This window comes from Eumetopias jubatus, unplaced genomic scaffold (genome assembly GCF_037043125.1).
Source record: "Eumetopias jubatus isolate StellerSeaLion01/CBP00866 unplaced genomic scaffold, mEumJub1_p1.0 scaffold_7, whole genome shotgun sequence".
NCBI lineage: Eukaryota > Metazoa > Chordata > Mammalia > Carnivora > Otariidae > Eumetopias > Eumetopias jubatus.
The window spans coordinates 97206870-97351048 of record NW_028274813.1 but is presented as its reverse complement, the minus strand read 5'-3'; the positions used below and the strand labels follow the sequence as shown (position 1 = coordinate 97351048).

Below are 144179 nucleotides of genomic sequence, written 5' to 3'. Positions count from 1 at the left end.
TTTTCCCAACGCCTCTTGAATAAGAGCTTCTCTGGACACAGATGGATACTTATTAAAAATCTCTACAAATTCTCATGACTGAGTATGCTCTCATTTATTCAATTAATAGTTATAGGAAGGCTGTATATTCTAGGCATGTTCTGGGTGCCAAAATAAGACAGAGTCATGTCCTCAAGGAGCTTGCGATTTAATCCAGGAGAGAGATATGTGGACAAGTAATTGCAGTGCCATGTGATGAGTGCCCTGATAGCTGTATATATGGGGGAAGAGCAGGTGAAGGAGGAGAAAGGTCAAGGAAGGTGTTCGTAGAGGGGGCCATGTTGAATGAGGAGGAGTTTGTGACTAGATACTTGGGGAAAAAAACACCCAAGCAGTGGCAGTAGCAGGTGCAAAGACCCAGGAGAATGAAACAGTCTAGTGCCTTCTTAGGGGACAAATGGATAGAAAAGTTCAACGGGGTTGAAGGAGGAAGGCAGTCAGACGGTGAAAATATTTGAATGTATTGCTGAAGAGCTTGGGTTTTATTTGTAAGTTATGGGGAGATTGAGGAATTCCTGACACCTTGAAGCAATGAAGATTTGTCTCAGGCCAGGTCAGGGCTCTGCCCCCTCCCATTCTTTCTTTTTAGGACCCCCTTCTCCTCAGGTGCCAAGGGCTGAGTTAATCACACTTCTGGTTCATGACACTCTTGCTGTTGACATGGGTCTGTGCACAGCCCCTGTTTATTTCATTATATTTTATTTTTATTTTATTTCATTTTCCCCCTTCAACCATGATTCCCACACACCCGTTCCTTCCTCCCCACAGATGACAATCCGCTCTGATGGATTTGGCAGATGTCCTCAGATATTTATGCATGCTTATAACTTACGCTGTGCTCCTTTGTAGGTGTATGTGTTAATTCACACAAAGGGTGTTGTGATGTAACTTTTTCTCATTCAACACTGTGTTTTATGTTCCATCTCGTGGTTCTATGTATATTTAATTTATAGCTTCTTACTCCTGTATAATATCCCATAGAATCTATTCACATTTTCTGATCCTTTCCCCTAAAGTTGAACAATTCGTGGTTCACTGCTCTTTTGAAAAGACAATGCCCCAATAAACATCCTTGAATATATCCCCTTACGGATCTGGGTAGGATTTTCTTTAGGATATGTAATCAAGACTGGAGTTATGAATATGAGCTTTATAAATCCTTGGTTTACCAATTACTGGCAGATTGCTCTCCAGAACAGCTATATAGTTTACACTCCCACTCATAATACATGAAAATACATGTCCCTTCATCCTCACCAAATATGGTATTTTCTGACTTTTCAAACTTATGTATATCATATGGCATCTCATTTTAATATCTATTTCTCTGCTAATGTGGTTCAGTGATTTGATAACTTCAGATTTCTCTTTATGTGAATTTTTCATTTATATTCTTTATTTTTCTGCCGGGTTTTCTTTCTTTTTCTTATTTGTTTGTAGGTATTCCTTGTGTATTAAGATATAAATCCCTTGGCTTGTTTAATCATTGCAAACATCTTTTCCCAGGGTGTCACTTGTTAATTTTATCCATAGTATTCTTCATTGAACAGAAATACTCAATTTTGATAAAGTCAAAACCATAAAGTTTTTTTTTTCTTACCTTATGACATATACCTTTTAGATCTTGTTTAAGAAATTCACTCCAACCCCCAAGTAGGCAAAGATACTCTTTTACATTTTCTTCTTTTGGCTGTATAATTTTAATCTTTTATATTTAGGACTTGTTGATCGGAAATTCACTTTTGTGTATGGTGTAAGGGAGGGATCTACATTTGTTTTTCTCCAAATATCAAGAAAGTTACCCCAACTCTATCTACTAAAGAATCCGTTTCTTCCCACTGACATGAGATGTCACCTTTTTCATTTATCAAGTACCCATATGTCAGTGAGTGTATTTTGGAGGACTCTATTTTGTTTCATTGTTCTCTTTGCCTATTTCTACACCATTACCACAGTGCTTTAGGATAGCTCTTATTTCTAACAGGGTAAATGCCTTGCATTTATGAATTAATTTGGGGAGCGCTGTTATTTTAAAACAAGTAAGTCATTTCATCCATTAACATAAAAAATCTCTACATTTATTCAGATTCTTTTTAATACCCTTTTAAGGGTATAAAGCTTTAGATTTTTCTCCATAGAAGTCTTATGCATGCTTTATTATTTCATTCTTAGACTTTATATAGTTGTTGTTGTTAGTGTGAGTTGTGTCATTTGCAAATTATATTTTCTCTGTAATTGTTAGTGTAATGAAAGTGCCAGCTCTCTTGTTCTGACAGGTTGTTGATTCTGAAGATTTTCCATGTAGGTAATCATATTGTAGCAAATAATTATACAAGAAAGTCTCTTCCCTTTCAATACTTTTACTTCTACTTTCTTTTTCTTTGTTATTCCACTGGCCACAACTTCCAATATTATACTGCACAATAGTGGTGATAACTATTTTCTTGCCTTGTTTTTTAATCTCACAATGGCTGCATTTAAAGTTTCTCTTGTAAGTATGGTGTTTGCTGTAGGTGGCAATGCAGAGCCTTAACACATTTCAGAAGTTCCCTTCTGTTCTTAGTTATCTGAGAGTTTGTATTTTGATATTACAAATAGTTGTTGAATTGTTTCAAATTCTTTTTAGGCTTCTATGAGATAGCTGTATAATTTTTTCCTTTTTAGTTCATCAATATGGTGATTTGTATGACAGATTTTCTGTTATAAAACCATTCTCCATTCCTAGGATAAATCTTATTTTATTATATTATTTTTAAAAAACACTGCTAGGTTTAGTTAGCTATTTTTTTTTAGGATTCTATATCTATTTTCACAACGAAATGGGTATAATTTTCTTCTATTACTATATTTTGTATTGTAATCCAGGTTATACTGACTTCATAAAGTAAATTGAGTAACTTTCTCACTTTTTCTACTTTCTGTAACAGCTTGCATATGGTAGGAATCATATATTTCTAAAAATCTGGGAGAATTTACTTGTATAATTGTCTGGGGTTGGAGGATTTTTATTCTTTTTATGCAAAGGTGAATTCTTTCATTATTTTTCTGATTTGAGTAGTGGTTTTAGTCTAGTCACATTTTAGATTTCATCTTGCATCAATTTTGGCATTTGTATACTTTTATAGACATTTATTCATTTTGCCTAGGTTTTCAAATACATTGGTATGTGTGTATATGCGTGTATGTAATTTTAAATTTCTAATTTCTTTCTGCATTTTGCTTATTTGTAATTTCTCTCTCTCATTTTTTTTCTTCTTTATCATTCTTGCCTGAAGCTTGTCTATTTTATTGATCTTAAAAAAATTCAAGTCTTGTGTTAGCTAAATTTCTCTATTTTGGAGGGTTGCTATTGTTCAGTATTTTATTGATTTCTCATGTTTATGACTTCCTTCCTTCATATTTCTTTGGGCTTTCTCAGTTGTTCATTTCCAACTTGCTGAGGTAAGCACTTAACTCATTAGTTTTAAGTCTTTCTTGTTTTCTGATAGATATAAGCTTATTAAATCTATACATTTCTTTCTAAGTAGTTATTTTAACTGGTATATTTTTAAAACCATTTAATTTTAAGGGTTTTTTTTGTTTCAAGTTTTTATTTAAATTCCAGTTAGTCAACATATAGTGTAATATTAGTTTCAGAGGTACAATTTAGTGATTCATCACTTACATATAACACCCAGTGCTCATCACAAGTGCCCTTCTCAATACCCATCACTCATTTAGCCCTCCAGCAACCACCTCCCCTCCAGCAACCCTCAGTTTGTTCTCTATTCTTAAGAGTCTATTTTATGGTTTGCCCCCCTCTCTCTTTTATTAAGTTTCCTTTTTTTAAGTTTATTTATTTAAGTAATGTCTATGTAGACCCACTGTGGGCCTCAAACTCATGACCCTAAGATCAAGAGTCACACACTCTTCTGACTGAGCCAGCCAGGCACCCCTAAGTTTCCTTTTTAAATAAAGGATTTGGTACATCTTTTCGTTTTCAGACATGTACATTTAAAAAATTTTTTTCTTATTACTGATTTCTTTCTATACTGACTTTTTTTGCATAGAGTCAGGTAATACTGTTTATTTAATTCTTTAGAATTTCTTGTGGCTTCCTCTGTGTCCTATTACATTGTTATTGGTATATATATGTTTCATATGGATTTGAAAAAGAAGTAGTATATTCTCTTTTAAAGATCACAGGTACATGATAGATAGGTAGATAGACTCAAGTTCTTAGTTTTATTATTTAAATCTTCTTTACATTTGATTTTTTAAAAATCTGAACAAAAGTTCGCCATATGGACTTAAAATCTCTTAATCCAGAATTGTCAGTAAAGGAAGATTGGGCATGAGTTGAGTGATGGGGGAGAGAATTGTTTTCCTTCTGTATCCAATATGACTATATTGTGCTGATAACTTATTCTTATAGAGACATGTATTTTATTTACAGTTGTGAGACAAGTAGAAGCAGAGAATGAAGGAGGAAAATGCTTGAGGTTTGGCTGAATGCCTCCTCCCAGTGGAAGGAAAATTAAAGAAAATTTGTCCAGTTTAGGCCCAGTGGATGGCCTATAACCCAGAGAAAGGTAATGTGTATATGTACATGTAAGTGGGAGTATGTGTGCGTGCGTGTGTGTGTGTGTGTGTGTGTACATGCACGCATACAGTTCATAAATTGCCACACTTGGGCACCAAACTGCTTTGCTTTGGGACATCTTGGATGGTGGAAAAACACAAAGAAGAGAGAAGACTTTACTATCACCTCCAAACTGCTGCTTCCTGAACAAAACAAGAAAGCTCTCTACTGTGGTTGGCAAGAATAAGTAATTTTATTGGAATCACTTTTTTTATAGTTTTTGATTTGTGTGAGTAAATCTCAAATTTACCAGAAATGTAGATGGGGATTCCACATTAATGGAGTCATTGGGCCTGAGACTAATACTTTTTAATGCATGTGAACTCCCCTGGGGCCCTTAGAAATATTTTGGGAAGTGGACTTTTTTAAAAAGACTGGATAATCAAGCAGGAAAAGGACTCAGGGCCATTGTAGTTTGGTCATTTAAATGTTAAAATTACTTAATTTGTATTTACAAATAGTGACATCCTGGTTTTTAGATGTGTGTGTATCTCTGTGTGTGTATTACCATATCACAAGTATCTAGAAAAAAAATATGTGGCATATATATAATTTTTTTTCCTCACAGGTAGTATATAGCTTGGTTAACCTGCTTCATCCATTCAACAATATGCCATTGATATAGTATAGTAATTAAAAATATTACTAGTAATCTGCAGTCAGAAAGAATTAATCCATTTGAAAATTCTAGGTATTCACCCACTACTAGCTTGTCTGATCAGGCTCAATTTACTTAGCAGGGAAGTATCCAAAACATTTAAGTATGCAAATGTGTAAAGCCAAATGAGACATCATTTAATTCCTTTATTGTCTTATAGTGAAAGAGAGCAAATGAGCAAGTTGATGGCTTTATGCCAATTATTTTTACTACGATTTCTTAAGGTATAGCTGAAGGCAAGCCCTCCAATTCTAGCATGAACACGCAGCAGCAATCACATGAATATTTTAGGGGCCATAAGATTCTTTTCATGGCTTATGGTTAGAAATAAAAAATTTAAGTTGCAACTGCTTTGGAAAATACGTCATAAACGACTGGGACTAAATGTAAGTGTGTGTGTGTGTGTGTGTGTGTGTGTGTGTGTGTGTGGCCTCCACCCCAAACGTGCTTCTAAAAAACTCAAGTCCTAGGTGTTCAAGGCCAACGCAACGCTCTTTCCTCCTATCTTTCTAGATTAGCCTTTTACCACTCACCCCACTTAATTCAGCTCCACACCTCCTTCCAGTTGCACAAACTTACTTGAACAGGACACACATTTTCACGTCAAGGAATATGGCCCAAAGACTATCTTCAGATCCCGAGGCCAGCACATAAGCAGTATAATGGCGGCGACCCTGAGAACCTCAGCCAGGCAGAGACCGACCAGCTGAGCTAGAGAGAGCCACGGGCTACCAAGGGTTAGGTCATGACCTCCAGCATGAAAGCTATATTTCCTCCACTCCTTTCCACCAGACTGCACGCACGCTAAACTTCACCTAGTCCTCTTGCAGACTGGGTCTATTGGTTAGAATGGTGACTGCAGCAAGGACCCCATGGAAACCTCTCTTTTCAGCAAACTACAAAGTCCTGTCCCAATGACAGCTTGTCCGGAACATCCATTTGCTCACATCGAGAGGGAGACTTTATTATTAATCTGGAAGAGAGCTAACCAATCAGAGTAGTTAGCCTATTGTTTAAGGATGGTTTTCCCCATCTAGGAAAAAAAAAAGTACAGTGTTTCTGTGTTTAAAGCACATCAAGAATTAATGGAACTCATTCTCTTTCTCTTACCCAAGGCATATCACTGCTTAAAATCACAAAGCGCTGACCCAGCCTGTGGCTCCAGAACCCTGGGCCTCAGCGCAGCATTTTAAAGACTCATCCTCATAATAAATTACTATTTTAGTTACAGTCCTGGTAACATATGGTGAATGGAAAACACTTTCTGTAGATTAAGCAACATAGTTCCCATTAATGGTTTTCTAAACTTGAGACCGTAAAGAGATTTTAACTCACTGTTCATTTGGTGCAGTTTCTGCTGAATTATTTAAAACACCTCCTTACTGCTTTAACTATGCATTTGCATTAGAGAGTACAATGCCCATTAAGATTCCTGCATTGCCTCAAACACTCTAAAAATAAATACAAGCTAAATCCCAACCACAAATACATTTTTCTCTTTGCACTCTGACCTTGTTGTCCTAAGCTTAGGCAAAATACAGAAACGATACACGCAACTTTGCAGAAACAGATAAGCCAGAAGGTTAGGAAATGACAAAGGTAAGAAAAAATTGAAGTCTGAAGGGTGGCTTTTGGGAAGTACTGGAGACACACGGAGTCTTCCACCACATCTAGGTGGAAAACTCAGCATTTACAGCTGACTAGTACGAGTTCTACCGTCTCCAGAATTACATAACATAAAATAGAAACACAAGTTCTTAACTTACATAAAATCAGAGGTTAAAGATGTTGTCTCAGTTGGCTGCTTTGAATTGTATCTACTGTGATAAACAATCAAAAGTGAAAATCAAATACAATCCATAACTTTGGCTATGTTTCATTTGCCTGTTTTATTTTTGCAAAGCTCAGTGTTTCTCTTGCTCTCAACAACCTCCCCTGAACCGTGTCTCACCCTTTCTTCGAAGATTCGCTATTGACTTTAAGCCCGTATCAGATAACGTTCTCACGGTAGACCGAAGTGGTCTATTTCTCATACCACTTCTCGGACTGCTCCGGGCCACGTCTACCTGGGTTTTCTGGGGCTTGCTGCCTCTGCCCCTTCCTCTCCATTCTGAACACTCTCCTTAAGGAAGCGCTTCCATCAAGGAGTTCCTAACTAATCCCTCTGACTCCAGTATTCTGATCACTCTATATCCTTGCACACGTCCGCTTTCCCAAAGTAGCGTGCAAACATGATTTTGAGTTACTTTTGGATTGTCACACATTTTCACTTGGGCACATCCTGGCTGACTAGCACAGGGTCTTCTTCCCGGTCCATGTTCCTGTAGGACCGCGGGAGGGTTCGAGTTTCCATTTGACCCAGAGTGCCATCTACTGGTATAAATGTTGCAATACTATCAACATGCTTACATTCTGCCCCGTGAATATATTCCGTGCGTGTGACACACACCAGTTCTCACAGTTTGATTAAAGAATAAGGAATGTGCTACCTCAAAGCAGTACTTTGTAACATCTATGTTTTCAAAGAAGAAATGGCAATGAAACAAGAAAAGATCCGCGTTTGGATCCTCCAAATAATAAAACCCTCATCTCCAAAAGATGAGTGTGAATTCTAGACTGTGTCCTCTGGCTGTTTTGTAAACTTTGCTTTTTGTTTATTGAAGAAAAATCACATATGAAATGATAAGCTGCAACAATATAGAGTACAATGTCAGAATCCATTAAGGCCTATGGAGATGGCACTGTTTTAGGAGGAAGACTAGTTTTTGTTTTTGTTTTATTCCAAGAACTCAGCCCTTCCATATGGTGAGCCACCCCTGGAGGACTGAGCACACCTCTGAGTCCTAAACCTCTGAGTTAGCATGGTCTCTTGGCACAAAGTAGAGGGACTGTAGGGAAAAAAAAGCAATATTAAAAATATTTAGCCCCTTGGGGCATCTGGGTGGCTCAGTCCCTGGGTGTCTGACCTCGGCTTAGGTCATGATCCCAGGGTCCTGGAATCGAGCCCCACCTGCATCAGGCTCCCTGCTCGGCAGGAGGCCTGCTTCTCCCTCTCCCACTCCCCCAGCTTGTGTTCCCTCTCTCACTGTGTCTTTCTCTGTCAAAGAAATAGATAAAATCTTTAAAAAAAAAATATTTAGCCCCTGTCTATCAGGCTAACATTTTTTCCTGTTAAATAATTTCTCAAACCCTTTAATAACCCCATCTTTCTACTTCCTCTAAATTCCATCACACTGTGGGTAAATTTAAATTGCACAGAAGTGGGTCTGTAAGTTAACAGAAAACTTTTCTTTCCTTGCCCAGAGGCTAATCTAGATAGCACGGGATCATTAGTGACCAAACAGACGCCCCCATCTATAACCCAGAGACAGCTCTCAGCCATACAGAGAATATTTCATTTCCTACGTAGAGGTGAACTCAGAACTTGTCACTGATTTTTGCACCCTCTTAATCTTCCTGTTTATTCTGTGCTTCATTAAAGTCAGTCTCCACAGGGCAGACTGTCATCTGAGCTCGGCCTGTCCTGCTGTCTGCTCTCTCCAGAGAGCATCCTTCATCCTGATAAATGGGCTGTGAGCTGAGCACGTGACTGAGCTCCTTCAGGTAAATAGATTAGAGAGAGCTGCTCCTTCCACACTGGCTCAACAGAATTTGATAAGCAGGGCCATTGACGTGAGCATCATGGTGGAGACAATGTTTTCTGAAAGATGGGGTTTCAGATTTACTGTTGTAAAATGAGATAGCAAAGATTTTTTTTCATTGTGTAATACCATACCTTTAAGGCTGCATTAGCTAGTGTCATTCGTCTGCCAAGTGTCTCCCTCAGGATTTAGCATCAATTATAGGACGTCTTCTGTGTGCCAGCCTCTCTGCTGGGCATTAGAGACCTAGAGATACACACAGGGAGGGAAAGTAGTGGCGGTGGTGGGCGCTGGAGTGAAGCTCCCTGGGAAACCATAAAGCATGCCGCCATGACGTGGCCAGCCCGTGTGCTCAGATTAGTGGGTGCCTGTTTGCTGGACTCACAGGCCATGCTGTGCCAGAGCAATTGTTATATCTCGATGAAAAAGCAATGCTGGGGCCTGAGACTGGTCTCTAGGCAACTCTGTTCCTCCCCTGACTCATGCTGACAGATAAAGCAACAAGTTACACCTGCCTGGAGGGGCCACAACTGTCCTTCCTACCTGACAAACCAGACACAGACCGGACTGTGGAGAAGGCCAGTCTCATATTTCAGGCAGGGGGTGTCGAGTCATCTTGAGTTCCTAAGCTGAGGACATTTGAGTTCAGATGGCCACCAGCTGAGCACCACAGTCACTCCCCAATACTTGGATGCTGGAACCATGTAAAAGACACCCCACATATTGTGGCAAGGGTAAAGGGATGGACAGCCCCAAAAGAAGGTGGAAACTTCCATCCTGGATGATCGGGGCAAGATCTATGTGGAAAGTGTTACAGGGAAGCTCACTCCCTCTTAGCTGAGAAGGGGGATGAAGTCAAGGAGGACTCCCACCCACCTCACACCCCAGTTTTCCCAAGGTCTGGGTAGCAGAAATTGAAGATCCTCCTCAACAATGACTGCAACTTCTGCCTGGGAGACAGAATATCAGCACGAAGACTGGACGGCCAGGCAGATGGTGTCCTGTTCTGCCAGGGGCCGCTCCTGGCTCCCGTCTTGCCTCTAATTTACTCAGTGATAAAACCAGCAATGAAGAGCTCCACGGGCAAGACGTCAAGGGCAAGGGCCGAAACATGCATGGGCTGCTGACCCATGCAAAGCCATCTTCCTCCAAGCTTGGTTCAACTAACTACTCTTCCTGTCAGCCCTCCAAGTTCTCGCTGGACCACGCCCGTCTATCTCTGAGCTCCTCTTGTGATTTACAATTTAACATTTTATTATATTCAGTCTCGTAATGTAATTACTCTTCGTATGTTGTGTGACCACAACAAGATCACATTTGTGTCTTCTTTGAAATGAGAGACACACAGTATCACACAGGCAGCAGGTGGCTCATACTTAATCTAAACTGGGAATCTGAAAAGAAGAGCTTGTAGAAAACTTCCTCTAACAGACTAGGAAACAGATCTGGAGAATTGCTGCTTTATTTACTCCACAAGCGTCTCATGAAACTTTCGAGTCACCATGCTGGGCCCGGTGGAGGAGACAGAGAAGGGCTCAGTTCTCACGCACCTGCCAGTGACGCGTGAGAAAGAGGATGTGTGGCCTAATTAGCACAAGTGGAATCCATTAAGAAGGCAAAATGAGCCTGAGGGATCTCACGGGAGGGAGGTAATGGGTCAGCTGAGGAACTGAAGGCTGGTTTGGGGAGTCACTGGACCCTGAACCTGATGAAGGATTCGCTGTGTGGGAATGGGGAAGAGTATACAAGTGGCGATGTATTTTGGCCTTTACCAAACTTCACATCCAGCTCAAAAACAGCCTGCAGGAGTCAGCTGAGAACACTGTCATGGTGGCTACCATCCATGCTGAGCCCCCTGAGGGTTTGCTGAAGGGAACAATTTCATCCACCAGAATGGGAACGCCTCTTGATGTGACTGTCTCAGCTCCTGGCTCATGAAGAGGGTTGTCTCTTTCCTCTCCTTTCTCAGTTTCACTTCCCCCTCCCCACCCCTAAGTGCAGGGAAATTTGCAGTACCCCTTAACCTTTGGCAGTTGGCAGGGGCTCTGACCTTGTCTTGTCCCAGCCCCAGCACAATAGACCAAGGCACTCCTGTGGGCCCAGCTCCCCACTGCCCCCACGTGCTGCACATTGAGCACCCTGCCTTAGGCCTGGCCCTGGTTATCACAGGGTTCAAAAGGTTTCCCTGGAGACACAACAGAGGGCTGCCCACTTCTCTTTCTGCCTCCGGGCTTGGCATTTTCCACGGAGGGAAGCCAGGCTATTTCTGGGAAAAGCTGCAGGTGGCTAAGCAAACTCAGACCACATAGGCAAGAATCTTCTGAGTCCTCTCTGCCAGTCAGCCCCTGCCCAGCCCCCTCATTCTTCCTTCAGATGGCTCTTGGGTGAAAGCCACATCAAGAGGAATTCTGAAAGTGGCATCTGGATGAAAAAGGAGCTTCTTGGACACTCCAGCAGCTGGTGAGGGCCTCATGCCTTCTGATTCCTTAGACTTCTGTCTGACGGCACCAGGGGTAGGTATGTGAGAACAACTTCCAAGTCAGGGTTTCCCAGAGTGTTCTCTCTTGGCCCTCAGGCTTCTCTCTTAGGCGTGGCGAGTTCTAATTCACTATTGCTTTAGAATTGTAATATCCTTTTCACTTCTTATTTAAGTTCCTGTATCCCAAAATTTAGTGCAATAAACATTTATATGCAGCAAAATATATGGTCCAGTTCTAACCCTTTGGTAGATGTGCGATTCCATATTGTTTAATGTCACCCTGTTTGAGGTAGGGCGGCAAATCAGGGCTGTGCCCAATTTACTTTCTCCTACCTTCCAACTCCTCCTCCCTCTTGTCAAGGGCCCATGGTTGGGGCCTTGGCCTCAGCCGCCCATCCATCAGGCCAGCATTAACAGGGCTGATGCGGCCAGGCTGAGCTCACACAGCTGCCCCAGGACTTCCAAGTACTTTAAAACACACCTTGCTTAGGACTTTTTGAGGATTTGGACTGAGTGTAGAGGCTAGAGGGGTGACCTCAGTGCCAGAATAGGTCCCAGAGGCCTGGTATTGGGGAATATATACCACAACCTCTAGACCCCTGTTCTGATGATGGGACAGCCCAGAGCTCTGAGAACCAGTAGTCCCATGACAACCCAGCACTGGCCAGTCTGAGGTGGCAGGGAGGTCATTGGAACGTGGTTCCACAGAATCCTTCTCTACTTCTACTTTCAAGACCCCGTTAGGGGTTGTGAAATGTCTTAGATAAGCTCACAGTTAAGATTCAGGAGATAATCACTGGCAAAAATGACACAAAATGCACAGACAATAAGTACTTCATATTTATTTCCTCAAAAGAGGTTTAACACCAGTAAAAAATTGAAAATAGACACAAAATAGTTTTAATTTTGAAAATTGTCCAATGCAAGCATTTGAATGTGTGAGAAAGCATATTCTCCATCTACTAAGCAAATGCTTTAGAATCTGAGAACCAAGGCTGATTGTCAGGAAGCTTTCTCCAGATTTAAGCCTTGGCTCCCTCTAGTGTCTCTGACTCCACCTTTGTTTCAGCCTTAAAATGTCTGGGACCTACCATCTCTATTAAATGAGGATTCAAAGCCCAGTTCAACTAGTTCTCTTCCTTCTACCCTCCAGGGTAACTGTTGATCACATACTTCTCCCTCTATGAGCTCTGTTATCTTCTGTTGCTTACAACTGACATTTTATTATATTCAGTTTATAAGATAATTGTTTCATATGTACTGTTTTCCCTGCCCCCATCACAATTCTTTTTTTAAATTTATTTTTTAAAGATTTCTGTATAAAGATTCCTGTATAGTTAACATTGTATTAGTTTCAGGTATAAAATTAGTTTCAGGTGCCAAGATAAGTGTACCTTCACCTCTTTCATCCATCCCCCCACCCACATCCCTTCTGGCAACCAGCAGTTCTCTGTAATTAAGAGTTTATTTTTTTTTCTCTTTTTCTCTTTGTTTGTTTGCTCTGTTTCTTCAATTCCACATATGAGTGAAATCATCTGGTGTTTGTCCTTCTCTGCTGGTTTATTTCACTTAGAATTAGACCCTCTAGATCCACCCATGCTGTTGCAAATATAGTTGTGTCTTTGAAATGGGAAATCTATATGGGGCGCCTGGGTGGCTCAGTCGGTTAAGCGGCTGCCTTCGGCTCAGGTCATGATCCCAGGGTCCTGGGATCGAGCTCCGCATTGGGCTCCCTGCTCAGCCGGGAGCCTGCTTCTCCCTCTTCCTCTGCCTCTCCCCCTGCTTGTGAACTCTCTCTCTCTTTCTCTGTCAAATAAATAAATAAAATCTTAAAAAAAAAAAAAGAAAATGGGAAACCTATAACATCAGGCACACAATAGGTGCCTAATACTTTAAATTGGGGAATCAGCATATTAGATTCCGTAGCAAAGCTAATATAGTTTCCCCCCTTTCGAAAAATGGGAAAGAGATCCAGAGAATACCTGCATTATTCATTCCACAATTGTCTACAGAAACTTTTAAGTCCCCGTGCTGGGCGCTGTGGAGGACTCAGAGGTGCTGACCAGATGGGCCCATCTCTCATGCACCTGTCAGTGAGGCGTGAAAAACGACCTGTGCTCCCAACACCAAAAGTGGAAACCATAAAGAAGGTAAAGGTAAGTCTGAGGGATCTCAGGTGAGGGAGGTAGTGTGTGAGCTGGGGGATTCAGGATGGTTTTATGGAGAAGGTAGCACTTGAACCCAATCTTCAAGGATTTGAATAGATGAAATGTATAGTGTTGTGAAAGCACATTTGGGGAAGGAAGCTTGAAGAAGAACATCAGAAGCTGAGTGGATTCCTTAGGTTCCTCTGACAGCAGGCCTTGAATGCCAGCCGGGAAGCTTGCCCTCTAATGGGTAAGCAGGAAGCCCTACTGAAGGAAGAACTTAGAAAAATGTCTAACTTCTTGAACATGTATTGAACTCCTTTTTAAAAAGTGAATTCTCCATCCTTGAAGGTGTTGAAGTACACAATGTGCTTTTATCTAGCCATCTACTTATGATTTCTGAGTAAATTTGTGCAGAGGACTCATGCATGGACTGGATAATTGCTAAGGTCACTTTGAATTGAGATTACCCACCTGGGATTTTTGAACCAGAAACTGGCCCTATGTTCTAGAAGACAAGCCTGTATTTCTTTTTATGCTTAGTAAGTGCTCAATTAATGCTTCCTCAACCAACAAATGACATGAACATACTTGTGCTTTAGGAAGAGGAACTTGGCGGCAAGTTTTAAACAAGAGTGGCAAGGGAGAGACTGCACACAGGGAGACTGGCTAGAACACCATTATCATTTTCAAGGCCTACACCAGGTTAGTGGAAATGGGAATGGAAAGTAGATTGACAATGTGGATGTTGAATCAAGATCACTATTTTGTTGTAATTTATTTGTGACCCTCCTCGATAGATTGAAAATCCTGTGAAAGCAAGAAGCGTACCTTATTTGGCCTTATATCCCCACTGCTTAACAATGACTAGCATATGTAAGTGCTCAGCTTGTTTTAAATGCATTTGTGCAGTAAATGTTGACCAGCTTTATGAGTAGATAGTTGTGATGGTATTACTTGAGGGGTACTGGATATCTCAGCTGCTGGACAAGGGGCAGCCGGAGTCTCTGAACCCAGGACTTGGGTGGTCCTTGTCCTGGGGCAGAGGGAACTCAGGAGATAGCAGCTGCTTCTACTTCCTCACTATGCAGTCCCTGTAACTCATGTGGGCAGGCCCACATCATCACAACCTCATCATGTTTGCATCATTTCCACCCTTCTGCCCTTGTCTCCCCTCTCTTGTTTTACTTCTCATCAGGATTTGACACAGCTCCCCAGTTCATTCTTGGAATATTCCCTTCACTTCCAAGACTTGAATTTCTTCCTATCTTGCTGATGGCTCAGTTTATTCTAGTCATTCTGGCTCAACCTCCTCCTCCCAATTTTTAAGTCAATGATTCTCAGCCTTAGCCGCACATTAGAATCACGGGAAGCTTTTTAAAATCTCTTGATACTCAAGTTGCACCCCATACCAATTAAATTAGAATCTTTGAGGGGTGGGTCCAGGTTCAATATTTATTTAAAGCTCTCTTAATGATTCCAGTGGTGTTGTAAACCACTGTTCCAAGTATTAGTGTTCCACGGAGCTTAGTCTTAAATCTCTTCCCGTCTTTGGTTATACCCCTCGGCCGATGGGTTTCAAGAGCACCCTTATTATGTTGACCTATACTTCTAGCCCCAACTTCTCCTCTGAACTATAAACTCACATATATAACTGCCTATTCGAGATCTCCACTAGGGTACAGACATCTCAAATTTAACAGGTGCAAATGGAAATCTTGACTTTTGTCCTCACTTCCCAATCTATTCCTCCCCAGTCTCCTCCATCTCAGTTGAGAGTATCCTGTCCAGTTGTCCTGGCAAAGACAACTTGGCAGCCATCTTTAGCTCCTTTCTTTCTTTTCTTTTTTTTTTTTTTTAAAGATTTTATTTATCTATTTGAGAGAGAGAATGAGATAGAGAGAGAGCACGAGAGGGAAGAGGGTCAGAGGGAGAAGCAGACTCCCTGCTGAGCAGGGAGCCCAACGTGGGACTCGATCCCGGGACTCCAGGATCATGACCTGAGCCGAAGGCAGTCGCTTAACCAACTGAGCCACCCAGGCGCCCCTCCTTTCTTTCTGCCACTCCCCACATCTAATCCACAACCGAATCCAGCTAGTTTTAGTTCTAGAATACATTCTTGACCCAACCACTTCCCACTTCCCGCCACCTTTCTTAACCATTGCCTGCTCTACTGCTATGGCTTCCCAGCCGTTCCTGATTTCACACTTGCTTCCTTACAGGCTTCTCCTCACACAGCTCTTGGAGGGATCTCTAAAATGCCTAAAAAATATGTTACTAAATGCTGATTAAAAACCTATTTCCCTGTTATAATACTTATATTTTAATAACATGTTAGAAACAAAGAATTTGATTTCCCTAGTGTTAAAATTTGGGTTCTCTGGGAAGGAAACTCAGAGATGGAGATTAGCATGCAGAGTATGCTTTAGAAAGTAGGTACCCTTGGGATCAACATTTTGGGAAGGGAAGGAGGCAGAACTGAGCAGCCAGAAAAGCTGAGCTCAGTGCAGTCTCAATGAAGGCCTCAGCTCACCCTTTGGGGAGCTCTTCAGAGGAGCTGAAATGGCCCTTTACAGTCAACCCCCCTTGCAGTGAGGAGGCTAGGCTTTCATATTCTCACATCAACCAGACAGTGGATGCAAGCTGATCCTGGGTGGAGAGGGTGCTCTGGAGCCAAGGGCAATTTCTGGACCAGCCTGACCACTGAGTGCTGCCCACTGACAGGACTACCTGAAGACAGGTCTGGGCAACACCATACAGAATCCATTACACCTAGTGCTTTCATGTTGATATCACTTTTTGGTTGCTATTATTCTTAGTATCTATTGAAAGACAGCTGGATAAATTATGTACTGAGAGTCTCTACTGAATTGGCTTTACTACTGAGAAGTCTTTTCTTGTTAATGCAGTACTTCTGAAATACTTTAACTTTTCTGTTCCTAACATATGTTATAATCATATGTAGATAAGATTGTTGTTTGTCGATGTCATTCTTATTTAACATTTTGTGAAGCATTCACAGGATGCACCAGGGTCCCGGGATTATTTCTTAGCCATCTGCAGTGTCCAGTCTGGCTGATTAGAAAGGTAAAATTCCACTCTCATTAATCCTGCATACTCCACTGAATCCAAGTCCCAGGAGTTTTCCTTAAAATAAATAAACAAACAAGCAAACAAAATAAATCCCTCAGCCTGGATGATGTCAAAGGAACTAATTATTCAGGCTTCTCATTACAGTTTTGTCTATGTAAGGACTATGGATTGGGGTCCTGAGTAAGCATAATTGAGAATTAATGTGTTCTGTGCCTCAGAGGTGGGAAATAAAACTGAAATGGCCCACATGAGGGAAAAAAAAAGATTTTTATTGTGTAAGTGAGACAATAAGATCCGTGATTGTAGGCTTTATTGCTCAGGCCTAGCCAGCAGATACAAACAAAAGAATCCTCTTTCTATGGTGGTCTTCACGCTGGCAAGATTAGTCTCTGAAATAGGACTAAATTACACCTTATCTTATTCATCTCTCTGCAAAAAACATGGACATGAAAGAGCAAGGAAGTTATGCTTAGTATATTCTGCATAGGTCTGAGCAAACATTAAGCAAATAATAGATTCTTATCAGAACTGATGTACTTGTCTGGAGCTCCGACATTGTGGTTGGGACTCAGAGTTGGTGCCAATTGGTAAGGCCTTAGGCTCCTCTCCCTCTCCCTGCACTACTTCCAGCACCTGTGGATGATGAGGAACGTTTACTGCTTCCTTGCAGCTCCAGTTTATTGCTGAGGAGGCTATGTTCAATGTTTCATTTGGATGGCAATATGGTCCAATGGCTTGGCATGTAACTCTCAAATCCTGGCTTCATCATTTAAGTTTTTTTTTTTTATCTTAGGCATCCCAAATTATCTCCTCTGGTCCTTAGGTTCTTCCTCTCTAAATTAACAAGGACCATAGTTCCTACTCCTAGAGTTGTTAAAATCATCACATTAGATAATACATGTGAAGTGTTGATGGTGCATAGTAAAAAAATAATCAACATTAGGTGTTATTATTTGCTAGGAATAAGTTCATAGGTATAAGATGAGGTTAAGAATTACTTGGACATTTCTGGAACAAAGAGAGTGACAGCTAGCCCTGGTTGAGCTGAGAAGTCTCTGAATATGTACAATTAAGTAAATAGCAATAAAGAAGAATGGTTTCCATACAGAGTTGAAACCAATGAGATAGATTCCCTCTTTAAAGTTTGATGTCCCTGGGAGCTGTATTAGACAACTTAGCATGGCAAAGGTAATAAATGTTAAGGTAGGAGTGGCTGTTGCTGTCAATGGAAGTCTAGGAATTGCTATTTCTGTCAATCACAGAAGACACACATCAGTCAAGAAATTGGACTTCCCTACACCAAAAAACCTTCCCTGGCTGAGCAGAACAAGATGTGGACTCACCAAACTCAACAACCTGCTTTTCTCACAAGAAAGTATTAATTATGTAAGTAATAATTCCCTTATTTGTCAAAAAACTCAACAGAATTTCAAATTTTGATCTGGAAGCCAGCTTAGTGAGGTTCTGCTCCACTGAGGTATTAATAATTGGTCAGAAGGAATGTGTCTCTGGACTGCTTCTAGCATTCCTCTTCCATATTTTAGATATTTAATTTGGAAATCTTAAACTTCTATGTTAGAATGCCTATTGATTTTTTTTTTATGTACTAGAGAGGAGTTTCTTATATACCATATTGCTTTTTCTAGTTGACTATGCTCCATATTTATTCAACAAATATATATTGAATGCTCACTATGAACCAGCTATATAGTAGGTGGATATTCTGAGTGAAGGTAAAAGGAGGATGATTTAAAAAAAAAAAAGTTAATAGGCAAATGTCTTTAAAATCTATCAAATATGTGTATTTTTTTCTACTTTGCATTCATGAGTCCAAATGATCTCAACTCTGTTTCCTTAGTGTTGGGAACACATCTCTATGGTGTTTGGTAAAATTTCCACTACCTCTGACACGGTATCGTACATCCCCTTGACACATTTGTCAATTGATGCTAGAAGATTTTTATAGTCAGTAGTGGAGATAATGACTCCCAAGGGCAATGTGATTACCATGACGTAGTTTCTCTTATTTGAAGAAAGTTAGTAACAGATATAAACTCAGTCTGAATAAATGATACAATTCATGGATATTTTTTCCAGCCGTCAAGCTTTAACAAATTTTGAGGAGTTAAACATTATTTCTCATTCATCTACACATTTTTAAAAAGATGTATAAAATAAACAAAATTGACCATCTTAACCATTTTTAAGTGTCCAGTTCAGTGGCATTAACTATATTCACATTGTTATGTAGCCATCACTACCATCTACCTTCAGAACTCTTTTCATCTTGCAGAACTGAAAGTCTGTGCCTGTTAGACAACAGCTCCCCACTCCTCCCATCTCCCCTCTCCCCAGCCCCTGGCAACCACCATTCTACCTTGTCTTTATGATTTTGGTTACTCTAGGTGCCTTATATAAGTGGAATCATATGGTATTTGTCCTTTTGTGACTGGCTTATTTCACTTAGCATAATGTCTTAAAGGTTCATCCATGTTGTGACATTTGTCAGTTTCATTCCTTTTTTTTTTATAAGACTCAATAATATCCATTGTGTGTATATGCTATATTTTGTTTATCCATTCATTCATCAATGGACACTTCTACTTTTTGGTTATTGTGACTAATGCTGCTATGAACTTGGGTGTACAGATATCTCTTGAAGACCTTGCTTTTAATTATTTTGGGTACATACTTAGAAGGGGATTGTGGGGTCATATGATAATTCTATTTTTAATTTTTAAGAAAGCACCAAACTCTTTCACAGTGGCTGTACCATCTCACCTTACCATCAAGAGTGCACAAAGTTCTGATTTCTATATATTTTTGCCAACACTTGTTTTCTGGCTTGGATTTTTTTTTTTTTAAATAGAGTGATCATAATGAGTGTGAGGTGACATTGTGGTTTTGATTTGCATTTGTCCTTTGCACAGAACATTTTTATTTTGATGCAGTCTAGTTTGTCTTTTTTTCTTTTGTAGCCTGGGCTTTTGGTGTCCTTTCCAAGAAGTCATTGTCATGTCCCAGTGTCTTGAAACTTTTTCCCTCCTATGTTTTCTTCTAAGAGTTTTATAGTTTTAGCTCTTAGATTTAGGTCTTTGTTTCATCTTGGATTAATTTTTGTATATGGTATATATGATTTGAAGTAAGGATATAACTTCAATCTTTGACATGTAGCAGCTGTACTTAAAGTTCCAGAAATATTTCTGGTGTTTGTGAACCACTGTGTTATGCCAGTGATATCCAGCTAATTCACCCCTTCTCTAAATATCAGGTCATCCATTTGTGGCAAAAAAAAATTAAAAGGGCAAGCACAGAGACAAATACTTGTACAAAATTTACATACACTAATAAGATTATGCTTACTATTTGGGGTAATTTAAAATGTGAAATGACTGCTACCCACAATGATTATATTTTCCTATTTTTTCTTCTTTCACATCTATTGTTCCAGATACCCCAACCCCTTCCCCAAATCAAGCCTAGAAATAAGCATTTAAAAAGTGCTTCTGAGGGACGCCTGGGTGGTTCAGTGGGTTAAGTGTCTGCCTTCGGCTCAGGTCATGGGTCCTGGGATCAAGTCCCGTGTTGGGCTCCCTGCTCAGCAGGGAGTATGCTCCTCCCTCTCCCTCTGTCTTCTGCTCCCCCTGCTCATGCTCTCTCTCCCTGGCAAGTAAATAAATAAAATCTTTAAAAAAAATAAAAAGTGGTTCTTAGTTTCATAGCTGCATCTCTGGAACAAAAATTAAGCCTCCTATTGGGAGACAGATCTGTAACCTAGGTCCCACAGTATGCCCACAAATGAAGTTTCTTTAAAGATAAGCTCACAATCCAAAATTATAAATATTCAAGGAAATACTCATCAAGTATAAGTGGTGGCAGAAAAATCTAATCTAGTATACTTTATATAATAAAATTATCAAATACAATACATTTTGTTTAAACTCATGATTTTAATTCCATCTTTTGTTTCTTAATTAAATTTTTTATTGTTATGTTAATCACCATATATTAACATAGTTTGTTTTGGTGTACTGTTCCATGATTCGAATGACATATCAGATAAAGGGCTAGTATCCAAAATCTATAAAGAACTTATCAAACCCATCTTTTGTTTTTTTAATAAGAAAAATAAGATAAAGTGTTTTTGATTTTAACACCATATGTTTTGAATCGGTGTACCCAAGGTTAATTAAACTAGAAAGTTTTCTGTTTAGGTTACAGGCCCACCCACACCGACTTCCACAAAACAATGAAGTAAGAATATTATTAGAAATATTGTGATGAAACTAACTGATTAATGAGGAAAAAACACTTTTTCTCTGAATGTAGAAATTAACTGATAATATTTAAATTTCCATTCAGTATGAAAATTTACAAACAAGGGAATAAAACATCTACAGCACAGAGCCCAACAAGGGGCTCCATCCAGGACCCCAAGATCATGACCCGAGCTGAAGTCAGACGTTTAGCCAACTGAGCCACCCAGGCGCCCCAGGGAAGAAAATTTTTTAAATGGTATAGGGAAAGAGGGGCGCCTTCGTGGCTCAGTGGGTTAAGCGTCTGCCTTCAGCTCAGGTCATGATCTCAGGGTTCTGGAATCAAGCCTCATGTCAGGCTCAGGGCTTCTCTCTCTCCCTCTACCCCTCCCCCTCTTCATGCTCTCTCTTGCTCTCGTTCTCGCTCTCAAATAAATGAATAATCTTTTTAAAAATGGCATAAGGAAAGAAAAAGATGTTTATGAACATAGAAAACTCAAGAAGATGTACAGATAAGTGATTAAAATTTAAAATGGAATTCAGCAAGACTAGTGGATATAAAGTCAATATACAGAAATAATTTTCATTTCTATATAGCAGCAATAAACAGAAAATTGTGAAAAAGACACAGTGTTGGACATCTATTTGCCTCTCCAGATTCACTCTTCACCTTTCTCTACACTGGCAGTACCTTGGGATACTGACCTGCTGTAACAGGCTCCCTTATTCTCCCGTTTCTCATTAGGTTCAGTAAGTGGTAGCACCAGCAGGGGATCCAAGGGAGGAGGAAAAGATGATGGGATTATATTACCTCATCTCTCTCCCTGTGGGGTTGTTCTTGGTTGGCTATATCCCTCTATCAAAGGTCACAGCTCCCATAGAGGGCTCTCTCCACATAGCTATTTCTGTCTTTGCGTTCTAGAAAATTGCCTTCTTCCCATCCCTTTAAGTTTAGGAGTAGTAATGGTTCTCTAACCTTACGGTCCCCTAGGTACTGGATAATCCCTGGTAGTTTGCTTAAACCCTGCCTACGTCTTTGTAAATGACCTAATATGAGGGTGTGTTTCCTACTTGGACCTTCAAGATATAGATATTATTTATGACAGCAACAAAGAATTTAACTGGAAATAAATGAAAGGAGGCACAAGATATTTATAGACAAAAATTTAAAGCTTAATTCAAGGACATTTTAGAAAAGCTATTGAGATGTACCATGTACATGCAGACATTGTTTTTTCTCCAAATTGATCCATAGATTTGATGAAATGCCAATCAAATTCCCAATACTTTTTTCTCATGGGATTTGGCAACAGTGATCTAAATTTATATAGAAGAATAGAGGGCAAAGAGTAGCCAAGAAAAATCTGAAGAACAATAAATCAGGTAAAGCCTTGCTCTAGCAGGTAGTGAGTATTACTATAAACATGTAATAATTAAAACTGAAATTGGTACATTACAGATCAATAGGGAAAGATAATGGTACTGGGACAACGATTATTCGTATGGGCAAAAGGATAATAAAATTATACACCTATCTCACATTATACAGAATAGATAAATCCCAGGTGAATTATAGTTGGATCACGAAAAGCTTTATGATCTCACATTTCTAAAAGAGTATTTAAATAAGGCCCAAAACCCCCACATTAGACGTAAAGGAAATATTTGATGAATTTGACTACATTGGATTTTAAAATTCCATGCATTAAAAGTCATTTTAGAGAAAGTAAACATATAAGCCATAGCTTGGAGAAGACAAAGTAGGTGTACATGTAATAGCATGTGGTGATCTCACAAACATGTGGATTGAAAAGCAATTTAGGAAGTATGGTTGAGTCTTACTAAATATGCAAAATATCACATTTTTAGAGATATTAAGAGTATAAAGACAAGCATGGGAATGAGAAATGCTATTAAATATAGAATAGTGTTATCTCAAGAGGGAGAAATGAGACCAGAATATGTACAGTGTGCACAAAAATAGCTTCCGCAGTTTTTCTTAGATCAGTTTTCTTATGGAAACATGGGTGTTCATATTATTCTCTATACCTTTATATTCGAGATAGTACCAATGCAAGTGGACAGGACACAAAAGTAGAAACTAGACATCAGAAATCAAAGTCCAATAACCCAAAATTGTGGGATTTAATTTTTAAAATCTAAGCTAGATATAAATGGCTATATTTAAGGAAAAAATAGGAAAATATCAGCATTGTTGAAATGAATAGGCATTTTTAAAAGAAGATAATGTAAAATACTTCCTTATTAACTGGAAATCAAAACAGATTTTTTTTTGGATAGAAAATTAACCAAGATGTTCTTCTACTAATAATTCAATGTTGACCCAAAATGAGGCAATGTAGCAGGAAAACAAAAGTAAGAAAAACATAATGGAATTAGATGAAGTAGGTGTGGGCAAAACTAGAGTCCCTGGTCACAAATGCCCTTGAGCACTTCAGAAATGGGTAAAGAATTTCACAAAACCACTCTCGATCATTTTATAAAATTCTAGTAGAGTGCCTTGCTGAGGTTCTGAATATAGAAAAAAGTCAGCACAATGACTATGTTTTAAATGGAAAAGAATGGTTTTGGTATTATAATACATCTATCAGGTCAAAATCCTTGCCCAGAAAGCTATTGAAACTTTTGTGAAAGCATTACTTTGCAAATCATAAAAAATAATGTTGGACTTCAATTCAACATGAGTTGGTGAAGATTAAAATCTGTCGGTTGAATCTAATTTTCTTCTGTGATGGGTCTGTTAAAGGGCAGCGACAGTGTAATTAATTGCTCGAGGCTCAGAAACCCAATTAATCTCTAAGTTGACTTTTATTTCATAGAATGTTAGTACTTCAGAGGCCTCAAGGATTATCTAGTCCACCCTCTTCATTTTATAGAGGAAGAAACAGATATCAGGGAGGTCGAATAACTTGTTCAAGGTCAAAGATTCTGTCTTTGCCAGTGCATCTTGTAAATAGGTTCAGAATTGCATCCTTTAAGCTTTTATGGGCTTCTTTGCATTGGATCGTGAAATATTATTTGAACACAGGTTTTTTTTATTTCATAAAATACCTGGGAACTCATCTCATGAATGTCTCCTTGCAAAGGTTTCTAAGCCTCAAAGTTTTTAAAATTTGGAGCTTGTTCCATAATGATTATGCAGCCAAGGGGGAGTGGGGAGGGCAGTGTCCTAGTCTGCACACTCAACAGGGCCACTCTGGAAACAAAGGAGCAGCCTTGTGTGGACTTGTGGAAAAACTAGGAGTCCCAGTTTGGCAGGTTAGGAGTGACCCGGAATGCTGGTGGTACCATGCAGGCTATATCATCTCTTAGGAATCAATGTGCCTGGTTCCAAGATGTAAGTAGAAAAAGTCGGCACGTAGAGTCTTTTTAGAGAAGATGTCAGCAGCAGACGTCAGTGATAACAAAGGTGACACGTGAGAAGATCAGAGTCCACGAGACAGCCGCTGTAACTGTGGGAAGCAGAGTGGCCCTCCACGTGTCAATGCAGCAGTCATGGGGGTGCTCTGCTCCCTCTCTCTTTCAGGGAAGCTGCTTCAAGGAAAGCAATGGTGCGAGAACCTCCAGTAGCTGCACATTGGGGTCTGCGGCCCTCTTTGTGCAGAGGCCATACTCCGCCAGAGCTGCTCCAAGCCAATGCCTGAACATGACCAGGGGATTAGAGCCAGGACTTTTGGGCCCCACATGGGACATCTCTAATGGGAAGGCTTTGCTGGAGACTCCCCACTGGCCTGGCAGAGACTTCCTCAGTTGTGCTGCAGTTTGGGGCTCTTCCTCTTTTCCTCTCTCACTTTAAAGGTGTCAGACCAGTGTCAGTTCCAAAGGCTCTCCATGCCTCCCTCTACTTCTCCCTCCCCCTTTCTCCTTTAGAGATCTTTCCCCAAATAAACCTGTTGACCGGCCGGTTTGGTCTTGGCATCTGTGTCACACAAGACCCTAGCTGATGTAGAGTATAGCAATCGCCCTGCTTGACGTCTGGGAGGGATTAAAAAATGACTTGAGAAAAAAATTCGTCTCCTGCTTTGCTGAGGGGTGGTTTAATAGCAATGGTTTCTGTTTGGTTGTGATCATTACTACAATTTCTTCACTGTGCTCCTTTATGATGGCACGCCTTAGGCTATATGTACTGTAGGGAAATTTACTTCCGGGGGGGAAAATCCAGGTTTCATAGACTCTAAAATATACTTTTTTTAAATTTTATTTTAGTCTTTCTGAGTTTGGGATGGGTCTTAAAATAGATAATGTGCCACAGTTAAATTGAAGGGTTTTTTTTTTCCCCCTTTACTGATGAATGAAATACTTGGGCATCCTACCACTGATGGTGTGATAGATTCAATAAGAAACATTAGCTCAATTCAGGCCATCAGATACTATAGATCCTAAAGGTCTAAGGGGCTAGATTAGCTTTTGTGGGTTATTATTTGGCTATTTCTTAGATACATCTACTAGGAAAGGAAAGAAAATTCTAAGGAACAGAATTATGTGATGGAGAGGTACACTGTAGATAACTATTGTTATGGGTAAATCACTACAGAAATAACTAGAGATCCAAAGAGGGATAAAAAAATGTCAGGGGAGGGGCGCCTGGGTGGCTCAGTTGCTTAAACATCCAACTCTTGATTTTGGCTCAGGTCATGAGATCAAGCCCAAAGTTGGGCTGCCGCTCAGTGGGGAGTCTGCTTCTCTCCCTCTGCCCAGCCCCCTGCTTGCACACACACACTCTCTCAAAATGAATAAATAAATCTTAAAAAAAAAAAGTCAGAGGACACAAGAATATATGCTCTTGTCACTTCTGGCTCTATTTACTATTTTACTCTTCCCCTTCCTTCGTTTCGTTTTTCTTTCTTTCTTTCTTTCTTTCTTTCTTTCTTTCTTTCTTTCTTTCTTTTCTTTCTTTCCTTTCTTTCTTTTCTTTCTTTCTTTCTTTCTTTCTTTCTTTCTTTCTTTCTTTCTTTTCTTTCTTTCTTTTCTTTCTTTTCTTTCTTTCTTTCTTTCTTTCTTTCTTTCTTTCTCTTTCTTTCTTTCTTTCTTTCTTTCTTTCTTTCTTTCTTTCGTTCTTTCTTTCTTTCTTTCGTTCTTTCTTTCGTTCTTTCTTTCGTTCTTTCTTTCTTTCTTTTTCTTTCTTTCGTTCTTCCGGCTACTTTTACAACTGATGTTCCCTTACAGGAAACATTACAGGCCAGAGCTGACTTGTGGTTATTCTGTCATTCTCCCAGTAGTGTCTTGTATAATGAGACCTATGTGTTCGACACTCAATGTGTTGAACCCCGCATTGTCACATGGTCAGAGATCCCAAGTGAAGGACCAAGCAAATTCAATAAGCTTACCAACAGTCTCCAGGGAGAGAGGTTAGATGTAAGGATCTGTAGTCTGGGTTCCCCATAAATGTATCCGCTTACCTAAAACTGGATTCTCTGGCACTGACTGCCTCCAAAGTTAGGATTGAAACCTTTGTTTCCTTTCTCTCTCCATGTAGACTTTATGCTTGGATCAGTTTCCCCTAACATTCCCCATATTTCCCAAATTCCCCATATTTCCAAAATCCTAGGAAAGAATAAATGGGGATCACTTTGATATACTACACCATAATTATTGGAAGGATGGGTATAGTTTATGGAAAATACTTCAAACATCTTAGATTCAGTGATTATTTGGAAAAAAAAAGATTTTTGTATGGAATGATGCCCTAGACATTGTGGAAAATATTCCATAAAATGAGAAATTTGCTGTAATTCAGAAGTTAGAAGCATCTCCCTAAGATTGGGAAAGAGAGGCAATGTGATTAATTCAGTAGTTTTTAAATTTTTTGACCTTGACCCATAGTAAGAAACACATTTTCATCATGATTCAATAATTTCTTCTCCCCTTCCTTCCTTCCTTGCTTCCTTGCTTCCTTCCTTGCTTCCTTCCTTCCATTTTTCTATCTTTCTTATCTTATTTGTGATCCACAATTTGAAAAATACTGGACTTTATGAAAGACCATGAGCTGGGGAGGCAGACTTGATACGAAATTCTGTCCCACGACTGACCCCTTCCATGAATTTGGCAAGTTGCTTCTTTTGAATCTTGTTTTCTTCATACGTAAAATGAACTGGTTTGTCCTGATGATTATATTATATATGAAGTTACTGGCATATGGTAGATGCTAAATAGATACAAGGCAGCAGGAAAATGCTTTCTAAATGGTTTGCACTGTATTTCCTTTCTACCCTTTGTCATCTGTCATGTCAAGGTAAGGTTGTTACAAGATTTCTGGACCATTCTTGTCTGTTAGCTCTATTAGTTAATTGATAAAGCCTCTCTTTCTGTCTCTCTCCCCCCACCTTCCTCTTCTCCCTTATTCCCTGTCTTCCTCTTCCTACGGCCCCATAATTCCTCTCTGTTTTCTGGCAATGGACCAAACAGGGCTGGGTCTTAAGACAATCTAAATAGCCTTGCACCAATACGCTTTGCCTTGCTTCAAGTGTTCACAGCCAGCTCGGGTTCTCTGCTCTCCCTGCTAAAGTAACTGTCGTCTTCATCTGCCATTCCTCCTGAAGTTTATTGTGTGCCTCTTTGTCTCCAGGATCTAGAGTGGGTGCTCAGGTTCCGAGTGCCTAGTCATTCTCCTTTCCTACCAGCTTGCTCAGGCTCTCTGCAAATCACCACTTCTGGGGCTGCTCCTCTAGCCCTCCAGACATACACACATTTCTCTAGGTACATAGCTGATTTGTTATTATTTATTTAATCATTTCCTTATCATTGCATATTTGCATTGCTCCCCCACCTTTTTTTTTTTGCTAAATTGGAAAATTCCACAATGAATAAAATAATGCATTTTGTGGTTTACAATTTTTGGTTTAATTAATTTTCCATTAGAAAAAAATGACACAAATATACCAAATTTGGTCAAATTAGGTAGTTTTTCCAAAGTTAAGAAGTGAAAAAAAAACCTTTCTAAATGTAGTTTACATATATATACTTATGTATTAATACGCACATACATATTTTCTAAAATCAGTAAGAGCTTTATAATTCAGAAAGAGACTCCTCTGTTCTTTACAATGAATTGAACGTGGTCATCTTTGCTTCACCACTAACCAAATTACAGTCTCTCTGCACCAAATGACAAACCCCTAAGCAATTATTACTTGCTGTTGCATATCCTGTTTATATATACATGATATGTATGTGCCAACCCCCTGTTTTAATACTAATTTGTATCACTTCTCATTCAGTTCTGTTCCTGTACCTGTTGTGTCTGAATTGTTTTTCTCCTATGCTTAGAATGTGACAAAATGCACAAGAATGGGCGATTGAGACAATTATCTAGATGAAGGTTATAATTTTTTTCAAATACACAGTATTTTATTTCATTTTTTTAAGTAATCACTCTGCTGAATATGGGGCTCAAACTCAGGACCCCGAGATCAGGAGTCACAGGCCTTACCAACTGAGTCAGCCAGGTGCCCCTGAACTACATGGTATTTTAAATAAAAGTGGCTTTTAAAAAAATTACCCAGATAAAATTTTATTCATATCCACAATGAATAAGCATTCCTTCTGTGAGGTGTTCCCCAGCCTTGGAAATGCATGTATAACATGTCTATAGTTACTTTCGAATTCACCAAGTCAGCAATTTCCTATTTCCAATGGAATTGGTGAGGATGCAAGAGCAAGGATGAAAAGTGAGAGAGCAGGGAAGGAAGGGACCCACTGATCTAGGTTTAAATGGGGTGACAAAAAAGGCATTTAACCGTGTCCTTTTCCTCCCCCACAAACAATTATTTAGCTCTGGATCCCATCATCACCTAGTCAATGTGATTCCCAGATTATGGTGGCTACAATATCCAGAAACAGATTTTACTGTCTTAATGAAACAATCAGACTCAACATATGGAAACTGGCTTATTCTGAATCAACCCGAAATAGTCACTTCCTAACTGCATATCACAGAGAGACAAAGTAAGAAAGGAAGTTATATACAATGAAACCATTAAATGCAGATTTGCCACAAGGCAAGATGGTAACGCTTGAACATTATGAAGTGCGAAAACTGCACAAACACATTATATTTTAAACACTTCATCTATTTAACAAACTATGTACACTCTTCAACTAAATAAGATGAATTGAGATTCAAGAGGCAGCACCGTACTGGCAAATCTCATCCTAAAGGCATCCATTAATATAAATCAACAGTAGCAATTTGGTTTGATCATTTATTTGCAAGAATCATTATGGTTTATTAGCATAATTATTCCCTGTGGGATTTCATGTCAAGGAAATGAAAAATGGCATTATCAATATTTAAAAGATAAGTGTGTAATGTTCAGAGTACTTAAACAGTCATCTGCAGGTGGTGTCCAGCTGCAGCAAATTAGATTAGATTTGGGCATTTTTCTGAATGAAAGAAAAATTGCTTTGTTTTAATTGCTTTGTTTTATAAAGCAATACAATTTTGTAAATAATTTCTCCTGTACAGTTTGAACTTATAGTGTATACCTTTTAACATGCCTTCTTTCAGATCAGGAACTATGTTATGTTCAATCCTGTTATAACTATTAGGAAATATTAATCATATAACCCATCATTTATTATTAGGAAAAGCTCTTTCCCTTCCATACACTAGACCTTAGTCTAGACCTGTGGGTGAAAAGCTATATTCCAAGGGGAAATAATGCTGGGAGGGCATAAATCCTTCCTCAACAATAAAATAGCATTTATGATAATAATTTATCAGGAAAAATAATCTTTAAATATAATGATTTTTTAAGCCATACAATGGAATATTTAGTGATAAAAATAAATGAGCTATCAAAATATATAAAGTATACAAAAATACATGAAGGAATCTTAAATGCTTAGATTAAGGGAAAGAAGTCAGTCTGAAAAGGCTACATACTGTGTGATTTCAACTGTATGACATTCTGGAAAAGAAAAAAAGAGCTGTAGAGACAGTGAAAAGATTAGTGGTTTCCAGGGCCTTGGGAGGAGGGAGGGAGGGATAAATAGGTGGACCACGGGGGAGTTTTTGAGCAATGTAAATATTCTGTATGAAACTGTAATGGTGAATACATGACATTGTGCATTTGTCAAAACCCATAGACCTGTACAAATAGAGGGAACCTGAATGTCAACTATGGACTTCAGTTAATGTATCAATATTGGTTCATCAGTTGTAACAAATGTACTGCACTTCTGTATGATGTTAACGATAGAGACTGCCTGAGTGTGCAGTGGGGAGAGGACATATTGCAACTCTCTGTAGTCTATCAACTTTTCTGTAAATCTAAAACTGTTCTAAAAAGCAAAGTATTAATTGAAAAAACAGTCTAATTTTTCAGGTAAAACCAGCTAATTGTTGCAATTTATTAAATTTGTCTTTAATTTAGATGAACATTCGGGCCAAAAATCTTTCTCTCTGACTAAATTACATAAATTATTGTAGAATCTTTCTACAATACCCATGTGTGGACTGGAAATAAGAAGTTATAACTAAAATTCCCCTTAGAACCAATAGTCCTCAGAGAAGCAAAAATAATGAAAAGCGCACATTTGTTAAAATACTTTCCAATGCCACATGACATTTTGCTATTAGGAATTAGCAAATTCTACTCTGATAAATCTGTTATACCCTGAACTTGTCCTCATCTACCCTCACACTCTGGGAAGCCTAACCTTTTGGGGAAGTGGTTATATCTAGAAATGTGCAGCAGGCTGTCTGCTTTCTTCCTTCCAGGTCAATTCACACAGAACACCAAGAGGAAAAACTTGTGTCTTCTGTACCTCGGACAATATTGCCAACCAGTAGAGCAGGAGAGATAATATTGATATGCAGCCATGTGATCAATAACCCAAGGACAGTGAGAGGAGAAAAAGGTTTGCAGTTCCCAGAAGTTCTTTCAAGGCTCAAGTGAACCTTTTTACTTGAGTTTCGTATTCTTTTCCTCACCATCTCCGTCTTTACCACATACATATCTTTCTTAAACTCCTCACCAGAATTTCCTTCAACATGAATGTCGTAACAAAACAAAACAAAACAAAAACCCCACAAACAAAAAACTACAAAAAAACCCCATGAATCTTGCATATTTTAGTTTGTTTGTGTATGGCCCTACCTTTCATCACTGTTTTCTTCATCAGCACACAGTGTTCTTACTATAATGCCATACTTTAAGGTAGGGGATCCCTTTGCCAGGGCAACAGGGAGTGCAGTGTGAATACTCTTAGACCAAGAACTTGGATTCTTCCAGTTCGAATCCTGTTGGTTTTTCAGCATCCCCACCCCCACCTCTTGTGATTAAAAGCCTGCCAACCATTCCACAAAATTCTTCTTTTCTCTCTCATCTCATAACTTTTGGTCACCTATATGGTTTCACCTTAGTTTATTTCTGCTGACTAAATGCAAAGCTTTTCCCTCCTCTGACACACTAGATTCCCCATCTGAATTATCCTTTTGAAAATTCTAACACTCAAAATATACTGCATTCTAAAAATATTGTCCACCCTTCAATGTATATTTATTAACCTATATGTTCAGGGCTCTGTGCTAGCCACATTGAGGTAAATTTAGACAATTAGTAATGCACTTAAACTATTGCTTACGTATGTTTGGTGTTCTGAAATATTAATTGTATGTTTTAAGAAGCAAATGGGATTCATTGATTTATTTAGCTGCCTAACTAAACAGATAATCTGTGTATTGATGAATGAAATACTTTGTGTGTTGGTTAATGAAGTAGTCTTTAACTTACAAATATTTCCTTGCAAAAACTAACATACTGGTGTGATTTAGAAGTCCATTGCATATGAGAGAGTTTATATTTAGTTTTACCACGTAACTAAACATTTAATGATCAGCTTTGTACCCTGATAATGTTTTTAAGACATTTATATTTATTGATCTGTAAGCAGTTCACATAAATAATGTTAACCTGAATCTGTCTATGCAACCAAAAAATCATTTGTTTGCTAAGCAGTCCATTGGATTGTGTTAGATAAGGGAAATGAAGAAATCATAATGTATCTACCCTTTAGTGGAGTCTTTTTGGAGAATTCTCCCAGTAAAATCTTACAGAAAGGTATGGAAATATTGGTAGCATATTAGTAAACTTGATGCATTGGGAACTAGTTGATCATACTCAAAGTTTGCTGATCTAGTTTCACTCAGAAAGCTGCTTCAGTGGTGTATGTCAGGTTTTGTGTTCTTGCAGCCTTGTCTACATTTTTATCCTTGAAGTATTTGAAAATACAGAAGCCACGATTATCCAATGTGTAAAAGACATGACTCTGGGAGTTATTACACATGTTACATGGGTATTTTGGAAATCAAAACTAAGAATTAAAAGTTGTGATAAGACTCTGAGAGCACAGGGATTATGGAAAGGGAACTGGCTAGAAGCTTCTAGAAATTAAAGAAGAGAGAGAGGAAAATGTGAGAAAGGAAATCAGAGGTTTTCTACTCTACCTTCTAATCTATAAAATCAAATACTGATTTAAAAAGGCAATTAATGCTACAAAAAGCTTTGGTTTTTTTTTTAAAGATTTTATTTATTTATTTGATAAAGAGAGCGAGCACAAGCAGGGGGAGGGGCAGAGGGAGACTCATACTCCCTGCTGAGCAAGAAGCCCAATTTGGGGCTCAATCCTAGGACCCTGGGATCATGACCTGAGCCGAAGGCAGCCTCTTAAACCAACTGAGCCACCCAGGTGCTCCTGTTATTCTTAATCATTTTCACCCATGAGATTAAACAGAGATGGTGGTTTGTTAGGAATTGTACTTGGCTAATAATAATAGAAACCTGAGTAAAGAAGAGGACACAGAGGTTTAGGTAAATTAGGAACTTATTCTTCTTTCATACAGCGTGAGGTCAGGGGTTATGCAGTCCAGGGCTGGGGTGGTAGCTCTGTAGTCATGAAAAACTGAGGTTCCTTCTATTTTTCTTCCATCCAGAACATGCATTGAGAAAACTCCATACCATTTTCCATAGTGGCTGCACCAATTGCATTCCCACCAACAGTCCACCAACAAGTTTCCTTTTTCTCCACATCCTCACCAACACTTGTTATTTCTTGTGGTTTTTTTTAATGTTAGCTATTCTGACAGGTGTAAAGTGATATCTCATTGTGGTTTTGATTTGCATTTCCCTGATGATTAGTGATGAAACAAAACAAATGAACAAAGAAAAAAAAAACCCAAACACCAGACTCTTAAATACACAGAACAAACTAGTGGTTGCCAGAAGGGAGGTGGGTGGGGCATGGGTGAACTAGATAAAGGGGGGAGTACACTTATCTTGATGAGCACTGAGAAATGTATGGAATTGTTGAGTCACTATATTCTAAACCTGAAACTAATATAACACTGCATGCTAATTATACTTTAAAAAGATGGAGATTATCAGATCAAATAAGAAAACAATACCCAACTATATGCTATCTATAGGAAAGCCATTTTAAATGTAAAGATGCAGATAATTTAAATAGAAAGATAATTAGATAGAGAAGTAAAAGCATAGAGAAATATATGCCATGTAAACATTAGTTAAGAGAAAGCTGGGGTGGTTACATTGATATCAAATAGACTTCAGAACTAAGAATAGTACCAGGGAAAAAGAGGCGGTGTTTCAAATGTTAATGTCAAAACGTTATCAGGACATAATAATCCTACAGGTGTATATACCTAACAGTAGTACTTTAAAAGATGCAGCAAAAAAAGAACTGAAAAGAAATAAGCAAATCCACAATGATGCTTGATGACCTCAACACTTTTCTCAGTATTGACAAAGCAAATAGAAGTACTTTAAGGACATGGAATACCTGAATAGCACTCTCTCTCATTCTTTTTTTTTTTAAATATTTTATTTATTTATTTGACAGAGAGAGAGAACACAAGTAGGGGGGGCAGCAGAGGGAGAGAGAGAAGCAGGCTCCCCTCTGAGCAAGGCGCCCGAAGTGGGACTTGATCCCAGGACCCCAGAACGATGACCTGAGCCAAAGGCAGACGCTTAACTGATGGAGCCACCCAGGCACCCACCTGAATAGCATTCTCAAACAATTTGACCTTAGTGATCTTTAGAGGATACCTCACCCAAAGTACCTGAATACATATTCTTTTCAAGGACATGTGAAACATTTACCAAGACAGACCATATTCTGCAGATTAAAACAAACCTCTACAACTTAAAAGATTTGAAGTCATACAGAGTATGTTTTTTGACCAAAATGGAATTAACTAGAAATCAGTAACAAAAGACACCTGGAAATGTGAAATAGTTGGAAAATTAACAAATGCTTCTAAATAATTCATGGGTCAAAGAACAAGTCTTTGATATTTTGAATTGAATGAATGAGAAAGGACAATATATTAAAATCTGTGGGAGGCAGCTAAAGCAGGGCTTAGAGGGAAATTTATATTAAACATTTATATTTGAAAAGAAGAATTGTCTTAAATGAAGATTTAAGCTTCCACATTATGAAACTATAAAGAGAAGAGCAAATTAAACCCAAAGCAAACAGGGAAGAAAATAATGATGGTAAGAGCAGCAAACAGTGGAATTGGAAACAAAAAAATATATATAGAAAAAAACTAATAAAACCAAAAGTTTGCTCTTTGAAAATATAAGTAAATTTGATAAAACTCTAAATGATGAAAAACAATACTTCTTCAAAGAGACTTCTGGGTAGAGCTTTTTCCTATGTGCATAACAGTAATATAATTTCAATCATTTGTTCATTTAACAAATATTTATCACTTATGATATACTAGGCACTAATCAGTGTTCAAACCAAAACAAAAATTCCTGCTAACAGCTCAACTAGCAAAATTTCAATTAGAGGCTACTTTATAAGAAGCTATACATAAATCATGTTTTTTGTAGAGTTCTTGTCAAAATTGCTAGCCAAATGGGAGTAAATGCTTTCAAAATGTTTTGCACTGTATCCATATGATCAATTTGACTTTTGTGGTAACTGGATTTATATGATCTCCCAGGACAGAAACCTTGACAATTACCATGGCCCCCAACACACACACACACACACACACACACACACACACACACACACATTCTCTTCTAATGTAGAAAACAATTTGATTCTAAGGTGAAGTCCACAAACCCAATAGGATTATCTATTTACTGCTAATTTCCTTGCATTTCAGTTTGGGAAGTTTCTCTTGACATAGCTTCAAGCTCACTGATTCTCTCCACAGTGTTGTCCAGTCTCCTATAAGCCGGCAAGGGCATTCTTCATTTGTTACAGTATTTCTTAGTTTTAGAATTTCCTTTGGATTCTTTCAGTTTCCATTTCCCTGCATACATTATCCATCCGTGTCCCCATTTTCCATCAGATCCTTTAGCATATTAAGTATAGTTATTTTATATTACTGTTTAATAATCCTCCAATCTGTGTCATAGCTCAGTCTAGATCTAATGCTTTACTTCGCCTTTCAGACTGAGTTTTTTTCTTGCCTTTAGCCTTGCTGTTTTTTGTTGAAAACTGGCTGCGGTATCTTGGGTGGCAGGGCTTGAGGTAAATAGTGCTTTAATGTGAGGGGTTTTATTCTGCAACTAGGAGTTGGGTTGTGTTTAATATTTGCTGTAGCTGTTCATTCTAGAAGCTTTAAATTCCTCTAGTGTTTGTGTTTTTGCCTCCTGTTGTCTTTGGATTTCCCCAAGCATTCCTTGTTAGTGTGTGTCTGCAGGGCTTGCAGCTGTCCTCCACTGTTACTATACGGAAGCACTGTTGGTGCAGTGGGAAAGTGGGGGAAGAAAAGTATTCTACCTCTGTTAGTGTCCTTGGGCTGTGACCTTCACAAGTGTTTCTTCGCTCCCTCCTCTCTACTTAGGAGAGACAGGAAGGCTGGAGGAGGCTGTGGTCAGAGAACTGTCCTTGCCCTGGATGGGATATAGTTTTGCTGAAGTCTTTTCTTCTGGAAAGTAGGCCTTTATTAAGGAGAAGGCTCTGGATATATTTGACAATAATTATTAATCTTATCCCCTTACTAGAGCCACAAGAGATCTTTCTTGGTTTTTCATGGTGAGAACTTGCTGGAGTTCCTGGAAACAAAACCCACGGAAGTGTTGGAGCCCCCCACGACTGCAGCCCCCAGTAGCTTCACTCACACTAGCCTCACTCAATCTCCAGGAGTTCATCAAATTTACCATTCAAGTATTCCTCCTTTCTGGCTTCAGAGGCTTCTGCTCTAGGTTAGTAGGTCCCAGATGTGACTCCCTGGATTCACTTCTCCAGATTTCGGGGTTGTGGTATGTCCTGTGACTTCAGTTCAACAATGACTCCAAGAAAAATCAGTAGTTTTTAGTTTGTTCAGCTTCTTCTGGTAGTGAGGATGGAAGTGATAACTTCAAGCTTTTACATTTTAGAGCTAAAACTGGAAGTCCTCTTGGTTATTAATCTTTAAGCAGACATATTGCTGCATATGGACTTCAAATTAGGTAACACGAACTAAGTCAAGTTGTCACACTTTTTTTTTTTTTAAGATTTTATTTATTTATTTCACAGAGAGACAGCGAGAGAGGGAACACAAGCAGGGGGAGTGGGAAAGGGAGAAGCAGGCTTCCTCCCGAGCACGGAGCCCGATGCGGGGCTCCATCCCAGGACCCTGAGATCATGACCCGAGCCGAAGGCAGTTGCTTAACCAGCTGAGCCACCCAGGCGCCCCTGTCACACTATCTTTAATTTTGTTGTTTTTAAAGGATTTCTCTGTCATCTCTAAAATCAACGTATTTGACTAATTTCTCTGACCCATTCCTATTCTTAAATACTCCCATTTAAAATGGACTTTAGCATCTACCTGCCAATAAAATAAACCTGATCACATCCTGCCACCATCTGTCTGCCCTCTCATTGGTACCTGGACCATGTATTCCACAGCAGAAGATCCGGTGACCCATACATTTTATTACCAGAGTTTACCAACAGCATCTGTTAGGGGTTGAGGTGAAGGCGGCTGCAAGCACCCACTACCCAAAAAGCCTCCCAGTTACCCAGTTAGGGGGACGATGACCGTGCCTCCTACAGCTAAACATGAAACCAGTCTGGAACTCATGCAAAACCAGCATTGAGGGCACAGGATGTTCTGTGAGTGGAAAGTGACTTTGGCCCCATGTACTAGACAGGAATTTGTGTATTTTTTTTAAGATTTTATTTATTTATTTGACAGAGAGACAGTGAGAGAGGGAACACAAGCAGGAGGAGTGGGAGAGGGAGAAGCAGGCCTCCCGCTGAGCAGGGAGCCCGATGCGGGGCTCGATTCCGAGACCCTGCGATCGTGACCCGAGCCAAGGCCGACCCTCAACGACTGAGCCACCCAGGCGCCCCAGGAGTTTGCGTATTTCTGTGTAAACCGTTTCCGCAGACCTTCCCTTGACTCCCAACCCCACCCAAATCACAGAATTCAGCAGCTTGTGGGAAATCGCGAGCGCCCTAAAGGACTGCAAAGACCTCGCGCCAGGATACGGGATCTGAACGTCCCGTCTAATCTCTTAGATCCGGAGAAGCCACCTCCCTGCCAGCCTCCCAAGAAGCTCAGTGCCGATTGGCTCTTGCTGCGCCCAATGAGATGCGCCGGCGGCCCTTGAACCCGCTAGGGCAGCGGCAGTTGCCAGGAAACCGCGTAAACATCGGAGCTCTCAGCCCGCCACTGGTTTTGCAGCGGGAGGTGGTGGCCGCTGGATCCCGAGAGGGGGATTTTCCTCTGCCAAGATGGTGAGTCCGTCGGCGGTCTCCAAACTACTTGTTTATCTATTGATTTAATTGTAGTTTGGAGCCACCCTGCATCAAAAAAAAAAAAAAAAGGATTTGGAGTGCCTAATCTGAGAATTAAGTGGGAGACTCGTTCAATTTGCTTTCAGAGACCTCATGTGCTGTTGTTGAAGCAACGCTCACGGTGGCTTCCAGCCGTTTTCAAATTCTCCCCAGACTCTATTAGTTCTGCCTGGCGAAAATTTTGTTTGCCATATTTCTGGAAATTTGGGAAAAGATTAAGAACGTTGAAAAAATAAATGGGCAAAAGAGTCCAGGAGAGAGCAAATGAATTAAGTAGCAGCGGATTGACCTATTAAATCTGTATTAGGAAAACCTGACCAGCTTTTTTCAGAATGGCACTTTCTGGCCTAGGGGTAAGCGAGGCGCAGGGGTTGGGGGGAGGGAATGAGGAGAGGAGGAATTACCTGTGTTGTGGTTAAGAGCTAGGTCTTTGGAGCTCGTCTGCCGGTCTTTGAATCCTAGTACTGCTATTTATTTAAGCCAAGGAACCTTGGATAAAGTTGCTTTTACTTTTCATGTCTCATCTATAAGATGGGGAATAATAAAAGTAATTTATTGATATACTAATATATTTATCTACCGTGTGTACTTTTTTTTTATTATGTTACAGTTCTCTGAATTTAGGAAGGAAGCCAAAAGCCCTTTGTTTATTACTGTTACCTATTTTTGTACCTGGGGCTTGCAGCGGTATACTTTTAAAAATTAAATTTTGGAATACCAAAGTATGCGTACTTTTTTTTTTCTCTCATTATAGGCTTCTAAAAGGCGAACTTTGAGCTTCAGTGAAAGGCATCAGAAACGAGTTGATATAAATTACTGCAAACAACTGCATGTCCAATCAATAAGAAAGATACAAAATCAAATCAGGGATCAAATGGTGCAGAATGAAAATAATGACCTCGTGGAGCGCAAGAGATTCCTCAGATTATTACAGAATGAACAATTTGAGTTGGATATGGAAGAGGCCATTCAAAAGGTACATTTTACTATTCATTCTGACATTTTTTTCTTCATTTTCTCGTTGGAAATGAGATCCAGCTGCTGATACTGGAATTGAGTAGATAGATAATAACATCAGGTAAAGGATGTCTCATCATAAGTCAGCCCAGTGTAGTGGTAAAGAGGTGGGTTTTTGGCGTTAGACTGTATGAATTTAAATCCTAGTACCGCTGTATGTAAGCAAGCTCTGGAACCCTGGGTAAGTTGATTTTACTTTTCTGCCTCATCTATAAAATGGCAATTATTAATAGTACCCACTTTGTAGGAGTTTTAATAATTAATGAGTTAGTACATGCAAAGCACTTAATAGTGCCTGTAACAGAGTAAGACTCAGGGTTTTGTTTTGTTTTCATAAATATGAAATCCGTAATTACTGACTTCCACAGTTTTATTCATGTCAGTGAAATTAGGTTGCTTTCCATAAAATTCAAAAGACAAAAATTTAAGTGTACCTTTTTTGAATTTACTGAGATTAAACATGTATGTTATTCAGTGGTAGAAAATGAACATGTATTATTAGGTATGAATATACTCATAGTTTTGATTTTGAAATGCTGCCTTGAAGAATTCAGGTACAGTATGTATATATTCCTAAAATATGGTGATAATTTTTCTGTGGAAACTTCTAAATATTTTAAAGGTTGAGGGTAGTAAAAAGGGGAAACCAATAAGAAATGAGTTCTCATAAATGTGAAAAGGGTTTTCTGATATTTCAAAATTATTTGAGTTCCTGCTGTATGTTCATCATTTTGTAGGATATTGTGAGGAATGGCAAAAGCAACTTTTAAAAGTGGTGTCCATCCCTCTGAGTTCTAAATTCATAAGGCTTAGACATGATTTTTCAACTCTGAGCAATAAGATCATAGGGATTAGATTTTTTTTCCCATTCTTTTTATTCTTATTTTTTCTTTAATTTTAAAGAAAATCCCAGATATCATGGCACCTATTTTCTGTATACTTCAGTATGTATCTTACAAAATGTAGACATTTTCTTACATAGTAGTAGAATAATGCCAGTGTCTCAACTAATAGATTTAACAGTAAATTCTAGGCATTATTTAATGCCATTCCATAATCAAGTTTTCGTGATTGTGTCAAAATCTGCTTTTACAGTTGGTTTGTTTTAATCAAGATCCAAATATAAGGTTCATACAATATATTTGGTTGTCATGTCTGTTCGGTACCTCTTAATCTAAAAAGTCCCTCCCTCCTTCATCCTTTTTTTTTTTTTTTTTCTTCTTAAGAGTGGGAGAAAGAGGCTGGAGGGAGGGGCAGAAGGAGAAGGTGAGAGAGAATCTTAAGCAGGCTCATGCCTAATATGGAGCTGATGTGGGGCTCAATCTCACAACCCTGAGATCATGACCCAAGCCAAAATCAAGAGTCAGATAGATGCTTAACCAATTGAGCCACCCAGGTGCCCCCACATCCTTTATTTTTTTAACTTCATGTTTTTAACTTGTCAAATTAGGCCAGTTTTATAGGATATCCTGTATCTGAATTTACCTGTTTGCTTGTTTCCCTAATTTTTATATTTCCTCAAAATGTAAGTTAATCCTAAAGGCATGATTAGATTTAGGTACAGTGTTTTGGCAATCACTCCATAGGTAATGCTATCCTTGATATTGTACCACATCTGCAGGCACATGATGTCTGCTTGGTCCACTTGTAGTGATGCTAGTGTTGATAAACATGTACATTCTGGTACCTCTGGTGAGGCATTCTGGTTCCTCTGTTGTAAAATTCCGAATCAGCCTTTCATCTGTGGTTTTGCTAATGAATCTTTCCTTTTGTTAGGGGTTGCAAGACACTGATTTTCTAATTTTGTTATTCCTTTCACATTTAATTAGCTGAAATTCCTTTGTAAAGAACTTTCCTCCATCAACTAGGGTTATTTGGTACCCTGAAATATAGTTATTACTGGAAAGGGAGATATATACTTAATTTTCAGAGTTGGTGCCCTGGTCACTTCCACTGGTGCCTGTCAATGTTGTTTTTTAAACTTTTCTTTAGTTTTTGACTTTTTCCTTTTTAAAAAAATCTTTATGGACTCATGGGTCTTTAATACTTGAATTAATTGCATTTATTATCCTTTTTGAGGCTCAAGTTGCCCCATCTTTGGCCAATGGATGCCTTTATTGGTTCTGTGTCCTTCTGACAAGATTCCCTTAATCTGTGATAGCTTCCTTGCTTTCTGTCAGAACAAAATGTTCCCGGCTAGTGATGGTTAATTTTGTGTGTTGACTTTGACTGGGCCATGGGGTGCCCAGATAGTTTGTCAGACATTATCCTGGGTGTTTTGGGATGAGGTTAACATTTAAATTGGCACACTGAGTAAAGCAGATTGTCCTCTCTAATGCGGGTGATGAAGGCCTGAATAGTACAAAATGGCTGAATGAAAGGAAACTGCTCCTTCCTGACTGCCTTCTAATTTGGGACATCAGCTTTGTTCCTGCCTTCACATCTGAACTGAAATATCGGCTTGTTTTGAGTCTCAAGCCTGTCAGCTTTCGGACAGGAACTCTACACCATTGGTTCTCTTGTTTCTCAGGCCTTTGTGCTTAGACTGGAACTAAGCCGCTGGCTCTCCTGGGCCTCTGGCTTTCTGACTCACCCTTCAGATCTTGGGAATCACTTGAGCTGATTCATTATCCTATTTATTCTTTTTCTCTGGCTAATGCAAGGCTCATCTTGTAAATTTCTTGCTTCACACCTGGAGTCAGCCATCATACCAAAGAGCTCTATTATCGTCTAGTGGGAATAATATTTAGAGACAATTTCTGAGATAAATTTAGATTTATAATTAAGTTGCAAAAAATAGTATAGAGAATTCCTGTATACCCTTCACCTGATTTCCCCTTATGTTAACATCTTACATAATCATAGAACAATTATCAAAATGAAGAAATTTGCCGTGGTACAATATGTTAACTATAGGATTTATTCAGATCTCATCAGTTTTTTCCATTAACATCTGTTTTCTGTTCCAAGAATACAAGCTACCTTTAGTTGTCATGTCTCCATAGTCTCCTTCAGTCTGTAAGTTTTTCACTTTTTCCTGTCTTTCATGACCTTGACAATTTTAATACTAGTTTTCTGTTGCTGTGTAACAAATTACCACAAATCTAGTGGCTAAAAACATCCATTTATTACCTCACAGTTTCTGTAGGTCAGAAATCTAGACATGGTATGTAGCTGGATTGACTGCTTGATCTCACAAGGCCGAAATCCAGGTGTTGTCTAGAATGCATTCTCATCTGAATCTTGGGGTCCTCTACTAAGCTTATTTAAGTTGGCAGAATTCATGTTCTCATAGTTGTAAAACTGAGGCCCATATCTCTCAGAGATTGCTGATGTTCCTTGCCACATGATCCTCTCCACAACATGGCAGTCTGCTTCTGGTTTTCTGGTTTTCTTCTTGGTGTTGATTTCTAGTTTATACCATTGTGGTTGGAAAAGGTGCTTGATACGATATCAATCTTGATTTTATTGAGACTTTTTTGTGGGCTAACATGTGTTCTGTCCTGGAAAATGTTCCATGTGTACTTGAGAAGAATGTGTATTCTGCTGCTTTTGGATGAAATGTTCTGTATATATCTCTTAGGTCCACCTGGTCTAAGGTGTTGTTTAAGACTGATGTTTCCTTCTTGATTTTCTTATTTCTGTCAGATGTTGTAAGTAGGGTGTTAAAGTCCCCTACCGTTATTGTATTGCTGTCAATCCTCCCCTTTCAGTGTGTTTATATTTGCTTTATATATTTTGGTGCTCCTCTTATTGGGTACATATATATTTATAAACTTTATATCTTCTTGTTTGATTGACTCCTTAATCATTATGTAATGCCCTTCTTTGTCTTTTATTACCGTCTTTGTTTTAAAGCTTTCTGTGTTTGATAAGGGTATAGCTACACCAGTTTTCTTTTCCATGGATATCGTTTCTCTTGTGGTTTGTTGTCTTTCTTTAGTGTTGTGTTTAGATTCCTTTCTCATTTTCTTTATTTACTGTAAGTTTTTGCTTTGTGGTTACCATGAGGTAATATATATATAACATATATAACATGCTATGTATAGAACAGTCTATTTTAGGTTGATACCAAATTAACTTGAACTCATTCCAGAACTCTACATTTTTACCACCCCCCCACATTTTATGTTTTTGATGTCACATTTTACCTCTTATTTTATATATCCTTTAATTAATTATTGTAGTTCCAGTTTATTTTACTATTTTTGTCTTTTCATACTAGCTTTATAGGTTGATTTATCCACTACCTTCACTACATAATTTACCTTTTCCAAAGAGATTTTTACTTTCATATGTTTTCTTGTTGTTAATTAGAGCCATTTCTTTTCGGATTAAAAGGTCCCTTTAACATTTCTTGAAAAAACAGTTTAGTGGTGATGAACTCCTTTAGCTTTTGCTTTTCTGAAAAACTCTTTCCTTCAATTCTGAGTGTTAACTTAGGTAGAGTATTCTTGGTTGGAAGTTCTTTCCTTTCAGTACTTTATATATGTCATGTTACTCCCTTCTGGCCTGCACAGTTTTTGCTGCAAAATCTGCTGATAGCCCTGTGGGGGTTTTTTTTTTTTTTTTTTTGGTATGTAACAAATTGCTTGTATTGCTTTTAAGATTTTCTCTTTAACTTTTGACATTTCAATTATAATGTGTCTTGGTGTGGATCTCTTTGGGTTCATTTTATTTGGAACTCTGGGCTTTTTGGACCTGGATGTCTGTTTCCTTTCCCAGGTTAGGTAAGTTTTCAGCCATTATTTCTTCAAATAAGTTTTCTGCCCCTTTCCTTTCTCATCTCCTTTGGGAACCCTATAATGCAAATACTATTTCACTTGATGATGTCCCATAGGTCTCTTAATTTATCTTCATTTTTTTAGAATTCCTTTTTCTTTTTGCTGCTCTGTCTGGGTGAGTTCCAGGGCTTTGTTTTCTAGCTCTCTAAATCCATCCTTCTGTTTTATCCAGTCTGCTGTAGAATCCCCCAGTGTATTTTTCAGTTCAGTTATTATATTCTTCGGCTCTGGTTTCTGTTTTGTACTTTCTTATATTTTATATTTCTTTGTTAAAGTTCTCACTGTGTTCATTCTTCTCCTGAGTTCAGTGAGCATCTTTATGCCTATTTGAATTCTTTATCCAGTAGATTACTTATCTCTGTATCAAGGTATTTTTCTGATGTTCTGTCTTATTCTCTCATTTGGAACATATTTCTGTTTCCTCATATTGTTTGGCTGTGTTTGTTTCCCTTTGTTAGGCAAAACAGCTACTTCTTCCAGTCTTGAAGAAGTGGCCTTGTGTAGGTGATGAAACTTCTCATTCACCATTGATTAGTTCTTGGTTGTCTCTTGAACCTTTGTGATTGTCTAAACAGCCTGATTTATTCTTGATCTGTCTCTGTTGTTGAGGGTGTGCCAAGACCTGTCAATCTTCCAAGGGGAGGAATCTTATTCAGTACCTAATTTCAGGCTGAATGGAAGCCAGACCCTCAGGCAGCAGCTTTTATTATATGCAAATATATACAGTCCTGTGGGGCCACAATTGTAAACCCTGCTGGCCTCCAGATCTAGAGATGGAGGTGTTCTCTTGGCAACAGTTGGAAAACTCAGGACCCCAGATGAGTATATAAGCTCCTTTCTGGGAGGTCTTGTTGAACTGCAATGAGGCCAAGGGGATGCATAAGGATAGTGCCTCCCTACTTATGATCCCTGGAGGAGTGCCTTTGTAGCTTTTGCTTGTGTGGGAAACCTGAAGCCTGTTTCTTAGGCTAGAGCTCCAGGTGAAGTAGGCCTTTTTCACAGGAAGACTGGGTGTGTCTTTCATTGTCTGGGTAGTGCCCTGAGGGTGTTGGCCTGCCAAGAACTGTCTTTCTGATTGTTACGGTCCCTTGGAGCTCAGGAACTCCAGCCCCCTTGGCCACCAGGGCCAGGTGAACAAGGGGCATCCCCGGTGTACTTTGCACGCGCCTGCTCCGAAAGCTGCACTCACTGGCTTCAGCAAGGCAGCGGGAAGATGCCTGGACTGCATGTGTCCGAGGCTTTGGTGGTCCTGTTGGAAAGTGCCCTGTCTCTGTGCTTATACTGGCCCCAGGTTGGTGGCAGGAGAATGCCACGACTGCTCCTACATGTCAGCCCCAGCCAGGGAGTGGGGGGATTGCTCTGACTGCCCCCACTGTCCAGCCTTGGGACAGTGCTGAGACCATTTGCCCTCACCAGCCTCAGTGTGCCCTCCTATTCTAGTAGGATAGGTAGAGAGCACACAGAAGGAGTCTGCCTTTCCTCTGTCCTTGGTAGAGCACCAACTGTCCCTTGCTTCTTCAGCAGATTCCCCCAGACCAGCAAATGAATTTCCTTCACATAAACACCAGGTGCTTTTCAAATTGGTGCTTTTGTGCTTGATCCTGGGATGAGTGAGACTGCAAGTGAGTCTTTAAAAGGAGAATCTCAGTTTCCTATAGTACTTTGGGTTCTTTGGATGTCAGCCCTCTTTGTTTTCTAAGCCAGACATTTTTTTGGTGTAGCTCTGAGGTGTTGGGGTGCCTAATGTGGGGCAGCAACTCCTCTCTCCTCTAGCAGAAGTGCTAGACTGGTGAGATCCCTCTCTGTTGTATTTCCCTGCTTATTGGGGGTGGGTTTTTGTTTTTTTTTTTTGCCAAGACTGTGTCTCTTGTCTCTCTACCCCTCTCCATGTGGTCCTTTTATCCTTTGTTGTAAAGAAGCAGTTCATTTAGTTTTCAGATGCTTTTCAGAAGGAAATTGTTAGAAGATGCAGGAGAGACCTAAAGTGTCCCCCAAAGTGAGAAGGCACTTTGAGACTGGAAAATGAAGTAGGCCGCTCCATCCAGTTTACATAGTTTCATTTGAGGTAACTTACTGAAGGGGGATTTGGGTGGAAGACTATCCACAGCAACTACATAGTTACTCTCTGCCAAATCCAGACCTTAGTCCACAAATTTTATAGAGCAAAGGACATACAGAAGGGCACTGTAAGATCAAAGAGTTCACACACACCTCAAAGGGCTTGTATTCATCTAACTGACAGCTAACTTTTAATTAGATCTTGCGGCCCCACCTGTGCATCAGAAAAGGAAAGACTATGTTATCTCTAACAGATTCTTGGGAGGCCAAAACAAGCCTCTCCCCATCTCGGCCTTTGTGGGTATTTCTAAGGTATGTATATTCATTTCCAAGGGGCCAGAACACCAAGAGAGGTCATTGAGCAACCAACAAGATGGAGGGCCAAAGATGGAGTCAGTATTGTTAGCATTCCTAAAGAAATGATCCATAGGTAGCTGTAGATTTTGTGTGTCCATGAGAGGAGATGAATTCAGGATCTTCCTATGCTGCCATCTTGGACCCCCTGATTTTAATAAAGTTAATTTGACATAGTCTGTATTCTCTTATTCCCCCCACATCTAGTTGATTTCTTTCCATTTTTTTTTTTGGTTGAAATAATTACAAATTCTTGGGAAATTGCAAAAATAGTATGGAGAGGTCCTGTGCCCTTCTGCAGAAAATTCCCCCAGTGGTTACATCTTGCATAACTGTACTATGATATCAAACCCTAGAAAATGACATTTGTACAATATGCGTTTATACCTCTGTCATTTTAGCACATGTGTAGATTTGTGCGACAGCCACCTCATTCAAGATACAGAACTATTCCATCACCACCAAGACCTCATTCATGCTACCCCACCGTAGTCATATACTTATTTCAGCCACCACTATGCCTGATTTGTTCTCCATCTCTATAATTTTGTTCTTTCCAGAATGTTATATAAATGTAATCGTGTGTGATTCCATACATATGTGGAATTAATATGTCTGTGACCTTTAGAGCAGGTTTTTTCCACTCAGCATGATTTGGAGAGTCATCCAAGTTGCTGGATTTAATCAATAGTTAATTGTTTTTTATTATTGAGTAGTAGTGCATGGTATGAATGTACTTGTTGATTTCTTTTTATTTTTTTATTTTTATTTTTTATTTTTTTAAAGATTTTATTTATTTGACAGAGAGAGACACAGTGAGAGCAGGAACACAAGCAGGGGGAGTGGGAGAGGGAGAAGCAGGCTTCCCGCTGAGCAGGGAGCCCGATGCGGGGCTCGATCCCAGGACCCTGGGATCATGACCTGAGCCGAAGGCAGATGCTTAACGACTGAGCCACCCAGGTGCCCATGTTGATTTCTTTTTAAATTTGCATATTATAAAATTATTAATTCTCTTTGGTCTATATTTCTATGGATTTTGACAAATGCATAGATTTCAGTTTCCACCATCACAGTGTCATTCAAACAATTCTATCACCTCAAAAGTCCCCTCATGCTGCCCCTTTGTAGTCAATCACTCACCCTTCTCCCCAGTCCCTGGAAACCATTGATTTCTTTTTTGTCCCAAGAGGTTCACCTTTTCCATAGTGTCATATAATTGGAATTATGCAGTATGTCACCTTTCGGTTCTGCCTTCTTTCACTTAGCAAACCAAATATAAGATTCCATGTTGTTGCAGGAATTATTGTCTTATTCTAGTATATGGATGCACCACAGTTGTTTATCCATCTTCATGTTGAAAAAAGAATTTGTTTCCAGTTTATGGCAACTGTGTCTGAAACTGCTATAAGCATTTTATTACAAACTTTTATATGAACATAAATTTTCATTTCCCTTGGGTAGATATCTGGGTTTAGTAGGATGGTTGGGTCATGTGGTAGGTGTTTGCTTCATTTGATAAGAAACTGTTAAACCATTTTGCAAAGTTGCTGCATTATTTTGCATTTCCTCAAGTAATGTATGAGAATTCCAGTTGCTTTGTGTCATCACTAGTACTTGCAGTTGCTTTTTGTTAATTGAAAGTATTATGTAGGGGCGCCTGGGTGGCTCAGTTGTTAAGCGTCTGCCTTCCGCTCAGGTCATGATCCCAGGACCCTGGGATCGAGCCCTGCATCAGGCTCCCTGCTCCGTGGGAAGCCTGCTTCTCCCTCCCCCACCCCCCCTGCTTGTGTTCCCTCTCTCGCTGTGTCTCTCTCTGTCCAACAAATAAATAAAATCTTTAAAAAAAAAAGAAATTATTTAGATAATTATGGATTCATCTGCAATTGTAAGAAATAATACAGAGAGACCTAATATACCCTTGCCTAATTTTTCCTAATGGTACATCTTGTAAAACTGTAGTATAATATCGGAAGCAAGATATTAGCAATGATACAATCCACCCATCTTGTTCAGGTTTCCCTTGTACTTGTGCTCATTTGTGTGTGTTGCATGCATGTGTGTGTGTGTCTGTGTGTGTTTAGTTTTGTACAGTTTATCACATGAGGTTTGTATATCCAACACCACAGTCAAGATCCAGGGTAGTTCCTTGACCACAAGGATCCCTCATTTTCGTCCTTTCATAAACATCACCATCTCTTTCTTGGATACACCTACCTCATCCCAGACTCTGGCAACCACTGATATGTTCTCCATTTCTATAATTTCGTCATTTCAAGAATGTTGTCTATACAACTCAACAATAAAAGGCAAAAAATTCTTTAATGGGTAAATGACTTCAATAGCCATTTCTCCAAAGAAGACATACAAATGAGCAATAAGCACAAAAAAATATGCTCAACATCATTAGTCATTAGGGAGATACAAATCAAAATCACAATTAGGTACCCCTTCAGAACCATGAAGATTGCTATATTTTTTTTAAAAAGGACATTAAGTGTTGACAAAGAAGTAGAGAACCTGGAAGCCTTGTACATTGCTGGTGGAAATGGAAAATGCTGTGGTGGCCTTGGAAAACCATTGGGCAGTTCCTCAAAAAGTTAAATGTAATTGTTATATTACCCAGCAGTTCTCCTAAACATATACCCAAGACAACTGAAAACACGTTCACACAAGAACTTGTACATGAATATTCAAAACAACGTTATTCATGATAGCCAGAAGTTGGTTGAACACAACGCAAGTGCCCATCAGCTGATGCCTGGATAGACAAAATGTGTTCTGTCTATACAGTGAATATCATACAGTCATAAAAGGGAATGAATTGCTGCTACGTGCTGCAACATGGATGAACCTTGAAAACATTACACTAAATGAAAGAAGCCAAACACAAAAAGGCTACATATTGTATGGTTTCATTTAAATGAATTATCTAGAGTAGCCAATCCATAGAGATAGCAAGTTAGTGGTTGCCAGAGGCTGGGAGGTAAGTGGAATGGTGAGTGACTGCTAACAGGTTTGGAGTTTTTCTGGGGAGTGATGAAACCATGTGTAATGTTAAAAACTTACACACAAAAACCTGCACATGGACGTTTATAGCAGCTTTATTCATAATTGCCAAAACTTGTAAGCTACTAAGATGTCTTTCAGCAGATGAATGGATCAGTAATCTAGACTATAGAATATTCTGTGCTAAAAGAAACGAACTATCAAGCAATGAAAAGACATGGAGAAACCTTAACTGTGTATTACTAAGTGAAGCCAACCTGAAAAGGCTTCAGACTGCATGATTCCAACTATATACCATCCTGGAAAAGGCAAAACTTTAGAGATCATAAGATCAGAGGTTGTCAGGGATTTGGGGGAGGGAAGGATGAATAGGCAGAGCACAGAGGATTTTTAGGGCAGTAAAACTACTCTGTATGAAGACTCTAATGGTGGATACATGTTATACGTTTCTCATACCCATAGACTATCCATCACCAAGGTAACCCCAATGTAAACTATGTACTTTGGGTGATTGTATCAATGTAGGTTAGTTGATTGTAACAAATGTACCACTTAGTGGGGGATATTGATAGTGAGGTGGGGCAGTGCACATGTGTGGGCAGCGGGTATATGGGAACTCTGTTAATTATGCTCAGTTTTGCTATGAACCCAAAACTGCTCCAAAATATAGTCTGTTCAAAAAAAGTCCTGAAACTAGATAGTAATGATTGTTGCACAACACTGTGAATATACTAAAAAACCACTGAGTTGTGAACTGTGAAAGGTGAATTTATGCTATGTGAATTAAAGCTTAATTTTAAAGAACATGTTCCAAGAACATTATATAAATGGGATCGAACAGTCTGTAACCTTTTGGGATTGTGTTGTTTCACTCAGCTTAATTCCTAGGAATTCATCCAGGTTATTGCTAAGTGTCAGTACTTCATTCCGTTGTGTTGCTGAGTAGTAATCCATGGTATGGAGGTACCACAGTTTATCTGCCTATTCACCTGTTGAAGTATGTCTTTTTATTTCCATTGTTGGCTGTTTTGAATAAATCTGTAAACATTTGGGTATAGGTTTTTAAATAAACAAGGTTTCATTTCTCTGGGCTAAATGCAGAAGAGTGCAGTTATCGAGTCCTATGGTAATTGCATGTTACCTTTAGAGGGAGTGGGGGAGGGAGAAGCAGGCTTGCCGCTGAGTAGGGAGCCCGATGTGGGGCTCCATCCCAGGACCCCGAGACCATGACCCAAGCTGAAGGCAGACGCTTAACCATCTGAGCCACCCAGGCACCCCTGCATGTTTGTTACCTTTGTAACAAACTACCGAACTGTTTTCCAGAGTGGCACTACCATTTTACATTCCCACCCAGCTATATGTGAGAAATGCAGTTTCTCACCAACATTTGCTTTGCCACTATTTTTTATTTAAGCCATTCTAATAGGTCTGTAGTGATCTATCATTTTAATTTGTATTTCCTGATGGCTAGTGATGTTGAACATCTTCTCATTTGCTTATTCTTTCTAAATAGAGAATTTAGGTAAGCCTCTAGATCTTTCTACCATTTTATAGGAGATAGAAAAGAGAAACAAGTTGAATGGTATCCTGGGGAAACAGTCAAGTTCAGAATGTTTTGGGACATTGTATAGTCCACATATACTAATTTCTACAACAAGTCAATGGTTTGAGGAAAGAAGTGTGTATATGGGATGACTGTTATGGAATGAAAGAGACATAAGAGAAATAATAGCTAGATGCAACATGTGGAACTTGTTTGAGTTTTGATTTGAAAAAGCAAACAAAAGTATCTTTGAGACAATTGGGAAAACCTGAAAATGGACAAGGTATTAGACCATACTAAGGAATTGCTGTTATTTAGACACGGTAATGGCATGGTTGTTACATAAGACAAAATTCTTTTCAGGTAGAGATCAATACTGAATTATTTATATGGTAATGACGTATCTAGGATATGTTTTAAAATAGTCGAGCAAAAAAGAACAAAGAAAAAATGAAATTGGAGTGGAAGAGTAGAGAAAGATTGGAAAAGTATGATAGCTACTGAAAGTGAATGATGGATAGCTGAGGGTGTATTTTAATATTCTTCTTACTACTGATGATGTTTGAAATTTTCCGGGATAAAATGTTTGGAAAAGTACTTATTGAAGTAGTATTTTGTATTTTAAAATAAAACACAAATGTTTGTTGCTCTGAAGCTTTGATGAAAAATATCTGATTGTGAAGGACAAATAACTGAAGTTACTTTTAAAAAAAATTCAGGCAGAAGAAAACAAAAGATTGAGGGAACTCCAGCTTGAACAAGAAGAAAAATTGGCTATGGAATTGGCAAAACTAAAACATGAAAGTCTAAAGGATGAAAAGATGAGGCAACAAGTAAGAGAAAACAGGTATCTTGGTTTTTATAAATTTCATTTATTTTGTCTTTGCCTTTAAACTTTTTTGTCTAATGCTTAGCACCTGAGAGTGAAATTTCTTTCTTTGTATCATTGCACTTAGTTAATATTTTGTCTGGAAATACTTATTGCTTTAAATGCCATATATATTCATTTGGGAAAAGAAGTCGTGTTCAAAGAAGTAAAGTATTTAAGGTGAAAATAAAGAGCAATTTCTTCTCTTTTTTTAAAATGACCTAAAAAATAGACTCATGAGGGGCGCCTGGGTGGCTCAGTCATCTAAGTGTCTGACTTTGGCTCAGGTCATGATCTCGGGGTCCTGGGATATAGCCCCACTTTGGTCTCCCGGCTCAACAGGGAGTCTCTCTGCCCCTTCCTTACAGGGTTCTTGCGCTCTCTGTCTCTCTTTCAAATAAAAAAATAAAATCTTAAAAAAAAAGGACGCATGAATCCTACTCTTAAGTGAAACCTTAGGGGATATGTAATTTAATTTTCTACACTGACAAATTTCCTACAGTATTTCTGGAAAGTGGCTGGTCAGCTATGGCTCAATACCTCTAGCGATTGGGATAGAAACTTCTTTTTTCATTCAGCCCTAACTTTGAATAATATTTTTTCCCCTGTTGTTTCAAAATTAATTTCCCTGTAACTTTCATGCATTTATCTCAGTTTTGCTATCTGATGAAAAACATTTAGTTCTTATTTAGAATATCCTTTCATATTTATGAATCCCCTAAATGTTTTCTTCTATAAGTTAAATATCCTTTATTTGTTCCATATATAATATGATTTCAAGCTCCTTCACCATCCTGGTTTTCTTCTGTAGATGTAATTTACAAAATTATTGTTCTAAAATATTGCCCTCACAATTGTGTATAATGAATGTTTTAGGGTACTGCTTAATACTCCTAGTAGTGGGACTGTTAACCACATTGTTCTAGAATATGTTTCTTAATATTGCTTAAGATGGAATTGCTTTTTTGGAGCAGGCATGCCACACTGTTGACTATAACTCAGGGCTAACTAAATGCTCATCCTATAGTTATATAGTTTGAATATATTAGAAATTTACTTTGGTAATTGTTACATATTATCTTAACTGAGCTGGACTTCCTTAGGATATTATATAACCCCTGAGTGAGCTTCAGGGATTTTGAGCTTCATTAAATTATATTTATATGTTTGACAGATGTACCCATTGTATTTTTCTGGGTCCACAACTTTTATCAGATTCTCTAAGGGATTACTAATGCTTAAAGATTTAAAATTGCCACTAATCATATTGTTCTAGTTGCAAACTATCTTTTTGGACATTAATTCTCCAATCATTGTTAGCTATCCCTCATGGGTTTATGTTTATCTGGAGACGAAATAAATATTTTATCATGTATTTGTCTAATTCACTGATCTAAAAATTAAATAGAGGAACTTTCCACTTCTAGCAATTTTTAGACAAGGTGATTCAAATAAATGCTCTCTCTGAGAACATAATATCTGGAGAAAGTATAAAAGTAAGATCTGAGAGAGGAAGGAAGCCAGAATGGTGAGCTTGGCATTTGTAGCTACACTTCTCCTGGAGGTTCTGCTGATTCCAAAATGATGGCTGAGAGGCCAATAAGCATATTGCAAGGTGTTCAATATTACTTTGCAAGTTTTATGCTTAAGATTTGTACACTTTAGTATATGTTTTACTTCACTAATATAGAATTCAATTAGATTAAAAAAATTTTTTTTAAGATCTTATTTATTTATTTGACAGAGAGAGAGAGACATCGAGAGAGGGAACACAAGCAGGGGGAGTGGAGAGGGAGAAGCAGGCTTCCTGTGGAGCAGGGAGCCCTATGCGGGGCTCGATCCCAGGACCCTGGGATCATGACCTGAGCTGAAGGCAGAAGGCAGACACTTAATGACTGAGCCACCCAGGCGCCCCTTCAATTAGATTTTATTAGATAGAAACAGATGAAGAGATAATGTGCAAGCAGGTTAGTGGAAAATATCCAGAATAAAGCACAGAGAGACAAAAGGATAGAAAGATACAAAAGAAAACTTAAAAGAGATAAGGGCTATGATGGAAAGTTCTAACAGATGTATAATTTCAGTTCTGGTAGTAGAAATAAAAGAGGATGATGCAGAAGCATTATTTGAAAAGATACTGGCCAAGAATTTCCAAACATGATAAAAGACATAAAGCCACAGGTTAAAACACAACAAATGATGAAAACTATACCTATACTTATCCTAGTCAAACTTTTGAAAGCCAACAATAAAGAAAACCATGAAAAATCACAAAAGCAGCCCCACAAAAGACTATTACCTTCAAAGGAGTAGCAATAAGAAGTATGACTGGATTTTGAAAGCCAAGAGTGAAAATGAGAAGACCATGGATTTAAAGGGCCATAATAAAATAATGGCCCATATAGAATTCTATACTTGGTGAAAATTTTCTTCAAACTTAAGGCAAAAGTTATTCAGTTGAGCACTTATTCAAATAGGGTATGCTGTTTCTCAGCAGTGTCAAAAATTCTAAGAGTTTTTCACTTTTTGCATAAGCCATGGTAGAATTTTGATGCAGAAATGGACCATTATTCTGATCAGTGTTTTCATCTGCTAATTGGCAGGTCTAAATTCAAGGAAATGTTTGCTGTGGTACTCAAAATATATCCTAAGTTATTAAAAATAAATCTATAGTAAGATTAAGCTCCTTAAATTTAAAAGAAATGAATTTTTAAAACCCAGGGTGAATTTGGAAAGCTCATTGAAATTTATTTTGAAAATAACTGAGTTTGAAAGTCATGAGATTGTTTTGTTATTTGATTTTTGAACACCTGAGGGTTTTTTTTTTTTTTTTGCACTGCTTTAAAAAATTTTATTTCAGTGCAACCGTAACAGACCAGAGTAGGTGTGAAACCCAAAGATGGGAGCACCATATCTTATCATTGCTTCCCCAGAAGCCGAAGCAAAGATACAGCACTGAGAACACATAGACTGATCTTTCCTATTTCTGAGACTACATGAGAAAAAGGCATTTTTCTAACTAAAGTCCGATCATAACATTTTCATTTAAAGTCACTGTCTCAAATTGCAACCTGCAGGTGAACCACAAAACTGCTATGATGCCTCTAAGCCTCGTATTTCTTAAGGACACGGGCCAAAATGTCCAATTTAAAGAAAGAGTGGTATTTCACAGATGTCATGAGGCACTTGCTTAAACAGAAAGGAGAGCTTTAAAATGCAAATGATACTTTGTGAAATTTTTTTTAAGCACTAAAAAGAAGGCTGAGGGAGGAAATTACAAAGATTATAGAACACATGATTTTTTTAATCCAAGAAAATATTTAAAAGACAGTTTATCACTGCTTTTTTTTTTTTTAGATTTTATTTATTTGACAGAGACACAGCGAGAGAGGGAACATAAGCAGGGGGAGTGGGAGAGGGAAAGGAAGAGGGAAAGCAGGCTCCCTACCGAGCAGGGAGCCCGATGTGGGGCTCGATCCCAGGACCCTGGGACCATGACCTGAGCTAAAGGCAGACGCTTAACGACTGAGCCACCCAGGCGCCCCAGTTTATCACTGCTTTTAACTTGAGATGGGACAGTTATTCCCTATTTTTAGAAGTCCTTTTTAAATTATAGCATGAATCAATTAATAATTACATGTGTGATTAGAATTATGATTAATTGTATAATTATCATTATACAATTTATAATTACATAATTAGCAACTATACATTATTACATAGTTAACACACAGGTATATGAAAGCAAAAAGAATTACCTCATATATAATTTGTATTTAAGTTCAGCAAAAACTAGCCCAAAGAAGAGATCAAAGATAGTCTTCCCTTATTAAATACATAACCAGTTCCTTGCTGGTGCCAGTACAATTACAACAATCAAAGGTTTATAGCAACCAAGTGAATGCTGAATCAAGAAAAAGGCAACTTAGAAATGGTAGCAAAGTTTTCGGTATTATTTTTTACTTGTCCTTGCTCCATCTCTTCCCAGCTCTGAGGCAGTCTTGAAGTAGTAGCCCATATTGTGAGTATCTATCCCTGGATCTAGAGAGAGCAGAGCAGATCTTAATTAGAAAATTATTGTATATTTATGTTTTAACCTACTTGGGAGCTACCTGGAGGATTGACACAATATGCTCATCTCTGTTTCACTTAATTCCTAACTCACTCAGGTCAGAAAAGCAAATTATATCTCTGATAAGAATTTAAATCCAGAATATATAAGGGAGTCCTACAATTTAACAACAAAAGACAACCCAATTCAAAAATAGGCAAAGTATTAGAGATTTATTCAAAGAAGATAGACAGTAGGCAATAAGCACATGAGAAAAACACTTAACATCATTAGTCATTAGGGAAATTGCTAGGACAGCTATAATAAAAATAATGGAAAATAAATGTTAGTGAACATGGAAACAAATTGGAACCCTTAGACATTGCTGGTAGGAATGTAAAATGGTGCAAGCACTGTGGAAAACAGTTTGGCGATTCTCAAAAAGTTATACAATTACCATATGATTTAGTAATTCCACCCCTTGCTAGATACCCACAAGGATTGAAAACTGAGACTTAATCAAATATTTGTACACTAGTGTTTAATGCAGCATTATTCATTATTCATAATAGCCAAAAGGTGGAAACAATCCAAATGTCCATCAACAGATGAACAGATAAACTTTGGTGTGTGTGTGTGTGTGTGTGTGTATATATATATACACACACACACACACACACATATATATGTATACATAATATATGTTATAATATATATGTATATATATATATAATTATATATATAATAACATACATATATATATATACATAATATATATATATAGTGGAATATCATTCAGTTATGAAAAGGAATGAAGTTCTGATACATGCTACAATATGGTTGAACCTTGAAAACAATATGTTAAGGAAGTAAGCCAGACACAAGAGGATAAATACTGTATAATTCCACTTATGTGAAATAACTAGTACAGGTAAATTTATAGAGACAAAAAGTAGTTAGAGGTTACCAGGTATTAGGGAAAGGGAGGAATGAATGGTGAGTTATTACTTAAATGAGTACAACATTTCTGTTTAGAATGATGAAAAATTTCTGGAAATAGTGATAGATGGTTGTAAAACATTGTGAATGTAATTAACACCACTGAATTATATACTTAAAATAGTTAAAAATGAGAAATTTTTGTTTTATGTAATTTACCACAATAAAAAAGTTAAAGGATTAAAAAAACCCAAACTTACGGGGTTTAGCTAAAGCTGTTACTCAAGAGTAACTTATAATCTGAAATGACTAATAGAAATGAAGGCTCCATCTGGAATTATTAGAAAATGAACAGCAAATTTCCACCTGGAATGATTACAAAAAGAATGAAGAAGAACAATAAGAGCAGAAACAAATACATTAGAATGTTAGCATAAAGTGGAATCAAAGCCAAGAATTGCGCCTTTAAAAAGGCTAATAAAATTGACAACCCCTGACAAGAATGATAAAGTATAAGAGAGAATGCATGAATAAAACCAATTTTAGGAATGGATGATAGTACATCACTATAGATCATACAAATATTTGCTAGATTGTAGGATATTGTGAAAAATTTGATACAAATAAATTTGGAAATTTAGATAAATTCGTAAATAGAACATTTTACCAAACTGACTGGCACAAGTAGTAACAGAAACCTGTAACTTTATAATTAACCTTGTTCACAAAGAAACCTTCATGGCCAGTTGGTTGGTGAATTTTACCAAACGCTCAAATAATAACACCAGTCTCACATAGGTTTGCAGAGTGGAAAAAGAGGGAACAACTTCCCAGTTGATTTTAATAAGATCATTACCTAAATAAGATAAAAAAAATTATAGACTAATGTTTCTCTTGAATTTAGCTACTATAATTTGAAATTAGTATCAAATCCAGTGGCATGTGAGAAAGATATTACATCTGACTAAATTTAACTTATCCTAGGAATACAAAGTTGGTTTAACTAGAAAATCAATAAATGTAATGCATCACATTAACAGAACATAATAAAAAAACTATATGAGAAGAAGCCAATTGATATAAATCAACATCACTCTAAGATTAAAAAAAAGGATTAGGAATAAAATGGCGTTTACAGTAACATCATACTTAATGGCAAACGTTAAACACTTTATTAAGAAGACAGGGATGTTTGCTATAACACCTTCTACTAATCTTTGTATTGGACATAGTAGCCAGTGCAGTAATGCAGGAAAAGTAAATGAAAGGTGTTAGGATTGGCAGTAAAGAAATAAAACTTTAATTATTCCCAGATTATATAATTGTGTATGTAGAAAATCCCAAAGAATCTATGTATAAATTAGAAGTTCAGCAGTGTTGTTGGATGTGAAGTCAATATGCATTAACTGTATTTCTGTAAATTAGCAACAATTAGAGAATGAAATTTTTAAAATAATTTGTACAAGAGCATAAAAAATAAATACCTAATGAAAGAGGTATAAAACCTCGACACTGAAAGAAAACAAAAACAAACCATTATTAATAGTTTTTAAAGACAAATAATTGGAAGGATATACCATGTTTATTGAAGACTCAGTATTGTGAACATGTCAGTACTCTCCCAACTGATTTATAAATTCAGTATAATCCTAATCAGAATCTCAGCCATTATTGTTTATTGTGACACTTGACAAGCTGATTCTAAAATGTATATGGAAATGCAAAGTACCAAGAATGGCTAAGATGATCTTTAAGAAGACCAAAATTGGAGACTTACTCTCTAGGAGATGAAAAATTATTATAGAGCTACAATAATTATGATAGTGTGGTTTTAGCACAGAATAAACAAATGGGTCATTGGAATAGAATGGAGCAGATCTTCTCACCCAGAAAATTTAAACCCTAATGGCCTAAGGCATCTGTTATCTGTAGTGAGTTAACTAACCTCCTATCGATCTAGAACAATACCAACTATATACTATGAGAAGATTAAAATATAGTTACTCAGTCTTCTGTGCGGCTTAATTCTCTTATGGAACCCCAGTTGAGGAAGGATGGATATATTCAAAAACAGATCCATGCATAGATGCACACTTCAACTTCATGACACTGCAGGGCACTGTCACTGGCCTGGTGCTGCAGAGCATTCAGAAATGGACAGTTTTATAAAATGGTACTGGATCAATTCAATAGCCATATGTATAAAAATGAACTTGATTTTCACCTCACACTACACACAGAAATCAATTCTTGAATGACTATAGTCTAAAAGTCAATGGTGAAACGAAGTTTTGAGAGACTAATAAAAGAAAATACCTTTATGTCTGTGCAGTAGGCAACCTTTCTTAAAACATGACACAGAAGTCATTGACAATGAAGAAAAAGATTGGTGAATTAGAATACTTCTCTTTATCTAAAGAAACCACGGTGAGAGTGAGTACAGACTGGAATGAAATATTTCCAATGCATATAAGCAACAAAAGACTTGTATCAAGAAAATATAAAGAACTTTTATGCAACAATAAGAAGTAGACAATTTAGTCTAAAGATGGGCAAAAAAATATTGAACAAAAACTTCACAGAAGATGTAGAAATGACTCAAACATATGAAAAGGTCTCAGTTTCATTCTAATAATAGGGAAACAAATTAAAACCCCAATGATATATTACACACCACAAGAGTGGTTAAATTGAAAAAGAATGACAAGACTACAGAGTGCTGCTGGGATGTGTAGCGGTGTAAGCACTCTGAGTGCAAAGCTGTGCAAAGCATTGGAAAGGTGGTATTTTCTTCTACATTTGAACACAGCCTACCTGTGACTCAGAAATTTCACTCCTAGGTATATAACCAATAGAAATGGGTGTACTTGTCCTTCAAATGAAGGTCGTTTATTTGCATGTTAGTTATTTGGAATTTGATGCACTTTGTTTTGGAGAGGTAATATATATTGTGATTGGGTTCGTACATTGGTTTACAAATATTAATACCTAACTCTAACAAAAACCCTTGTAAATATATCGCAGCCTATCAGAGTAAAATATATAGACTAACCTAGAAACTTAATCCTCATTTATTATTTTTATGAAAGAAAGCAATCTTGTGTCATATATATATATACATTTACATCTACAACAGGAAGGGCAAGAAGGACACATCACAACACCAAGAATAGCTCTCCTCTTACCCATGATGACTGTCTCTTTGGAGGTATAGGGTACTTGTAAGTTGTTTATAATTAGGTGAGTGCCTCTTCTAGTAAGAATTAAGATGTGTTCGGGGCACCTGGGTGGCGCAGTTGGTTAAGCATTCGACTCAGCTCAGCTCAACCCTGTTATCTCAGGGTTGTGAGCTCAAGCCCTGCATTGGGCTCCAGGCTCAGTGCAGAGTCTGCTTCAGACTCCCTCTACTCCCCCCAGCCACTCTCTCTCTCTCTAAAATAAATAATAAACCTTAAAAAAAAAAAAAGAATTTGTGCATCCAAGTAACATCTAAGGACCCTTCCAACTCAGAATTCTCATATTCAGAATTCTGGCACATTAAAATGCAAAGTTGTATACGGTGTTTTGTTTTCCACTGTAGCTAGGGAAGGGATAGATTCAAAAGCAGTTTAGAGATTATCTGAGGGCAATCCTCATTTTTAACAGATAAGCAAACAAGCCCAGAAAAGTGAAGCAAACTTGCCCATGGTCATTCCTCTTCATCATCATCATCAAAAAATAGTTACCATTTATAGTGTTTACTATGTAACAGGTGCTTTTCTAAGCTTTTTATATGCATTAACTAATTCCCATAGCTAACCCTTCTACAGATCACAAAACCGAGGTATAAAATTTAAGCAACTCGCTTTAAACCACTCCACTCCAGTTCTTTTAGCTCGATAGCATTGGTAGCTGGACAGAAGTTTTAACCAATATTGATAAACCATCTTCTCTCTGAGTCATACTCTGGCAAAAATGTTTTTAGTGATGATTATTGGAAATAAAAGGGTTGTTTTGTGGAAAATTAATTATGCCTCATTTCATATGCATTCTGATTTTTCTTTGTGTGAAGGGAGGAAAAGATATTGTTTTCAAGGTATTTAATAATATCACAGACCTGTACCTCTGAAACAAATAATACATTATATGTTAAAAAAAAAAAAAAAGATAGCAGGAAGGGAAGAATGAAGGGGGGAAATCGGAGGGGGAGACGAACCATGAGAGACTATGGACTCTGAGAAACAAAGTGAGGGTTCTAGAGCGGAGGGGGGTGGGGGGATGGGTTAGCCCAGTGATGGGTATTAAGGAGGGCACGTATTGAATGGAGCACTGGGTGTTATGCACAAACAATTAATCATGGAACACTACATCAAAAACTACTGATGTGTAATGTATGGTGATTAACATAACATAATAAAAAAAAAAACCAAAAAAAATATCTTTTACATTTAGGAAAAAGTTCTTTTAAATTTTAGATATAGACCTTTAAAATAGTAAGAAATATGGTCCTCAATCATAAATTTCTGTCTTTTTTTTTTTAAACAGTATTGAGCTCAGGGAATTGGAGAAGAAATTAAAAGCAGCTTACATGAATAAAGAAAGGGCAGCTCAGATTGCAGAGAAGGATGCCATTAAATACGAGCAAATGGTAATCATGTTTCTGGTCATTATGTTTTCTATATTCTTAGCTTCATTTAGAAAACCAAAAATAGACCAATTTTGTGAAAATTGTCACATACTATAAAGAATTTACACTGCTAGGTTTCTTAAATACTTTTATACTTTTAAGATCCTTAAGGCACAGGAACTCATAGATTATTTAATAGTAATTTAATATTAGAGCCTTTCGGAGGCACAGAGAATGAGGTTCCTGTTTAGAATGAATAGCTATTCTCAGTAAGTCTAAGCATTCCTTGTGGTCTCTTACTGATTATTCTTTGACAAATCAATACAGTATAAGTAGTTAGTGTGATCAATAATATTTGAGAATGTTATTAAATTTTGTAGTTGTTAAATGTTTTAAAAATTAAAATATTTTATAATTTTAGGCAGGAAACTTGCCTGTGTTTTAAGTAGCTACCTCTTCTTCTCCTGTTTCTATTTTTATCCCCTTTTCTAACTCCTGACATAACTGCCAAGTTCAGGGCAAGAGTTATTCTTGGGCAAAGGAGTTTCAGACACATTTACCAGTGGTGTTATACAGTAAATGTAGAATTGGGTTTATTGAGTTAACACTTTAAACCATCATACCATCACGTGAGCCCTCATGGTCCCATGGAAAGGCTAGATGTAGATGAAAAGGTCTGACTGCAATATTACATGGTCTTGTAAGTTCTTTTCTCTTGTTTCTCTATTATTATGTAGAGCATTTTGGTGGTAGAGTTTCCTCTTTCCTAGATCCCTTTCAAAGATGTCTGTCATACAGCTATTAAAGGGAAGAGGTAGAGGTAAATGTTCTGGCTTTTAAAGTTGGTCTGAATATATTATAGGTTAAAAAGAAAAAAGCAAGCTGCAGAAAAATCAAGTTGGAGAGTAATACGTATCACGGACCATTTTTATTTTTTAAACCTGTATGTGTATATCAACCTATGTGTAGATATCAACACACACACATGTTCACACACACATACAATTAGAGGAATAATATCAAAATACTTAACCAGTGCAGTGTGATAGAGGCATCTAATATGATGAGATGCTGGCCCTAGTGATCTGTGTATGCGTGTGTGTTAGTATAGGAAAACTACTGACTGGGATTGCCTTTGGTGAGACGGGTTGTAGGACAGAATGAGGAGACTTCATTTCCTAAGCCATGTAGTTCTTTTCTAAGCTTGCAAAAATAAAGTAGAACATAAACAATGTACTCTTTGGCTAGTAGCTTGCAGTTTTACCCTGATACTTGAGGTTTCTCAAAGCAATTGTACATTTTAATCTGACTCCTTAAAGAATTGCCACTATTTTCTAAATAAAATTGGTCCATAAAAGTTAAACTGAAATAGTCCTAGCTCTTGACTAGGTGTCGAGATATCTAGGTGCCAGTTTGGGTTCTGTCTTTCTGAGCTTTAGCCTTATCTGTGAAATGAGAATATTGTATTTCTATGTGTACAGCAATGTGTACATAAATGTTTTTATCATTTCACATTTTTTTTAAAGAACCTAGTACAGCATGTGATAAGAAAATAGAAGCAGAGAAAAGTGTTTTGGTCAAGTCATATTAATAGTGTATGTGGTAAAGGCTTCAATTAGATCAGGAATGGCATTCAGCATTCATATTTTAATCTGTTTCTTCTTGTCTGATGCTATTAACCATTCTAGTGTTTGAATTGTGATCATAATGGTAAAAGGTAATAAAAATTGCCTCAATATATTTAATTTACAACTTATTTGGTTAATGATTTCAAAATGCTCAAAACAAATAAGGGGTTTAACCTAGTTAAGAAGCAAGATTGTCTCTAACTCAGAGGAAATGGTCTTGAATGAGTGAATTAAAAGCCACAGAAAACAGACATGGTGGTATATATGACTCTTTTAAGTTGAAGTGATTATAAAGGGCATTTAATAAATGAGAAATGACAGACTTCAAAGGCCAGTGGCAAGAAAAAGTTTAGGCTGGGAGAGACATAAGAGTTGCTCAGAGCTGTTTAATAGTAGACCTATCTGAAAAAGAGTACCATCCTTGCTGTAAATGGCAGCTGATACACAGTGGAGCTAAGAATTGCCTATATCAACTTTTAAATAAAAGAAAAAGAGGACTGCTGCTTTTTAAACATAGTATTAATAAAGTACTTCTAATTTTATTTGCTGTTTTTCAAATGTGGAGTTATCAGTTATCTTTATCCTGTATTTCCTTGAGACCTACTTGAAGGAATGGGAAAGCCTCTTTAGGGTTTGGACTCATCATTCAAACCCTTCAGGTGACAGTACCTTTCCTTAGCTTTTTATCTTGACAGATGAAAATATTTTATGCAGTAGGCTGTATGATATTCCATTACATATTAATAGAAATATTCTATTATACTGTGCTCACATTTGAAAACAGAAAGATGAATTTTGTTTTAATAACAGAAACGTGATGCTGAAATAGCTAAAACCATGATGGAAGAACACGAGAGAGCAATTAAGGAAGAAAGTGCTGCAGAAGACAAACGGAATAAAGTAAAAGCACAGTATTACCTTGATTTAGAGAAACAACTTGAAGAACAAGAAAAGAAAAAGCAGGAAGCGTATGAGCAGTTACTAAAAGAGAAACTCATGATTGATGAAATTGTTAGGAAAATCTATGAAGAAGATCAATTGTAAGTTTATCCCAGCTTCTTTACATGCCTAAACATTGAGATTCGATTTATCTTAAGCTTGTTTGAAGACGTAAAGCAACTGAACAGTGCCTAGTACATAGTAAGTCCTCAATAAATGTTACAGTCATATAAACTGAGATCAACTCCTGTTTATCTTTGTAAGCATAATTACCTGATAACAAATGCTTATTAAGTAACAGAATGATTAAACCTTTGTTTTGTTAAATATGCCCATATCGTGCCAGAGGACTTGTATTCTGATCATTTCTTTGCCAGACAGCTGAAGTGGAGAGTGCTGCTAGGCTTGTGTAAACAGGTTGTTGGCCTTTCTGAAATGAGATGCATAAAACTTCTTTAACAGTTTAGAGGAGAGGTATAAGTAGTATTTTACTCAGAATATTCATACCTGTCGTTATATTTAGTGGCACATAGTGGATCCTCAAAATGTTTGTGGTGTTAATGAATGAATAAACTGTAAGTAGAAAAGCTGTGGGGCGCCTGGGTGGCTCTGTCAGTTGAGCATCCGACTCCTGATTTTGGCTCAGGTCATGATCTCAGGGTCGTGAGACTGAGCCCCATGTCAGGCTCCACGCTCAGTGGGGAGTCTGCTCGAGATTCTCCTTCTCCCCTGTCCCTCCCCGCCTTGTGCTCCCTCCCTCTCTCTCTCTCAAATAAATAAATAATAAAAGCTATTTTTGCCCACATTATTATCAACTGAAGGAAATGACACATTTTTCAATATTATTTCTGTTACTATAAAACGGCACTCACTATTGCTTTTTAGGGAAAGACAACAAAAGTTAGAAAAAATGAATGTAACTCGAAGGTATATAGAAGAGTTTCAGAAAGAGCAGGCTCTCTGGAGAAAGAAGAAACGTGAGGAGATGGAAGAAGAAAACAGAAAAATCATCGAATTCACCAACATGCAGCAACAAAGAGAAGAAGATCGGATGACAAAAGTTCAAGAAAATGAGGAAAGAAAGCTACAGCTTCAGAACATGGTATTAAAATAACCACTTTAACACTAGAGAAATTCTGAAATACTTGTTATAGAATTTGTTTCCGATTAATGTTTGTGTGTTTCTTTAAAAATTTAATAGCTGACTCAGAAATTGGAAGAAATGCTGCGGCAACGTGAAGATTTGGAACAAGTGCGACAAGAATTATACCAGGAAGAACAAGCTGAAATACATAAGATGAAACTAAAAGTAAGTTTTGGAAATGGAAAGAATGATTAACATAGAGAAGAATATCATTTTGAGATGAAGCAGTAGAAAAACGGTAGATCTAAACCCCACCATATTGGTAATTACATTATGTATAAATAGTATAAACACTAAAATTAGGAGTGCCTGGGTGGCTCAGTCGGTTAAGCATCTGCCTTTGGCTCAGGTCATGATCCCGGGGTCCTGGGATTGAGCCCCACATCGGGTTCCCTGCTCAGTGGAGAGCCTGCGTCTCCCCTTCCTTCTGCCCCTCCCCCTGCTTGTGCTCTCTCTCCCTCTCTCTCTCTAAGTAAATAAAAGCTTTTAAAACAAAACAAAACAAAAACCCACTAAAATTAGAAGAAAAATTTTCAGGCTGGATAAAAAAAGCTAGACCTAGGCAGCAGTTAACAGCATAAAAGGCGTGATTCAACTGTTTTATCTATAAGAAACACAATTTAAAGGAAGACATATAGTTTAAAAACAAAAGGCTGGAGAGAGATATACTAAACACTAATCAAAAGCAAGTTAGGGTGGAAATCATGATGCTAATAAGGGTAGATTCATCTAGAGGATATAACAGCCCTAAAGGTGGATGAACCTAAATAAAGCTTCAAAATGGATGAAATAAAACTGAAAAGAGAAAGAAACAAATCTGTAATTATAGTTGAGGATTTCAATATTCCTTCTCATTAGTATATAGAATAAGTAGAAAACCACAGAATATAGTGTTGAATAATACCATATCCTGACCTCAAGTCAGGATGACTTGCCAGTTTTCTAATTGGGTTGCTTATTCATTTATTGTGGAGTTTTGAGAGTTCTTTATTCTAGATGCTAGTCCTTTGTCAGGTGTGTAGGTTTACATATATTTTCTCTTAGTCTGTAGCTCGTCTTTTCATCTTCTTAACAGGGTCTTTCTCCAAGCAAATGTTTTCAGTTTCTGTGAGGTCCAGTTTACCAATTTTAATTTTTATAGATTATAATTTGACATCAGTTCTAGGAAGTTTTTGCCTAAATCCTGAAGAATTTTTTTTCTAAAACCTTTTTACTTTTACATTTATATGTGTGATCTGCTTTTGGTTTTTCTAGTTCACCGACTTTTAATATCAGCTTTCTTGAAGTATAATTGACATATAAAATTGTAAGATATTTAAAGTATACATTATGGTGATTTATGTTTACATTGGGAAATGATTCTCTCCATCTAGTTAATTAACATCTTCTATCACCTCACATATTTATCTTTTTGATGAGAGCATTTAAGTTCTACTCTTAGCAAATTTCAGTTATACAATACAGTATTATTAACTATAGTCACTATGTTTTACATTAGATCCTCAGACCTTACTCATCTTATAGCTGAACTTTGTACCCTTTTACCAACCTCTTCCTATTTCCCCTGCCCTCCAGCTTATTATTTCTGTCTTATTATATACAAAAATTAAATGAATGAGACAAAAAAACTGAAACTACAAAATTTCTAGAAGAAAACAGCAGAAAGACTTTATGACCTTGAGAAGGGTGAAGATTTTTTAGTAGGCTAAAAAAGGCATGACCCATAAAGGAAAAAGTTAGAAATTGGGTTTCATCAAAACTAATAACTTCCTAACACTTAGGAAAATGTAAATGTAAGCTACAGTCTGGGAAACAGTATTCCCTACATGTATCTTTTTTTTTTAAATTTTATTATGTTATGTTAATCACCATACATCATTAGTTTTTTTATTATGTTAATCACCATACATTACATCATTAGTTTTCGATGTAGTGTTCCACGATTCATTGTTTGCGTATAACACCCAGTGCTCCATGCAGTATGTGCCTTCTTTAATACCCATTCCCTACATGTATCTTACAAAAACTTTTTATTCAGAATATAGAAAGAATGTGTATAACTCAATAATAGGATATAAAGAACCCAGTTTTTATCATGAACAAGAAGTCAACAAACATTTCATAAAACAAATATATGAATAGCCAATATACAGTAAATTGTTAGCTATTAGTATTTTCAATATTTTTCAGCTGTATCAAAACAGATTTTAGATATACTGTTTTATCAGGAGGAAATAGATACCATAGTATTGATATCAAAGCCAATTGCATGTATATTCTTAATGATTAACTGCATATAAGAATGTAAAATATGTACATTTCTTTTTAAGAACAACTTAATGTAATCAATTTATATATATCTAATATCAAATTACCCAAAACAGTTAAGAATAAAATGATGGATGAAGGCATAACAGGTATATATGAACAAATGAAGCAGACAGGCAAGGTCATCATCACATAAGGAGAACATCAAATGAATCCCAGATATCACAGATGAAAGGTATAATTGATAATGAAGGTTTTACAGAGTAAACATTTAATTTTCTATGAAACATTGCATTGAAGTATATAACTTTAAAAGCTATTAAATCTCCAAGGAAAATTTACTAGAATAACACAAGGGGAAATTGTGTTTAACACCACTATATTTTCATCTTTTAACTGAAAATCTAAAAATACTCTTTTCAATTATTGGTTGAAGAGGAAATCTGCAGGTAATTAAGAGGATGAGATTACTACATATCAAAATCTTATCAGATTTATAAAACTGATCTCTGAGGCAATTATTAAACAAGAAACATTGGTAAAACTTATCTAGGCAGCCAACTCAGTAACTTAGATAAACAATACAAATTCAAATATGAGGCAAGAATATGGAAGGAAATCATAAAGATTCAAGAGGAAATTTCCTAAAAGCCAGGAAAACACATTAGCATTAATTAATCCAATTACTTAGTATTGGGGGGCAAAGCTTATACTCTGGAAAAACATACTAAAAGAGAAAAGCAAAACCAAAACGAGAAGGACTAAAGGGTCTATAAAGGAAAAAGATTAGAAAATAGTGAAAGGTGGGGCGCGACTCTTGGTTTCAGCTCATGTCGTGATCTCAGGGTTGTGAGATCGTGGGATGGAGCCCCACATTGGGCTTCATGCATAGTGTGGAGTCTGCTCAAGATTCTCTCTCCCTCTCTCTCTGCCCTCCCCCCTCCACTCTCTCTAAAATAAATAAATCTTTTTAAACAAATAGTGAAAGGGTCATTCAACTGTATACTCCTAAAATGGGGAAAATATTCATGGCACAATCTTCTGCATTAAAAATATAGTGATTTCAAAAAATGTGGAAAAAGCAGACAAAATAAGATCAACAAGGATATATCCTCTATGAAAAGCTTTTCTTGGCCTGCCTCATACCCTCTTAGCCCCACGTTTGGTTTCAGTGACAGCTGTGGAGAACACTTGTGGGGGCTTACACTGACTCTGCTGACAGTTTCCTCAAGTGTGGTGGTGGGGGCTGGTGGGAGTTAACACCCTCAGGGGCATCCCTCAGCCAATAGGGGACAGAAATTAAGGGCTGAATGCTGCTTCCTGTCAACCTTTGGGACAGACTTGAAAGGTGCTCCACACATTCCTCACAAGGTCCTGGCAGGATTAAGCCACAGCTGCCCACACAGTAACCAGGTCAGTGATGCCCCCATGTGTTGACTTTTCTTCCTTCCCTATTTCTGTCTGCTTGTCCCTCGCTGCTGCTTCCTGAGATCTTCTTCTCTCATGAAATATGTATACACAAATATTTGTCTAAGGCTCTGCTTTCAGAGGAGAACCCAGACCAAGATACCTCTAAAAGTTTACAGATCAGAGTTAGTTTTATAGCAAATTATTTCAAACCTTCAGTGAATAGCTATTTCTTAAACCATAATATGGGTTGTAAAATTATGTAGTCCATATTACATATATATATAAAATCCCGATCCAGACAGATCAAAGAGTTCAGGAATATTTTTCTAGTAGAAAAAAAAAATAATGAATTGTGTTTTGTTTTGCTAACACTTCCCTGAGTTTTAGCCAGATGTCTTTACCACTGATTGCATCAGACTAAAATTTGTATGGGAGATGGATGCCAGGAGATGTGCACAGTTCATTTGGTTCAGTGTGTGTTTTCTGTGTGCAAGGTACTGTGCTAAGCTCTGGAGGAATTCTAAGCTGAGACCGTATCTGCCTTCACTGAGCCCTCTGACTTGTATAGCTTACATGGCAGATGAACACAAAATATAATATCATAAAAACACTGTGGCCAGCATCCCAAAGTAAAATAATAGATATGATATATAAAATAATAAAAAAATATCCCCTGTAGGAATTTATTCTTCCTGAGGAGATAAGGCATGGGCATATGAAATAAAATTAAATGTTGGGAAAATTAAATGGTATCAAAGGTCCAAAAGACAGATATGTAGGAATTAGAGTGATTGGAAAAGGCTTTCTGGAGGTGGGATTTGAACCAATTAGATAGAGATAAGTGAGGAAAAAGAGGTTGAATATTCAAGATAATGAGAAGGTTACTATAACTGATATTCCAGATTGACTCACTTAAAATCCACTCCTATCCTTTTTGTCTTACTTTATTATAAAGACTATAAAGTTGAAACCACATTTCTCTTCTTTTAGCTAGAATTCTTCATAGGACCTAAGTTATCTCCTAAGTTATCCCTCCACCTCAAGGTGTGAAGATAGAAGTGGACAAAGTGAAGTTGCCGTCACACGTAGAAGACCGATCATGGGGTGTAGTTTTGGTAGAGTTACCATCATGGAATTTGAGCCATGATGGTTAACTCTACCAAAAATAGATGGTAACCAAGATGGCAGCTGGTTCCCTGGCCCTCTTGGAGGTTCTCTATGCCTCCTGTTGGCCTGTGGTAAATCCCTTATAGTTTGTGTTACCTATAAAAGCCCTGCCCACACAGCTGTTGTTAAGGCAATATTTTGAATGCCCTGAGGATACGGCTTACCTCCTGGAAATTGTGTTAGAATTAGGCATGGCTGGTTACAGTTGAGAAGGAATTAAAATTTACATCAGTCCTAATCGGATAGACAATAAAGCAGAGTAGTAAAATGTTATCCATAGAATGTAGGTGTTAGATGGGTGGTCATTGTAAACATTTTTCCAATATGTTTGAAATTTTTTATTAATGAAATGTTAGGAAAATTAAAGCTTGCAGGAAAAGACCTTAACTGCGCCAAGTAAATTTGAATTTTCCCAAGAAACTTGTGATTGTCATTTCTAGGTTCTTATTCTGAAAAATATTTACCTGTGATCGGAACCACAGTTTCAGGCAAGATTCTAGAATGATTCTAGGGGGTACAAATTTCACAGACCACAGATTTAATAACTTCAGGTGTGCAAAAAAGTTTTTATATCAGCTCCTTCCAAAATATATACAAATTAAAATTTAAAAATAAAAGAAGGCAATCCAGAGGTAACATGTCCTTTATCCCAACGAGTCTTAAAAGGACAGGGAAAAGTGTCATCCTGAAAAGGCTTAATTTTTCAGTTTTATTTCATCTTGTAACACTGCACTCAAGCAAATTCTATTCACCCTTTCTTTATAAATCTGCTGTAAAGAAACAGTTACAGAATTAATCTTTATATGGATTGTTGTTTAGGAGGAAGCAGAAGAGAAATTGAGAAAGCAAAAGGAGTTGAAGCAAAATTTTATAGAACAAATGGCCCTGAAGGAATTAGTACTCCAGGCTGCAAAAGAGGAAGAGGAGACCTTTAGAAAGGCAATGCTAGCTAAGCTTGCTGAGGATGATCGGATAGAACTGATGAATGCTCAGAAACAAAGAATGAAGCAACTAGAACACAGGAGGGCTGTGGAAAAACTCATTGAAGAGCGTCGCAACCAGTTCCTTGCAGACAAAGTAAGAAAAAGTGTTGTCTTTTTTGTTATTGTCACTGAACCAACAATCAGCTGCTCATCTGTTTCTCCACTAAACATTTACCTGAGACCCTTGTATGTGCCAGATGCTGTTAGATATCTGTTGACTAATTATATGGTGTAGATATTTTCTGACCAATCATTTATTAATGCATCTAGAATATATTTATTGATGCTTTCTATGTGCTACACACTGGTTGGCTGGTGTTGAGAACATAAGTACAACTAAGTCCACGATATCTAGGAGTTTATGGTCTTGGTTAAAGAAAATATATAAAAGCAGTCATTAGAAAGACAGGCCAAGTACACGTGATAAGAATCACACAGGTATGGGCATCTTGGTGTGGTAGAGAGGACACAGGTCATGAATGCACTGGGTGCTATTTTAAGGAAAGTGACTTTATCCAGAGGTACCCACTGAAGAATTAGGTAAGCTACACGGTAAGTTCTGCCCTTGGAAAGATGACTTGAGGAGGGGTACTGGGGGGAGACATGAGGGGAGTAAGACCGGAGACCGGGAGACCAGTTAGGACATTACCATGGTAAGTCTGTGATAAGTGGGGAAAGGCCGTGCAGATGGAGAAGGGTGCCATCTGAGATGCGAGGGAGATAGACTCAATGGTGCTTGGTGGCCAGTTAGGTCCAGAGTGGGGAGAGGATTATGGCTGCTGCTTCTGCTAAATAATACTGTTGCTCCAGCTTCAGTGAGGGGGTAAGGTCCTAGCGAAAACAAAGAGAAATAGATTTCAAGGGGGGAGATAATTCCATCTTGTGTGTATTGATTCTGAGGCCCCAGGGGGAGATTTCTTAGTTGGCAATGTAGATTTCGGAGTTGGAGAGGGAACTAGGTTTGTGCCTTTGGACACATTGATTTTTCTATTTTATGTTTCATTCATAAACCTGAAATAATACTTATATAATCTGCCTCACTAGTTCGTTGAGCTTTGAGAACCAAATAAGATAATATATAAGTGGTTTGTAAACATGAACAGCTCTAAATATGAAGAGTGCAGATTAGGCATATGTATCTATTTTTAATTAATAGAAGTGGGAGCGGTAACAACAAACATTTATTGAGCGTTTAACATGTGTCATTCGCTATTCTAAGCTCATTACAAGCAAAGTGATAACTTTAAACTTTCAGCCTGTGAGTTAGGTACTGTTCTACCCCTATTTTAAGGATGTGGAAAATGAGCATAGAGAGATGATACATATATTGCTCAAGGTTTCACAGCAAGTGGCAGAGTGGGGATTAATAAGTTAACTATCGTAATGATGACCTTTTTCTGTATGGGTGGACAGGAAGAAATCTCGAGATATTCTTGTAATCAACAGATACTGACCTGCTAGGCATTCTGCTGAGTGTTGGTGAGGGAACCAAAATAAATAAAAGTAAATTCTAGTAGCTTCTAGGGTAGTGCAAAAAATAGGGTATAGATTCCCAAAAGACTCGATTATATATAAAATTATACTAAGAATACATTTCTTAAGTGTACAATGTAAACATATATAGAATTTGCTAGTTGTAATTTACTAATTGTGCAATACAGTTGACCCATGAACAGCACAGGGCTTGGGGTGCTGACCCCTCCCCCAGTCAGAAATCCACATTTAACTTTTGACTCCCCCAAAACTTAACTAATAGCCTACTGAGGAGCAGAAGCCTTACTGATAACATAAAGATTCAATTAGCACTTATTTTATATATGTATTACATCCTGCTTTCTTAAAGTAAGCTAGAGAAAACATTTTTAAGAAAATCATAAGAGAAAATACATTTATAGTACTGTATTTATTGAAAAAAAAATTACAGGTAAGGGAACCTGTGCAGTTCAAACCTGTGTTGTTCACGGGTCAACTGTACATTTATGGTAGAACCATGTGGGTTTACTTGGAAATACATAAAAGATGAATAAAAGCAGAAGGCTTTTCTAAGTTGGCAACATATGGAATTACCACAATGAGAAATTTGAATGATAGGCAAAGGAGTTTAGATATGATACAATAGGAAATTAGTGATCATAACATGGTCTTTAGCAAGAGGAGAAGATAGTAATTCAAGAAAGAGGTGATGAGGACCTGGAATAGGTTCACAGAGCAGTGGAAGAAGCAAGAAAGGGAAGAGTTTAATATTTTGAAAGGAAGAGGAGACTGGTATGACTTTTTTGGACCATGTAGGGTAGAGTGGAGGAAGGAGTCAAAATAACTCTAAGGTTTCAAATATGAGAAACTCAAATACCAAGTGCTGTTATGTTCTGAGGTGGAACAAAAAGATAAAATTACTTCAGTTTTAATCATGGTGGGTTTGAAACAGAAATGCAAATTGAAAATATCCTGAAGGCAGTTGACCCAGAGGAGCAAAGCTTAGATCAAATTTTCCTAGAAATACATATCTGGCATTAAGTAGCACAGAGAGAGAGGTTCAAGCTAAAATGATCCCTCCAAAGAATATATTATGAGAAACAATAAGGGGGCCAATCAAGTCTTGGCGAACATTCTTATTTGGGAGGAGGAGGAGGAGGAAAAAAACAATGACAAGACCAAGAGATGGTTAGAAAGGCAAAAGAATCTGGATGGTATATCACAGAAAACCAAGAGAGATCAGCTCTGTCTTTTGCCTGCTCCGTGAGGTGTTGGGATACTTTGGCTCTCCTCTATTCTTACTTATTTCACGCCATAGTTCTGTTGCCATACTTCCAGATGTCTAAATGACATAGTTGGAAATCTTGTAGGTGCCTTAGAATTTAGATTTCCAAAAGTGAACATTCCAGACAAACCTTTTCCAATTTGTGTAGCCTGAGTCTTGGTTAAAGACCACATATTCAGTTGGTCACCCGTGTCTATGACCTTGGAATCATTCCTGGATTTTTACTCATTCCTATCTAGTAATTTTTAGTCAGCCACCAAATTCTATTGACTTCACCTCAGCAATAAGTCTTACATCCAGTTTCTTTTCTTCATAACTTAGTTCAGACATTTAATACCATTCCTGTGGACTACTGAAATGGTCATCTACTGTTCTCCAGTCCATCTGCCACTAGTTACTATGGGTTTAAAAAAACTCATTATGTCTTCCTCCTGCTTAAACTTAAGTGGATTGCGGCATTAAATCCCAATTCCTTAGCTTTGATATAAACCAATCATGATTTACTCTAACCTTTAAGGGTTAACCTATAAACACCTAGCATTTTGCCTAGCATGTGGAAAATAATGTTTGTTGATTCAGTGAGGGTGAACAACACTGTCAAGCAGAGCAGTCAAGGAGGATGAAAATTAGAAGGCTTTTGAAACTGATCAGAAGGCTTTGAATACTCTTTGCCTAGAAAGAGGTAGAAACAGTGACGAACCATCCCATCTCACGGCTTACAGAGCTAATTAGAAAGCTTCTAGAAAAGTTAGCAAGACAACTGTAAATGGAAATCAGATAAAACTACCTAAAGCATAGATACTTCAAACAATTTATCTTAATTTTCTCTAATGTAAATATTCCTAGTATGAAGCTGTGTGCTTCAAGCGTCCGTGAGATTGGGTCACGTCCCAAGGGCAAGGGTGGATTTTTACGATTTTAATCCCCCATTCCTTTCTAATCCTATAAGGCTGTAACTGTTTTTTTAGATTTTAGAGATACTTTTTTTTTTTTTTTGAAGGTTTTATTCATTTGACAGAGAGAGACACAGCAAGAGAGGGAACACAAGCAGGGGGAGTGGGAGAGGGAGAAGCAGACTCCTGCTGAGCAGGGAGCCCCATGCAGGGCTCGATCCTAGGACCCTGGGACCACGACCCAAGCTGAAGGCAGACGCTGAACAACTCAGCCACCCAGGCGCCCCTTTAGAGATATTCCTAAAGTAGTATCTACAATTCTGTCTAGCTCTAAAAAATTCATATGGTTAGTCAGACAAAAATCTGAAACTCCCCAGGAAATAGTTTCCTACTACCAGCTATGCAGAATTTGTTCTAAATGGACAAATTGATTCAGACTTTTCCATACTCTTTATCCTAATTTACTATAAAAATGTTTATTAGGATATTTAATGTGTTTACCACATCCTAAGAAGAGAAATCTTGTATTCTACCCAAATTAGAGACTGTACATCATTGGACAAAAACCTAACAAGTGAGCTTTCCTCCAAACACCATAGAACTTTCTTGCATCTCCTTTTTGTAAGGAACAGATCAGTTAGGATTAGGTTTGGCTACAGGTACAGAGTACCAAATTAATAGTGGCTTAGTAGATAGGGGGAGTTTATTCTCCCACATAAAAGTCTAAAGATAGATAGGCAATTCAGGGCTGGATGGAGGCTTTTTCAGTCTTCAGGAACCAGGTTCAGCCTAGCTTTTCACTGTGGCTTCTACAGGGTATAGTCTTTATCTTCATGGTCTAAGTTGGATCTTCACCCTTCATGTTTCAAGCGGCAGATGGAAAAGGTAAAGAAGGGACAAAGTGAGTATATGAGATTGATTCTCAGAATCTGCATATGATACTTCTGCTTATATTCCATTGGCAGAAACCAAGTCCTATTTGACCACACCTGACTGTAAGGTAGACTTAGAATGTAGTTTCAGAAAAAAATTCAGGTATAACAATTCCATGGCAGATTCTATTACCCTATTTAATCTTAGAGATAACATAAATAAGAGCTGATAACGCTGATTCAGGAACAAGATGGGTGAGAGTGTCTTTTCTCAATTAGCTGTATCAATGCTGTTTCTGATTCTGTAATGCCGATCATATCATAGTCTACAAAATATTCTTATGAGAAGCACTTACAGGTTTAAGTGGCATTGGATATGGATGTGTCCTAGCATCCTTCTTTAGCTTCATCTGGTAACTATGAAGAGTTATTAGGTAATGTAAAAGCTTGCCTCCCATTGTAGAAAAATAGACATACTCTTTTCTAGTTTGCAAGACTTTGACAAGGAGTGGTCTGAAGAAATGGACCCTAAGAAACTATGGTTATTGCAAAAACAAGCTTAGCATTAATACTACTTTAATTCTAGGTAGAAATTCACTGCTTCAATGGTCTGCCCTTAGCACCCTTCCCTTTCCAATAGGATTATTTGGGTACAGCGCTGTAAGAGTTCTTTTAAGCCCTAGAACTTTTTTTTAAAAATATTTTTTAAAGCTTTTATTTGAGAGAGAGAATGAGACAGAGAGCATGAGAGGGGGGAGGGTCAGAGGGAGAAGCAGACTCCCTGCTGAGCAGGGAGCCCGATGCGGGACTCGATTCCGGGACTCCGGGATCACGACCTGAGCCGAAGGCAGTCGCTTAACCGACTGAGCCACCCAGGTGCCCCTAAGCCCTAAAATTTTTTAAAGCTGGTCCTCTCTTCCATAGTATATGGCACAGAAGCTTGGTGTGGTTATATAAGAGCATTCAGAACTCTCTCCTGAGAAACACTGATTCTTCTGTTGGAACTCCTGCTGCTACTCTTGTGCTTCATACAGGCTCTTAAAAATCTTAACATATATGGAAATATTTACCTTTTAGATATCCCTATTCTGTTTTATCCAGCTTTTGTTTTATACTGTAAGCGGCCTTCAGCACTTGGCATATGGTAAACATTACATAAATATGTGAATTAATTAGGCAATCCTTTCTTTGAAAATTTTTTCCTTGGTGATGAAGATATTGTCCTAAAAATATATACTTGCCTCCCTGAAATCCCAGGCATGACTATTTTTTTTTTAAAGATTTTTTTAATTTATTTGACAGACACAGCGAGAGCAGGAACACATGCAGAGGGAGTGGGAGAGGGCAGGCTTCCCGCCAAGCAGGGAGCCCAATGCGGGGCTCGATCTCAGGACCCTGGGATCCTGACGTGAGCCGAAGGCAGACTCTTAACGACTGAGCCACTATTGTTTTTGTAACTTCAAGGGAATAGTGACTGTAAAAGATAGAAATATGTTATATATATACTATGTAGTATTTTCTGAAGTTAGCATAAAAAATAGTTCATCAATTTTATCTAATTCACTGCGAGAATAGTTTTATTTGATGACTTCTTAAAAGATTAATGTATTCTGTGACAATAAAATTTTATTTACATTTCCAGCAACGTGAACTGGAAGAATGGCAGTTGCAGCAAAGAAGACAAGGATGTATTAATGCAATTATTGAAGAAGAAAGACTAAAACTTCTCAAAGAACATGCAACAAAGTTACTAGGATATCTCCCTAAAGTAAGTGAGATTTAACTCAAGGTATAATCTTCTTGACCTCCAATAGTGGGGATAATACATGCTAATTAGGATTTCAGAGGGCCTGGGTTTCACTTACTTCTGGCTGTTAAAAGCAGTAGTGGGATCTTAGGCAATCAGTGACACCTGTCTTTAAAATGAGAGAGTTGGTCTTGGCACATTCTTAGAAGTAGGAGCTAGATTTCCTGAATTTAAATTTTGGAAGTCTAAAACTAAAGTACCCTAAAGCAGTAGTGATACTTTGTACACTAAAGCTGATGACATACAGGAAAATCTTGTAATTGGTAACACTGCTAACAGACATGTGCTTGAACCGAGTCCCAGACAGATCTGCTTTCTAATGGGAGGTTATAAATAAGTACTAGGTAACCTGTTTTTTAAAAGTACTTCCAAAAGATAACATTTTCATGTATAAGTGAGATACATTCTGACTCTAAATGAAGTAACAATTGAGTTTCATAAGCCATATAAACATCTGGATGCATGTAAATAAAATTTCCATCCTTCAGATATAGAAATGTCATTTGATTGATTTGGAAGAATCAAGTGTGTATTTTGTTTTCAGTGCAGTGCTAAGGAAGGAGAAAGGGAAATGAGTAATTATTGCTTGTCCACAGGATGTTATAGTCTAATTGGTTGATAGGATTAATATGAAGTGATGTATTAATTTTAAAAAGACTATAAATTCTGGAGAGTTTGGGATTTAGATATTTTTAAAAGTAAATAATTGTGGAGATGGGGAGGGCCTAAAAACCTGATATAGCCCCAAATGACCTAAATTATTCTTTAGCTCCTTTAAATTATATAAGTAAATATTTAACAGCCTTTTACTGTATAAGAGAAAAGAAAAGTAAATAAAAGCATGGAGAATTTCAAAGGGCTTGCTTAGATGGCATAACTCCAAACCTGGAGCCTTTCATGCAAGATTGAAGGTTTGCTGATCAGCCATGGAAGGAGGCAAGAGCCAGTGCCTTTACCCTGACCTTGTTAAATTCTTTCTCATTCAGCCAATCCTAGCAGTGGTGACCTGCAGTAGTAAGGTAGAAGAGCCCAGATTCCTATTACAAATTCTTATACTGGAGCTGATAGATAAGTCAGGGAATCAGTCAAAGAATATTCAGTATACCTATCGAGTCATAATTTTAGAGAACAGTGATATTTTTCATAAACCTATTAAATTTCATTATCTTGGAGATAATTTCACAAATATGTAGTCTATATCTTTGTTAGTCTTACAAGCATTTGGTGAAATACTCTGGCATTTGAAGTAACCCACAAAATATTTTTCTTGTAGGGAGTATTTAAAAAAGAGGATGATATCGATATGCTTGGTGAAGAGTTTAGGAAAGTGTATCAGAAAAGGAGTGAAATTTGTGAAGCTAAGTGACACCATCAAGATTTGGTAAAACCTGGATTGTTTTTACCACTAGATGTCACTGTAACTTTTGTTTTACTAATCTATTTAGATTTTCTAAAGTGTCTCTAATTCATATTTTTCTGATAAAAAATTAAGCTACAAAATTGTTTTTAGTTAAACTCGTTCTTGTACTGATGATAATTTGAAGATCTGAGTTCTACACCACATCAGGACAGTCTATATAAATATAAATACATTAGAGGCCAAACCCAGGAGACTAACTTCTCCATACTACTCCTGCTGCTCAGAGCTTTTTCTGCATTGCCATTCAGACTACAGTTCCGTTGGTATTTGTGTTTTAGGAACTTTACTTCCGGGATTTGGCCAGCCAAAGTATCTTTTTCTTTCTACTATAAGGAAAGAGAATAGTTAAGAGTGAGGAATTTCAAAGTGCTTTATTGTCAATAAAAACTTAGAATTTGTATCAAATAAATTTATCATTTATGAACTAGAGCTGAATCTCCAGAACATAAAGTAGTTTACATTAGAGTGTAAGTGGGTCATAAGAATCAAAAGTTAAATCCTATTATTTTACAAAATATTACTTTTCTAATAATTACATATCAATTTTGTATCCCCTAAATCTGAACAGGGAATTCACTGGAGTTGCTTTGATTTCATTACCAAATATCTTCATTACTTATAAAGAGTAAAAATGTCATTAAAACTATAGTAAAATAAAATGTATATGGATCATACAGTTATACATACAAATTCTGTATACTTTAATTATAAAGTAGATCATTTATGAATTTCCCCATTCAATTGCCTTCATAAATTCCTCTTCGGTGAAGGACAGCATCTTGGCAGCTTCAATATGCATCTGCATTTGTAACAAACCAAAATTGTTTTAGTATTAAGAGTAGACTACAGAACAACAGGAAATCGATAAAAGTGTATGTATAAATATGCTGTCAAATTAATAAGCTCTGTTGGAATGTATACTCGAATTCTAGCTTGGATGACACTTTATATATAAATCTTATTATGTAATATAGATAAAATTTTGTGCCTGAGCATGTCAAAATACTAAACATATCTAAAGTACAAATAACTATTTTAGTAGAGTGGCCCAAATAATATCTATGATTTAACTGTTTTTTAAGGATAGACTCACCTTCTGCCTTTTTAAAACATCAATTAATTTTAATTGTTTCTTGAACCCTATCACTAATTCTCCTTTCTGTTTTTCTAGCTTCTTGTTTTCTGATTTTAATGCTTCAATTTTTTTGTGTTCCTCATTGGCTATATCCTGCAAAAAGAAAATCCCATATAGTCATCAGTCTTTATTGGAAAAAATTATAAAGAATATTGTCACATTAGTAATAACTATCTTTAACTGAAATATAAAATTTTATATTTTATTCTTTGCATTACTGAATAACTTTAACATTGATAACTTTTAATAATGTTCATATCTCACAGATTTTAAACATTTTAGAAATCATTCAGTTCTAATTCCAGTAATGGCAGTTTGCAGTAGACCAACTCTTCTAGGGGTAGCAAAAACATACTTGAAGGTATAGATGAGTAATCAGTAGTAAGCAGAAACTGGAGGTGATATGATCCTTGAAAAAAGGGAAGTATACTAGCTGAAGTCCACATTTCAGATGGATTCTGAAAGCATTTTCTACTTCATGGGTTCACAGGAGATAGACCTTGAGGAAAAAGTAGCAGTCTTCCCGGTCTGAGGAATAAGACAACAGGGTTGCCAGGGTGGTAGAAATCCTAGAAAGAATGGAGCCCTCAAAATTCCCTCAAATCCTTGGCAGACGCCTAAATACCCCATGTGCAGGGTGAGACCCCCTAGAAACACATGAAAGACAACAGCTGTGGTCTAAAGAGCTGAGCAGAGAATTCAGCCACAGGCCTGACAAGGGAGAGTTTGTAATCTTGGCAAAAATTATCTGAATGAGCTCTGCATCAATTTGGACAATGCAGAAAAAGGACCAGTGAACTTTGACAGGTTAGTAGAATTTAAGTACAGGAAGATCTTAAAGAAATGTTAAAGGAAGCCTTTCTTGCAAAAGGGCAATGATACCAGAAGGAAATCTGAATCTACATACACACATATAAAAAAAGTACCAGAAATAATAACATAAATATCAGTAGACTTCTTTTTTAAATAAATCTCTTTAAAAGATAATTCATAGTGATGTCACCAAGATGGCAGATTAGGAAGTTCAGGCCCTTGTCCCCCAACAAACACACATGGAAACAGTGAAGATACAGTGTAGTGTTGTGAGAAGTATAGCAGCAGTAACAACCAAGCAAACACCTAACCAAGAAATAGCCACATTCAAAATGACAGGAAACTTCATGGCATTTATGCTCATCCTTTTCCCTTACCCTCCTGGCATAATGGAAGGAAGACTTTCAATTTGTAGAAAGAAGAGTAGAACTTGCTGGTAATGTTCTGACTTGTGTGGGGAATGCTTGAGGGACTGTCTTGCCTGACTCAGAGCACTGATGGAATGGTGGCACAGTTTATATATAAGGTTGGAGGCTGCTGGAAGCAGTGGTGAGAACTGCTGCACATGGGGCCTAGAGGGGGTCTGCAGAACCATGAATGCCTAGGGACAAGAGATTATCAGGATTATTTATTGAGAAGTAAAATACAACATCTAAGGCCCTGAGAAGAAGCAGGGCTGAGATTCCTAGGAAATTAAGACATTTAAATGACAGACAAAAGAGCTTTAAGACAGAAAATACAAAATGGTAATAGGAAGTTATTCCCCATCAGTAATAACTTGAAATGTAAATAAATGAAACTTCCCCTAGATTGGATTTAAAAAATAAGATTGAACTGTATACTGTCTACAAAAGACTCACTTTAGATCTAAGGACATATATTGAAAACTGAAAGGATGAAAAAAAATACTGCATGCAAATGGTACCCAAAGGAGGACAGGGGTGGCTATAATATCAGACAAAATAGACTTTAAGTCAAAACAGTTATGAGAGACAAAAGCCATTATATAATAAAATGCTCGATTCACCAAGGAATTATAACAATTATATATGCACCAAACATCAGTTCCTAAATATACTGACAGAACTGGTGGAAGAAAAAAAAAAAAACTCTGCAATTATAGTAGACTTCAATACCTCACCTATGGATATAACAACCAGAAAGAAGAGCAATGAGAACAGTACTTGAACAACCCAACAGACCAACTGGACCCAAAAGACATATAGTACATTCCACCCAACAAAATCAAAATACACATTTTTTCCCCTAAAGATTTATTTATTTATATTAGAGAGGGAGAGAGAAACTCAAGCAGACTCTGTGCTGAGTGTACAGCCCGAGCCGATGGGGGCCCAATCTCACCATGCTGAGACTACAACCTGAGCTAAAATCATGAGTCGGCGCTCAACCGACTGTACCACCCAGGTGTGCCCAAGTACACATTTTTCTTATACATGGAACATTCTCCAAAATAAATCATGTTAGGCCACAAGTCTTAGTAAATTTTAAATGATTGAAGCCCTACAAATGGTCTTTCCTGTTCCCACTGAAATGAAACTAGAAATCAACAGAATGAAAATTGGAAAATCCATAAATATGTGGGAATTAAACAACATACTCTTAACCAATGGGTCAAAAAAGAAATCACAAGGGAAATTGAAGATATTAGAAAATATCTTCAGATAAATGACAATGAAAACACAACGTACCAAAACTTATGGGATGTAGTCAAAGCAATGCTAAGGGGAAAATGTATAGCTATAAATGCTTACATTAAAAAAGAATAAAGAGTTGTGTGCGGTTGCGCGGGCTTCCCATCCCTCACACCAGTGGCTCACTCCATATTTTACCATGCCTTTCACCCGAGACCCCTTCCAGCACCCTATGTTGGATAACGATGATAGCTTCCTGGGAAAACTCAGGGCTTCCAAGAAACTGCCATATAAGAACCCAGCTCACCTTGCTCAGCCAACAGGAACCCTGGAGTTGGCTCAGCTCAGCTCCCACAATCACCTCCATGAGGCGGGATATTTATTTTTTTGATCCTGAGATACAAAAGGATGACCTGGATTTCCGCTTAGCAGCCTTGTACAACCACCACACAGGGACATTCAAGAACAAAAGTGAGATACTCTTACACCAGGAGACCACCCAGGATACCCATGGAATCATCAAGACCCAATTCCCTGGAGAACTTTTACCCCCTCCTCCGCCACCTTCCATCACTTCCCGAGCTAACATCAGACACTGGATCAACCCTAAGAAGGAGTCTATCCACAGCATCCAGGGATCCATAGTGTCCCCTCACACTGCAGCCACCATTGGAGGCTACTCCCAAAAGAATGATGGTGGCTTCTTCTCTACCGAATGTTGACAGGTCCCTGGACTAAATTAATCATAGTGGAACATCCTGCTGCCCACCTCCATTAAATAGAATTGTGCTGGATGAAAAAAAAATAAAAGAATAAAGATCTCAAATCGTAACCCAACTTTATAACTAGAGAACTAAACCTAAAGCTAGTTGAAAATAGGAAATACTAAAGATTAGAGCAGAGATAAATGAAATAGAGAATAAAATAACAGTAGAGAAAAATCAATGAAACCAGGAGTTGGTTCTTTGAAAAGACAACAAAATTGACTTCACCCAGACTAAGAAAAAAAAAAAAAGACTCAAATAACTAACAGAAATGAAAGGGGATATTACAACTGACTTTACAGAAATAAAATTGTAAATGGAAGAGTAGACATTACAACTGAAACCACAGAAATAAAGAGGATAAGAGAATGAACAATGGTACACCAATAGACTGGATAACCTAGGCGAAATAAATTCCTAGACACTCCCAATCTACTAAAACTGAATGATGAAGAAATAGGAAATCAGTTCAGGCAATCCAAACAACTATGTAACTCATTAAGAGATTTAAGGAGTACTCAAAAACCTCTCAACAAGGAAATCCCTGAACCAGATGGCTTCACTGGAGAATTCTACCAAATATTTAAAGAAAAATTAACACCGAGAAGAGTCCAAGATGGCAGAGGAGGAGGAGACCTTAATTCCATCTGGTCCCAAGAATTCAGCTACATAGCTATCAGATCATTCTGAACACCTACAAACTCAACTGGAGATCGAAGAAAAGAATACCTGCAACTCTACGAATAGAAAGGTGACCACTTTTTGGAAGGTAGGACGTGCGGAGAAGTGAATTGGAGGCAACATATGGGAAGATAGACTGCGGGGGGAGGGAGCCTCCTCAGCCGGCTACTGGCAAATGATAGAGCAGCAGAGCACAAAATTGGAACTTTTAGAAGTCGGCTCCGCTGAGGGACGTCGCTCCAGTGGCTAAGCAGGGGGTTGGAACCCTCACTGGGACAGTGTGGTCTCAGGACCCTCGGGGTCACAGAAAGACCGGGGGTGACTGAGTGCAGCAGAGCTCCCAGGTGTCGGAGCGGGGAAGCCGGCTGCAGAGACAGAGCTGAGGAGTGGGCTCTCAGCTCGGGGTTGCCATAAACTGTGATCCGCGGCCCAGTGCTCCTCCAGCAGGGACCCAACAAGCGGCAGATCCAGGGAGACTCCACTTCCTCCCCCAGGGAGGAGCAGCATGGGAGTGCACCGCAGGGATCTGCTGGGTTTGGAGACTCCACATGCAGTCGGGTGCCAGAGATAGAAACGCTCGGTCACAGGCGAGCACGGAGTGCTGCTGGAGACCAGGGAGATGGGAGTGATTGACTGCATTTCTCTGGGGGCTCTCTGAGGAGTGGGGACCCGAGTTCTCGGCTCCTCCGGGGCACAGATTGGGAGGCCACCATTTTCACTCTCGTCCTCCAAAGTTGTACAGAAACGTTGGAGGGAACAAAAGCTCCAGAGAGCAAACCTGAGCAGATTATTTAGCCCGGACCAGCAAGTGCAAGGCAATTCCACCTCTGGCAAAGACATTTGGGAACCATGGCAACAGTCCCCTCCCCCAGAAGATCAGCAAGAACAGCCAGCCAAGACGAAGTACCGATCAATGAGAATGGCAGAACTCCAGAGCTAGGGGAATACAGCACATAGAATTCATGGCTTTTCCCCCATGATTCTTTAGTCTTTCAACTTTAATTTTTTTTTCTTTAAAATTTTTCGTCTTTCCCTTTCCAACCAACTTCTTACCAATTCCTTTTAAAAAATCTTAATTTTCATTTTTACAGTCATAGTCTATCCCTTTGTTGTATTTAACCTTATTTTTGTATATATATTTCTTTCTTTAAAATTTTGGGATACGTTTCTTCTAGCAGACCAATACACCCAAAATCTATTGTATGGCTCGGTTCTATTAAGACACCTGATCATACTCTTTTCTTTTTTTTTTTCATTTTTTAAAGTCTTTTTAAATTTTCATCTTTACAGTTACATTCTATCCTCTCAATGTATTTTTGTATATATAAATTATTTCTTTACAATTTTGAGATGTGGCTTCCTCTAATAAACTGACCAAAATACACTCAAAGATAGTGTATTGCTCTGTTCTGTTCACATTTATATCCCTTCCTTTTTTGTTGTTTTTTGTTTTTTTACTTCTATTTTTATAGTTATATTCTATCCTTTCATTGTATTTAATTTTATTTTTGTACATATACAAGTTTTTCTTTACTCACAATTTTGGGATCTAGTTTTCTAAAAAACAGACTAAAATACACACAGAATCCAGTGTATAGCTCTATTCTGCTCATCTGTCTGATTATATTCTTTTTTTTTCTCTTTTCTCTTTTCCCCCCAGTTTTGGGTCTCTTCTGATTTGTTTAGTGTATATTTCTCTGGGGTCCTTGTTGCCCTTTTAGTATTTTGTTCTCTCGTTCATCTATTCTTCTCTGGACAGAATGACAAGAAGGAAAAACTCACCCCAAAAAAGAGAACAAGAGGCAGTACTGACTGCCAGGGATCTAATCAATATGGACATTAGTAAGATGTCAGAACTAGAGTTCAGAATAACGATTATAAAGATACTAGCTGGGCTTGAAAAAAGAGAAGACACCAGAGAATCCCTTTCTGGGGAAATAAAAAAACTAAAATCTAACCAAGCCGAAATCAAAAAGGCTATTAATGAGATGTAATAAAAAATGTAGGCTCTAACTGCTAGGATAAATGAGGCAGAAGAGAGAATTAGTGATATGGAAGACCAAATGATGGAGAATAAAGGAGCTGAGAAAAAGAGATAAACAACTATTGGATCACAAAGGGAGAATTCGAGAGATAAGTGATACCATAAAGAAAAACAACATTAGAATAATTGGGATCCCAGAAGAAGAAGAGACAGAGGAGCAGAGGTATATTGAAACAAATTATAGTGGAGAACTTCCCTAATCTGGGGAAGGAAACAGGCATCAAAATCCAGGAAGCACAGAGAACCATCCCCTCAGAAATCAATAAAAATAGGTCAACATCCCAACATCTAATAGTGAAACTTACAAATCTCAGAGACAAAGAAAATCCTGAAAGCAGCTCAGGACAGGAGGTCTGTAACCTACAAGGGTAGAAACATTAGGTTGGAAGCAGACCTATCCACAGAGACCTGGCAGGCCAGAAAAGACTGGCATGATATATTCAGAGCACTAAACGAGAAAAATATGCAGCCAATAATACTACACCCAGCTAGGCTGTCATTGAAAATAGAAGGAGAGATAAAAACTTCCAGGACAAACAAAACCTAAAAGAATCTGCAAACACCAAACCAGCCCTACAAGAAATATTGAAGGGGGTCCTTTAAGCAAAGAGAGCCCCAAAGCAACATAGACCAGAAAGGAACAGAGACAATATACAGTAACAGTCCTCACAGGCAATACAATGTCACTAAATTCATATCTTTAAATAGTTATCCTGAATGTAAATGTTAGCCCATTCAAAAGACAGGGTATCAGATTAGATAAAAAATCGAGACCCATCAATATGCTGTTCCGTAAGAGACTCATTTTAGACCCAAAAACACCTCCAGATTGAAAGTGGGGGGTGAAAAAACATTTTTCATGCTAATGATCATCAAAAGAAAGCTGGGGTAACAATACTTATATCAGACAAATTAGATTTTAAACCAGACGCAGAAAAGGCATTTGACAAAGTACACCGTCCTTTCTTGATTAAAACTCTTCAGAGTGTAGGGATAGAAGGTACCTACTTAAATATCATAAAAGCCATCTATGGGATCGAGCCCTGCATCGGGCTCCCTGCTCGGTGGGGAGCCTGCTTCTCCCTCTCCCACTTGCCCTGCTTGTGTTCCCTCTCTCACTGTGTCTCTCTGTCGAATAAATTAAAAAAAAAAAAAAATCAGGCTCAGCTATGGGAGAGCCCAGAGAACAACTGGAAGCTGAGTTCCCACCCTTGACAGTACAACAAACAGCCCCAGAGAGAGATACTGCCTAGAAGCAGCAGTTTGAAAAAACATCTGGGGGCGCCTGGGTGGCTCAGTCAAACGTCTACCTTTGGCTCAAGTCATGATCCCAGGCTCTGGGATCAAGCCCCACATCAAGTTCCCCACTCAGTAGGGAGTCTGCTGCTTCCTCTGCCTCTGCTCCTCCCCCGATTTGTGCTCTCTCTTGCTTGCTCACTCAAATAAAATCTTAAATTAAAAAAAAACAACAACACACAATTGGGAGAGTTAGTTACTAATTTCAGAGTTCCCTGAGGAATGTCTCTAGGAACAAAGGTGCTGGCAGGCTCCATGTCCCTCCCCTGCCCCCAAGCATTATCACATGGCCACCTGTGGGAACCAGCTCAGCATATGCATTCACTACCGAACTTGCTTACACTGTGCCCTGCTGCCTCCAGCCATGACTGGAGTCCCTACTTTGCAGGTCCCCTCCCCAGAAGAACAGTGCAGTGCAAACTGCCAACACTGCATCTTCCAACCTCCCATGGAGGACACACACACTAGTAAAACTGCACCCCTCACTTGCCTGCCCCTTTGCAACTTGCAGAGCAACCCAGATGCCTGGTCTCCCCAGTAGCAGCACATCCCCTGTAGAAGAGGACTGGCACCACTTTATTAAAAGTACACACCCTGACTACTACATTCAAGAGCAATAGAGGTAGCTGACTTTCCTAACACACAAGAACAAAGAGTTAGGCAAAATGAGGAGACAGAGGAATATGTCCCAAATGAAACTACAGGACAAAAATCACAGCAAGACACCTAAACAAAATGGAGATACATATGCCTGACAGAATTTAATAAAAGATACTCACTGGACTTGAGAAGACTGAAGGACATTAGTGAGATCCGTAACACAGAGATAAAAAAAAAAAATCAGAAATGAAGAACAAATAAATGAATGTAAAAATACACTTGATGGGGGCACCTGGGTGGCTCAGTTGGTTAAGCGACTGCCTTCGGCTCAGGTCATGATCCTGGAGTCCCGGGATCGAGTCCCACATCGGGCTCCCTGCTCAGCAGGGAGTCTGCTTCTCCCTCTGACCCTCTTCCCTCTCGTGCTCTCTGTCTCTCATTCTCTCTCTCTCAAATAAATAAAAAAAAACAAAATCTTTAAAAAAAAATACACTTGATGGAAGAAATAACAGGCTAGAGGAAGCAGAGGAACAAATTAATGACCTGGAAGACAGAGTAGTGGAAAGTAATCAAGCAGAGCAAAGAAGAGAAAAAAAAATATGCAAAATGAGAATAGACTTAGGGAACCCAGTGACTCCCCACATATAAATCATTTGCATTATAGGGATCCAGAAGAAGAAGAGAGAAAAAACGGAGCAGAATATTTAATTAAAGAGATAATAGCTGAAAACTTCCCTAATCTGGGGAAGGAAACAGATAACCAGATCCTGGAGGCACAGATATTGCCCAATAAAATTGACCCAAGGAGGTCCACACCAAAACACATAGTAATTAAAATGGCAAAAAGTAGGGGCGCCTGGGTGGCTCAGTCAGTTAAGCGTCTGCCTTTGGCTTGGGTTATGGTCCCAGGATCCTGGGATCAAGCCCTGCATCAGGCTCCTTGCTCAGTGGGGAAGTCTGCCTCTCCCCCCACTCATGCTCTCTTTTGCTCTTTCTCTCTTAAATAAAATCTTTTAAAAAATAAAATAAAATGGCAAAAAGTAGTAATAAAAAAAAAGCAGCAAGAGAAAAGAAGACAGTTACATACAAGGGGAAATCCCGTAAGGCTATCAGCAGATTTTTCGGCAGAAACTTAGCAGGCCACAAGAGAACAGCATGATATAATCAAAGTGCTGAAAGGGAAATATGTACAGCCAAGAATAGTCAATCCAGTAAAGCTATCATTCAGAACAGGAGAGGTAAAGAGTTTCTCAGACAAAAACTAAAGGAGTTCATAACTCCTAAACCAGCCCTACAAAAAATATTTAAGGGGACTCTTTGAATGGAAAGGAAAGACCATTTGTGAGAGTATGAAAAGTAGGAAACACAAAAGCAGTAAAAATAAGTATATCTGTAAAAATCAGTCAAGGGATTCACAACATAAAAGAATGTAAAATATGACACCATAAACCTAAAACGGTAGGAGAAAAGAATGGATTCAAACGTAAGTGACCATCAACTTCATATAGACTGTTATATGCTGAAGATGTTACATACACACCTAATGGTAACCATAAATCAGAGAACACTAATATGCAAAGAATAAAGAGAAAGAATCCAAGTACATCACTAAAGAAAGCAAACCATGGAAAGGAGCAAGACAAAGAATCAGACAAAAACTACAAAAACAGCCACAAAACAAGTAACAAAATGTTAATAAATACATATCTATCAATAATTACTCTGAATGTAGATAGACTAACTGCTCCAATTGAAACACAGGGTGACAGAGTGGATTAAAAAAACAAAACCCATCTATATGCTGCCTAAAACAGACTTAATTTAGGGGACGCCTGGGTGGCTCAGTTGGTTAAGTATCTGCCTTTGGCTGAGGTCATGATCCCAGGGTCCTGGGATCGAGTCCCACATTGGGCTCCTTGCTCAGCGGGGAGCCTGCTTCTCCCTCTGCCTGCTGCTCCCCCTGCTTGTGATTTCTCTAATAAATAAATAAAATCTTAAAAAAAAAGAGAGATTTAATTTAGAACTAAAGACACCTGCAGATGGAGAGTGAGAGGATGGAGAAACATTTATTGCACAAATGGATGTCAAAAGAAAGCTGGGTAACTATTTATATTGGACAAAACAGACTTTAAAACACTGTAACAAGACAAAGGACAATATATAATAAAGGGGACAATCCAACAAGAAGATACAATTATAAATATTTATATGCCCAACATGGCAGCACCCAAATACATAAAACAGTTAATAACAAACATAAAGGACTAATCAATAGTAACACAATAATAGTAGGGGACTTTAACACCCTGCTTACATCAATGGACAGATCATCTAAACAAAATCACCAAGGAAACTGGCTTTGAATGACACAATGGACCAAATTACTTAATGGATACATTCAGAACATCCTAAAAGAGCCAAATACACATTCTTTTTAAGCACATATGGAACATTCTCCAGAACAGACTACATTTAGGCCACAAAACAAGTCTCAACAAATTAAAAAAGATTGAAGTCATACCATGCATCTTTTCTGACCACGGTGCTATGAAACTAGAAATCACCCACAAGAAAAAATCTGGAAAGAGCACAAACACATTGAAGTTAAAAAACATGCTACTAAAAAATGAATGGGTCAACCAAGAAATCAAAGGAGAAATAAAAAAATCACATGTAAACAAATGAAAATGAAAACACAACAGTCCAAAATCTCTGGGATGCAGCAATAGCAGTCCTAAATGGCAAGTTTATGGCAATACAGGCCTACCTGAAGAAACAAGAAAAATCTCAAATAAACAACCTAACCTTACACCAAAAGGAGCTAGAGAAAGAACAAACAAAACCCCAAATCAGCAGAAGAAAGGAAATAATAAAGATTACAGCAGAAATAAACAACATAGAAACTAAAAACAATAGAACAGATCAATGCACCAGGAGCTAGTTCTTGAAAAGATCAACAAAATTGATAAACCTCTAGCCAGACCCAGCCAAAAAAAAAGGGGGGGGGGGGAGAGAACTGAAATAAACAAAATCACAAATGAAAGGAGAATTAACAACCAACACCACATAAATAATAGAATTTTAAGAGACTATTATGAAAAATTATATGCCAACAAATTGGACGACCTGGAAGAAATGGATAAGTTCCTAGAAACATATAACCTACCAAAATTGAAACAGAAAGAAATAGAAAATTTCAACAGACTAATTACCAGCAATGAAATTGAATCAGTAATCAAAAAACTCCCAACAAACAAAAGTCCAGTACCAGAGAGCTTCACAGGAAAATTCTACCAAACATTTAGAAAAAGAGTTAGTACCTATTCTTCTCAAACTATTCCAAAAATAGAAAAGGAAGGAAAACTTCCAAATTCATTCTGTGAGGCCAGCATTACTCTGATACCAACACCAGATAAAGGTACCACAAAAACAAAACAAACAAAATAACTATAGGCCAGTATGTCTGATGAACATATATGCAAAAATCCTCAACAAAATATTAGCAAACCAAATCCAAAAATCCATTAAAAAATGATCATTCATCACAATCAACTGGGATTTATCCCTGGGATGTAAGGATGGTTCACTATTCATGAATCACTCAACATGACAGATCACATTACTAAGAGAAAGGATACAAACCAAATAATAATTTCAATAGATGAAGAAAAAAGCATTTGACAAAATACAACATCCATTCATGATTAAAACAAAACAAAACAAAACAACACCTCAGCAAATTTAGGTTTAGAGGGAACATACCTAAACATAATAAAGGCCATGTATGAAATCCCGCATCATACGCAATGGTGAAAAACAGAGCTTTTCCCCTAAGGTCAAGAACAAGGATGTCTACTCTCATCACTCTTATTCACTATAGAACTAGAAGTCCTAGCCACAGCATTCAGACAACAAAAAGAAACAAAAGGCATCCAAATTGCTAGGAAAGAAATAAAACTTTCACTATGCACAGATGACACAATACCCTATATAGAAAACCCTAAAGACTCTGCCAAACAACTACTAGCACTGATAAATGAATTAAGTAAAGTCAAAGGATACAAAATCAATGTGCAGAAATCTGTTGCACTTCTATACACTAATAATGAAGCAGCAGAAAGAGAAATTAAGAAAGCAAGCCCATTTACAACTGCACCAAAAATAAGATACCTAGGAATAAATCTAACCAAAGAGGTTAAAGAACTGTACTCTGAAAACTATGTAACACTGATGAAAATCACTGAAGACAACAGAAAGAAATGGAAAAATATTCCATGCTCATGGATTGCAAGAACAATTGTTAAAATGTCCATACTACCAAAGCAATCTAGATTTAATGCAATCCCTATCAAAATACCTCCAACAGAGGCGCCTGGGTGGCTCAGTTGGTTAAGCATCCGACTCTTGATTTTGGCTCAGGTCATGATCTCAGGGTCATGAGATGGATCCCAGCTTCGGGATCTGCACTTAGCAGGGAGTCCGCTTGAGATTCTTTCCCTCCGTCCCTCCCCCAGCTCTCTCTCTCAAATAAATAATCAAAAAAATAAATAAAATAAAACCAGCATTTTTCACAGAGCTAAAACAAGCAATCCTAAAATCTGTATGGAACCACAAAAGACCCCAATAGCCAAAGTAATCCTGAAAAAGAAAAAGAAAACTAGAGGTATCACAATTGAAGACTTCACGTTATATTGTAAAGCTGTAGTAATCAAAACAGAACAGTACTGGCATAAAAATAGACACACAGATCAACAGAACGGATGAGGCAAGGGAAATAAAAGCAAAAATAAACTACTGGGACTACATCAAGATAAAAAGCTTTTGCACAGTGAAGGAAACAGTAAACAAAACTAAAATGCAAACTACTGAATGGGAGAAGATATTTGCAAATGACATATCTTATAAAGGGTTAGTATCCAAAATATATACAGAAATTCTACAATTCAAAACCCAAAAACCAAATGAGCAGAAGACAAGAACAGACATTTCTCCAAAGAAGACATACAGATGGCCAACAGAACATGAGAAGATGCTCAACATCAATCATCATCCAGGATATACAAATCAAAACCACAGGAGGTATCACCTCATACATACTAGAATGGCTAAAATTAAAAAACACAAGAAACAACAAGTGTTGCCGAGGATGTGGTAAAGAAGGAATACTTGTGCACTGTTGGTGAGAATGCAAACTGGTGCAGCCACTGTGGAAAACAGTATGAAATTTCCTCAAAAATTGAAAAATAGAAATATATGATTCAGTAATTCCACTACTCAGTATTTACCTAAAGAATATAAAAAGAGTAATTCAAAAAGATATATATCCATCTCTGTTTATTGTTGCATTACTTAAAATAACCAAATATAGAAACAGACTAAGTATCCATCAACTGATGAAGGATAAAGAAGAAGTGGTATGGGGTGCCCGGGTGGCTCAGTTGGTTAAGCATCAGCCTTCATTCAGCTCAGGGCCTAATCCCACTCATTGGGCTCCCCCGCTGAGCGGGGAGCCTGCTTCTCCCTCTGCCTGCCGCTCCCCTTGCTTGTACTCATTCTCTGTCAAATAAATAAATAAAATAAAATAAAAACCTTTTTAAAAAAGTGGCATATATACACAATGAAATATTATTCAGCCATAAAAAGAATGAAATCTTGCCATCTTCAACAATATGGATAGAGCTAAGAGAGTACAATGGTAAGTGAAATAAGTCAGTCAGAGAAAGACAAATACCGTATGATTTCACTCAAATGTGGAAAGAAATAAAATGAGCATAGGAAAAAAAGAGAGAGTGACGGAAAGAGAGAGAGAGAGAGAAGTCAAGAGTTAACTATAGAGAACTGATGGTTACCGGAGGGGAGGTAAGGTGATGGGTGAAATAAGTAATGGGGATTAAAAAATATACTTTTCATGATGAGCAAAGAGTAATGTATAGAATTGTTCAATCACTATACTGTATACCTGTTAACTAATATAACCCTGTATGTTAACTATGTTGGAATTTAAAAAAAAAAAAACTTAAAAAAAGAACAAATGCATTATATGTCCATATGGAATTAATAGTAAGGCTCTAGTAAGACTGAACAGGAAAAGATGATACAAATGACCAATATCAAGAACGAGGGAGAAAAGGAAACCCATGAGAATGGGGGAGGAACATCACTACAGATTCTAAAGTTATTCAAAGGACAACAAGGGAATAACAAGTAAAAAAAAAAGTGAGACATAAAACCATAAAAATAAATCTGACAACAGATAAAATGGACAGATTCCTTGAAAGACATAATAAGGTATAGATAGCCTCTATATAGAATACTTCTGTATCTGTTAAAGAAATTGAATGTGAAATTCAAAATATTTTCACATGACCTAAGGATGATTTTCCTTTATTTTGACAAGGTTAAATAAATTAAAAAAAGAAAAAGAAATCTGGTGAAGAATATGCCACAGGGACCATATGTAGCCCACAAAACTTAAAATAGTTATTAGCTGGCCCTTTACAGAAAAAGTATGTCTACCTTTGGCCTATGTAGAATCCTAAGGATTCCAGAAAAAGTGACATTAGCAAAGTTTCAAGATACAATTAATATATAAAAATAAACTGTATTTCTCTATTCTAGCAACAAATAATTGGAAATTGAAATTTTAAGAATTTATAATAACATGAAGAAAAGGGCTAAGTTTGAAAAAAATGTACAAGATGTGTATACTGAAAACTACAAAAACTGCCTAGTAAAAATGAAGAAGGCTTAAAAAGTAGATATGCTCTATTCATGATATGAAAAACAAAGTAATGTTATGATGTCACTTTTCCCCAAATTGATCCACAGATTCAATGCTACTCCAATCAAAACTCCAACAGGATTTCTTGCAGAAATAGGTAAGGTGATTCTAAAATTTATATGGATATGTGCAGGACCTAGAATAGGCAAAGCAATTTCTGGAAAGACAAAATCATACTACATGCTTTCAAGATTTTATTATAAAGATTTAATAACCAAGACTGTGTTGTTAGCGTAAAGACAGATACAGAGATCAATGGAAGAGAAGAGAGATTCTAGAAATAGTGCCACGTTTATCTGGGCAACTAATTTTCAAGAAAGGTGTCAGGGCAATTCAATGGTAAAGGACAGTCATCAAAAAAATAGTGCTCCACATATGCCAATAATGAAACTGACCCTTATATTATAAACAAAAATTCTCCTAAAAGCTCAAGCTATGCTACTTCTATAAGAAAACATAAGAGCAAATCTTAGTGACCTTAGATTTATTAGCAAAGAATTCTTTAATAGGACACAAGAAGCACAAATTACAAAAGAAGAAACAAGAGATTAGACTTCATCAAAATATAAAACTTCACTCTTTAAAACAAATGTTACAAAAATAAAATGCAAGGGATAAGATACTTGCAAAGCATGTATCTGACTAAAAGAATTTGCGAACACCAAACCAACCCTACAAGAAATATTGAAAGGGGTCCTCTAAGCAAAGAGCGAGCCTAAAAGTACCAGACCAGAAAGGAACAGAGACAATATATAGTAACAGTCACCATACAGGCAATACAATGGCACTAAATTCATATCTTTCAATAGTTACCCTGAATATAAATGGGCTAAAAGCCTCAATCAAAAGACACAGGGTATCAGATTGGATAAAAAAAACAAGACCCATTGATATGCTGTCTGCAAGAGATCCATTTTGGACCAAAAGGCACCTCCAGATTGAAAGTGAGGGGATGGAAACCCAATTACCATGCTAATGGACATCAAAAGAAAGCTGGGGGGCAATCCTTATATCAGAAAAATTAGATTTTAAACCAAAGACTAGGGGCGCCTGGGTGGCTCAGTTGGTTAAGTGACTGCCTTCGGCTCAGGTCATGATCCTGGAGTCCCAGGATCAAGTCTCACATTGGACTCCCTGCTCAGCAGGGAGTCTGCTTCTCCCTCTGACCCTCCCCCCTCTCGTGTTCTCTTATTCTCTCTCTCAAATAAATAAAATCTTTAAAAAATAAATAAATGTTCAAAACAAAACAAAAAGACTATAATAAGAGATGAGGAAGGACACTATATCATACTTAAAGGGTCTATCCAACAAGAAGATCTAAAAACTGTAAATATCTATGCCCCTAACATGGGAGCAGCAAATTATATAAGCCAATTAATAACAAAATCAAAGAAACATATTGACAATAATACAATAATAGTAAGGGACTTTAACACCCCTCTCACTGAAATGGACAGATCATCTGAGCAAATGATCAACAAGGAAATAAAGGCTTTAAATGACACGCTGGACCAGATGGACTTCACAGATATATTCAGAGCATTCCATCCCAAAGCAACAGAATACACATTCTTCTCTAGTGCACATGGAACATTCTCCAGAATTGATCACATCTTGGGTCACAAATCCGGTCTCAACCAGTACCAAAAGACTGGGATCATTCCCTGCCTATTTTCAGACCACAATGCTTTGAAACATGAACTCAATCACAAGAGGAAAGTTGGAAAGAACGCAAATACATGGGAGGCTAAAGAGTATCCTACTAAAGAGTGAATGGGTCAACCAGGAAATTACAGAATTTTAAAAATTCATGGAAACAAATGAAAATGAAAACACAACGTTCAAAATCTTTGGGATGCAGCAAAGGCGGTCCTAAGAGGAAAGTATATAGCACTACAAGCCTTTCTCAAGAAACAAGAAAGGTCTCAAATACACAACCTAATACTACACCTAAAGGAGCTGGAGAAAGAACAGCAAATAAAGCCTAAACCCAGCAGGAGAAGAGAAATAATAAAGATCAGAGCAGAAATCAATGAAACAGAAACCAAAAGACAGTAAAAGAGATCAATGAAACTAGAAGCTGGTTCTTTGAAAGAATTAATAAGATAGATAAACCCCTGGCAAGACTTATCAAAAAGAAAAGAGAAAGGACCCAAATTAATAAAATCATGAATGAAAGAGGAAAGATCACAACCAACACCAAAGAAATACAATTAAAAGAACATATTACGAGCACCTATATGCCAACAAATTAGGCAATCTGGAAGAAAAGGATGCATTCCTAGAGACGAACTAACAACCAAAAAAAAAAACAAAACAAAACTGAACCAAGAAGAAATAGAAAACCTGAACAGACCCATAACCAACAAGGAAATTGAAGCAGTAATCAAAAATCTCCCAACAACAGCCCACGGCCAGATGGCTTCCCAGGGGAATTCTACCCAACATATAAAGAAGAATTAATACCTATTCTTCTGAAGCTGTTTCAAAAAATAGAAATGGAAGGAAAAGTTCCAAACTCATTTTATGAGGCCAGCATTACCTTGATCCCAAAACCAGACAAAGACCCCATCAAAAAGGAGAACTATAGACCAATATCTCTGATGAGCAAGGATGCAAAAATTCTCACCAAAATACTAGACAATGGATCCAAGAGTACATTAAAAGGATTATTCACCACGACCAAGTGGGATTTATTCCTGGGCTGCAAGGTTAGTTCAACATCTGCAAATCAATCAATGTGATACAATACACTAATAAAATTAAGAACGAGAACCATGTAATCCTCTCAATAGATGCAGAAAAAGCATTTGACAAAGTACAGCATCCTTTCTTGATTAAAACTCTTCAGAGTGTAGGGATAGAGGGTACATTCCTCAATATGTATCTATGAAAAACCCACAGTGAATAGCATTCTCAATGGGGAAAAACTGAGAGCTTTTCCCCTAAGGTCAACCACTGCTATTCAACATAGTACTAGAAGTCCTAGCCTCAGCAATCAGACAACAAAAAGAAATAAAAGGCATCCGAATCAGCAAAGAAGAAGTCAAACTCTCAATTTTTGTATATGATATGATACTTTATGTGGAAAACCCAAAAGACTCCACCTCAAAATTGCTAGAACTCATACAGGAATTCAGCAATGTGACAGGATATAAAATCAATGCACAGAAATCAGTTGCATCTATACACCAACAACAAGACAGAAGAAAGAGAAATTAAGGAGTCGATCCCATTTATAATGCACCCCAAACCATAAGATACCTAGGAATAAATCTAATCAAAGAGGCAAAGGATCTGTACTCAGAAAACTATAGAATATTCAAGAAAGAAATTTAGGAAGACACAAAGAAATGGAAAAACGTTCCATGCTCATGGATTGGAAGAACAAATATTGTGAAAACGTCTATGGTACCTAGAGCAATCTACACATTTAATGCAATTCCTATCAAAATGCCACCAACTTTTTTTCAAAGAAATGGAACAAATAATCCTACAATTTGTACGGAACCAGAAAAGACCCCAAATAGCCAGAGGAAGGTTGAAAAAGAAAACCAAAGCTGGTGGCATCACAATTCTGGACTTCAAGCTCTATTACAAAGCTGTAATCATCAGGACAGTGTGGTACTGGTACAAAAACAGACACACAGATCAATGGAACAGAATAGAGAGCCCAGAAATGGACCCTTAACTCTAGGGTCAACTAATTTTCGACAAAGCAGGAAAAATATACAATGGAAAAAAAAGTCTCTTCAACAATGTTGGGAAAATGGGACAGCCGCATGTACAAGAATGAAACTGGACCCTTTCCTTACACCACACACAAAAATAGACTCAAAATGGATGAAAGACCTAAATGTGAGACAGGAGTCCATCAAAATCCTTGAGGAGAACACAGGCAGCAACCTCTTCGACCTCAGCCGCAGCAACTTCTTCCTAGAAACATTGCCGAAGGCAAGGGAAGCAAGGGCAAAAATGAACTATTGGGACTTCATCAAGTTAAAAAGCTTTTGCACAGCAAAAGAAACAGTCCACAAAACCAAAAGACAACCGACAGAATGGGAGAAGATATTTGCAAATGACATATCAGATAAAGGGCTAGTATCCAAAATCTATAAAGAACTTATCAAACTCAACACCCTAAGAACAAATAATCCAATCAAGAAATGGGCAGAAGACATGAACAGACTTTGTGCAAAGAAGACATCCAAATGGCCAAAAGACACATGAAAAAGTGCTCAACATCACTCGGCATCAGGGAAATACAAATCAAAACCTCAATGAGATACTACCTCACTCCAGTCAGAGTGGGTAAAATTAACAAGTCAGGAAACGACAGATGTTGGCAAGGATGTAGAGAAAGGGGAACCCTCCTACACTGTTGGTGGGAATGCAAGCTGGCATAGCCACTCTGGAAAACAGTATGGAGGTTCCTCAAAAAGTTGAAAATAGAGCTACCCTACAACCCAGCAATTGTACTACTGGGTATTTACCCCAAAGATACAAATGTAGTGATCTGAAGGGGCACATACACCCCAATGTTTATAGCAGCAATGTCCACAATAGTCAAACTATGAAAAGAGCCTAGATGTCCATCGGCAGATGAATGGATAAAGAAGATGTGGTGTGTGTGTATATGTGTGTGTGTGTGTGTGTGTGTGTGTGTGTGTGTGTGTGTGTGTGTGTGTGTGTGTATAAAATGGACTATTACTCAGACATCAAAAAAATGAAATCTTGCCATTTGCAACAACATGGATGGAACTAGAGGGTATTATGCTAAGCAAAATAAGTCAATCAGAGAAAGGTATCATATGATCTCACTGATATGAGGAATTTGAGAAACAAGACAGAGGATCATAGGGTAAGGGAGGGGAAAAATGAAACAAGGTGAAATCAGAGAGGGAGATAAACCATAAAAGACTCTTCATCTCAGGAAACAAACTGAGGGTTGCTGGAGTGGAGGGGAGTGGGAGGGATGGGGTGGCTGGGTAATGGACATTGGACAGGGTATGTACTATGGTGAGCGCTGTGAATTGTGTAAGACTGATGAATCACAGACCGGTACCCCTGAAACAAATACATTATATGTTAATTAAAAAAATATTAAAAAAAAGAAAAAAAAATTGAGAAACTTTTAGCTAGACTAACCAAGGAAAAGAGAGGTCCTCAAATCAGCAAAATTATAAATGACAAAGGAGACAATTGATATGTCAAAAATACAAAGGATCATAAGAAAATACTGTGAACAACTATATACCAACAAACTGGATGATCTAGATGAAATGGGAGACAGTCTTATAAACATACCACCTACCAAGACTGAATCAGGAAGAAATAGAAAATTTGAACAGATCAATTACTCGTAAGGAGATTGAATCAGTAATCAAAAATTTCCCAACAAAAGCAAAGCTCAGGTTCAGATGGCTTCACTGGTGAATTTTACCAAACGTTTAAAGAATTATGCCAACCTTCTCAAACTCTTCCAAAAAATCAAAAAGGGTTTATTTTAACAAGGCCAGGATTATTCTGATACCAAAACCAGGAAAGGACACTATAAGAAAACTACATACCAATGTCCCTGATGAATACAAATGCAAAAATTCTCAATATAATAGTAGCAGACCAAATTCAGCAGCACATAAAAGGATTATTCACCATGATCAAGTGGGATTTAACCCTGGGATGTAAGGATGGTTCAACATAAACAAATCCATCAATGTGATACATCACAACAGAATGAAAGAAAAAAAGCACATGATCATCTTAACACAGAAAAAGCATTTGACAAAATTCAACATCCATTCATGATAAAAACTCTTAATAAATTAGGTTTAGAAGGAATGTACCTTAACATATTATAGGCCATATATGATAAGCTGACACAGCTAACATCATACTTATGGTAAAAGGATAAAAGGGTTTCCTTTAAGACTAAGAACAAGACAAGGGTGCCCATTCTCACTACTCCTATTCAACAAAGTACTAGAAGTCCTAGCCAGAGCAGTCAGGCAGGAAAAAGAAATAAAAACCATCAGAATTGGAAAGGAAGAAGTAAAATTGTCTCTATTTGCATATGACATGATTTTATATATAGCAGCTCTATTTATAAAAGCCAAATTATGGAAGCTATCTAAGTGTCCATTGATAAATGAATGGATAAAGGAGATGTTGTACATGTATACATGACAGAATATTATTCAGCCATAAAAAAACAAAATCTTGCCATTTGCAATCACATGGATGGAGCTAGAGAGTGTAACACTAAGTGAAACAAGTTGGTCAGAGAAAGACAAATACTATATGATTTCACTCATATGTGGAACTTAAGAAACAAAACCAAAAAAATGAGCAAAGGAAAAAAGAGAGCGACAAACCGAGAAGCAGACTTTTAACTTTAGAGAACAAACTGATGGTTACCATAAGGGAGGTAGATGGGGGGATGGGTAAAATAGGCAATGGGGATTAAGGAGTACACTGTGATGAGCACTGGATGATGTATGGAATTACTGAATCACTATATTGTAACTATCACCTGTAACTAGTATAACTATGTTAACTATACAGGAATTAAAAATAAAAAAGAAAGAGGGGAAAAAAGAAAATCCTAAAGACTCCACCAAGCAACTGTTAGATGTAATCAATAAATTCAGTAAAGTTGCAGGATACAAAATTAACATTCAAAAATCAGTAGTGTTTCTATACACCAACAAAGAATTATCTGAAAAAGAAATGATCTCATTTATACTATCAAAAACAATAAACTTAGGAATAAACACAACTAAGGAGGTGAAACACATGTACAATGAAAACTAAGATATTGATGAAGGAAATCAAAGAAGATACACATGAATGGAAAGGTATCTTGTGTTCATGGATTAGAAGAATATTGTTAAAATTTCCATACTACCAAAACGATCTATAAATTGAATGCAATCCCTCTCTATCAAGATTCCAATAGCACTTATTACAGAAGTAGGCAAAACAATCCTAACATTTATATAGAACAAAAGATTCCAAATAGCCAAAACAATCCCGAGAAAAAAGAACACAGTGGGAGGTATCACACTTCCTGATTTCAAGCTATATCGAAAAGCTGTAGTAATTAAAATAGTATGGCACTGGCTTAAAAGCAGACACACAGACCACTGGAACAGAATTAAGAGCCCAGAAATTAACCCACGCACATACAGTCAACTAATATTTCACAAGGGAGCCAAGAATACTCAATGGGAAAAGGATAGTCTTCCCAATAAATGGTACTGGGGAAACTGGATAGTCACATGTTAAAGAATGAAACTTGGTTCCTATCTTACACCGCTCACAAAAATTAAATTGAAATGGATTAAAGACTTAAATTTAAGACCAGAAACTCCTAGAAAAAAATATAGGAAAACAACTCCTTGACATGGTCTTGACTATGAGTTTTTAGATATGACACATAAAGCACCAGTAACAAAATAAAAAAAAACAAGGGGAACTACATCAAACTAAAAAGCTTCTGCACAGCAAAAGAAATGATCAACAAAATGAAATTGCAACCTACAGAATGGGAAAAAGTAGTTGCAAACCATATAGCTGATAAGGGGTTAATATTTAAAATATGTCCAGAAATCATACAACTCAATAATAAAAAACTCCACAAATAATCCAATTAAAAAATGGGCAAAGGACTTGAAGATATTTTCCAAAGACGATAGACTACAAATGGCTAACAGGTACATGAAAAGGTGCTCAACATCACTAATCATCAGGGAAATGCACATTAAAACCACAATGAGAAATCACCTCATGCCTGTTTGAATGGCTATCATCAGAAAGCAAGAGATAACAAATGATGGAGAGGATGTGGAGAAAAGGGAACACTTGCGCACTATTAGTGGGATTGTACATTGGTAAAACCACTATGGAAAACAGTTTAGAGGTTCCTCAAAAAATTTAAAATACAACTATCATATAATCCAGTAATTCCACTTCTGTGGATATATCCAAAGGAAATGAAAATACCACATCCAAGAGATATCTGCAACCCCATTTTCATGGCAACATTATTTACAATAGCCAAGACATGGAAACAACCTAAGTGTCCATCAATGGATAAATGGATGAAGATGTTGTGGTATCACTGGAATATTATTCAGCCACAAAAAGGAAATCCTGCCATTCACAACATGGATAGACCTTGAGGGCATTATGCTAAGTGAAGTAAGTCAGACAGAGAAAGACAAATACTGTATGATCTTACTCATACTTAAAAAAAAATCTTTTAATTTCAAAAAATGCATAGCAAAACAGAAGGAAGGTGGTCAAAAGGTACAAACTTCCAGTTATAAAATAAAAAAGAACTAGAAATGTAATATACAACATGATAACTACACGTAACTGTTGTATGGTATATTTGAAAGTTGTTAAGAGAGTAGATCCTAAGAATTTTCAATACCAGGAAAAAAGCTTTTCTTTTTTATATCACAATGAGATGATGGATATTAAATAAACTTACTGTGGTAATAATTTCACAATATATGCAAAGCAAATCATTATGCTCTATATCTTAAACTTACACAGTGCTGTATGTCAATTATATCTCAATAAAACTGGGGGAAAAGATATCAAGATAGCAAATAAGCATACGAGGATGCTCAGTATCATTCACTGGTCATTAGGCATATGTAAAGCAACCACAATAAGGGGCGCCTGGGTGGTTCAGTTGGTTAAGTGACTGCCTTCAGCTCAGGTCATGATCCTGGAGTCCTGGGATCGAGTCCCACGTCGGGCTCCCTGCTGAGCAGGGAGTCTGCTTCTCCCTCTGACTCTCCTCCCTCTCATGCTCTCTCTCATTCTCTCTCTCAAATAAATAAATAAAATCTTAAAAAAAAAAAAGTAACCACAATAAGATGCAATTAGTCACCCACTGGCACAGTGAAATGTAAAAGCCTGACTATATCAAACGCTGGTGAAGATATGGTACAGCTAAAACTTTCAAATGCTGCTGTGGGGAATATAAACTGTTAGAGCCATTTTGGAAAACAGGCAGTTGAATGTACATCTATAATAAAACTCAGAATTTAAATCTAGGTATTTACCCAAGAGAAATGAAAACGGATGTCTACACAAAGACTTATATGTGAATGTGCACTGCAGCTTTATCTGTAATAGCGATCACTGGAAACAACCCTAAGTCCATCAATAAGGTGGCATTGTTTGGTATATTTATACCAAGTGGAAAATTATTAAAAGTGAACTACTGTCACATGCAGCAATGGGATGAACTTCAAGATGTTCTAAAATAACTCAAGCTTCTTTCCCAACCTATTCCAGGGAATGGCACGATCTATCTGGTTCTGAAAATTAAAAATCAAAATGTCCTCTTGAAAGCTTCCCTTTCCCACAATCCCATATCCAGTCCATCACCATGTCCTAGTGATTTTTCTCTCTTCAGTGTATTTTGATACTTGGTTTCTCTCCATTTTTACCACTATCAGTTTAGGCCAAGCTACCTCATCATCTCTCACACCGCTATTCTTAACCAGCATTCATTCTTGCCTCCCTCCAATGAATTCTCCACACAACAAACAAAAACACTTTCTAGGTGCTCATATGATCATAGCATGGTCTCCCCCAACCTTGTTCAAAATAACCATGCAGTGGCTTTGTACTACTCTTTGGATAAAAGCCAAAATATTTAACACAGCCTATAGGATCTAGATGGTTTGGCCTCTACCACCTATGTTTGAGGCTCATTTGACAATACTCCCTTCACTTCCATCCCTGACTTTCATGACCTTGTCTTTTTTCCTGCCACAGAGCCATTTTTTACATAGGATTCCTTTTGTCCATAATCTCTTTCTAGCATATAACTTGTTAATATTATTCAGATCTTAGCTTAGAATTACATTTTTAAAAAAACATTCCTTGACCTAGTTACCTGCTCAAAGCACAGCTGCACCTCAGTTTTACTTGATGAATTGTCTAAATAACACACAGCTTCTCCACTACAAAATGCATGATTACACAGACCACATTTATTTTTTTTATCACCTTTACACCTCCAGCCTCTAGTAAAGATCTAGCAGGTACCTAGAAGGTCCTCATAAATATTTCTAAATGAATGAAGAATTAGAAATTATCTGTTCCTAAATGAAGTAACATGGGCTTGGTGACATTTTAAATGGACTACAAGCAAACCATCTAATCAAATCCTCTGTTTTTAAGAAGCATTCCAATTAAAGCATCACATAGTTGTCTTTCCACATTCCTTCCTGCAGTGTGTTTCAGAGGCAATTACTACATTCAAGGCACTGAGACACAGCAGTGAATGAGACAGTCAGAGTCCCCGCACTCAGGCAGCATCTGGTTTAACTTGACTGACTTTTCATTTCAAAAGTTACTCTAAGGGCAGATTACATGTTTCCTAACCTCTGTGGAGAATACATCATTTTTTAAAATAAATCTTTAACTTTCTGATCACTATGAGGCAATCTTGTTCTATTTTATGGAAGACTTAGTATTTCTTAAACATACAGACCTGAATAATTTTAATTATCTACCTAATTATATGTCTAATCAGAATGAGAAGCAAGGTACAAAGAATTAAAATGGAAAAAAGTATACCTCCTCACAAAAAACTTATATACAGACTAGACTACAAGGAAAAACTTAACCACATATGGCCAAAACATCCTTCAAAGACAAAAGTTAGAAATGAAGCAAAATAATTGAAAAATTAAAAACTTAAGACTCATACATATTTTTTCAGAAATTTGACAAAGTTACATCTTAGAACTCTGATCTCAAAATGTCTACTTGATAGCAAATAGTTACACAAAATGTTCTCCCACTATGTTTAAACTGATCATCCATAATATAGACTTGGGATCAGAAATTTGTCCTCAACATATTTGTTTTTACAGTGTTGATGGTTTTAAACTATATAATGAGGACTTGGTATGTCAATTTGCAAAATGGCTGATTAGGATTACTGTTGTCATGGAAACAAGTTTTTCCTTCTACTTCTCTAATGTGTGTGCTAAAACAGAGATCACATCTACAACCAAGAATTAGCAAATCCTGACATATACACGGTTATTCCATTTTATTTTCTTCAAAATCCCTTCAGAGTGAACCAAATTGGAAATAATATTCCAATAGCATGCTAATTATTGGCAAGCTGTAAAGATGACTTCCTAACTTGTTCATTTAATAACTTCTATTCTAAATCCCCATCATCATACCATCATTGATGTCTCTTGAACATGAACAGTCTGATCACACAGCATAAACTATCTCACAGAGAAGATCTTAAAACTCTGTAGTCTCTGTAACATATCTGCCTTTGTTAAACGTGTTGGAGGATTTATCAAGTTCAGTTTAGTTCTATGTCCTATTAAGTGTTATTAGTTTAAGCGAAAATGTATCATCTGTGTATGTAATGAAGGTAGCTCCTAACTTCATCATCCGAGCCACTGTTAAATTATTCAATATTGTCCTAAGGGAGAGATTCCAATGGAGCATCACTTTTAGGTTGACATAGAACCAAAAACTAATAGCCAAAATGTATAGAGTATACAAAAGGTTTTCACACACAATGATACTTGAGCCTTCATTTATTCAACAAATATTTCAGGAATTGAGTGCTAATTCTATGCCAATCATTGGTTAGATACTGGGATACAAGAGTGATCCTTACAACTCTATAACAGTGATTATCAAAATGTCATCTCAGAACCAGTGGCTTCAGCATCACCCAGGGAACTGCTATTAAAACAAGTAAAAACAGGTCTCACCCCAGATCTACTAAATCTGAAACTCTGGGGGTGGGGCCCAGCAATCTATGTTTTAACAAGTCTTCCAGGTAATTCTGATACATGCTCAAGTTTGAGAACCACTGCCCTGTAAAGTAGCCCTTTGCATTTATATTAGAAAAGTGGGGCTAAAGGGCGCCTGGGTGGCTCAGTCGTTCAGCGTCTGCCTTCGGCTCAGGTCATGATCCCAGGGTCCTAGGGTCGAGCCCCGCATCGGGCTCCCTGCTCTGCAGGAAGCCTGCTTCTCCTTCTCCTGCTCCCCCTGCTTGTGTCCCCTTCTCTCGCTGTCTCTCTCTCTGTCAAATACACAAATAAAATCTTAAAAAAAAAAAAAGAAAGAAAAATGGGGCTCAGAGAAGGAAACAGACTTGAGATACCAAAGAGGCTTTTTCCTACCACTTATCCCCAGAGATTAGAAAAATGTCTGGCACATAATATAGGCACACAATAAAGATTTGTTGGATGAAAAAATGACTGAATCCTCCCAATTATGGCAATAGCCCAGGCAATATAATCCTAACTTGAAGATATACATATCAATAATGAACACACTTCTTCTGAAAAGAGAAATGTTAACCATGACATCAAGAATTATAACTTAAAAACTAATTATTTTTGACTCTTGTATAAAAGAAGTTACCAAAGGTGACCACTTTCAAAACTTCAATTTTTCCATACCTTGTTATTTTGCCTTGATTTACTTAACTCCAGTTTATACTTTTCTGCCTCTTCTAGAGCTCTATTCAACCGAACTTCTGTAGCACTTTGGTTACTGGCAGCCTGTTTTTGTAGTCTTCTTTTATTTTCTAATTCCTATATGGTAAAAGATAATATGGAACATTTATAAATATATCATTAGTTCCCTCTATTATTCTGTAACATTTTCCATTTCCATATTCCTTGCTTTCTCCCAAATTTTACATACACAACCCCCCCCCCCCGCCAAAGTTTGGGGGCCGAGCACTGAGTGACAGAGGGCTTAGAGAATTCTTACCCTGAATTGGTATTAGAAAGATATATCCTTAAAGATGTAGTCATGAATTAGGCTTTCAAATTACTTTTTGTTTGGAATTTTCTATCTCTTTTTATATAGTATAGAGGTCCTCTATACTTATTTTATAAGCAACTCTTTGTCACTATAGTTCTTCCTTTGGGAACCTCCCCAAAACAGTTATGTAAGTCACAAACGCTCATAAATACTGTGTTTGTATAAACCTAACAAAGTATATCATATAAGAAATATTTGTTAAGAACAGAGCATTCTACATTAGCCTTACAGGGAAAGTCCCAACTCTTAGCAAAAACAACAGATCTTATGGATTCAGGTTCTACATCTTGGGGTAGGTTCAGACTTGCATTTCTGCAAATATTCTAAGAGATGCTGTTGCAGAGAGTCTACAGAAGAAACATGAACATGTAGGATAAACTCCAAACTCTACCATAACCTGGCACTATAATCTCATCTCCTGCAAGATATTACCTTCAGATATATCTCCCAAACAGCTATGATGTTTCTTGCCTCTGAACGTTTTCTCATCTCATGCTCTTCCTTCTGCCCTGATCCCTCCCCCCTGCTCATTTTTACGTAGCCAGCACCTATCCATCCTTTAAGACTCAAACGAGGAGTGTACATGAGGGTTTTACCTCCTCCAAGAAGCCTCCCCTCATTATCTTCCTCATTCTCCTCCCAGGCTGGATTAGGTACCCTTTCTTCAGAGCTTCTACAACACATTGACACACATATAGCATATGTGTGCTGTGCAGAACTGAAACTATCCATTTACTTCATTTTCCCCACAATTAATGTAAGCTCATTGAGGATAGAAATAGTCTTAATTTCTGTATTCCCGGAACTTTAGTGGCACAGAAGAGGCACTAACGACATGTTTATTCAACTGAATTTATTTTGTAATATTTAACTCACTCTTCTTTGTATCCCCTACAATACCTAGTACAGAGCCTTATATACAACAGATATTCAATAAATATCATGGAATTAAAATGATGCAGTTAAAAATACAGTTGTCTGTTTTCTTCTTCTATAAACTTTTTTCTCCTGGCTGTATCACTGTGTTTTATTTGAAAACTGATCTCCCTGACCCTAAGTAATTAAGGGCAAAACAAAACACAACAAAACACATGCTGCTCTTTCTGTGGGTTTTTAAACAAACCAAACTGTATGAGTACCATCTGCTATCACCAGCCTTCTTCACAGCTTTGTGGGTGGTAGCTACAGTAAGAGCAAGCTTGATTTATCTGACTGTTCACATGGAAAAGGCAAAAATTTTCCTTAGCTACAAAGTCCACAATTCTAGTTGCCTCATTTCAGCCTCCACCTATAAGAATATGAAAATAAATCTTTGCCCTTCTCTTTCCTGCTGGCAACTTTGTAACCTACTTCACAGAAAAATGAAAACCATCCAATACCACATTATGTTCCTCTACCCATGAATCAATACGGCCCCCTTCTTGGGAGAAGTGAAAAACAAAAAACATTAGAAAAGTAATATACAAAATAAAGTATTCCTATATGAGCAAATCCACTAAGGAAAGGAAAAACCTTACCAAAAACTTGAAAACATTTCTGTTTTCAATCACACTCAAGTACTTTTTACAAAGTGCAGACAAGATACCAATATTTTTTATGAGAGAGCTTATAAGCTGAAAATAATAAAGTTAAAATACTGTTACCAAAAAAAAAAAAATTAAGCAGTTTACATGTTAGAGAAAAATTTTAGGGAAGATTTCAAACCTTGAATTTTACATTAGCTTTAAAAGAAAAATCTAGATAGCTTAAAGGAATTAAAATCTCACTTTAAAACTTAATTACTATGAGCTCCAATGAGAAATAATTTGCCATCCTCTCTTAACTTTTAAAGCATTCCTAAGGAACTGGGAGAAGGCAAGAAAATAGAGAGCTATGTATTAGTAGCCACAGCACTGACAAAATGGTAGCAAATGCTTTAAGAGTAACATAAATTGCCACAGTAAGTCAGAAGAGGAGTAATGAGATGAGGACAAATAAATGATAAGGTTCTAGAAACAAGTGGCTAAGGTACAAAAAGCAATAAACTTGGAGTCAGAGAACCTACGAGCTGTGGTAGTCTGTTTCCATATCTGAAATTGGTAGTAATGATATCTATGCCGAGTTACGTGTTGATATTTATTGAGCACTTACGATGTGCCAGGTACTATTCTACACGAATGATGGGCACACAAAATTAATATATACAATGGATAATTAAGTAGTACACCATGAAACCTAAGCTGGGGGAGAAGGGAATAAAAAACTGGGGGGAGGTGCAGATCTATAGAATAAAAACACATGACTACACACAACTATCATATGTATGTGATAACAATTTGTAAACTATATACTATTAAACAAAGGTAAGGACCATTAATATCATGGCTTTGCAGGATACATATAGGCAAAAATTTAAAAGCTTTCTTTGCAAGATAAGGATGTGAAAAAATTAAGAAAATGCTTTTGAGGAGTTTTGCTATAGAAACAAAAAAACAAAAACATCTTTAGGAAATGATACAAACCTCAATTTTAGCTGGAGTGAAAGATAAAAAGAGAGCAGACTTTTTTTTTAAATGAGTTACTAATATTAATAAGCATGTTTGCGTGACATAATCCATGGTCAGAGAAACTTGTGAAGTGTACCTACTGACTTTAATTTGACCAAAAAAAACAAAACAGAGATTAAGGCTTCCACCCTTGACGAAACAATAAGAACCTAACATAAAAACACACTGTAAACAACTAAAAAAAATGTTAAATAACTATTTAGAGATAAAGGAAAACGGTAGGATTATGACTACTGAAAGAAGAGAAATAAATGGAGTAGTCCTACAATCACCCCAGCATTCTGCCTGGAGGCAATATCCACACTGTGGGTATAAGGAGGAGAAAATACAAACAGAACCAAGGTCTGCTGAGCTGAGGAGACAGAGATGGAAGTTGGAGGAGATTGAAGCAGCTGGAATTTCTGAGAAGGGTTCAAAAAAGGAGGAACTCCATTAGGAGGGAACTTCAGAAATCTACACAGGATATCTTTTGAATATACTGAGGACTAGGCCACACCTAGTGGCTACTCTAGACCAACCCCGGCCAAACTTAAAAACAGGCCTTAAAGGTACTAAACTGACAAATAACTACTTGTGTTTAAAGAGTACATTAAATACAGATACTCAACAATATAATATTCGCAATGTCTAGCATCCAGTATAAAATCACTAACTAAACCAAGAAGCAGGAAAATGTGATTGATATCCAGAAGAAAGATTCAATAGAAACAATCCATAAATGAGAAATATGATGAATACAGCAGACGAGACTGTCAAAACAGCTATTTTAATTATATATGCTAATATAATGAGGACATAAATTCAGAATATAAAAAAATCAAATGGAACTTCTACAGATGAATAATATATCAAAATGAACATTTCACTTGGTTAAGAGCGTATTAGACACTGCAAAGAAAAGATCAGTGAACTAATGAAGATAGCAACAGAATCTATCCAAATAAAAAATATAGGTGAAAAAAGGCTAAAAACATCAGTGACCTAATATCACTGATACATTATCAGTGGGATAATATCAAGTGGCCTAACAAAAGTATAATTGAAGTTACAGGTTGGGGGAGGGAGAGAAGGGGCACAGAAAAAATACTGGAAGAAATAATAGCCAAACTTTTACAAATTTGATGAACACTATAAACCCACAGATTCAAAAAGTTCAACAAACTTCAAGCCAAATAAACACTCCCCACACAAAACATATCATTATGAAATTACTGAAAACCAGTAACAAAGAGAATGCCTTAAGAGCAAAGATAAACGATACAAATATACAAGGGTAGAAAGAAAAGAATTACTGTGAACTTTTTGTCAGAAATAACATAACCCAGAGGACAATGGGATGATATCTTCAAAGTACTAAAAGAAGACAGAAACTGGGGCGCCTGGGTGGCTCAGTTGGTTAAGTGGCTGCCTTCAGCTCAGGTCCTGATCCCAGGGTACTGGGATCGAGCCCCACATCGGGCTCCCTGCTCAGCGGGAAGCCTGCTTCTCCCTCTCCCACTCCCCCTGCTTGTGTACCCTCTCATGCTGTCTCTCTCTCTGTGTCAATTAAATAAATAAATAAATAATCTTAAAAAAAAAAAAAAGACAGAAACTTTCAATTGGTAATTCTCTAACTAGTGAAAATATCCTTCAAAAATTTAAGGGGGTCCAAACACACACAAGTGCATACAGAACTGGTGAAATCTGAGTAATGCCTGTGGATTATACCAATGTCAATTTCCAGGTTTTAATACTGTCCTATTATTATGTTAGATGCTCTTAATGAGGGATACTGAGTGAAGGGTCCACAGGACCTCTATCATTTTTGCAGCTTCCTGTGAATCTGTAATTTTCAAAATAAAAAAAAATTAAGGAAAAACACAGTCTTTTTTCAAAGAAACAAAAACAAGGAATCAGTGACTAGCAAACTGGCACCACAAAGATTGAAAGGGTAGTTATTTCAAGCAGGCATATAGAAAAACAGATTGAAAGAATGAAGAATACAAGAAATAGCAAATATAAAAGGCATTTTCATATGTTAAGCTCTTTAAAATATAACTATTTAAAGAAACACTGTGGGATTTATGACATTTAAAAGTAAAAGCATAAAGGAAAGGGGCAGAAATAGAATATACTGTTGTGAGGATCTTATATGTGAAAGAATATAACATGATTTGAAGGTAGACTGTGGTATGGTAAATATGTTTTTTTGTGTTTTATATAATGTAATTTATGCATATAAATATGTTTTATGTTTTTTGAGTTAAATGTAACATAAAAATATAAGAGACATAGCAATGTCTCTTGGCTAAATACTAAAAAATATTCAATTCAGAACAGGAAAAAAGCAACAAGGAATGGTTAGAAAAAACAAGACACGAACAGCAAGATGATAAACTTAACCCGAACATCAAAAATTGCATTAATCTAATTGGTCTGAACATGCCAGTAAGAGAGAGAGACCATCGTAGTGGATGAAAAAGCAACACCCAATTATATACTGGCTACAACAAACCCATTTTCAATATAAAGACAGATGAAAAGTAAAAAGTTGAAGAAAGATATATCAAGCAAACATGAAGTATAATAAAGCTGGAATCACTACACTAATATCAGACAAAGTAAGCAGACTTTGGAACAAGGAATGTTACTAGAGATTTTAAAAAGTATTTCATAATTATAAAGAAGTGTTAATCAAAAACACTATACTCCTAAATGTGCAGGCATCCAAAACAGAGACTAAAAATACATAAAGCCAAAACTGATATAACAGAAAGGAGAAATAGACAAATCCACAATTCTAGTCAGAGATTACAGCACCTCTCTCAATAACTGACAGAAAACTTGAACAACACTATCAACAAATTTGCCCTAATATTTATAGAACACTCCATTCAACACAGCATACTATATATTCTTTTCAAATTACATGAAGTATTCACCAAAAGAGGCCAAATGCTGGTCCGTAAAACTAGTCAAGATAAATTTTAAAAGAATGAAATCATGAAGTGTAGGTTCTCACACCACAGAATTAAATTAGAAATTAACAGAAAGACATGAAAAATCCCCAATTATTTAGAAATTGAACAGTATACTTCTAAATAATCCAAATGGTCAAGAGAAATTGAAGTAGAAAACACTTTGAATTTAATGAAAATAAAAAGACATCAAAATTTGTGGAATGAAGATAAAGCAGCACTTAGAGGAAAATTTATAGCTTTAAAATGCTTATGTAAGAAGAAAAGTAGAAAATCAATTATCTAAACTTCTACCTTAAGAATCCTGAAAAGAAATTAAACCCAAATAAGAATGAAGGAAATGCTAAAGGGTAAAAATCAATGAAATAGAAAACTGACAAAAAGAGCAAAGTCAATGAAGCTAACTCCTGACTCATGGAAAAGTTCAATGAAATTGGTATGTATCTAGCTAGATTGATAAAGAATAAAAGAGAAAAGAGACAAATTATTAATATCAAGAGTGAGACAGGTGTCAGTGCAGATAATGCAGGCATTATAAATATCATAAAGGAATATTAAGGACAAATTTATGCCAATAAATTTGATAACTTAGATGAGATGGAAAAATTTCTTAAAAAACATAAATTATCAAAACTAACTCAAAAAGTAATAAAAAATCAAAATAGACTCATCCACTAAATAAATTGATCATTAGAATCCTTCCAAAAAGAAAATTCCACTCCACATGGTTTTATTGATGACATATCAAAATATATATCAATGAACATAGATCAATGTAGCAGAATAAACAGTCTAGAAATAGACCCATATATATGGTCAAAATTCATTTTCTAAAAAAAAAAAAATTTCATTTTCTACACAGGTGCCATGGTAATTAAATTGAGAAAGAATAGTATTTTCAACAAATGCTGACTGTATGAAAAATAAACTTTGACCTTTATTCTCATATAAACAAAATTAACTTGAAATAGATTACAGATCTATTTATATACTATATAAATGTATGTATACATACACATACACACACACACACACACACACACACACACACACACGGCTAAAACCATAAAACTCCTGTATGAATACATGAAGATTTTCTCCCATGGGGTGGGCAAAGATTTCTTGAATAAGATGAAAAAAGCACAAACTAGAAATAAAATAAAATATTGGAATTCATCAAAATTTAAAACTCTTTTGAAAAACACTGTTAAGAAAATAAAAAAGCCAAGTAAGATTGGACGAAACTATTCACTATATATTCTAGTAAAAGAATTATATAAGGAACTCCTACCTCAACTCAATACGTTTTTATTTTTTTTTTAAAGATTTTATTTATTTATTTGAGAGAGAGAGAGAGAGAATGAGAGATAGAGAGCACGAGAGGGAAGAGGGTCAGAGGGAGAAGCAGACTCCCCACTGAGCGGGGAGCCCGATGCGGGACTCGATCCCAGGACTCCAGGATCATGACCTGAGCCGAAGGCAGTCGCTTAACCAACTGAGCCACCCAGGCGCCCTCAATACGTTTTTAAATGGGCAAAAGGTTTGAACAGACAAAAGAAGATATATGAGTGGCCAATATACTTATGAAAAGATGCTCAAGATCAATAGTCATAAAGGAAATACAAATTTAGCCATAATGAGATGCTAATCTTCTGCCCCTCTAAAAGGATTAAAATTCAAAAGACTGACAATACCAAGTGCTGCTAAAGATACAGACTAACTGGAACTTTCATATATTGCTGGTGGGAATGAAGGATGGTACAATTACTTTGGAACAGTTTGGCTGTTTCTTATTAAGTTAAACACCAGTTTCTGTAATACCCAGAAATTCTACTCTTAGGTATTTATCCAACATCACGAGTGATGTTGGATGCGCCTGTATAAAAACAAGTGTCTATATAAAAATTTGTATATGAAAATTCATAGTGGCTTTATTTCTAACAGTCCAAAGTTAGAAATAACTCAATGCCTACCAACTGATGAATAAACAAAATGCAGTACATCCATAAACAAACACTACTCAGCAATGTAAGGGAATGAACCACAAAATATGCAACATTAATGAATCTCAAAATCATTATGCTGACCAAAAGAAGCCAGCCATAAAAAGTACATACTTAGGAGTCCATCTATATGAAATTCTAGAACACGGAAAACTAGTCTGTAACGAAGGAATGCAGATCAGTGGTTGGGCCATGGTTGGAGATTGAAATTTTAAGGGAAGGGAGACAAAGGAAATTTTGGGAAGGTGATAGAAATTTTATCTTGATTGCAGTGGTGGTTATAAGGATATACTATTTTGTCAAAGCACAGTGAATTGCACAATTAAAACAAGTATATTTAATTGTATTTATTTCTTGATAAAGTTGATTTTAAAACAGATCATTAATTGAAAAACAAAATTCAGTGCTGAAATAAATTGTTTTCTGCTTTTATGTTTTAGAAATGGCTCTACCTGTTAGTGTAAGTTAATATGTATAGTGTTTTTTTAAACAGCTGGCTTTTATAGGTTTATAGAAGAAACTCCATCAAACTCAAGCTCTGTTTTGCATTTCTATCAACTACACTGAGGTTGGTTTTTAGAAACAGATAGTGAGCAGAATTGGCAAAAAAAAAAAAAAGATTCAATCTTGAGTTCCACATAACCCATGAGAGTTGTTACAACTCTCTTCCTGGTAGGTAGATAAGGACTCAAAATGGGAAGTTCAGAGCTAATCAAAGTCATAAAAATCTTCAGATAGTCTATGTATCCTAACAGCTCAGAACACTCATTGTGACTCAAAGGTTTCAAATATTTAACTCTAAACAGCAATGAGATTTTGGAATAGTTGTGTGTTTAGGACCACTTAATTTTGAGGGGTTGGAGAGTCTACATGATCTGTAGGAAGAACACAGACTTTGGAGTCAGACAAACATGGTTTGAGTCCTGCGCTGCCACTACCTGAATGACCCTGGGCAATGAGATTTTGGAATAGCTGTATGTTTAAGACCACTTAATTTTGAGGGGTTGGAGAATCTACATGATTTGTAGGAAGAACACAGACTTTGGAGTCAGACAAACATGGTTTGAATCCTGCACTGCCACTACCTGTATGACCCTGGGCACTTTGTTTAACCTCTCAGACTCAGTTTCTCTTTCTGTAAAATGTTTTGACTGACACATAGTACTCAAAAAAATGTTAGTTCCATTTCTGCCCATACAAAGGTAGAGTTATAATCAATGTAGTCTTTTGAGAACAATAATCTATTGATAGAGTACAAGATACAATGGATAAGAAAAAGAGAAAGGAGATAAAATAACCAGTGAGGAGGATTCAGAAATAATAATAGCTTGAACCAAGAAGGGGCAATGGAAATTGAAAAGAAAAAATGAATGCAAAACATTTGAAGAATGCATAGGATGGGTATAAAGGCCGGGAACAAGAAGAGAATCAAAGATGTAGGCAGGGTTTCAAGATTATGTAAAATGATAATGATATGACCAGAAACTTGGTAGCATATGACAAATGATAAAGTATCATGACAAATAAAAATACTGGTGTCCCAGATACAACAGGTTTTTTCTTAGAACACTTGTCTAACAGATGTAGTGAAAAGAAGGGCCATATGCACCCCAATGTTCATAGCAGCAATGTCCACAATAGCCACTGTGGAAAGAGCCAAGATGCCCTTCAACAGACGAAGGGATAAAGAAGATGTGGTCCATATATACAATGGAATATTACTCAGCCATCAGAAAGGATGAATACCCAACTTTTACATCAACATGGATGGGACTGGAGGAAATTATGCTAAGTGAAATAAGTCAAGCAGAGAAAGTCAATTATATGGTTTCACTTATTTGTGGAACATAAGGAATAGCAGGGAGGACATCAGGAGAAGGAAGGGAACAATGAAGGGGGAGGGAGTTGGAGGGAGAAAGAGCCATGAGAGACTATGGACTCTGGGAAACAGAGGGTTTTAGAGGGGAGGGGGGTAGGGGGATGGGCTAGCCTGGTGATGGGTATTAAGGAGGGCACATACTGCATGGAGCACTGGGTGTTATTTGAAAACAATGAATCATGGAACACTACATCAAAAACTAATCATAGTATGGTAACTAACATAATAAAATAAATAAAATTAAAAAAAAGAACACTTGTCTATATTTTTTAGACCAACATATGAACCACATAATGTGAACCACATATGTAATTTTAAATTTTCTAGTAGCTACTTTAAAAAGAAACAAGTGAAATTAATTATAATGCTATAGTTCACTTATCCCAATATATCCAAAATATATTTTAATTGTAATCGTAATTGTAATTGTAAAAAAAATATTTTAATATGTAATCAATATAAAAATATTCTCTTTTATTCTTTATTAAGGCTTCGAAATCTGGTATTTATTTTAAACTTACAGCATGTCACAATTTGGACTAGCCACATATAGTGAGCTACCATATTGGATAGTACTGGCTTACACTATTAGATACTATAATTAATTTTGATTTCCAGATATATAGGTAATCAAAATGTGGTATATCCATTCAATGTTACACTACTCAGTAATGAAAAGGAACACACTACAACATGGATTAACCTCAATTGCCTTTTGCAAATGAAAAAAACAGACTCAAAAGCCTACTAAGTAACTCTATGTGATTCTAATTACATGACATGCTGGAAAAGGTCAAAATATAAGAACCGAAACCAGATCAGTGGTTGCCTTAGACTGGAAGGAGGAGGAGGACTTGACTAAATTCACAAGGGAATTTTTAGGGACGGTGGAACTGTTCTGTATCTCAATTATGGCATTAGTTATATGACTATGTATTTGTCAAAACTCACAGAACTGTATACTTAAAAAGGGTGCTTACTGTACACAAATTTTATCTCAATAAAGCCAATGTTAAGAAATTTATTATCAGAAGATAATGCTAATTATACAAGACGAAAATGGTCAAAAATATGCTTTTACAGGAACACACTAAAGAAAAATATAGAAACGAAGGCATAATTTCTTACTACCTAAATCTCTTATTTTACATAATTTTTATCATAAGTCTTACAAAGTAATACCATACAGTATGTTTTATTTTTATTATCTCAGTGGTACATTAATATAAGTTTTTTAATGGGATAGCTTATTTAAAATGTATTATCCCATTAGATTTGACACCAAAAGCACAAACAACCAAAGGAAAATTAGATACACTGGGCTTCAAAAATAAAAAATTTTTGTGCTTCAAAGGACACTGTAAAGAAAATGAAGAGACAACCCAAAGAATAGGAGAGATATTTAGAAATCATGTATCTGATAAGGGACTTCACTCTAAAATATATAAAAAACATTTACTACTCAATAATTTAAAAATTCCAACTTAAACAATGGGCAGAGGATTTGATCAGACATTTCTCCAAAGAAGATATACAAATGGCCAATAAACATATGAAAAGATGCTCAACATCTTTAGTTATCAGAGAAATGCAAATCAAAATGATGAGCTAACCACATCACATGATTAGAATGGCTATAATCAAAAAGATAATCTAACATGTGTTGGTGAGGATGTGTAGAAAATGGAACCCTTACACACTACTGGTGGAAATGTACAAATGGCATAGCTAGCTGGAAAATAGTTGACAGTTCTCAAAAGGTTAAACACAGGGTTCCCATATGATCCAGTGATTCTACTCTTAGGTGTATACCCAAGACAAATGAAAATATATGTTCACACAAAAACTTGTATGTTAATGTTCATAGCAGCATTATTCAAAATAGCCCAAAAGTGGAAATAACACAAATGTCCATCAACTGATAAACAGATGTGTTATATCCATATAACAGAATATTACTTTATAAAAAGGAATGAAGTACTGATATGTACTACAACGTGGATAAACCTCTAAAACATTCTTAAACAAAAGACGTCAGTCACAAAATACCTCATATTGTATGATTCTATATATATAGAACATCCAAATGTCCAAAATAGGCAAATCTGTCAACAGAAAATAGAAGTTGCCTAGAGCTGGAAGGGACTGGGGGAAGAGGGTTGTGGTACAGTGGCTAAAGGGTATGGAGTGTCTTTTTGGGGGTGATGAAAATGTCCTAACATTGATCATGGTGACAGCCACACAACCCCTGAATATATTAATAAGCCACTGAACTGTATACTTTAAAAGGGTGATTTGTATTATATGTGAATTGTATTTCAATAAAGCTATTAAAAAATATCCTTATATGGTGGAAGACTTTTTAGTAAATACTAACAAAATAACTGAACAAGCAAAAGTGGTCCCACACAAATATGTAACTTTGTTTTATAGTATCTTTAACATTAGGTCCAGAAAAATAGCAAAATTACCTTTTCTACTGAAGACAGCTGTTGCTGTAATCCATCACATTTTTTATTTAGCTCTTCAAAAAGAGTTTTATATTTTTCTGTTTGAGACTGTTGCAAATTAATTGTTCGCTGCTGTCTCACACAATCTTCTTCAGAGTTTTTTATCTGAGACTTTAAATCCTGAATTTCATTTTCCTATAGTTAGGAAATTAGAGATTATGTGAAAAAATGCACAAGGCTTGGTATCACAACATAAAGCAGAAAACAAAAAGGAGCTTCATATGATTTGAGATACTTATATTCACCTCACAAAGAAAAACAAACTACATTCCATTTTCATCTTCAAAAATGGAAGTCAGATGTTTTATTTTTATTTAAGAGCTTACATTTGTAAATCTTATACAGAAAACTCTAACTGCTAACAAGTATTTAATATTCTTTAGCTCAATGAAAATTCAACATCTCAAAATACAATAAAATTTAGTATTTACATATAATTCAAAATTTAACTGTAAATTAATCTCAATGAATATATTTTAAAAATAACTGAAACTGCTCCTAAAATATCTTGGAATATTAAAGCATTTATTTTGATATGTTTTTACCTTTTTATTGCATTCATATACAACATTATCCAATTCCTCCTGCATAACACGGAGTTTGGCCTTTAAAAATCTGTTCTGGGCTTCTGTGGATTTAAATAAAATTACATATATTGTCTTTCACTGAATCTAAGATGCCATCAGTTGCAAGACAGACCATTATTTTATGAGGAAAAAATGTTCAAGATGGGGAATTTAACAGGAGATCCCTGTCTGAGAACACTAAAGACACTAAATACCCATACTATAAAGATAAATGAAAAACAAATCCACCCAACAGAAAGGAACTCTTCACATCTCAACCCGGAACTGAGGAAAGAAGGGAAAAACAACAAAAACCTCTCCTGAGAATCTGAACCACAAGCCAGTACTCAGGTTAAGTCTGCAGACTGTATTTGTCTTTACCAACAAGATCCAAAATACCTCGGTCAGAATTTAAAGTGGTTTCAGGTTGGTAACGTCCCCAGGTGTTTGGCAGAAACAAAGATAAAACCTCTCTAGTAAAACTCAACTTCAATCTCAGCCACTGTGATTATAAATTACTAGTGATTGTAATACATATCCCGATTTCACAGAAGTTAAAACGTAGTCTATGTGCCTTAGAAGCAGAGAAACACACTAATACCTTACTGCTGAAGCTTTCTCCCACAATCCCTAAGCTCTGCCTTTGATATTTCATTGCTACCTAAAATTCTTTATTCAATGATATCAGCAGCAAATCTTTGATGTTTCTAGAACTATGTAAGTAAATAGAGTGAAAAGTGAACTTAGAACTCATTCCATAATTCATTTGATCATTTATCCACAAAATATACATTAAGTCTCTATAGTGTTTCAGGCATAGTAGGGATAAGACAAGCTTTGCCTTCATGGATCTTATCTTGAATAAACACCCTGAACTGTCTCTGAGGAGTCATTAGGATATATCCCAACAGAGCACAAACATCTCCATATATGCTTTCCACTCCAAAGCTCTTCTTACTAAATGCTCCCAGTGTTACCATGGAGGTGATTAACGATGACTGGCTCTAACCCACCTAGACCTGTCTAGCCTCAAATCTCCTTCAAGCCTCTCATGTCACTCCAGGTTAGCACAGGATAGAAGGGAAATGATATATTTAAAAATGTGAAGTTTGCAGTAGTTGGTCTCTAAGGAGAAAGAAGGAAGAATGGGAGAGCATGACTTCATCCATCTCTTTCTCTCCCCCAACTAACCTCAGTGTAACCAAGGAGCCGAATGCTCTCACCTGTGCAGGCACATAGTATTAACCTCCCATCCCCATCTCCCTCTGACTTTAGTCTTACAGAGCAGTATGTGCTACTAAGCTACTTTTTTTTTTAATCTTTTCCTCTTGCCTGTATAGCCATTCAGGCAATCATCTGGAATAAGAGAAAGCTCCCCCAGAAGGGGAGATACCTTGGCCAAAGAGTCTGGAAAGGGAAGGTAGGGAGAGAGGCAAAGTGGCAGAGAGGTGATTCAGCAATAAAAAGAAAGTAGCAATTTAAGGCAGTCTGTTTGTACCGGTTCTATGTATCTAAGAGCAGGAATATTCTAACAGGGCCATGGGTGAAGAACAGTCAACGTGTGACCACTGTGTCCTTGAAGGCATCGTGACAGAGACATAAAGGCAACTTCCTGCTTCACTTACCTTCTCGTCTGAAAAGTACCCCCAGAAAGCTTAGATAGGTCAGTAAATGTAATAAATTCATAAATGAATTGTTCATTTATGACTAAGTAGCATGCAGCACAATAATCATTACACATATAAATTATTACGGTTTTCACAAAATCAAGAGAATTTTAAAGATACATCTTATGACCATCTCATACAAACTGCTAAATTTTGAAATGAATAATTGCTATTACAGAGAGGCTAAGTGGCTTGCCTGAAGTCACAACTATAGTTCAGTATTGACCATGTTCAAATACACTCAGTTGTCTTATTCTTTGTTTATAAATGCTTAGGTAGCGCCTCATAAATTCAACAGTTCTAGAGGCATTACTGGTAACTAAATTCTGTTTTTAGATGATCTAAACTTAGTATTATTTTTCAAAGTGATATGCGGAGAACAAGCTTATAAGAAAGAAAATTATATTCATTAGAAAACTGATTATTTTAACTGATGCCACATTAATCATTCATTTATACTTTTAACATGCAGTAAGTAGAATACAGTATTAATAGATGAAAGGAATTCAAAGAAACATTGGGGTTTTTAAGATTTTATTTATTTATTTGACACACAGAGAGAGAGAGAGAGAGAGTGAGGGAACACAAGCAGGGGGAGTGGGAGACGGAGAAGCAGGCTTCCCGCCGAGCAGGGAGCCCGACGCAGGGCTCGATCCCAGGACCCCGGGATCATGACCTGAGCCGAAGGCAGACGCTTAACGACTGAGCCACCCAGGTGCCCCGAAACATTGGGTTTTAAAAATTATTTTAATGTGGGGCGCCTGGGTGGCTCGGTTGGTTAACCGTCCGACTCTTGATTTTGGTTCTGGCCATGATCTCAGGGTTGTGAGATGGAGCCCCGCATTGGGCTCTGCACTGGGCATGAATCCTGCTTAAAAAAAAAAGAGAGTGTATGGTATTGGTTTCATTGACCACATTTCAACTAAGTTTAAAATGCCCCATAGATTGGGGCACCTCGGTGGCTCAGTCGTTAAGCATCTGCCTTCGGCTCAGGTCATGATCCCAGGACTCTGGGATCGAGCCCTGCATCGGGCTCCCCGCTCCGCGGGAAGCTTACTTCTCCCTCTCCCACTCCCCCTGCTTGTGTTCCCTCTCTCACTGTGTCTCTCTCTGTCAAATAAATAAAATCTTAAAAAAAATAAATTAAATAAAATGCCCCATAGCTTATCGTTAAAACATTAAAATAATCGGGGGGGGGGGGGGGGGCAAAGAGAGAAGGAGAGAGAATCCTTCACTTTTAACTGTGATCATGACCTGAGCCGAAGTCAGACGCTTAACGACTGAGCAACCCAGGTGCCCCAATCTATGGGGCATTTTAAACTTAGTTGAAATGTGGTCAATGAAACCAATACCATACACTCTCTTTTTTTTAAGATTTATTTATTGAGGGGGAGTGGCCACGGGAGAGGGAGATAATCTCAACCAGACTCCCTGATGAGTGGGGAATCTGACACAGGGCTCAATCCCACCACCCTGAGATCATGACCTGAGCTGAAATCAAGAGTTGGTCGCTTAACTGACTGAGCCATCCAGGCACCCTCCATATAGTCTTTTTCATTTTTACTTTTTATAATGGAAAATGTCAAACATATATATAGAGATGATGTCAATGAAAAACCACTTTCCCATCACCCATTTTCAACAATTATTGACTCAAAACCAACTTTATTTCATCTATAATTCCACTCACTCCTCCTACCATCATGTCCCACTAGATGATTTTGAAACAAATGCAAGATATCATAACACATTTTTTAAATGCAAGAAAAATCATTCCCAAATATCTTTTTCTAAGTAAATGTGATATAAGGATAAAAATAAAAGAAAACTTACCTGTTCCAATGTCATTACTAACACCACAAAAAATATCATCATCTATATAATCAGGCAAACCTTCTTCCTCCAGTTGCCCTTCAAGTTTGCTAATTGTTTTTGCAAGAGAAAAGTCTGAAAAATCCTCTGGAATAGCAACATCATTGGCAGTCTGTACATCAGAGTATTTCAATTTTATACTATAAATGAATAAACACACACATATATACACATTCATATTACATACAATGTCAATATACAAAGGAGATGTGACTTTTTTACTCAAATAACAAAGCAGATCAAAATTATTAATTTTAAATTTATAATGAAATCTACAATTGATACTTCCAAGGATGATATTATAAAAGACTTAACTGACTTTCAATTTTTATGAATCACACAGTTACAGAGTTAAGAGAAGGCTTATGAGGCTAGTTTGTCTAGACTTTGCCTCCAAACAAGAAACATCAAAACTAAGAGTGCTGAGCTTAGCCTCCCAGGTCAAATCCATACTGTGGCTTTTAAATTACATGCTGATGAAGAAGAACTGTATAAAGTGATATTGCTTCCAGCCATAATTCTGCAAACACTAAAGAATAATACCTCTTAAGAAAAAAATTAGAGTGAAGTTATTAGCTCAATCAAAATCAACTCCTTTTTTCCACCTAAAGAAACACATTCTAACCAGAATCAAAGTCAACCAAAAAATTAGATTTGATTTTAACAAGGGAAGAAATATGAAATAAAAGTCACTAGTAAAGGCATTAAGGAATGGGCCAGCCCAAACCAATTAAATTTATGGTTCTGAAAGCTTATTTTTAACTTTTTACTTAAAGCCTGACTTACCTTTTACCACATAAGCAAATTCTACTTAGAAAAACAACTTTTTCTTTAAAAAGTAATTTTGAAGTCTGAAATTAAGATAACCAGTTACGTTATGTATGCAGGATATGTTCTCTTTTCTTTTTTAGATTTATTTTCTCTTCGTTATCCCTTCATTCTATTTTTTCTTTTATTCAAAAAGCAAAAAAGTTATTTAGCCAATCAAGGGACACAAATATTAACAAAGATTTTTCTAGGTTTATAATGCAATTATCATTTTGGGTAACACATATTTAATAAAAAGAAGCTGGTTTGTACAATCTACTGCAGGTGTGACCTTCCTTTTCTAGGTCTCCTATCCCAGAGAGCCTTAGTCCCCTTGTCTAGCTTAAAACACTAAGAACAGTCTGGAATTCTTTCTCACCAAAAACAACAGAATGTAAATTACAATGATACTACAGTCTTACTTTGAGCACACCAAATCATTTTGTATGTCAAGATACACAATAATGTATAGTGTTCTATTAAATGCTCAAAAAAGTAGACTAGTTTGAGAGAACTAGGCAGAGAAAGACACCTATGTTCTAGTCTTAGCTCTCAGAAAATACCTCATTAACACTTAAAAATTTGAAATGTGGCGATTTTGCTTGAGAGAACATATAATGTTTAGTAATTGCTGCAAGACATTTCTGAGAACATATTTTAAATTATTGAATGTAGATAAGATATAGACAATGTAACGTATAAAAAAATCTGGAAAAAGAGAAAGAGCTTAATTAAAATGATGGTACTGTGAATCATAAAACTAAAAAAGGAAAGTAATACTTTTAAAACCGTGCTATACCTTGAATTTGTTTTCCTTCCTTTATTTGCAGAGCGCAGTTTGTTTTGAACCTTGTTTACTGCATCAACATTTTTGGTTTTCGGCTACATCAAAAGAATTTAAAGTATTGATTAATTAGATTCTAATCGTTTGTCATGGAAAGCAATTTTGTAATACACAGAATTGCTAGTTTACTACACAGAATTGCTATTTTCATGGAATTAATCAAATTATATTTTAAAGAATCCCAGGATTGTATATATCTAGGAAAAGACCTAGATATCACTAGCACTAACAGATTCAAAGATAAGGAAAATGAGCCTCCAAAATTCAGGATAATCAGCTAGCTAGTGGAACATTAAACTGGATGTTCTGGCTCACAGAATTTAGTTCTCCTCACTGATTATTCCCCAGACAGATCTTCACATATACCGTTCCCTTGGCCTAGATTCCAGTAGGTGGGGAACTTGTAGATTCCAATTCACCCAGCACCTGCAGTAAGTGATCCACACACTATAAATATTTAAATGAATGAATAAACCTCTCAAATTACCTCCTTTGTATATAAATACTTTTCTTTTTTGGGTGGTATTTCTAGTAAATTTGGGCTTCAGGGAGGAAACTAAAAATGCTTAGGTTACAGATTCATTTTACTTAGAATTTTTTCCAATATATATCCAGATTGTTCAGTGAAATTATGAAACAAAAAAGGATTCAACTTATTTTATGAGCAACATTTTATGAAGGCATCTTTTCTAAGTATCAAGGCTTATATTCTATTTCTATAGTCATACTCCTCTGTTTTATTCTAAGAAAATTCTAAAAAATAACCTAAATTCTACAGAAAGTAATTATATTTACAGAAAGTTTTATTTTTTTTAAACGTTTTATTTATTTATTTGAGAGCACACAAGCAGGGGGAGACCAGGCATAGGAACAGGGAGAAGCAGGCTCTCCGCTGAGCAGGGAGCCCGATGCAGGGCTTGATCCCAAGACCCCAGGATCATGACCTGAGCCGAAGACCGCTGCTTAACCAACTGAGCCACCCAGGCACCCCAAAAGTTTGATTTCATACCTTAGTTTCTGAATGTAGATGAACTATCCCTTCAGACAACACACCTCTACAGATCAAAAATAAATATTACACATTAATAGATGATACTAAAGTGAGACACAATAAAATTGAACAGTAATTATATCTGAAAGGGAAAACAGACAACTATCAAGTAGATTTGCTATGATTCTAGTCATGCACCTGTTAGTTTATTCTGATAAGTGTCACAAACAACAAAAGTTCTTCGGTTAAATAATTCACCTTTGAGAAGATATACTATAATACCAATATTTTTTGTAGGGAAATATAGCACAAATTTTAACAAATGAAAATCATAAGGCATGATTATTGGTAATACACATTATCAATTTTACAAAATGATTCACCACAAGGCTTTTTAGTGTGAGCCCATCCAGTGTTATCCTTTTTAAATGCATTTAAATACTTGGTCAGTGTCTGTTTTACCCATTACACTGTGAACTCCATGAGGGTAGGAATCATGTCTGCCTTGTTCATTGCTCTATGCCTAGCACATGGCATAGTACCTAGCATATGAGCTCTTAAACTGTCACTAAATAAGTATTTGTTAAATGCATGAATAAATACATCTAAAAAACAACTCATTTTTTTTAACATTTTAACTTCACATTTTTTTTATTGAAGTGTAATTGACATACAATAGCCTGTTAGTTTCAGGTGTACATCATAGTGATTCAATATTTTTATACATTACAAAATGGCCCCCACAATAGGTCTGGTTAACATCTGTTACCATACAAAGTTGTTATAATATTATAGACTATTTCCCTATGCTGTACATTACATTGCCACAACTAACTCATTTTATTATTGGAAGTTTGACCTCTAAAATACAACTCATTTTTATGCACAGTTTTCAAAATTTGTTTTTATTTAAAACAAAGAGTGTTTATGGGATCTGCACTTTATGGCCCATGGGCTGAATTCACCCACATCCATTCATTTCACATTCTCTATGGCTGTCTTCTCACTACAACGGCAAAGTTGAGTAGTTATGACAAAGACTGTAAAGCCCACAAATACAAAAATTTTGTAAATTTTATTGGATGAGTTTGCCTACCCCTGATCAATTGTCTAGATCATCCCCATTACATATATTAATATTTCTGAAAATCTACCATGTTACTATCTATTGTTGCTATTAAAAACCAAAAAACCAAAAAAAAGAAAACAAAAACCCTCCATCATATCCCCTGAGAATTCCTAACCGTAAGGACACAAAAACAAAATTACTTTCTGTCATATGCCACCTACTCAACTAGTCATATGTAAGTTATTTCAATATTAAACACAAAAATATACTTAGATAATATTATATACAAACTTTTAAAGAACTAGAAATAGCTCTGGGAAGAAAAAAGGCAGCTTTCAAAATACCTTAAAATTATAGAGACTAAAGAATCATTCTCACATACGACATTAAAATGTTACCAAGTTTTATTCAAATTTTAAGTGTTCTCTTTAACGGCCTTCATATCAAATCAATATTTGCCATTTCCTTACATTTTCTACATCTTCCATCTCTGCTCCCCTGATACACATAGGTATCAGCCAAAAGACAGTTAAGGGTTATTGGTCTCCCTCAGGTTTAGCAGAGCGACATTATTTTGCTAGTGTATTTCCATGAAAAATGAACTAAAACACAGTATTCTAGCTATTTTTGTTACACTTCTCCATGAAAGGTAACATAACTGAAATGATTTGTGTGGTAAATCTTGCTTCCAGCAGAATGAAGGACATGTATGCTATACTATTAGGAAACTAAATTCTGGTTTCCTGACCATATTGTTTGGCAGAGTAACTTTGGATGTTGAAGATCTATTACAATATATACTGCCCGACCACCATCATTTACAGGAATGATTGTTCCAAGCCAAAATGGATTGTCTCTTTACAGAATTACCTCCCATCTTCAGCAATTTCCAAATAATAGTCAAGGGGCATGTTTCACGTGGTAAAAACCATCTGTTCAAACAGTAGCATTTTTTTAAAAAGCCACCTGATCAAGGTAAACAGAGGTGTCATCACCACTTTGCACTTAAGGAAAATTTAATAAAAGGAAACCGACAGATTTATTTTTATGCTTGTGAAATCAGTCTCTCACTTGCTTCAACAGAATCTAGGGATTAGCTGTTGTTACCATCATTTCAGTCTTTTAGTTTACTTGATAAAACCTGTGTCTAATCTTTGTAATACAAATTTTGGAATTTTGATAACTGCTAAACATCATTTTCCATAAAATATCAGAAAGCATTACACATAAGGATATGTAGTTTCATGTGTGTATATCAAATGATATAAAAAAATTTAAAATTCACTCTTCTTAGATTTATAGTTCTATAAATTTTTTTAAAGATTTATTCATTTTTAGGGAGGGAGCATGTAAGCAGGGGGAGGGGCAGAGGGACAGAATCTTTCAAGCAGACTCCCCACTGAGCAAGAAGCCCAATGCGGGGCTCAATCCCACAAGCCATGAGATCATGTCTGAGCAGAAACCAAGAGTCAGACATCCAACTGACTGAACCACCCAGGCACCTCTACAGTTCTATAAATTTTTTTTTTTAGATTTTATTTATTTGTCAGAGAGACAGAGAAAAAGAGCACAAGCAGGGGGAGCGGCAGGCAGAGGGAGAAGCAGGCTCCCCGTTGAGCAAGGAGCCCGATGCAGGACTCGATCCCAGGACCCTGGGATCATGACCTGAGCCGAAGGCAGATGCTTAACCGACTGAGCCACCCAGGTGTCCCAAACAGTTCTATAAATTTTAACAAATTTTATGGTCATGTAGCCACCACAACTAAGATAGAGACAATTTCCATCATCACCAAAATTTCCATTGTGACTCTTTGTAGTTAATTCCCTCCCCTCCATAACACACAAACACTAATCAGATTCTGTGGCTATAGTTTTACCTTTTTCAGAATGTCAAATAAATGGAATATGGGGGCGGGGGAGAAAAGAGAGGGAAACCAACCAGAAAACAGACTCCTAACTCTAGAGAACAAACTGATGGTTACTGGAGAGGAGGTAGGCAAGAGGAGGGACTAGATGGGGGATGGGCATTGAGGATGGCACTGGTGATAAGCACTGGGTGTTGTATATAAGTGATGAATCACTGAGTTCTACACCTGAAATTAATATTACACTGTATGTTAACTAGATTTTAAATAACTCGAAAATAATGGAATCATACAGTATACATATGTTTTAATCTGGCTTCTTTCACTTAGTTTCCATGTTGTTGCTGCATCAAGAGTTCACTGCTTTTTACTGCCAAGTAGTATTCCATTGCATGGATATACCATAATCTGCTTATCCTACTGGTTCACCACTTGATATGTGAGCTGTTCCCAGTTTTTGGCAATTATGAATAAAAGTGCTATAAACATTTGCATACAGGTTTTCACTTGGACATGTGTCTTCATTTCTCTTGGGTAAATAACTAAAGGGGAATTGCTGGATCATATGCAGTATTTTTGAGTAAATAAATAATATCCCAATATTTCCAGTATGAGATAAATATACTGCTGCTTAAGTAACACATTTCTTTTTTGTTTGTAAGTCCTCTAAGGTTTTTAAACATTCTACCCTGTTAGGGCTGTGCTGCTCTCACAGCCTGCTTCTTCATCTTAGAAGACTGGGAGGACGTACAGCTGTTTTGAGATTTAAACAGTCACAGTTTTAGTCTACCATTCAGTTTCTTAGCTGGTACAATTCCACCCCCCCCAAAACTAGTGGATTTCATATCTGTTTGATTCCAGTCAGTTCCATGTGCCATTACCACATCCACTGTTCTTTCCAAGAGTATATTTCTTTACTGAACACCTCACCCTCTTCCCCAGCCCCCCACCTTAATAATGGCTTACTTTGAGGTTGTCAGGCTTCTATAGGGAGACTTATACCTTTAGTCAGAGCTTTGTCCGGAGCCATTTTATCTAATTGGAAGTTTCACTAGGTGCCATTCAAAATGATCCTCGCCCTGAAGAACCTTAATCCATTATAAAGTCTTATCAATAGCATGGAGACCACATCTTTAGTCTGATCTTTGCTTCAAGGCTGAGCTTTAATAGGCTTTGTTCCTCAAAGACTTCCTCAATTTTATCTCATAATTTTTTGGTCTAAAAGCAGCTAACCCGGGGCACCTGGGTGGCTCAGTCGGTTAAGCGTCTGCCTTCAGCTCAGGTCATGATCCCAGGGTCCTGGGATGGAGTCCCACATCGCAGGGAGCCTGCTTCTCCCTCTCTCTGCCTGCCTCTCCCCCTGTTCGTGCTCTCTCTTTCTCTCTATCTCTGTGTCTCAAATGAATAAATAAAATCTTAAAAAATAAATAAAAAAATAAAAGCAGCTAACCCTACAAAGCAAGGGTAATCAAGACAGTGTGGTACTGGCATAAGAACAGATATATATATAGATCAATGGAATAGAATTGACAGTCCACAAATGAAACCATGTGCCTCCAGTCAGCTGATTTTTGACAAGACTGACAAGACCATTCAGTGGGGAAAGAATACAACTAATAGTAACAGCATATACTACTAATGTTCTGTTTTCCAACCTCTCCCCCCACACCCCCTGCCTGAGAGCACAAGTTCATTTGACACCTGTTCTGCCTTCCAATTTACCAAAGGTGGCAGTTTTACTAAATCCATTGCCACTACCTTAATAGTACCTCCTACCTTTCCAGCCTCCAGGATCAGTTTCCTTGCTGGCTACCATCTAACTACAAAGCTAAAGACACACTCTCTTAGTTTTTGTCATATGGCACCTAATTCTCAATACCAATTGCTGTATTCGTTAGGATAAGCTAGGAGATCAACCCCAAAATTTCAGTGGCTTAACACAAAGTAGCAGTAGAGAGGGATAGAGAGCCCTTTTTTCCCCTAAGTTCCACATGGTCACCCAGAGACCAGGCTGGGAGGTTTCATCAACTGGATTTTTACTGATCATGGAAGAGAAAGAGTCAGCTGGAGGTTCAAAATACAACTCCTATCTGTTGGCTTGGAAGAGAATAATCTGACTTCTGATCATAGCAAGACTTGGAATGTTGGGTGAACACCATTGCCTCTGCTATACCATTTTATAGTTTTATTCACACAGATCCTTTATTTCCTGTTAAGTTTATTCCTAAATACATCTCCATTCCCTGTTTTTTTTAAAGATTTTATTTATTTGTCAGAGAGAGAGAAAGAGACAGCACAAGCAGCGGGGGAGTGGCAAGCAGAGGGAGAAGCAGGCAGAGGGAGAAGCAGGCTCCCCATTGAGCAAGGAGCCCGATGTGGGACTCGATCGCAGGATCCTGGGATCATGACCTGAGCCAAAGGCAGACGCTTAACTGACTGAGCCACCCAAGCGTCCCGATTCCCCATTTTTTTGACATACCTGAAGTTCACGTGAAATTCAAGGAAAAAAAGACCTATTTTATTTTTACGAACTTATTTTTATCTAATTTTCATATGGAATTTTAAAAAAAGAAAGAGTATACTATGTAAGAACAGGTTCAGAAATCTTACCAACTGTGGTTTGCATCTAAGTGAAATCACATACTATCTATATATCCTTGGGCAAGCTACTGAACTTTGCTAAGCTCCAATTTCCTCATTTTTAAAATGAGGACAATATTTATTTCAAAATAATACTTTAAGGACTAAATGACATAAAGTAGGTAAAGGGTTTACATCATGTCTGGTTCATATAAGCCTCCATTTTATTAGTGTATATATATATACATTTTTTTTTAAGATTTTATTTATTTATTTGACAGAGAGAGAGAGACAGCGAGAGAGGGAACACAAGCAGGGGAATGGGAGAGAGAGAAGCAGACTCCCCGCTGAACAGGGAGCCCGATGTGGGGCTCGATCCCAGGACCCTAAGATCATGATCTGAGCCAAAGGCAGCCGCTTAACGACTGAGCCACCCAGGCGCCACTTTATTAGTATATTATATATTACATTATTTTTCAAATTATAGATTTCTAATACATGCAAAAAGGATTTTACGTAACAAAAGATCTACATACATCATCAAAAAAATGGTGTTTGAGAATATAAGTTACTTACCTTAAACTGCAATCGTCTTCCTTTTCATATGATATAATTTGTGTTGAGACCGGCCTTGATTGTATTTCTCGCTGATCTCTCTAGTTAAATGAATAAAGACAGGTCATATAGAGAAAAACCACAAAACCAGGATATAGTCAAGTACCTTTCTGATCATTAATCATTTCAGAGTTGTCCACAGTTTCCATGAAATCAAGGCACAGAACTCAAATGCTATGGTATGAATATAAGGTCTGTAACAATGTAGTTTCACCTTTCATTCATTCTGGATTAAGAAAGTCAATTCTAAGGGAAAAAATGTATCAATGCCTTTATCTGATTTTATCTACCTCCTGCTTCCCCACTACATTAGGCTTCCAACTTGTGTAACATGCAAAGGAAATTAGGCTCACAGGAAATTAAAGCATAAATTCATTTGAGGGGTAGAAAAACTTGTCTCAAATCAGGCAAAGCTTCAATTTTTTTTTTTTTTTAGAGAGAGAGAGTGCATGAGGGGTGGTGGAGGAGGAGGGGCAGAGGGAGAGAAAGAATCTTAAGCATGCTTCATGCCCAGGGCAGAGCCCAACATGTGGCTTGATTTCCCAACCCTGAGATCATGACCTGAGTAGAAATCAAGAGTCAGATGCTTAACCGACTGAGCCACCCATGCCCCAGAGCTTCAACGTGAAGACCATGAAGCACTAAAGCACTAAGAGTAAAAACTTTTGGCAATGATATATCAAGAAGTGAAAATGAGTGAACAAAAATTCAATGCAGCAAAAGTTATATCCATTAGCTTCCATGGGGCAGGAATGCCCTCTCCCCTTTTCTAGTCGTTCCCAGGCTTCTGCTCTACTCTTTCAGGGTGGGGGGGGGGCAGGGAATCATCCTTATTAGAGGATTCTTGGAGCAGAATGTATAATGAATCCTTCATTCTTCTCTAACGCTAGGTTTGTTAATTATTTTCCTGCTCTTTAGACACTGGCAAAAACTAAAAGATACAATAAAAATTTATTTTTAGTAAAATATTTAATTATAAATGAAACTAACAAATCTATAACCATTATCTAAATATTACCTGAAATATTATATATATATATGTTTCTTATTCCAAAACTAACAAATAATGATAGATCTGTATAAGGCATTAAAACAAATTATTTCCTATTTTTCACTACCACCCCCAAGGAGGATGGGTGAATTTAAAAGAAAAAAGTATACAGTAAAAACTGAAAAACGTTTGAAAGCAGCTACTTTATTCGTCTAAGGAATACTACTATATCCTAATATCCTATCAATAAATAATGGGAATGCTAATGCTTAAGTTGCTGCTTAAAGTAGGAATAACCAATTTGGTAGCCAGAATGGAGCAAAATACGCTTACTTTGTCTAGTGATACGACCACTACATTTTTTTCTAACTATAAATCTGACTAGACTAGCCCTAAGAATTTGAATTACATCCAACTGGAGAATTTAAGAAACAAATTATCATCTGAGTATTAGTGATGATTGCTATCCGTTATTCAACTTTTGTCCTGAGCCCATTTTATTTCTATCCTTACTGAATTACCAGCATTAATTCTATATATCTACTCTCAAACATTAATTTTAAAGTAGTGGGAAAGATTATTAAATATCAATGTTCTTACTAATTAGATGGTTGGAACATCTAAATGGAAAACGCTTTTTCAGTGGCTTTTAGAAAACGTGTGCATATCAAAAACATACGTTCATATATACAAACATATATTCATATATTCGTATTCAATCTGTAATAATTCATTGATGTAAAAATTTATGCTTTGGGCACTTTAGAAAGTTAAAAAACTAGCACTCACATGAAATTAATAAATGCACATTCACTTACTATTACTTCCTCAGCTTGACGAACCAGATCAGCTGTTTTTGCCTCTAATTCTGCATTCAAACGCCTAAAAGCAAAAAATAATTTCATATTTGGGATATACTGAAGATTCTAACAAAAATAAAAGTAATTAAGTTTCAATAACTACACTTTAGCTAATCAAGAATACCAAAACATACAAATGACACTTTTACTCTAAAATTACCATTACTATTAGAACACTTACCTCCAACTCTTCATGATTCCTCATCTTTTGTGGTAGAAATTCAAACAGTAACTCTTGGCCTGTCTCTGGCCCTCATTCAGGTGTAATGACTTATATGGGTAGAATAAATTGTGTGGGTTCAATTCAGTTCCACTATTCATCTTCTTGGGATCAACTCCAAATGGGGGCAGGAGTGGGACAGGATGAGGGAGAAGCCTGCTTTGGTCTGGGGGTATTGCTGCAACTGGGGAGGTAAATCTGGAGTTTAGTGAACAGGCCTAACGTGGCTCACATCTCAGTTACACACTTCAATATCAGCTTTCAGAAACAAAGGTGCTTATTTTGACGTCTACCTGCCACTCCTTTTTTTCCCCCAACCAATTTGGAATCTGGCAAAGAATAGGAGTACTATTTGACCCAATTTAGAATGGAAGAATGGCAGTATCACTGAAGGAAACTGTTTTTAAAGGTAAAATTGCTCATAATCCTACCATCATCCAATTGTTTCTATTTTTCATATTTCCTTCCAATTTTCACCTATATACACAATTTCATACTATGTTTTCCCATAAAAATATAGAATGAGTATGTTTAGCTCTACATAATTTTTATAATTCATGCCTTAAATGGCTACACAATATTGTAATGAGTTGCACTTAACATAATGTACTGAACTGTTCGTACTGTTAAAGTCCTTTTTTCACTTTTAAAGGTTAACACTATAATAAACATCTTCAAAAGCATAAAATTTTTTAATTTTATTCATAGCTCACATTTCTAAGCCAACTAGGCTCTTTTGAAATTATATAAAGGGAATATGTTGAGCAATTTTTAAAATATCTTGTTGTTTCAGTTAGATGTGATTCAGAAGTAACAAAAATCACTGACAATCCCCACTCCCAGAAAAAAAAGGTAGTACTATATCTCTTCTTAAAACAGTAGTGTTTTAAGAAATATCTGTATATCTTAGGATGAATTAATCAAAAGAAAAATATCTAATAAAGACTTGAAGTTGCAGTTAAGATACCATTACTTGATTTTTCATATTTCCTTAACAAGAATCATGAGAACTTAAATAGAAGCTTCTGGTCAGTATAGTATTCTGAGATGACTCAGAACACTATTCTGCTCCAAACCGATGGACATGTTGGATAAAATGTAATGAAGGAAATATTGCTAAGCTCCAGCACAGGCAAGGGAAATACCCTGGCACTAAAAATAAAGCAGCAACTCAAAGTGAGAGCAGTAAACAGGAACAGAAGCCAAAACAGTCTAACAGCTAAAAACTGATGCATGTGTGGGAGTCACGAAGGGCTACACCTGTGAAACACAGACTACAAAAACACTACCCCTAACCTTAGGTGAACAGAAATGAAACTGAGCCATGGGCGGAAAAGATTCTCTTGTGAGTAAACACAGCAAATTCATCTAACCCAAATGGTAGAGGGACCCTATGCCAAATTTTAGTACAGAAAGCTGCACCAAAACCAGCGAAAACTCTGATAAGCTAGGAAAAGTAAATGTGCAATCAACCTACAAGGATATTTACTTATCTAGGATATACAGAACTCTCTCAGAAAGCAAACCCTGCTAAAAATGACTTCACAAAGATAACAAATTGCATAAAGAAAGGAGTCGCCAAGAAAGAGAATCAGTAGACACAACAAAATTTATACCATAAGAACAGGATTATCTAAATCTAAAATCTATTTTTAAAAGATTTTTAAATCAGCATTTTTCATTTGCCCACTCCCCCAAAAGCAGGAATAGAAACCATTAGGCAAGAACAAGTATTTATTACAAAAGAACACTGAATTTAGAAAAGAACCAAATAGAAATTACATAAATGAAAAACAGTCATTGCATTTAAAACCTCACTCAATGGCTACACTGAACAATACCGTGAACTGAAAAGGAAACGAATGAGAAGACAGATATGAGAAAATTCACCTAAAAGGAGACAGAGAAACAGATAAAAATACAAAAGAGAGGTTAACATGCATTGAAGAGAGACTACAGGACAAAGACAGATGTGTAGTTACTTAACTTGCAGAAGGAAATTCCAGAGAAGGAGGGAATGTCAATATTTGAATACTGAGAATTTTCTTAAATTGAGGAAAGACATGAATCTCAACTAGAATTAAGAAAACAGGGGTGCCTGGCTGGCTCAGTTGGTAGAGCATTGCAATTCGATCTCGGGGTTGTGGGTTTGAACCCCACACTGGGTGTAGAGATTACTTAAAAATTAAATCTTTAAAAAAAGAGAGAAAGAAAGAAAACAAGCCCATACTGTATACATTATAGTGAAATTGCAGAACTTCAAAGACAAAAATGACCTTTAAATTACCAAAGCAATTATTTTAAAAGAACCAAGAAAAATAGTCTACCAGCATTATGTCCTAAAAAGCTAAAATGGCTTTTCAACATCTCTAGATTCCAATGGACAATGAAGTGTTATCTTTAATGGACTGAGGAGAAAGAAAGCAGACCATTTAGAATTCCATGCGCAGCTAAACTGTCATTGAAGAATAAATGTCATGTAATAAAAATTTCAGAAAAGATGAGACTCAGAAGTAATGAAGGGTCTACACTTCAGAAAGGAGGAAACTGAACCTAGAAAAAAATCATGAGGAAAAAAATTAGAAAATATGATGATAAATCTAACTTAGTACAGAATATAAAAATAACACTAATGATAACCTGGAGAGTAGAATTCAAAACAAAGAGGAAGTAAAGTATTATCTAACTTAACAGACAGGAAACCAAGTTAAAGCATTTTAAGGTCTTGCCAAACCAGAAAAAGAAAAATAAAGACAACAAAAATCCCTTCAATCCAACAGAAGACAGAAAACAACAAAGAAAAGGGATAGTAAAAAAAAAAAAAAAAGAAAATACAAAAAATAAGATGGTTCATACAACTTTCAGTTAATAACCCAATAATATAAATAAATTCACTTATCAGGAGGCAGAAATGATTACAGAGGACATAAAAATAATACTGTTAAAGCTAAATGACATAAAAAGCTTGGAAATAAGGGAATAAAAAATGGCACTGAATAATAATGAAAGAATTCATCTAGAAGATTTAAGTAAATCAAACAATATAGCATCCAAGCAAAAATGGACACAATTATAAGGAGAATTTTTTAAACTACAGTTACAGTTTATTTAATACACCTCTAACAGAAATCAACAAAGCTAGCAGGGGAAAAAAATGGTGAGGATACTGATGTTATGGACAGCCAAATTAATTAGCTTGAGCTAAGAGATTCATCAACAAATAGTAAATATCCTTCCTATCATTATGTGAACATTTCCAAAAATTGAATATGTACTGCTCACAAGTTTCAATATATTTTTAAAAATCAGTAGTATATAATTCTCTGACCATAGTGCAATTAAAAATAAATTTAAAATAAGAAAAATAAAACAAGCAAATACCCTATATGCTTGGGAACTAAAAAACTCCTGAATAACCACTATGAAAATCATAAAATATTTAAAACTAAATAACCACAAAAGAAATACAAATAAGCTGTAGTTGGAGAGAAGTTTACAGAAATTAAATGTATTAAAAAATAGAAAAAAATCTAAAAAACAAAATTAAACTAAAAGTAAACTAAATATAAATTAAATTAGAACTAAACTAAAAAGTAAAAAAAAAAAATCCACCACAATTAGAAGAGCTAGAATAAAGACCAATGAAATTTTTAAAAACTACATAGATTAGCAACAAAATCAAAATCTAGTTCTCTGAACAGACCAATAATATAGATAAACCTCCCAGCAAGATTGATAAAAAGACAAAATAATACTGGAAAGCTTCGAAAAGATGTATAAGGTTACAGACAAGACTCAAAACGTGTGTGCACACACATACACACAATGGAGTATTATTCAGCCAAAAAAGAATGAAATCTTGCTGTTTGCAAGATGTGGGTGGAGCTAGTATTATACTAAGTGAAATAAGTCAGTTAGAGAAAGACAAATACCACGATTTCTCTCATATGTGGAATTTAAGAAACAAAACAAACAAGCAAAGGGGAAAAAAAGAGAGAGAGAGAAACCGAGAAACAGATTCTTAACTGTAGAGAATAAACTGAGGGTTACCAGAGGGGAGGGGGTGGGGGGATGGGTGAAACAGGTGATGGCGATGAAAGAGTGCAATTATTGTGATGAGCACCAGGTGATGTATGGAATTGCTGAATCACTATATTGTATACCTGAAACAAATTTAACACTGCTAACTATACTGGAATTTTATTAAATTAACTGTTATTAAAATACAAAAATAAGCATATTAGAACATATTTATGCTATTACTTTTTTTTTTAGATTTTATTTATTTATTTGAGAGAGAGAGACAGAGACAGCGAGAGAGAGCACGAGTGGGGAGGAGAGGGAGAAGCAGGCTTCCTGACGAGCAGGGAGCCCAGTTCAGGACTTGATCCCAGGACCCTGGGGAACATGATCTAGGCCGAAGGCAGCAGCTTAACCGACTGAGCCACCCAGGTGCCCCAATGCTATCAACTTTTAAAACATACATGAAGTGGACACTTTTCTAGAAAACTATCAGATAACCAAAATTTATTCTGGAAGCACTACATCTAAATAAATGAATAATCATTAACGAAACTGAATTGATAGGCAAAAAAATTCCATAAAAAAAGATACATCACACTCAATTTCCCAATTTTAACCAAAGGGTAGATGATCCCTGATTACAAAAAGCTTCCAAGAACAGAAAAAAACAAAAAGGAAAGCTATTCAGTTATTTCATGTGGCTAATACTGATATCAAAATCAGGAAGGAAAAGAACTAGAAAGAAGTATAAGGCCAATCTCACTTTTGTTCAAAGATACAAAACACCTAGTTGAACAAAATTAATCCAGCAGTCTTTAAAGGAAAATAAATCTGCTTGGTAGTTCAATATGTTAAAATATTAAATGTGCGTGTGTGTGTGTGTGTGTGTGTGTGTGTGTGTGTGTGTGTGTGTGTGTGGGAGCGGACATTTAATCACCTAAATTAATTTGGGAAAAAAAGTTCTGATAAGATTTAACATTCATTCAAAATAGGAATTAAAGGAAACAATATCCTTAAACCTGATAAAAGAATCTAGCAAAACTCTACATCAAACTTCAAATACAGTGATAAATTAAGTGGGCTCCTTAAAATCATAACTAAGATAAGGATGCTCACCATCACTTTTTCTATTCCATACTGTTAGCTTTCTGGTTTTATAACATAGGCATGAAACGTGGAAAACCTACTGACTTGAGCCATTAGCATATTCTGTAGTCTATCCTCTCGGATAGTGATTATTTCCTCCAAATATTCGACAGGAGCTGATTATAGAAGATTGTGGATTGGGAACCCCAGGAAGTGCTGTGTTCTGTTGATTGAAGACATCCCATATATGATTAATACCAAGAACATGTGGCATAATACTCTGTTATTAACTCATATTCTTGCCTACAAGAACGGCCAGACATTTTACTCTTCTGCATGGCACAGAAGTAATCTACAACTTCAGGCTGAGCCTGGGAGCTACTCTGTTCATATATGCCTAGATTTGCACACTGGAGTAAAGATAACAGAACAAGTAACAACTGGCCATCTTTAGCACAAAATGATTTCTGCTGAAATAGAATAGCTCCTGCAGATGTCTTTAAGAAGATTTTAAGCAGGGCCATAACAACATACCAGAGCCAGGTGCAAAATATACTCTTAAGTAAGTAAATGAATTAACCTAACCAGTGCAGGTATTTGGTGATATCTGGTATATGGTAATGAAAATAACCATTTGGGGTTGAGCACAGCTAATTCAGACCTGTGTAAGGACAAGAGATCAGTTGCTTAAGTACACTCTGGAACTGGATTAATAGACCCATTTCATTAAATAGAGGAGAATGATTACCTTCCTACATGCTATGGCAAATTAACAAGTGCCTAGTTCATCAAAAGATAGTACAGTTCCGGGGCACCTGGGTGGCTCAGATGGTTGGGCTTCTGCCTTTGGCTCAGGTCATGATCCCAGTGTCCTGGGATTGAGTCCCGCATCAGGCTCCCTGCTTGGTGGGGAGCCTGCTTCTCCCTCTGCCTCCATCTCTCTCTCTATCTCTAAAATAAAAAATTAAAAAAAAAAAGATAGTACAGTTCCATTTTAACTTTAAATATGCTTTAATTTTATAAAATAAGATAAAAACAGAGAGAGAGGCAAACCATAAGAGACTCTTAAATATACAGAACAACCAGGTTTGCTGGAGGGGACAGGCTAGGTGGGGGATGGGCATTAAGGAGGGCACTTGTTGGGATGAGCACTGTGTGTTATATGTAAGTGATGAATCACTAAATTCTATTCCTGAAAGCAATACTACACTATATGTTAACTAACTTGAATTAAAAAAAAGAATAAACTAGTCAGAAAGTAAAAATAAATAAATATGCTTTAATTTTTTTTAAAAGATTTTATATATTTATTTGACAGAGAGACAGCGAGAAAGGGAACACAAGGGGGAGTGGGAGAGGGAGAAGCAGGCTTCCCGCGGAGCAGGGAGACTGACGCAGGGCTCGATCCCAGGACCCCGGGATTATGACCTGAGCCAAAGGCAGACGCTCAACGACTGAGCCACCCAGGCGCCCCTAAATATGCTTTAATTTTAAGTACAGACCATATGGTATCTCTAGGTTTAACAATTTGAATCAGTGCTATGTTTCCCAAATTTTAATTTAAATTAGGTAAATTATAAAGAAAATGAGTTGTTCTAATATAATTTTGTAAGGGTATATGCAATGACAAAAGACTTGGCCTCTGACTTTAAAGAATTTACAGACCAGTGGAGGAAACAGACAAAAAGTACACTAACAAATGAATGTGGAACCATTATGCTAACTACAAAGAATAAGTGAGTAAAAAAGAGTAACTGGGAAGCTTAACATAATTCAGGAAGACCACGCTTAGCATTACAGGTGGAAGGCATGTGTATGATTGCCCTCAAGGGAAAATCTTGAGAAACTTAAAGGCCAATGAGGCTGGAGGCTGGTAGGCAAAAAAGAGAAGGCACCAGATCTAACAGACTTTCTAAAGTGCAACGGGGAACCACTGCAAAGTTTCAGGCAAAGTACTGACTTGATCAAATTAAATGATTACTCTGGCTTCTGTGTGAAAACTGGGGGATGAAGAGTGAAATGGTCCAAGAATGAAAGCACGTGTTGTCAGAATAGGTTTGATTACACTGGGAGCAGATAAGGAAAGGAAATCCTCCTAACTCCACCAAAGGTAGATGAGAACGGGAATTCCAACTGCACTGAGAGGAAACATGCTTTCAATTTAGAAACCAAGCCTATGAGAAATTTACATAAACTCCAAGAGCTCCAAATTAAGTGGATATTCTTAAACTAGAAACTGAACTATTGACAATTCCTGCTATCCAAATCACCTCTAGCAGTATCATTTTGCTGACGAACATGTTTACCTGGGATAAATTTTCACCCATTTCAAACAGGTAAGAAGTTAGCGGAGAAAAGACGAGGACTAGCGAACAGGATGTTGAAAAGAGAATGGTGAACAGTGAGTGATCCCAAAGATCCAGTCAATCACCAGGAAAGTACTTGCAAGCAACCTCATTTGGGTAAAAGAAAGAAGGAAAAACTAAACAGCCTAATTTCTTACTTATATTCTTCCTCCCTGGCAAGGAGGTCCGGTCGAGACGCAGCAGATTGCTGAACTCGCGGCGGGAGCGGAGTGCCTGAAACGTTCCGTCTCTGTAAAAGAGAAAGAGACTTTCAGACCCGAAGTTAAATGAGGTTTCGCGTTCTCTGGCCGGCTGAGAAGCTAGTCGGCACCCCGGAGTCTGTTTGAACTGACCCGGGGACCAACACTTCGCCCCGCCATCTTTCGCGACCGCAACGCTGTTACCGAGGCAACGAATGCATCTTCCCGCGAGACTTACCGCATCCCGTACAGCATAACGCCCTGAGCGCAGACTCCGTGCACCCCTCGGCTCTCCGCGGACAGCAGGCTCGGGCTGGGGTGGGGCTTGAGGGCTGAGGAGGGGCCGGACCGCGGCTCTAAGTGTGGGCCGAAAGGGCGACCCCCGCTCTGAACTGCCCCAGTAGCCAGAGGAGCCAACCTGTGGCTCCTTTATAATTTATAAACCAAGATTTATAAATTCTTAAGTTGGGGTTGGAAAGGTTTCAACAAAGGAAGGATGGTCCGTTTCTTAAAACTCAATAAGCAAGCTAGTAAAGCCCCTACTCTTGTGCTTTTCCAAACTTACTGGCCACTTCGACCTCCACCTGCTTTTTGTTGTTGTTGTTTTTTTTAATGAATTCTTCGTTGGAGTTCTAATTTCTCACCTTTATTTATAGCATGATTAAAGGTTTGGTCTCTCAAATCAATCAGCCTAAGTTCAGGTCCTGGCTCTGCCTCTTACTAGTTGTATGATCTGGGTAAATCACTCTGTATCTTGGCTACTTCACCTATAAAATGGGAGTAAGAATAGTACCCATCTTATAGAGTTACTATGAGAAGTGAATTCGTGATTAGGATTGTGGCTGAAACAGTAAGTAGTTAAATTTCCCAACTCTTTTGGAAGAAAATTAAAAGAGTTCAGAAATAAACCTGCACATTTAGTGTGTTAGCCTTAAAAAAAAAAACTGCCAGTTATTTTACCAGCAAAAATGGGTTTATTTGGAAATAGCAGAGAATTGCAATCTGGAACAAGCCTGCTGCAACAGAACTATAGGGAAGTCCACAGAACAAAGGCGAGAACTGCTCTTATACAGGAAAGGGGGATGTTGGGAAAGCTGTTACAAACAGTCCATTGAAATAAACTGGGAGTTTGAAGTATACTGGCTTTCCATTGGCTGAGCTGTGACAGTCTCTTATTGGCTGAGTTGTGGCTGTCTCTTATTGGCTGGGCTGTTGCCAGGGTATGAGGAATACCCTTCTTCCTACTGGGATAGTAAAGTGTATCCGTGTGCAAGTCTGTCTCTTCCTGTTGGATTTGTTGTCAAGTGGTAGGGTTTGAGAGCTCCCCCTGCTGGGCTCCTGACCCCATTCTAAACAAAGTTTCCTTTTATTAATTTTCACAAGGGTCAACGTTTGGCAAGGGTGCCAAGACCATTCAGAGAGGGAAAGAATAGTCTTTTCAACAAGTGGTACTGGGATGAGTGGATATGCACATAAAAAAGAATGAAATTGGACCCTTACTTCACACTGGGTATAACAATTAACTCAAACTGGATCAAAGACCTAATCTTAAGAGATAAAACTATAAAGCTCTTCGTAGAAACCATAGGTGAAAATCTTCATCGCCTTGAATTAAGAATGATCTCTTAGATATAACACAAAAAACAAGCCACAAAAGAAAAATCAATAAACTGAACATCATCAAATCAAAAACATTTTGTTTTAAAGGATACCATAAATAAAATGAAAGATGAACAATAACAAGAGTTGAGGGAAATGTGGAGAAATTCAAATCCTCATACACTGTTGGTGGGAATATAAAATTGTGCAACCACTGCGGAAAATGGCCTGGCAGTTGCATTTAAAGAGTTACCATGTGATCTAGCAACCTACTTCTAGGTATATACCCAAGAAAAATGAAATATATACCTTCACAGAAAGTAGTACATAAATATTTATATAGAAGCATTACTCAGAATATGTAAGGTAATCCAAAAAGTAACCCAAGTGATCATAAGCTGATTAATGGGCAAATAAAAGTGGTATAATCATACAATGGAATATTATTCAGCACCAAAAAGGTGTAAAGTACTGATACATACTACAATATGGATGAATCTTGAAAACATGAAATGTGAAAGAAGCAATTCACAAAAGACCAAGTATTATATGATTCCATTCCAATATGACCACATATTATATGAAATGTCCAGAATAGGAACATACATACAGACAAAAAGTAGATTACTGGTTGCCTAGTTTGAGAGATGATGGCAGATTGGCTAAGGGATTGCAAGGTTTTTTTGTGGGGGTAATGTAAATGTACTAAAATTGATTGTGATAATGGTTGCAAACCTTGTTGACTATATTAAAAGCCAATGAATAGTACACTTTATATGGGTGAATGGTGGGTATGTGAAATACATCAATCAAAGTTGTTAAAACATTAAAAAAATAAATTATTAAAATGAAAAGTTCAAGTGACAAGGAAATGTACACCATACTAATACTAATCAAAAGAGAGTTGGAGTAGCTATATTAATTTCAAGCAAAGCTGACTTCAGAACAAGGAAAATTATCAGCAACAAAGAAAAGCATTACATAATGATAAAGAGGTTAACACTCCGTGGAGACACAACAATCCTTAATATGTATGCACCAAACAATTTAGTGTTAAAATACATGAGGCAAGGGGAGCCTGGGTGGCTCAGTCGTTAAGCGTCTGCCTTCGGCTCAGGTCATGGTCCCAGGGTCCTGGGATCAAGCCCTGCATCAGGCTCCGTGCTCCGCAGGAAGACTGCTTCTCCCTCTCCCACTCCCCCTGCTGTGTTTCCTCTCGCTGTGTCTCTCTC

General features: G+C 37.0%; 2 protein-coding genes and 1 pseudogene across 2 annotated transcripts; 2 read left to right on the top strand and 1 right to left on the bottom strand.

The window, feature by feature from the left end:
- Positions 1–36959: 36959 nt before the first annotated feature.
- MNS1 (meiosis specific nuclear structural 1) lies at positions 36960–78186 on the top strand. The gene is made up of 11 exons (XM_028100384.2): positions 36960–36993; positions 37520–37665; positions 38480–38701; positions 51207–51334; positions 60870–60972; positions 63390–63619; positions 64404–64620; positions 64720–64827; positions 70327–70584; positions 76656–76781; positions 78094–78186. Exons 1-11 carry the CDS (start codon positions 36960–36962, stop codon positions 78184–78186), a joined length of 1665 nt encoding a protein of 554 aa, XP_027956185.2.
- On the bottom strand, positions 67392–141542 carry TEX9 (testis expressed 9). The gene is made up of 13 exons (XM_028100385.2): positions 141502–141542; positions 141307–141398; positions 133433–133496; positions 131585–131664; positions 125513–125558; positions 124459–124541; positions 122814–122992; positions 119293–119375; positions 118709–118882; positions 106483–106617; positions 79334–79468; positions 78928–79039; positions 67392–71321 (listed from the first exon to the last, which is right to left on the bottom strand). The coding sequence occupies exons 1-12, from the start codon at positions 141526–141528 to the stop codon at positions 78962–78964; spliced, it is 1176 nt and encodes a 391-aa protein (XP_027956186.1). The 5' UTR covers positions 141529–141542; the 3' UTR covers positions 67392–71321; positions 78928–78961.
- On the top strand, positions 82040–82485 carry LOC114206293 (cilia- and flagella-associated protein 276 pseudogene; annotated as a pseudogene).
- Positions 141543–144179: the final 2637 nt, after the last annotated feature.

Bases quoted from the DNA above. Each gene is read 5' to 3' on its own strand.
- TEX9 (XM_028100385.2), bottom strand. From the start codon at position 141,528: ATGGCGGGGCGAAGTGTTGGTCCCCGG. The intron at 125,559-131,584 runs GTAAGTAACTTA...TTTGATCTGTAG, and splicing joins GAAGACGATTGCAGTTTAAG to AGGTGTGTTGTCTGAAGGGA. The intron at 122,993-124,458 runs GTATAGCACGGT...ATTCATTTATAG, and splicing joins GGAAGGAAAACAAATTCAAG to TATAAAATTGAAATACTCTG.
- MNS1 (XM_028100384.2), top strand. From the start codon at position 36,960: ATGACCGTGCCTCCTACAGCTAAACATGAAACCA. The intron at 63,620-64,403 runs GTAAGTTTATCC...ATTGCTTTTTAG, and splicing joins ATCTATGAAGAAGATCAATT to GGAAAGACAACAAAAGTTAG. The intron at 64,828-70,326 runs GTAAGTTTTGGA...ATTGTTGTTTAG, and splicing joins TACATAAGATGAAACTAAAA to GAGGAAGCAGAAGAGAAATT.